Below are 141,976 nucleotides of genomic sequence, written 5' to 3' on the forward strand. Positions count from 1 at the left end.
TGGAGGCCCCCAGTCCAACAGCCCGAGGGGAACTGACCCCTGGTGATGCCCAAGAGCGAGTGCAGAGCAGAGGCTGCCCAGCCAGGCCTCAGATGAGAGCACAGCCTTGGCTGATGGTCTGGGTGCAGAAGCACTGGGCTGTGTCACACCTGGACTTAGTCCGGTAAGTCTTGGGGTACTTTGTTACATTGCACCAGACAAGCATATTCCTCCACCACAAATTCTTTTAGAAAGAAACATCCACCCAAGTATCTAGGGACAAAGTGGCCCACTGTCTCCACCTTATTCTCAGACGGTTCAGAGCACACAACATGCACACAGAAAACACCTTACTCTCAGACGGTTCAGAGCACACAACATGCACATATGCAACATACAGAGACACGAGAAATGATAGCAAGTGCCGCAAAATGTACATAGCTGCAGGAAAAGGGTCAACAGGAGCTATTTGTAACATTCTCACGATTATCTCAGCTTATATCAAAATAAAAAGTTACCCATAAGGTCAAAATAAAAGATCAGTTTAAGAAGAGAATAGTTAAAAATTATAAAAGCAGAGATTAACAAAATTGTGAGAATAAACAAAAATACAAAGTCAAAGTCCTCATCACAAGAAAAAAACATTTGTAGCTATGCATGATGAATGGTAATTATACCTCCTGTGGTGGTCAGTTCACAATGTGTACAAGTGTTCCATCATTACAGTGTACGCCTGAGACTAATACGTTATATGTCAATTATACCTAAATACTAAGGATTTTAAGAATAAAAATAAATTATGTTTAAAAACAAAAACAAGTGAGTTTTTATATTTTATTAGTTATAAGTGTGTTATCTGCATATGGAATCCTATGGTCAACATATTAAAGATACAGGGTTTAGAAAATCCTATACCATTACCTAGTCCAGAGTAACAATAGCTATTAAGAAATCAGACTTGCCTAAATAAAGAAAAATTGTACAAGAAAAAAGCTTTGAACAGTCTTATTTTTAAATAGAGTTATTAGTTTTTATATGGAAAATCTAAAAAGATGTTAACTATTTCAACCACTTCTTGCTTAACCGAGACACTTTTATAAACAAAAATATGCTTATCTTTATATGTATACCTACATAATTCTATAAGCAGCATGCCTCTCTGATTTTTTGGAAACATCATATTGGGAATACATATTTCTATTGATATTGAACAAATTTGTACAACATGTTAAGGAAACAGTTTGTTAATATACATCAAAAGTTGTAAAATACCACATTTGACAGTATTTTAGAAATTTCTTTGGGCAAATGAGTGCTACAAGAAAACTTCACACATAAAAATGTATATGACAATGAAAAGTTGGAAATAATCCATATTTATATGAACAAGAAATTATTTAGCAGGTGGAGAAAAAATGGAATATTATGTAATAAAATTATGTTCAGGGAATTTTTTAAACTGGGGGAAATGCTAAAATTTAAAAAGCAATGTATCAAAATAGCAATGCACAGTGTAATCTCAGTCATTTTTTAATTCATATAAAGACTTGGAAGAAACATTCCTTTTTCTTAATACTATCACATATTTCAAAATTGATCTGTAAAAGTATTATAGTCACGTATATATATGCTAAAATATATAATAATATGTGTATAAAACTCTCTTATCTTGTAGGAGAAGTGATAATGGTTTATATGATATTTCCTTTAATGATTAAGACAGTTAAGAAGATATCAGCTGTGTTAAAAATTTTTGGTAAACTGTAGACTTAATTTTGTAAATAGACACCAGGGAAAAATTAAAAGGGGAGTTTTTGTTGTAATTTTTAAAGAATATGTGTGCATGCCAAAATTCAAGAGCAATTACATAGAGAGTTTATTTTTTTAAGACTATTTATAAGTGGTCTTGAGAGAGATATTTTATTTTTATATTCTTAGAGTACAGTACACATGTCAAATATAATTGTAATAATACTAAGCTAGTTGTTTTGTGAAAAAATTGTATCTCCATGTTGGCCTCAAACCATTTGCTGATAAGATTTTTTTAAGTAAAAAACAAAGTACAAATTCCTCTAAAATATCACTATTTTCCCTTGGAGTCATTTGTATCCCCGAAGTTTAACCAATGGAGACTCTTCAGAGGGAGAATCTGTGGATAGCTTTCTTTTGACCGTCACCCATGTGCTTACAAGGCAAACAAAATCATCCTCAATCCAGTGTAAACATTGCTTGGGTGAGAAAGGAAACTTAAAAAAACCAAGGTCTTTAGCAGAGTGGCTGATACCCTGAATAATAATTCCAACGGGACCTCGGTATCGCAATGACTCCTGGATGCTCAAACAATTAAGTTGGTGATTCTCACCCAGAGTAGTCTGGTCCCTGCTCCCACCAACACGTGCAAACATCTGGAGACACATTTGTCACTGTTGTGGGGGAGGGTGGTGTTAGAGACACACATGCCCTGAACAGCCCTAATGCTGAGGCTGAGAAACCCTCAATTGAATGAATCATCAAAATGATATATTTTTCTTTTTTTTCACATGTGTAAATACACCCTAATATCAGATGATGGAATCTATGCTACGTATCACTTAAGGCAAAAAAATCACAACTTTTCTTCATTAACTTCAGGTAATTGTGTGATTTAACAGCATAGGCACTTCAGCAGCAGCAACAACAAAACAAATAATCTTGCTAAAAATGGTGAAGGACTTGAACAGACATGTCTACAAAGAAGACACAAAAATGGCCAAAAAGCACAGGAAAATATGCTCAGCATCACTAATCAGAGCAATGCAAGTCAAAACCACATGAGATATCACCTTACGCCCACCTGGACGGCTAAATCAAGAGAACAGAAAATAACAAGTGTTGGTGAGGGTGTGGGGAAACTTGGACATTGGGCACTGTTGGTGGGAATGTAAATTAGTGCAGCCACTGTGGAAATCAGTATGGAGAGTCCTCAAAGTATTAGATATTTTCCAGCAGTCCCACTTCTGGGGTTATACCCGCAAGAATTAAAAGCGGGATCTCAAAGACACATTTGCATTCCCATGTCCACTCTGCAGCATTTCCCACAGTGTCAGGAGGTGAAAGCAATCTGAATTTCCCTTCCAAGATGGATGAGTAAAGGAAATATGGTCAATGGAATATTATTTAGCCTTGAAAAAGAAGGAAATTCTGCCACAGGCTGCAACATCGATGGACTTGGAGGGTCTTTTGTGACTGGCTGAGCTCACTCAGCATAAGACAAATGGTGTGAGATTCCACTCATCTGAGAATAGAAAGAGAAATAGAAAGCAGAATAGTGTTTGCTGAGGGCTGGGGAGGGAGGTCAACTAGTGTGTAATGGGCACAGAGTTTCAGTGACACAGGGGTTCTGAAGGTGTGTCGCCCAATAACGTAGATACACCTAACACTACTGAACTCTACATTTAGAAATGATTACGCTGATAAACATTGTAATGTTATTGTAACCACAATTAGAAATAAAATGTAAAACATTTATAACATGTGCATGCTTCCCCAGTCACAGGACACAGTTACCCAACGAGTGGCAGCTTTGTGACACCAAGTCAAAGAACTACCAGCTCAACTGAGGTGCCTCTGATGTCTGTCCCACAACCCACATCTGTGGATTTTCCGTCATCACCTGCACTGCCAGATGGGAGCCAGCTTCTCTTTTCTCTGTTTGCACCATTCCTCCAAGCTCCCTGCAAACCCCCAGCCCATGCCGTCAGCCTGCTGGAATTGACAGAACCTGGTGCAGGACAGCAGCCCCTTCGGCAAGATCCCCACCAGCCGGTGGACATGTGGTGAGTGACTGGATTCATGACTCGTGCTAATGTCAGAGAACTAAGCTGAAGAGAAAGTAAGTGTGGCTGTAATTGAGACAGAAGAAAAATTAAGGAAACGTGGCACTATTTTCTCAGGGTCAGGGCTGAGGGGAGGAAGACACACTGGATGCCCAGGGTGTGCCTGTATGTGGCACGTGCTTCCTCACAGCCCTGAGGAAACCTTGGTCAGAGCAGGTGACAGACTTGCCTGAGGCCACATCACCACTTGTCACCAGCGGGTTCAAGCCTTTCTGAACCGTAAACCTGTGCTTTTCCCACGTCACCACACCAAGGGCCTCAGCTCCTTGAATACCCATAACAATTTCTCCATTTTAATCAAGTGGCTGGCGATCGTCTGCTCAGACCAGGGAGGTGCCCTGGTGTTAACATCCCCCCACGTCTGTCATTGTCTGTGCCTGTCTGTTCAGGGGATACTGGACTCTCCTCCCTGTGTCTTTTCCTGTTATGCGAATGAATCGTTCATTGTTTTTACTGCTAAACAACATATTCTGTTGAACGTGTATCACAGTTTGTTCATCAGTGAGAATCTCTGGGCTGTTTCCAGTTTGGGGGGATTGTAAGTAAAACTGATGTAAACATTTGCACACAGATTTTGCAGGTCCTAAGTTTTCCTTTTTCCTGGGTGGGAATGTGGGGGTGGACTGTTGGGCCATCGAGCCAGCGTGTGTTTAACTTTGTACGAAGCTGCTGAACTGTTTTAATGTGGCCACATTTGCATCCTCACCAGCAGGGCCTGGGAGTTCCTTCCACACTGGATAATTTCTGGACTTTTCTGTGACCCCCAGTGGCCTTTGTGGAGAGAGCACGCCCTCAGCTCCTGGGCCCCCAGGGCTTCCCCTGCCCCGCCAGCCCTCACGTGGGTTTTGCTTTGTTTCTTGGTAAAGCTCGGGGGGTGTCTACCTCTCACTCCTGGAAAATCAGCTGTAAAACTTTACTCACTGGACCGTATTACAGACCAGACGTATCTGCATCTCACACCTCGTCTGTGGTCCAAACACACCAGTCCCCTGCCTCATGGCTGGGTCAGCAGGGGTCTGTGAAGAATTTCAGTTACTAACTTTGCCTGCTAATGCCCAGAGGCGAAGGCCTTCCTGCTGTTCAGCTCAGGGCAGCTATTAATAGGTCACAGAGGCAAAGATCTACTACTCAGAATTGCAAGCAGTCCTCCCTGGGACGTTGTTTCCCTTCTGAAAACATCTGACTCCTAAAGTTCTCTAGCTTTGTGGGAGGCAAAGAAAGAGGGGGTTATTTTAGAGTTTTTTTAATCTTCCAATTTCACATAGTCTTGGCCCTTCTGGGGCCTCTACCGACATTTTCCCATAACTAATCACTCACCATGAGTCTGAGGAGAAGGTTGATTTTTAGAAATCGCCTTAAAGCGTGTTTTTTCTTATTAGCTCAATGTGTGTTTAATAGACAACAAAATAAGTAGAAGTTAATTCTGAACTGAGACCCTGTGGATGTTTTCACGCTCTGGACACACAGGGGAGGCAGCAGACAGAGAGACGGAGCCCACAGGACAGACTCTTACGAGGGTTTCAGAAACCAGAATCAGGCCAGGCATGTGTTACCAGCCCTGGGACAGCAGGAGCAGCCCTCTGCAGGGACCAGGACCCGCCACGTGCCTGGTGGCTTCACAGGGACCTACCTGTGAGCACTGACACCTGCACGCCGACATTAGTGTCCTGGGAGCCCTTGTCCCCACCACAACTCACTGCTCACGACAGGCACCGGTGATAATCCAGGCAGGGCGTGTGGGATGCAGAGGTTGTCTAATGCAGAGATGGTGATGTGAAAAATGGGGAACTCAGAATCCTGTTTCCACCGACATTCTCCCTCCCCTGACGAATTCCTTGTTTGCACTTTCCCACACGACTTCGCAGCTCTTGTCCATATGTATACATCATGTGTACTTTATTTTAATGTTAGAAAAATTATCCCAGTATGGTATTTATTTCACATCTATTTTATAGTAAGTATTATAATGTGTTGCTTCATACTTAGCATTTTATTTGGATTATTATTATATTAATATATTATTGCAATATTATATAATATTAATAAGTTATATAATGCATATTACATTATATAATTAACATATCGTTAATAATATAATATATCATTATTAGTTTACTTGTACAATGTTTTAAGAATGACCACTCAGTGCTATTGCTGGGTGTTTAGATTATGTTACTACCCACACTCCAAAGAGTAACTTTTACTATGATTTCACTCTCCTTCTGGATTATTTTATTGAGGTACCTTCCCATATATCCATATGTTTAAGTAACTAATATTTGAGATAGTTGTAGTGTTTTTTGCCAGCCAGCACACATTGGAAGGCTTGCAGTCCTGTGACTGGGGCCATCCCCGTACCTGAGAAGGAGGAGCATGGGGTTGATGCCAGTCAGTGCTCCTCTGTCACTCAGAGCACCTCCTCTCCGTGTGTCCTTGCCGCCTTCGCAGCCCTCTCAGGGGAAATACACAGACGGTTCATTCTCAGCACCACAGTGAAGCCTGGCATCTCTCCTCTCAAAGTGTCTCTTCCCACTCCAATTTTGGTCTTTTCTCACTGTCTGCTCTTAAACTGGCCTCTGAGCTCCTTCTAAGTGGGAGCTGGCCCTGCAGGGGAATTTTGCAAGTAATATGTAACCAAGAAATCAGCACTGATTTGACTAGGGGAGGTGACAGCTCTGAAAGTAAACTGCACCAGGGCCTCACGGCCGGCATCTGGCTCGTCCCGTGGCCAGACAGGCAACCCTCCCTGTGCTCGGCCCTGCGGAGTGTGGCTGACCCACCTTTGTGGTGGTGCTGTGGCCACCAGGCTGGGTCTGCCCCGCGAAGCCCAAAACGACTAGAGACACAAGCCTGGAGACTGACCCTTCAACCTCGGCCGGCCCTGAGGACCACCCAGAAATGCACTGCGTTTCCCTAAAACTGACTCCGAATCCCCATAATGGCTGCTTTATGCCTTTTCTTTTCTCCTCAACTTCCCACTTCTCACTTAGAGACTGTTCTCATTCTTTTTTGAGAAAATAGAAGTCGGGTGGGACCGCCCTGGCCTTCAAGCCCTGAGCCCACGGGCCTGCCCGCTTTGGACACAAAGTTCCTCTCTCCTCCTGAGAAAGTAACTGGACCAGTCCAAGCACATCAAAGGCCACCTTCCCAAAGCTCAGTCGTCCAGGTGTTCCCGCTGTGTCCACATGCCCACCACTTCTGCCCTTTTCTCTGCTCTTTACAGCCGACCTCACCTGCCTCTCCCCTGTGTCGCCCCGATCCTGCCCTCACTGCAGGGGGCTCTCGGCTCTGCCTACCCCTGGAAGGACTGTTGTCAAGGCTGTCAGTGGCTTCTGCACCAATGTCCAAGGAGCTTTCCCCCATCTTCACCTTCCTTGGCATCCCCGTAGCCGCATCCTCCTGACTGGCACGTCTCATTTGTCTCCCTTGGTTTTATGTTATTAAATCTTCCTGGCCTTTCCCAAATTTGTTGGCCACTCATATCTGCAGTCCTGCTGCTCTGACCTGCACAGAGCCCTCCCTGGGACCGGGCCTCCCTCCTCCTCCAGATGCTTCTCTGGGTCAGGGTGTGCTCCAGCCCTTAGCCTTCCTCAGGCTTTAGACTTGCAGACTCAGGGCTCCCCTTGAGGCTTCCCCTTGGACGTCTAACAGGCCCTGAGACTTTATGTAGCCACAGGAGAGTGTCTCTGCAAGTCCCCCAAGTGACAAATGGACCCCTTCCTCCCTGTTCTCACCTCCGCATTCTACCCATCAGGATGCTGGGGTTTCCACAATAGCTCCTCCGTGGCTGCTTTTAGTCCACTGCTCGCCAGCCGCTGAGCACATCAGACTGTCACTCTGTCACCGAAAGTCTTGTAAAGGCCTGAAGCTTTGGACCTGGGCCCATGTGTCCCTAAAGCCCAGGCCATCTTGGAAGCCCTCCGTTCAAAGAGGATGCACGTTTGCTCCATCTGGTCCCGTCTTTACATGTTAGAATTAGGGTCTGGGGGCCACAGAGGCATGTGGATTGAAACCCCAGACTGAAGCCCTGTGCTCAGGAACACTCTAGAGTGATTTTTCCCCCCCTTTCCACCCTGTTTACCCTTCCACCAGAGTTCATAGTGCAGTAAGTATGTCTGTGAGGTTGACTGTCTTCTCAAGCACTCCAGTTGTCCCCTTGCAAAGGGACTGAATTTACAAAGGCCACTTCTACCTCTGGCCAATGAGCCCTGAAAATCCCACCTTCGTGCCCCCAAGGTTTAACATTTTCCTTCAGCCAGTCAAGACCTGCTTGCTTTTGTGAATTGGACTTCCAAAGCTTTCCTCCTCAGCTGTGTTTTAATGTTTGGTTTGTCTTCATTTTTCCTGACTTCCTAGTCCCCAGGTCCCTGTGTCTCAGAGAGTGAGGCCTCTCTTTGCTGCTGTTCATTGTGGTTAAGAACTTCATATCATTCTCAGCCATTGTGGTGTTGAACAGAACACAAACCCTGACTTAAGAATTTTGAGAAGAGGAGGGGCAGGGGGAGGGGACAGTTCTGATCCCGAGACCTTCAAGCATCGCCAGCTCACCAGCTTGGGCAGAAGAGGATGTTCCTTTCTGAGGAGGCATGCAAAGGGATCGAAAGATGAGCAGGTCAGAGGATGTTACCCCGAGGCCAGCTGCTCCTCAGAGAAGCAATGGAGGTGACACCCCTCATCCTGGTGCTCTGGGGAGGCCCGAGTTCAGGGCCTGTGGGGAGGAGAGAATCTTAGTCAGAGATCAGCTAGCAAGCCAACACGATTTTGTTCCACGCAGCCGTGGAGACAAGTCAGTCCAGTAAATCATTTATGGGCCAAAGAATGGGAACATGGAGGGTCTGCCTCTAGCTTTGTTGCTGGAGAACAAGGGCCTCTGGTTGCCTCACCTCGGTGTGCAGAGAGGGGCTCCTCTGCCATCAGTCCTTACAGCGTGAAGGGTGTGCCTGGCTTTTCTCTTTGCCGGGAGCCCAGGGCTGCGCAAAATTCAGCATCATCAGCAGCTAGAAACAATTTTTGTCCATGACGGATTTCCTCCTTGGTCCAGAGCTTGACTTTCATGGAGTTCCCTATGCTACCTGTCACCGAGTTCCTGTCTCAGGTCTCTGGTCACCAGTCACAGCAGTGCTAACTCAACACTGAGCACTTCCTCTTGTGGGGAGAACTAAACTGAAAAGAGAGCTTCTATTCAGCAGAATGTGGGAGCCTTGGTGAAACAGTTGTAATTGCCTGGGAGACAGAACTTAAGGATTTTAGTCACCTTGTTTCTAGAATACGGGATTTGTGTCTGTGTGCATGTATTATGAACTGTCTTTTTCAACTAAATATTTTATAGCATTTTTAAAGTCCTATATTTAAGAAACATTCAAATATTGTTGCAAATTAAAAACCTGGACAAGTGTACCCATTTAACTGCTGCAGCAGCACCAGGGCAGGCCTGGGCAGCGGGTGGTGGAGAGGCCTGGGCAGCGGGTGGTGGAGAGGCCTGGGCAGGGGTGGTGGAGAGGCCTGGGCAGCGGGTGGTGGAGAGGCCTGGGCAGGGGTGGTGGAGAGGCCTGGGCAAGGTTTGCCCCTTCCATGGCCACCCAGCCATAGAGCCAGACACAGTCCCTGCACATCCATTGTTGCTCCTGTTGAGTGAGAAACAATTCACTTCTGATGACTTAAAACAGGAAATGTGCTCTCTAAATGTGAGTACTGCGTGGATCACTGCCCAGATAACTTTTAGAACATAAGTAACACATTGAACAGTCCACATTGAAATGCACTGAACTTGCTTCTAAGGGGTTGACATGTAACCTCATGGGAAAGTCTCTTCCCAGGACTGACATTATAACTGTAATCTCCTCGGAGGTGCCAGGAGAGAAATTCCATCTAGCTTGGCAAGGGTAAGCCAGAACAAAGCAAGAATAAACTAATATCCTGGCTATGTTTATCTTTACCCTTTGGGAAAAAATAATTTCTACTTGAATTCTTTTTCTTTTTTAGCTGTTATTAAGAAAGTAAAACATGATGGATAAAGGAGATGTGATGTATATACACAATGGAACACTACTCAGACATAAAAAAGAATAAAATAATGCCATTTGGAGCAACATGGATAGACCTGGAAATCATCATTCTAAGTGAAGTAAGTCAGACAGAGAAAGGAAAATGTCATATGATATCACTTAAATGTGGAACTTTAAGAAGGAAAAAAAAAATGGCATAAATGAACTTATTTACAAAACAGAAATAGACTCACAGATGTAGAAAACAAACTTACAGTTACCAGGGGTGGAAGGGGTTGGGAGGGATAAATTGGAAGTTTGAGATTTGCATATACTAACTAGTACGTATAAAACGGATAAATAACAAGTTTCTTCTGTACAGCACAGGGAACTATATTTAATATCTTATATTAACCTGTAATGAAAAAGAATATGAAAAGGAATATATGTATGTACATGTATGCTTGAAACATGTTGTACACCAGAAATTGACAAAACATTATAAACTGACTATAGTTCAACTGAAACAAAAACGAAGTCAAAAAAACCTCTGAAGAAAAATTAAAAATTAAAAAATTAAAAAAACATTTAAAAACTGTGATATAAAATGCTGGACAAAGATAAACCTAAATGCACAACCACAGCACTCTAACACGCAAAATGTGTTCACCTTTATTTTCCCTTCCAGTCTCCAGACATATACCAGTTTTACACAGCTTGGTCATAATGCATGTAAAATGGTCTATCCTAAATTTTTTCTCTACAACATGTTATAGGCACTTTCTGTCTTGTTATTTAGTTGTCGTAATCATAATTGTAATGGCTGAGTCACATTTCAGATCTTCTTAATACCAGTAAATATAATGTTCACATGGCTGTGAATAAAATGCTGTTGCACCGTGATGAAAGAAACACGCCCCTAAACTTCAGGCCTTGAGGAGTTACACGTTATTACCTGCGTGGCCAACAACAGCTGACTTTTCTCTATGCTTCACATACTTTGAAATTCATTAACTATTTCAGAGTGAAGTGAATTTGTCCCGTTTCTGCCTCCTGGAGCCTGGTCTCCATGGCGAGGGCTGTCTCGCTGGGGTGGGTGTCTCAGCACAGGCTCACTCTCCCTTGGCTCTCTTTTCTCTGGCTGGTGCCCACATTCCCACAGTTTAATTTTAAACTTTATCCTTTCCCATGTGCTGTGTTTCTTTTAGATAACGTGCATGTAATTATGAAAATAAATCCAGATCAAGGCTGCCTTTTGGAGGGATGGGTGCTTTGCAAACAACCCTCACAAGGTCCACAGAAGACGGTGTCCCTCCTCTGTGCTTACTGTGTGGGAAAAAAGCACCGTGACCATTTTAGCATAATTATGGGGGAAAAAAAATCCAACACACTGAGTAAAAATTAGCTTTGCGAATCTGTTCATCACTTTTGAGCTCTTCAAACATACACCCACATGTGTTCATGTCCTTTTCTGCCTTAATTTGTTTTCCACATCTTTGCAAGGGTGCAAGCTACCAGACTTGCTTTGGCTCAGGGGGACGTTTGCCAACCTGACATGTGGCTGAGAGAGATTTGAGAAGAGAAGTTGAGGGAGGCACAGACTGCCCATCAGGACCTCACAGGCAGGAAGAGACTGTTCCCCCCTAGGCTTGGGTTTGGCCTGTGGAAAATACCTGGCTTCAGGATGTCTGGGGGAAGAAGTGGTCTGGAACAATTTCATGGAACCTAGGTGACTTTCAGTTTTATTTCACAGTATGGCATCAGAGAGAGTGGGTGTACCAAACACTGTTTCTAATGCACTCTTGTGCTGTTTTTCTAGACCCCAATGAATGACAAGAGTGCTAGCACCTTCTGTTTTGCACCAGTACAGTAATGTTTCTCACACCACTACACAAGGGCAGGGATATTTGTCTTCTTTTTTCTGCCTTGAATGGTGTTTGGCACACAGTAGATACTCAATAAACACATGTTGATTGAACATATAGATGATTGAAGGGGCATCTAACATAACAGACTCATAATAAATTCTTACAGAGCATGGACTTAATATGTACGTAGGTATAAATTGTTCACCTGGAAATTACAAGACTTACCCAACTTCCATTTATTAACTGGCATTTCCTGCAGGTCAGTAGCTGAGTGCATAATGACACAGCCTCTGTCCTCCAGGAAGGCACTGCTATCTGGTGGGAGACACAGAGACACAAACAGGCACAGAAAATACAGCATGTGTTAGAGGTAGGTTCAGTCTTGAATAAACGTGCCACAGAAACTACGGTCAGACCAGCAAGTACCCACCAAGCCCCTGGGTGCAGGAAGTCCTGACGAACAACCCTGCCTGATGCCCAGGGGCTCCCACTTTACCGTTCCTTGATGCAAACAGTCTACCGATGGTCATGCAGGAAGCAGCAAACGCCAAGTAAAGCACGGCAGCTGAACTCTGACCACCAGTTGCGTTTACACATACTGATCAATGCTGAGCCCCAGTTCACGTGCAAACTTCACATGACAGCAGTAATAGTGATAACACTTCAGTAATGCTCACTGAGCATTTCCTAAGTGCTCGGCACTGGATGAGATTACTTTCATGCATGAACTTCTTTCATACCTGTTTCACAGATGGAAAGCCTCTTGCGTAAATCACAGAGCCTGTAGGCAGCAGAGCCGGTGTCAAACCCAGGCAGCTGAGTCTGGTCAGGTTTAGCCCTGGGCCCAGCAGTCTGGTTCCAGCATGTCGTGTTGACTTAACGTTGACGTGACTACGCATAAATTACTTCAAACGCAGGACCCTGAGAAGGTACGGCAGAGCAGCCCGGGTGGGAGAGCCTGTTTTTCCCAGTCTCAGGGCTGGTTGGAGCCTCTGCATGGGTTTGGAACCAGCACACCCACCGACCCGGGGCCCTGGCTCTGTCACACACTTGCGGTGGCAGGTGGGCAGGACCACTGACGCTTGCGTGGTGACGCCACCCATTCAGGATGAGGTTAGTTGAGGGAGTGGCTTTGGCAGGATCTGGGAAACCATGAGGCCTAAAATACACGTGCAATGTTTGTGTTTTGTTTACATTAAAATACGGACATTTTAACAGGATGAAGAAAAAACATTGCTTTCCTTTTTGAATATAATTGTGTAAGATTTAAACAATTTGTTTTATTGTTTTTAACTAAATTCTTTAATCACTGTCTTCTTAGGATGGCACAGTTGTATCAGCTTGTGCTGTGACCAGTAAGGATTTTGGGGTATTTGATGGAGGGGTCAGTCTGTCAGGTACTAAACTGGCCCCACAGGGTTTATTTGAACATGAGCCTTAACCAGAGAGAAACACCAGCTTCTCGTATGTGGAAACCAGGAAGTCCGGAAACACGAACAGCAGAGCCATCTGGTCAAGGGGCAGTGTGTTCACAGTGCAGCTTCATCCAGACAGAGAAAAAGAAGAGAAATCACTCAGGGCCTCTTTCTTTCTGTTCCAGACTGATGTCAAAGTCTGGGCAGCTTCCCCGGAAGTCTCATGTCATGCGTGGGCACAGTGGCCCTAGGACCGCAGGGAGCCTCCAGGTGACCTGCTGAGCTCAGTGAGAAGCACCCCTTGGTTCAGGCAAAGTCTCCCTCCTTGGCTTCCACCCCCTGGCCTTTGCTGATGTCGTCCCACAAGAACTGGGTCTGAAGACAGACAGCTTTGTTTGCACGGCTATGATAATAAAAATGCAGTTATGAAATAATGTAAAAGTGCATATAAAAACATACAGAAAAGCCAAACACAACAGCAGCCCAGCCAAGCACAGCAATTGAGCCCTAACCCTTAAGAATGCCAAGTGGAGAGACTCTGGCCTTAAAGGCGTATTCATGCAATGCTCAAAAACATAGAAACCTTAAAAGAAAAAACTCTTTCTGCAAAAAATTCAATTACAATTGTGTATTTCTTACTTTAAAATAATTTTAGACTTACAGAAAATTTGCACAAACACTGCATAGATTTTCCACCAGTTTCTAATGTTAGTTATCTTATTAATCATCAAAACGATTGACCGCAGAGTTTATTTTGGTTTCATGCTTTTCCATGGATGCCCTTGGTTGGTCCAGGAATCTGTCTAGTGCTTCTCTGCGTTTCCATGTCTTTCATGAGGAAGGAAGGTCTTGGAGAGCTCTGCTCAGGTACTGGGCCGACTGTTCCCCAACATCTTATTGGTGATGTAACCCAGATCCCTTGACTGAAGCACTGCCTTCTGGGTTTCTCCATTGCAGGGTTACTTTGTTTCCCTTTTATTCACTAAATATCTTGGGGAGATACTTTGAAGCTATGTATGAATCCTTTGCCCCTAATTTTGCAGCCATGAGTGGATCTCGCCTGAAAGAATGATAACTGTTGTGTCTAATGGTGACTTTAGACTTCCTTGATTCCTTTTACATTATTGGTTGGAATTCTTCTGTGAGGAGTTGCTGCCCTTCTCCCTCATTTATGCATTTATTCAATGATTTATATCAGTATGGACTCATGGGTGTTTATTTTTGGGGTCATAATAGAATATTTTCATTATTTATTTTGTTGCCCAGATTATTCAGGCTTGGGTGGTTGGGCACCCATGCAGGTGAGCTCCTCTTCCCTTTCCATGTTTCCACGCCCTTTCTGAGCACTTCCTTACATTCTGGCCCAACAAGATCTCCCAGGCTCATCTTGTGTTTTTTCCCTGCCCCCAGCCCTGGAACCAGCAAATTCTCCAAGGAGCCCTGGCTCCTTTTACTGATATTTAGATGGTATTTTAATGGAATTTTGAAACCAGGATGTGGTGAGTGCAGAACAAACAGGGTGTCATTGTCTCTGGGACCTCTCCCTGGACAGAGCGGTGCATGACCCAGGCACACACACGTCTCTCTCCACTTATCTGTGTAGATATTAGAAGCCATGTGCTCATACTGATGCCTCTGATTCTATCCAAAACCAGGGTTTACTCCTGTCTTACTCCTTGATGTACTTGAAACTTCTTTTTCTGAGGATCAGAAACATTATCCACAATGTACCTCCTGGCTTGTCCAATCCTAGTGCATCCATAAAGCTGTTCTAGAGTTGCTATCCCACATCACCAAACAACAAATTCACCAACTAGAGGACAGTACTTGTGTACAATTTTAGCTTAGTTTTTTCAGTCAAAACACCGTCAAGGTCGTGCAGGTGAGCTGTCTCCCTTCTGCTCCTTCAGTTTGGGGGTGTCATTCACCTGCAACATAGTCAGGGTCACTGGGTGGTTTTTCCTCTCCTTTTTTGTCACTTCTGTGTTCTTTGATACTGCTTAAAATGATGCTTTATTTACTCATGGTGGATCTTCAAAGACTGCTGGTAAATTTAGTGGAAAACTTCTTTTTGGAGGTGAACGTTAATCTCACGGCACCCTAAGTACTCACTTGGGCTCTTGTATAGAGGCATTTCCAAAAATACTGTGTGACAGGGACTGGATTCCAGACAGGCACAAAGCTTGTCACTTCCAGATGATTCCAAGTCAGACACACCCATCTTTTCCTGGCTGCACCCCAGACGTGCCAGGCCATCCGCATACACTTTGACTGTGAGGGTTGTTACATCAGCATGGCCTCGATGCTCCAGTAGTCATTCAACAATTGCACCTTTGCACTCCCATGAACACTGTGGATAAAATTCCAGGGGAGGGGGTGTCAGGCTGGCCTGTTTCTCTCAGGTCCCAAGAAGAGAAAAGCAGATTTTGAGAAGATGGATTTCCATCCTTCCTTTCCTTTGTGTAAGATAAACATTTCATTGAGCATTGACTGAATTAAGAACATGGAAATTCGTGAATAGCCATGCTCACTTTTGAAAGCTATTCCTTTGCCACTTATGTTTATTGAATTTGGGGAATGGGCTGTGGACAGGGGAGGAAAATGCTATTTATTGTACTTGAATTATATGATATTAGATTTGATCTTTTACTCTAATTTGTAAACACATTTAGATACTCAACTATCATTTTACGTATTTGTAATCCCTGCCAAATTTGCTAAGACTGTGATAACCAACTCATTTATAGTGAAATCCAACATGCTACTGAAGATTTTGAGTAGAAATAGGGTCAGGAAGGGTGATTATTCTAATTTTCCATAACAGTAACATGAGTCTGTGGCATTGCATTTCTCAGATTGTGTTTGTCTCCCTAATTTAATTTAAGTGAAATTAAATCAATGATGCATTTTATTTACTGTGCATAGCATTGTTTATTTTGTAGTTTAGAAATCAAACACTGACCCTGACATTCACATCAAGCTATGTAATTCGTTTGTACAAAACCTCTCTGAACAATTCTGCTGCGCTAACAGCATCTGCCTCATGTAACCCTAGTTTTCAGAATCATGTGAGTCACAGACTGTCGCCACATTTCTTACAGCAGGTGCCTGTATCTCCTAAGGCATTGTTCCTCAAACACCTGTCATTTATGTATAATGTCACATTATTTTTTACCTCCTTAGAAAACTATCTTCGGTTACTTAGCCCTTTTATTTTCTTTTTTTCAATGGCGGTTCTGGGGACTGAACCCAGGACCTCTTGCATGCTAAGCACGCACTCTACCACAGAGCTATATCCACCCCCCAACACACTACTTAGCACTTTTCAAATGGAAATCTTGTATGGACATTTTAAGTGAAAAACTGGTATCACTTGACTTAGAAAATTAGCAAATTTTTACATGTAAGCCTGAGTACAAAAAATATCACTTTAAAAAAATAAAATTAAACATCTAAATATATCTATTGGATTTTATAGAATGAAAACTTAAATATATTTCCCAAATGAGGGGGAAAATGGAGATTTATGACGAGTTAGTAACAAACAGATTTTTAGGTGTCATTTACTCTAAGATAAAAGTAAGTTTTTATTTAAGAAAATTAAATGCTTTGGTCTCAATGTTAAGCCATGCTGCAAATGCTAACTCGCGTGTTTGAAAAATCACAATTATTTTACCACAAATTCTTATTAACTTCTCATTAACTTACAATCAAAATTAAGAAAGTAACTATTTTTTAAAAATAATTTTGTTCCCAAGAGTCTTCTAGAACAACGGACTAACCTTTCACTGTGCTAAGCTGTTTCATGTTCAGAAGGAGAGCACGAGTGGTCTGTTTTCCACCCACTACTGCCATCCGGTCTGAGAAAATATTTGTGAAGCCCAAATTTGAAATGTTTTATATGTCTTTCTCTAAAATGAAGAATGTAGTATCCTGGTCTTAATATTACTGACAACTTTCACCATTGTATTAAATCTTCAGTGTAATTCTAGTGGCAAGGGTATCTCTGTGTAACCAAAAGTGAGTTGATTTTCACTATGTAAAACACCTTCCTATGATGAAAACTGTCCACATCCAGATCTTAAGGTGTGCATGGAAATGAAGCTTAGGAAATACACTTTTTAAGTTTTACTTTATTCATGCTAACCAAAATTTAGAACATAAGCATATGACTATTTAAATATTTTTAAACTAAAATTTAAAAATATTTATCTGTATTCTTAAATGCACATGCCTATGGTTTGTATAAATCTAATGTAGATTTTTAAAAAGTCTACCTTTGGCCTTATCCTAATGTGATTTATGAAACAATGTGTTTGATGTGAAATTTATATATTTATCCAGTTCACATGAAAATAGTGACATGTTAAAATCTGAGCATGTCAATCCTGACTTCCAGATTGAATGTAGCTGAATAAGTCAGTATCCCACACTCCCCTCCTGGAAATCACTAAAAAGCCACAAGGGCAATGAATTTTTTTAAACTGAATGGAAACAATTATCAGCAAAACAAGAGAGCAGGTATAATCTGCAGACTCCACGTGAATTGTGAGGGATGTCAAGCAGAGAGACTGGACGCTGCTGTCTGGGGGCAGGCGTGGAGGGGCCACCAGGCGCCCTTCTGGATGGTGATGAGCAGACTCTGGAGGGACCGGCACTGAGTGCACCAGCAGCTTTACCAGCTCAGTCCACTTCCAACAGTAAGTCAACTGGGATAAAGGAAAAATAGGGGGATTTCTACAAGCAGTGATGAGCCGGCATAAAAATAAGGAAAGCAGAGGGCAAAAACAGTGCAAGCAGGAATCCCGGTGGGTAGATAATGCCTCAGCCAGACTGGACCCAGACTGGACCCAGTTTGAAGGCAGAACTGGATACGGAACAGGAGAAACAGCCACCCCTGTGGTGGGCGGAAGACCAAGAACAGACCCCGAAGTAACTTGAGACTCTGAAATACTGTGCGCTCGGCACAGGTGCCAGCAGGAGGAGAACTCTGCACCCAGAGGGGAGAAGCAAACAGTCCTGTGTCAACAGTGATGCAGACTGTGTGTACAGGATTAGGACCCGCATCTGCTACCTGTGTGGTCCAAACGTCTCAATTGGGTACTCCAGCGTAAAGCAGTCCGGGGCTTCCAGAGCCCCAGGGTACTAGCAGAAACAAGTTTCCTCTGGAGACCTGCAACTTTAAGTTGAGACATAAAAATAGTTGCCATGAAATTAATTGGTTTTCTATTTAAAAAAAAAACACAGCGCAAAGGAGCAAGGCATTATGAGTGAGAAATAGCAATGAACTGAGTACAAAGCAAAGAATTAGACTTACAATGATGTCTAGTACTGACATTGTCAGATATAAAATATAAAACAACTATAAGAGAAATAAAGGAGCTTGACAATACAAGCAAAAACCAGAGACAAAGGAAGAAGCGTATCTGAAAATGAAACTGGCGGAATCTCTATCAGTGAAGAATGCAACACCTGAAACTTAAAACTTGACAGGTGTATTAAGCAGCAGATTAGACACACCTGAAGATGAATCAGGAAACTAGAGGATATATCTAAATAGATAGTTCAAAATACAGTCTAAGTAGACAAAGACAGAAACCATAGAAGGGTGTAAGAAGTATGTCAGAGTGAGAAGATTTAATGTATGCTTAATGAGACCTTCAAAGGAAAAAAGAGGTTGGGATCACGACAGTATTTTAAGAAAGTTTGCTTAGAATTTTTTTCAGAATTGTTGAAAAGGCAGCTTTTGGGTTCAGGGAGCCTAATGTATTCCTAGTATAAGAAAAAGAATCAACACTAAAAGACTTTTTTTGAGATCTCTCTCTCACCATGCAGAAAAATGATCTCAAAATGGGTCATAGACCTAAAATGTAAAAGCTGAAACTGTAAAATGCTGCAAGAAAACATAGGAGAAAATCTTTGTAACCTAGGTTTAGGTTATACTTCTTAGATTAAACACTAAAAGTGTAATCCACAAAATGAAAAATTAATAAAGTGAACTTCATCAAAATTAAATATCTGCTCTTTGAAATACACTGTTAAGAGAATAAAAATATAAGCCATAGACTGAGAGAAAATATTTGCAAATCTTATACCTGATTTTATCCAAAATATATAAAGTAACAAAACTCAATAATAAGAAACAGAGCCAATATAAAAATAGAAGAAATCGAATTGGGCAGTTTATTAAAGACGTGGAGATGTCAGATAAGCACAGGATAAGATGCCAGTGTCTTCGGTCGTCAGGGAAGCGAAAACGGAAACGGAACCAATAAAACTGGAAGTGAATGACATCACACTTCAGACCCTTCAGTGACCAACAAGCCAAGCACAGAGGGACCGGACCCCTCGTGGCTGCTGCTGGGAATGCAAACAGGTACAGCCACTCGGGAGAACCGTTGACAGTTTTTAATCACTAAGCCGTGCACCTTCCATTCCTGTGTGTTTACTCAAGAGAAATAAAGGGTATGTCCATTGCAGAGACTTGGACAAGAATGTTTAAGAAACTTGTGTTTTATTTTAGCCAAGAACTAGGGGGAAATGTCTGTGGTGAAAGGATAAAAACGGGGGTACAGCACACAACGGACTGCAACTCGCCTCTCAGCAATGGCATAGAATAAACTATTGACAATGCAACAACACTGATAAACCTCAGAAAAATGCTGACTATAGTAAACCAGACCAAAAAGAGTTCACAGTAATGATTCCACGTATATACAGTTCTAGGAAGTGCAGGGTCAGTCCATAGTGACAGAAAGCAGGTGAGTGGTGGCCTGGAGATGAGGCTCAGGAAGGACCAGAGGGAGAGACCACAGAATCCGCGAGGACATGGGGTTACTCATTAGGGACTTAATGACTGCAGACTCTCCACGGCAGCCCCTGCCACCCTCGCCCCACGCTGATCCCCACCCCTCGCCTGCTCTGAGCTCACGGCCTCTGCTGTGTCCTGGGTGAGGCTTTGCTCCTGTTCCATCTGCCCGGGATGGTCTTCGTCTCGACTGTCTTGGTTGTCTGATGACCCCACGACCGCTGCTCGAGGTCCCTCAGGCCACGTCCACAGACATGCATCTTGGGAACCACGCTCACCACACCCACCAGGAGGTGATGCTGGCCCAGGGCCCCGCGCCCTTCCCTCCTCCATAGGGTCATGGACAGAGGCCTGGCTCCTGGTTGGTTCAAGGGTGGCTGGTCAGGTTTCTATTTTCCAAATAACTTTTGTTATGAATAAATGCAGTTGATTCATACCATCCGAATTACTCAGATCTACCCACTGTTAATAGTTTGATGTTTATCAAACCTTCTGTTTTTTGTCATATATACATTTTTAAATTAAAAAAAAAGGAATCATATTGACATACCATATTTGTATTCTGATTTTTAAAATTCAGTAATGTTTAACATTTCTCCCCTTCATTTTCATGGATAAATGTTCCTGTGTTGTCGTTGTCCGAGGACTGTACGTGCCTGGTCTTCTTGGCTTTTTCAGGGTCTTCTGGGCACCCTAACTACAAACACAGTCTCAGAGGTAAGTTTCGAGAGCTGGTTGTTTGAAATGGAGTGAGTGCCCCCCGTGGACCAGAGTCCAGAAGTCGATTTCCCACCATCACAGTCATCGGGCCCGGAGGGAGGTACTGGTGGACCCAGCTGGGCCTCTAGCCCAGGTGCGGAGAAACTCAGCAGCTGTAACCTTTTATACAGTCTGCCAGAATCCCGCCAGGCAGGCCTCCAACCCACAATCTGGCCAGGATTGCCAAGCACTCTAGGTACAGGTGCATTTCTGTAATGGGGTTATGCAAGTTTGATACATCTTCCAAACCCCAAAAGCAAAGCCCCCAAATTGTCTTTTTTTGCTGCAAAACAAAACTAAATTCCAAAGGTTGGTGGCACCTCCCAGGGGACGTGTGGTGCCTGGAACGAAGGGGCAGGCAGCTGCTGGGACTGGTCCAAAGGCTCTCAGGACCTCCAAGGGCCCACGGAGCCTTGGGCAGAAAGTCCTTCTGGACTGACCCCCAGCTGGCCTCCAGACACTGAGACTCCGAGGTTCACAGCGAAGAGTGGGTTTATTCTCAAGGCAGCCATGTGAGAAGCTGGGAGAACAAGTCTCAGACCTGCCTGCCCGAGGCGAGGTGCCCACGGGTGGTCGGGAAAAGGTGCTGTGTTTGTTCTGTCATCTGTAATCAAGACACTGGCCTCTGCATGCTCAAAAATGGAGGTGCTTAGCATGACCTGAGGGTGGAGCTTCAGCCCTCCGCCCTCAGGAGGTCACTAGTGGCACCCCCACATGCCAGCTGGAGGGCCGGGCGTCCTGCTCAGTCTCAACCAGCTCAGCTCTGACTGGAGGCAGCTGACTCCAAGTTCCTGGAAAACAGCGTGCTGTTTAGACTCCACCCGGAGGACACACAAGTCCTAAAATGACCTTCATTACCAAGGGCAGGTGGGACGGATTTGACCAGTCCTCACTCTCACCTGGCCCTTGTCAGTTGGCTTTCTACTCACTTTTTACTTCCTGCTTCAGTATTTCACCCCAGAGAGATCTCCTGACATACTGGCTGAACAGCCCTCCTCCTGACCCCAGAACTCAGCTTTATTTTCTCAATAGCATTTATTACCCCATGAAATTATTGTAGTTGTTTATTTTCATTTCTCAGGAATTGTGCTTCCTTCCATTAGGACAGCCTCAGTATTGCCAGGACTCCAGAAGATACCAAACAAAATAGATACTCAAAAAAGTTTGTCAACTAACAAAAGGAGCCCTCCTTAGAATTTGCTTCCACTTGACCCCCAAAGAGCAAAGAAAAACCCACCTGCCCTGTTAGCCACCTCCCTACTTTGCTGCTGTAACCAACCCTGGTCATGTAAAACAGGAGGGAGAGGGGCTCCCCTAGTAGGGCCAAGTATGAAGCTTTCTGTACTGAAGCCTCTTCCTCCAGGGGTTCACCTGGCAGACGGAGGGAAGGACTCCCCCTTGCAGAACTGAGATCCAAGGAGGTGTCATGGTTCCACACCCAGAGGAAACATCCCCACCTGCAGATAAAGGAGCCAGACCCCCCATCTGTAGACACGTGGCATCGCATCATGGAGCAGGGGAGAACTGTTTCTCCCCTTCCTGACGCATCTTGTCTAAAGTGTGAGAACAGGTGGTCACTTGAAAAACTGGTTAAGCCAGCCTGTCAGCCAGGGACTCCTCTGATTGCAAAGAAATAGATCAATAATTGCTAATATTCATTGTGCTCTTTATATGCTGGGCACTGTTCTAAGTACTTCAGTCACCATCAATGACGAGGCGACTGAGACAGAGAAAGCAGAGTGAACTGTGATCCCAGCCATGGAGGCTGGGCCCAGATCCTGCAATCCTAACAACTGGGCTCCCTCTCCTGTTGTGGAAGAATCTTGTACAGGACGAACTTGACAGTATCACTAGGGGAGACTGCCTCCCGCCAACCTAACGAGCCCATCTTCACGGGAATGACCAAAACCACCGCTCTGTGTCTGCTGGGAGTCTCTCCCTCACCCCACTGGGTAATCAGCTGGCCACTAGCTCATTTCAGAAGGAACTTCCAGTTGAAAATTCTTGGAGTGTGTGTGAAATTACAAAACAGATATTCAAGTACTTTTCCATCTTCCCTGTGCTTGTGGGAAATAGCCTTTCAAGATGTCCAAACATGTTTGCCTACTTTGGATCCAACATTACATTTGGCAAAACTCAGGAGGGTTGGACCCCGGGAGCGATGGGCTGGAGAGAGACCACCCCCAGGGTGGGTGGAAGAGGCCCTGGAGGAGGGAGCAGGTGCCCACCCCCCGCGACTGCTCCCCTCAGAGGTTTCTAGAGCGTTCATGTTCTTAGATCATTTAATCCTCCCAAAACCATATTAAGTGAGTACGGTGGAAACTCACGGAGGCTCAGAATTTCCATTATTGATGCAAGGCCACGTGGACGCCAACATTCTTGTCAAATCCATGCTTTGTTCATGTGCTCTTCAGAAGTTCTGGCCTAGTTCCTTCCAGAATATTCTTAGCCTGAAACTGCTAATTTTCCTGAAACGTTTAAGTTACACAGTGTGAATATAGTGATGTTTGAAACTTGAAAATAAGGCCTAATACTTCCATACAAAAAGGGAAATTATGTTTTCCCTCAACTGTTAAAATTTATTTATGTGGATTAAGTTATAAGAGCAAATGGATTAATTTCATGTTATTTTTAAATTAAGACTTTATTTTTTGAGTGGTTTTAGGTTTACAGAAAAATAATTAGCTACTAGTACAGAAAGTTTCCAAATCCCAAGCTACCCTCCCCAGTTTTCCCTATTTTTAACATTTTGCATTAGTGTGGTACCTTTGTTACAATTTCATTTTATGTTAATGAATGGGCTGGGTTTTCTTGGCAGTTCTGTAAAATTTATTTTTACTTTTAAGCCAGAGAATGAGTTGTTATATCCATAGCAGAAGACATTGCCCTGTTCACTCCATTTTTATCATTACTTTAAGAGCCAGTCTGATTGCAGGGGAGGTTCAGGAATAATGAGTTGCTTTTATGCAAGAACTACCTTCTGATGGTAAGTACAAGGCTTTTCGTTATTCAACATAAGGATTACTCACTCAGTTTTTAGTTTAGCTTAAAAAAAAAGTCTGTGCATTACCTTTGCATGGAAAATGGTGTGCACCACAACATGGAAGCTGCTCAAAAATGGCCAGTGCTGTCCCAGGAAGAATAAGCAGGTGCTTACTGAACACGCACAACTGGCTCTGTGCTGGTGCAACCTCCTTGGAGCCCAACCGAGCAGGTGTCTTCAGGAGTGAATTTCCAAGCTGTCATGATGGGTAACAGGCTGAATACAGTGTGGGAAGACTGACCCCCAAAGTCCACTGTCCACCCACAAAACCATGCCAAGCACTGAGGCATCTGACCAACGCCATTATTTTATTTCAGAATTTTGGGAAGAGGGACCATCTCTTAAGTTCTCTGTGACAGTCAGATTTAAAATGCACACTGCTTTGAGGCAGAGTGGCATGACCTCCAGTTTGGAGAATCCTCTCTGTCCGGAGCTCTGGGCCCAGGTGCTCCAGCAGCTGACAGCGGCCGTGTGGTGGGAGTCTTCCTGCTGTGTCTCTCGGGTCAGACTGGTCAAGTTAGTTACTCTGCTGGAGACGTTTTCAGGAAATTCTGTGGCCTCTTTTCAACTTTCCTAGAAACAGTAAGATAAAGCCACATTTAAACAAAATTAGAACAAATATGCAAAAAGAAGTGGCCTGGTGATATTGGAAACATTTGGGGGTAGTTGTTAAGATTGATTACCACCTTTTGTACATGCAGCTCTGACTAACAGCACAGTGCTGAGTCAGAGCCCAGACCATCTGAAGTGACCATACATTAATGTGGTAATTAAATAGCAGGAAAATGAGAAAACTAAAATTGAAGAGACAGCGTATGGGAAATGCTCTAGACAGCAAAAGACAAAACTCAAAAGGTGTTTGGATCTCTTCACTTTTTAAAAAAGTATTTTTAATTCTAATTAAACCTCGATAAAAATCTTCAAATTGTAGATGATATTGAAGAAATGCTCATGTGCATTTTGGACTAGGAAAAAATATTTGTCTTTTATACAAAAGCCGACTACTAGTGAGGCCTTAAATATAAAACAAATATCTTGTGGTCTATGAATAATGGTTGGAGGGTTCAGTTCGATTCCATTAAATAGAGACAATTTCTCTAGACTCAAAAGGTGTGTTTTAAGTTCTAGTTCTTTTAGAGTCCGTGGCCCTTGACAAACTTTAATTTTCCTGTCTTCTCCCTATTTTTTCTTCAATTGAGAAATGGAAATTCATTCAATAACAGAGCCTTTTGCTTGCTGGGCACTGAAAATGCAAAGTTGAAGAAGACTTGGCTTCCTCCTCCAGGACCCTTGGTGAAGCGGGAGGCATGTAAAAGCCCCTGCAGCAAGGGGTGTGGATGAGATACTGAAAGTAGGTAGATGCCAAACTAAAATATCCACAAAAATAGTAAACTTAACAGGAAACATGCAAATTACATGTGAGGGGACTTTAAAACACTCCTAGAGACAACATTAGACTTGAACACATGGAAAGACATCCTTTATCCTTGCTTTGGACGACTGAACTTCATTAGGATGACAATTTTCCTTGTTAATATATGAATTTAACACAATCCCACTAAAACATACTAAGTCTTTTTTTTTTTCCCCCAGAGATGGTTAAATTGATTCTTCAACTTCACACTTGAAAATAAATATAAAGAACAGCCAAGGAAACATGCAAAAAAAAAAAAAAGAAAAGAAAAAGAAGTGAGCAGCATTGCTGGTCCTGCTGCATTTACGGCTCACCTTTAGGGCCTGAAATCTGACCGGAGCAGGGAAATGAGCAAATGGATTTTCCTGTGTTTTAGTTCTTTTAACTCTGGGCTTTAGACCTAACCCCAGTTCAATGATTCTCCTTTTGCTGTGTCTAAATTACTGTTAAATTTGTTTATTGTGTTCTTGGTTTAGTTTACTTTTTAATTCCAATTTTTTTCATTTAGTTCTCTCCCAACTTTCTGCTGAACTTCTCCACCATATCTTTTCCTTCCTTGAATATATACACCAGAACACATGATAATTCCATGGCAAATGAATGCATTCACTGTATCACTTTTGTAAGTTTCAAAGTGTAAATTTTGTAAGCTTATAACTATCCAAGACAATATGACATAGTGCTTTGGGACACATACATATATAATGAAAATATAAAGAAATATATGGAACTAATAAATAGCCAATTCAGGCTGATTACCTTTGAGTCAGAAAGGGAGGAAGGTTGGGAAGAGTTTGTTTTCTTTCTTGCTGGGTAATGATAATATTCTCCTTTTTCCATGTCTTAAGAATTATGTTATAAAAAGGTCATCACACATTTGCACATAATGTGAGACTGTCAGAACGCAAAGCAGGATGAAAAGCTGGCATGTGAGGCTCACTTAGCTGCAGTGTGGAAGCAGGAATCCACACTGTATCTGTGAGGGAAGTCTGGGGCTGGGAGTTTGCCTTAATTAAAGGGTGGTGGTGACAGAGACAGTGGGAAATGGTTGCGTATGCTAAGTATTTTGAAGCCAACACTAAGTTGGTGCATTTGATTTAGCATTTGAGATGAGAGGAGGAATCAAGGATGTCTCCTGAGCAATCCTGTGGTCTAAGGCAATGGATGAGTGGGATTTCCAGAGGGGCACTGAGGGAGGGGCAGGCTTTAGGGGCGGGAAAGCAAGGGTTTACTTTGGACGAGCAAGGTTTGAGATGCTATTACAGGTCCAGATAGAGCTGTCAAATGCACAGTTGGAGATACGGGTCTGGAGTTCAAGAAAGAAGTTAGAAGGACCAGGATGGTGACCCAGAGGCTCCTGAATTTCCCTTCCACAGAGGCACTGAGTACACAGCTACTCATGGAGCAGTTTCCTCTGAGAGAAATCTAGAGCCTGGCTGAGTGATTCCTACACATCAGGTAACAGAAAATACCCACATCAGAAAAGGTAGGAAAGGCGCATCCACACCATAAACCCCACCCCCAGCACAGTGCCCTGCAGCTGAGGGAACCCCCAACTCCCAGCTTCTCCCTGCAGAGTGAAGGGTTTAAATTGAACAACTAGCACCCCAACTTTAAGGCTTCCACCCAAGGGATGAGCTTCCAGGTCACTGAGCTCTGAAAGCTAACAGGGCCTGTGTCCACAAGTCCCACCGGAATGTAGCAAACGAGGAATCAGGGGGAGGCTGCTCCCCAAGGGCCCAGCTCGGAGAGAGCAGGTAGAAAGGCCATCTTCCCGCTTCACTTCCCTGGAAAGGGTTTGGTTGTGTACTTTGCAATCTGCTGCCTGGGGCCCAGCATCTAATTAGCACACATCCAGGTGCTGGCTGTGACCCTCCCTAGAGCCCTGCCACCTGGCTCTGGTTCACTCCAACAGTAAAACCAGGCATCTCCCTGGAAGGAGCTTGTCCACACATCTAGTGCCCCAGGTTTTATAGCTGCCATTCGAGGGATGGGCCCCCAATCACCCAGTTTGGTGGCCTGCAGGACTGACACTCACAAATCCCACTGGACTGAAACCAAGATGCAGTTTTTAACTGGACACAGGAATACCCCCAGCTATACCCTGCAGCTCAGCATGGACTGAGCAAGTGAAAACACTCATCTCCCAGCTTCTCCACAGAAAGGGCTAAATTACATACTTTCTCAGTCCTGCCTGAGGGTCCAGCTTCCAATCAGCCCACACCTAGGAGCCGACAGAGAGTTTCTCTGGAACACTGACGGGTCTTTGTACACCCTCAACTACTGGGAGCCACTAAAAACTAAGATAGCAGTTTGGACAATCATAGAGGTTTGAGAGCTCAGGAGCTCAGGCTGGGCTGATAGCCAGGATTCAACTCCTACATGAGAACATTCCATCCAGACTGGGAGACGTGGCTGTTTTATCTAATGTGCAGATACAAACACAGAAAGTCAAGGAAAATGAAGAAGCAGAGGAACATATTCTAAACAAAAGAGCAATATAAATCTTCAGAAACTTACCTTAATAAAATAGAAAGAAACAATTTACCTGATAGAGAGTTCAAAAAAACCCTCATAAAGATGCTCACTGGTTCAGGAAAGCAATCCATGAGCAAAGTACAAAACAGCAATCATAGTGCTGAAAAACAGAATAAAAATAACTTAACTGAAACATTCAAATACAGAGATTCAATAGCAGACTAGATTGAGAAAAAGGAATGATCAACAAATTTGAAAATAGGGCAGTAGAATTTATTCAAGTAGAGAACAAAAAGGAAAAAGAATGAAGAGTAAAGACACTTAGGGGACTTTTGGGACCACCAAGCAGGTGGATGGGTACATTACAGAGGTCCCAGAGGAGACGAGAGAGGGAAAGAGGCAGAAAGCCTATTCAGAGAAATAACGACTGAAAACTTCCTGTAAACTGAGGAAAGAAACAGACGTCCTGACCCAGGAAGCCCAGAACCCCAAATAAGCTGCACCTGAAGAATCCCACACTGAGACACATTGTAATCACACAGTTGAGAGTTGGAGACAAGAAGACAATCTTAAAAGCAGCAAGACAAAAGCAACTTATGACAAGGGAACTCTCAAAAGACTGCCAGTGGATTTTTCAGCACAAACCTTGTGGGCCAGAAGAGAGCTCTCAGGATAATACATTCAAAGTCCTGAAAGAAAAAACTGTCAACCAAGAATCCTTTACCTCGCAAAGCTGTCCTTCAGAATTGAAGGAGAGATAAAGAGTTTTCCAGATAAACAAAAGCTGAAGAAGTTCATCACCACTGACTTTGCCTCACAAGAGATGCTAAAGGGAGTTCTTCAGGAGGAAGTGAAATAATGCAAATTAGTAACAGGAAAACATATGAAAGCATAAAACTCACTGGTAAAATTAAAAATAGAGTTACATTCAGAATACTCTCCTATTGTAATGGTGGAGGTGGTTAGATCACTTATAAATCTAGTATGAAGGTTAAATAACAAAGCGTTGAAGTAACTATAATTACAATAACTTGTTGATGGATATACAGGTAAAGATAGATAAATTGTGACATTAAAGACATAGAATGTGGAGGGAGAGTAAAAATGTAGAACTTTAATATGTGTGCAAAGTTGTTATCAGTTTAAAAGAGACTGTTATGTTTTCTGTAAGCTTCATGGTAAACACAAAGCAAAAACATACAGTAGGTATACAAAAGAAGAGAAAGGAATCTAAGACTAGCACTACATAAAATTATCAAATCACTAAGACAGAGAACAAGAGAGGAAGATAGGAACAGAGGAATTACAAAACAGCCAAGAAATAACCAACAAAATGGCAATAGTAAGTCCTGACCTATCAATTATTACTTCAAGTGTAAATGGACTAAAGTCTCTAATCAAAAGACATAGAGTAGCTAAATGGATTTAAGAAAAGATAAGACTCAACTCAGCCTACAAAAGACTCACCAGCTTTAAAGACACATGCAGACTGAAAGTGAAGGGATGGAAAAAGATATTTCATGCAAACGAAAACCAAAAGAAAGCAGAGGTAGCTATATCAGAAAAAAACAGACTTTAATCGAAATACTGTAATAAGAGACAGAGAAGGTCATTATATAGTAATAAAGGGGTCAATTCAACAAGAGGCTAAAATGTTTGTAAACATTTATGAGCCCAATATCGGAGCAGCTAAATATATAAAGCAAATATTAACAGGCCTAAAAGGAGAAATAGACAGCAATACAAAATTATGGGGGGGACTTTGACACCCCCCTTTCATCAATGGATAGATCATCCAAATAGGAAATCAATAAGTAAACACTGGCCTTAAATAGCATGTCAGACCAGATGGACATAACAGACATTTACAGAACCTTCCATCCAATAGCAGCAGAATGCACATTCTCGGCAAGTGCATGTGGAACGTTCTCCAGGACAGAGCCTACGTTAGGCACAAAACAGGTCTGAATGAATTTAAGAAGATTGAAATCATATCAAGCATCTTTTTCTGGCCACAATGGTATGAAACTAGAAATCAATTATAAGAAGGAAACTGGAAAGTTCACAAATATGTGGAGATTAAACAACATGCTCATGTTTGACCAGCCCACAGCTAACATCATACTCTACAGTGAAAATCTGGAAGCTTTCCCTCCGGGACCAGGAACAATCAGGATGTTCACCCTTACCACTTCTTTCCAGCATTGTACTGGAAGCCATGGCCAGAGCAATTAGGCAAGAAAAAGAAATAAAAGGCATTCAAATTGGAAAGGAGGAAGTAAGATTATCTCTGTTTACAGATGGCATGTTATTATATCTAGAAAACCCTAAATGTCCATCAACAGATGAATGGATAAGGAAAATATGAGATCTCTATCTACAGATAGATCTATAGATAAATATAGATATATTCATTCTCTGGGCAAAGGAAGAAAACTCTGAAATTTGTAACAACATGGATGAAATTGAGGGGATTATATTAAATGAAATAAAGCAGAGAAGGACAAATACTGTATGATCTCAAATGGGATTTTAAAAAGCCAAACTCATTGAAACAGGGAGCAGACTGGTGTTTACCAGGGGCTGGGAGGTGGGGGAAATTGAGAGATGTTGATCAAAGGTACAAACTTCCAGTTTATAAGAGGAGTATGTTCTGGGGACTCTAATTTACAGCATGGTGACTACAGTTATAATACTGCATTCTATAATTGAAATTTGGTAAGAGAGTAGAACTTAAGGGTTCTCATCAAATAAAAAAATATGTGAGATGTTGGATGTGTTCATTAATTCAGTAAGAATCCTTTTACAATGTCTGTGTATTTCAAATCACAGAACTTTAAAAAAATTTACAATTCTATTTGTCAATTTTATGTCAATAAAGCTGAAAAAAAGAATTTAGAATATAATCATGGAGGTGAGTTTTAACCTGCAGACCAACCACAGACCTCTGGTTACTTTACAAAAAGCAAATAAGAAAAACAAGATAAAAACAGTAACTTAGCATTTAAAACATTTATTTTGGGACAACAGAACCATGTCAGCATAAGTTTATTCTACTGCTACAAATGAACATAACCTCACAAAGAAGGAAAGTTAATAGATGTCATCTTTTTTAATGAATAGTGGTTGAATTTTTGTGTAATAGCATGTTACATATATGTGCATGAAATATAAATATGCAATTTTTGAAGGTATAGAAATAATTTTAAGAATTAATATTCTAGTTAGTACCTATAACTCTAAGTATTACTTAATACCGTTAGAATTCATGCCCCATTCTTAAGCTTCCCAAATTAAAGTCATCACGTACAAAGTCAAATCAAACGTTTATGGATGTTTGAAAATGAACACAAAAGAAATGTGACCACATACATTGGAAGACATTAACTATTAAATAGTGTATGTAATAAAATTAGTGGAAAGTATTTAAAGGTACGTAAGGTAACCATTTATATACAGAAGAAACTTTTACATACAGGATAAAAGTTTATGGAATAAACAGAAGAGTTTTTGGACTTGTATTAAAAACATTGTTTAACTGGATAGTAAATCCTGTGAGTGTAGAAATAATTTTCTTATAATTCTCAAAGAAGGAAATAATATAAACTTTAATTCATGGTAACATAGTTGGCTGGAAAAATGCCAGTTTGACTTCGGAGCTTTCCTTCCCACCAATCAAAATGTGAGTCTGTTTTTGATAGAACTGTGATTCTGTCTCCAGCTTGAAAATTCAAGTCTCCTGGCTGCTGTCCTTCAAAAGAATACAGTGCTGTCACTTCTATGGGTTGGTCTGAATTGCCTAAAACAAGAAAAACTTATTTAAATTATTCACATTTTTATGAGAAAACTGGAAGTATGTGTCAATAAGATATCATTTAACAACTCAGGGCTTGGTGTGCGGACGCCTTGGAAGCACGTGGGCTGTGCGACTTCAGCACATTGTGAAGAGCCATGTTTGGGAATAACACTCCCTAAATCCACACAAGTCAAACTGCATAAAATTATGTGCTTAAACTATGTGTTTAGCAAATATTTGTGGTTGTAATTGTTTAAATTTTGAATAATCTGTAAGATAATATTACTCAGTTTTCCCCATTTTAATAGCATACTCGTGATAGTTCCCATGAATTATACTTATTTGATAAAAGGTGATGCTTATGCTCCTGACTGGATCATCAAAGGCTCGATTCAAACACCGTGCTCTGCAGTCAGGGGTTCTGAGGACTCCGGCCCAGGTGCTTGTGCCACTGCCGCAGCGGACACTCTTCCCCCAGGCTTTTATGGCTGTTTTCCGTGCTGTGCTTACTTGATCTCTTCTCGCGAAACACTGGTGAAATTCAAACTTGCACATCAACAAGCACGTCTACACATGTTTAACAAGAACTTCTACACTGTGTCTAGAATTTTGTGTGTTGTATTGGGAAGAAAAACCTTCAAAACTGAGTGGGCAACATGAGTAAAAGACAGCCAACACTATAAACTGTGCAGCATCACAAGAATTCTACAGAAACACACCTTCTGTGCGCTCAGCTACATGGAATTCAGCATTTCCATGTTTCGTACAATTTTGTGCATACCTTAGGCCATTAGATGCTTGTTAAACGCATCTAAGAGCAAATACACAGAAAATATAAATAACCAAATTCTAAAGCCAGTTACTCATTTGAGACTATACTACTACTATAATAAAAAATAAACTGAATTTGGCCTGTCAGTAAGAAATAAAAACAGTCATCACTTTTAACTACAATGACTGAAGCACTGAATTTGTATCTCACACAAGATGGTGCTACAGTTCTTTCTATAAAGCATGTCTTATAGTTGAGTTCTCCTAAAAGACATAAGCTTAATAATAACTAATTACAGTAGCAATATTACTGGCATAGTTTTTCTGTAAAATGAAGCTCTTCATATTTTAATAGTTTATACTATATTTATTTTTAACCTATAAATTTTAAGAAGTCAGGTTAAAAGTATGTCACTAAAAGAATAAAATTTGATAGAGTCTGGATACAATCAAAACCAGCTGAATGACTACTAACACCCTGACGACCAGGGAAAGTAGCTGTCACACTACGTTGAGACCAGTCCTCATGCCGTGCCACGTTGTCACCAGATCAGAAGAACGTAAGTTAATGTTGAAGAAAAAATCATTCTGAACATGATTTTCTTATCAGTAACGATAGTCATGACCTCCCTATGTAAAGCTCAATCTAGAGTAACCGAACTTAAATAATGGAAGCCCTCAAGTAACTCCTTCACCCTCTTGTCTCCCAGAAATGACAGATGACAGAAAGAAGCGAGTAAAAGATGCTTGTGAGCATCGGGGAATGTTCTGGAAGCCACAGCCGTCTCAGCTGCCGCACGCGTATCCTGTTTGGAGCACTAACTGCAGAACTGAAGATGTGTAGGAATGCTGATGGCAGGGTAGCAGGTGCTCCTCGCCATACGCACGGTAAGTCCCTCCTGTCTGCTGAGCCGGGCACTGAGGTGGGCGCTGGACGTGCCCACGCATCCCCACTGCACAGCATGCGAACCTAGACTTGCCGACATTGAGTGGTTGGTCCCAGGGGTGGGAGCTGACTCTGGGAAGTCTGTCTCCAGCGCTCTTAACCACTATTGAGATTACACCCAGGGTCCTCAGCAACCACACACGTCTTAAATTGTATTCAACAGACTGAGCTGAGATTCAGCAGAGCATTTTGCTTTTGCAGGGCAAAATTTCAAGGACAATCAGTATCTTTTCCCGCAAGCCTGCATTATACAGACTGTGCAAATAATAATAGCTGATGCTGATGATCCTTGTTAATCACTGACAACGGGATTGGTTCCTAGTGGTCACAGAAATATGTCTTATGACGAGTAATTAGGGGAAAAAGATATTACGAACTAAAGAAGAGGAAAGGCGGAGGGGATCACAGACTTGGTTCACTCCCTGCCCTCTAATTTGCTCTGTGGTCTCCAGTTGAGACAAGGGTAAAGCAGTAAAGGGATGGATGGTGTGAGGAGGGGCAGCGCTGCTGGGATGGAGGAGGCCCCTCTTCCTGTGCAGGCTGGAGCCAAGCCGAGGCAGATGTGGGGGCTCATGCTGGCAGAGCTGGGGAGGGACGTGGCTAAGACAGGCAGGCGTGGGTGTGCCAGACGCCTCACCCAGCTGCCTCGTCAGGCCAACCCTCCACCTCCCGGGGGACGAGTCTAGGAGTCAGGAGTTTAGTGTGTTGGGAAACTTCATCCACCTGGAAACAAAGCAGGGAGCCTGGCCTGAGCGAAGGCAGGTGCTCCCAGGACGGGACGGCTCACGGGCTGCTCGGTGCCACGCCCTGCTGCTAGCTTTCTCTTCAGTGAGCCGGGAATTCGGTGAAGTTCCTCTTCACTGTGAGTATTAGGAACAATTTCCATAGGAGATGTTTAATGTTCACAAAATGATTCATTAAAACCCGATGAGCCAAGGAGGCATGTTTTTCCAGGAAGGGAGGCCACCCTGGAGGCCACAGAAGCCAAGCCCACTGGGTCACTGAGCAGCCCACTTGCACAGGTGCCTGCCCTCCTGAGTAACACATGCCTTCAAGTTTTGTATTTTTGCACTTAAAAAAAAAAATCGGAAGGATCTTTAAAGCAATTGGCCTTTTTTGTCAAAATACTCAAGTTTAATTCAAACAGAGGTTATTTTTCTCTCCCAAATCAGGGCTACACGTAACAGGAAGCAGATCACATCAGCTCCAGTGATTGGCAGCTGCTCTAAGGCTCGTGACGAGCAAGGCTGGGTCCACGGGACTCCGCTGCTTTACTTCTCGGTGGAGCCTGCATAGTGTGACCCATGTGTAGCTAATACATCTGGCCTCAGACATGACTCAGAAGAAGGGTCTCAGCCTTTGGAAGGTCCCTTTCAAGAAGTGACCAGAAGTAAGAGAACACAGCCTTGGGGTTGTTTCACATTTACTGCAGTGATGAGCTGGGTAGGTGACTTGATCCTGGCATGCACGTTCCGCCTAGGCCACATGGGGCCACGTCCTCTGTAGGACTGCGAGTGTCATGCTGAGCGAGCTGGATAGGCCACCGAGTGAGGCCACCAGACCAGGGGGTTCTCAGAAGGCAAAGTCTGGGGCATTTGGGTTGTCACAGCCAGGGAGGGGGCACTACTGGCCCCAGGCAGACTTAGTCCACAGGTGCCACTCAGCCCCATGCAGCCAGGACAACAGCCAACACAGAGCTGCCATGTTCCCATGGATGGTTACAGGGTGGGAGCGAGGCCAGGATGGACGCTGGCCCAGGAACTTTCCATGACGGTGGGGAGTTCAGGATAGAGCTTATTGTCACTTCTGTCACACAGGCTCAGTTACCAAGCCCAGTGAGCAGGGCTGCCGGCTCTCGCCGCGGCCCTCCGGGAGACCCGAGGACATGCTTGGAGCCTCCAAAGGTGCAAAGTAGAAGTGTGCACGTCTGGAGAATGATGGTCACACAGCCCATCTATAGGCCCGGGGCAGGCTGGAGAGCTGGCCTGCAGGGGGCCGGTGTCCTGCGCAGGGGGCTTTTCCTCTTGGGCCTCAGGCCCGTGGCTTTTGACTTCTCTCCACAAGGGTAATGGACCAGGGTGTAAGGACATCCCTGGTAAGAGTTTTAACTCTTTCACAGCTGCTTTTTTTTTTTTTAAACACAGAAATGGAAAGTAAGATTTATTTTTTAAATAGACTTTAAATTTTCTCTTTTATTTTCTTCTTCAGAGTCCTTCATATTTTGAGAAAGGACTAAAATAAATTAATATTAATATTAACCTAGCACTTACTGTTTGTACAACTTGCCCTACCCCTTCAGATACAGAAATAAAACCCAACCAACCGCCCAGCCACGGGAGGGAACATTATCTTTGGTGAATGGAAGTACGGGGTGTTAAGTCTGAGCCTCTGCCTCCAGAGCCCACTAGGGTTTTGTTTCTTATTACTAAACATTTTCCCTCTTTGCTTTTAAAGAGACATTTCTAATATGTTTGAGGCACCTGGGCTGCAGGTGCAGACTCCAGAGAAGTCTGAGGAAAGGAACTCCAGTTCCCAGGCCTTTGCAGGGGGTTCACAGCCTCTGCGCACCGTGGCCAACATCCCTGTTCCCTCGGGAGAGAGGGCACCTCCCAGCAAGCTCAGCCTGGCGACCCCGCAAGCTCAGCCTGGCGACCCCTCAAGCTCAGTGTCTAACTGTGCGTGGCACGTGTTAACTGAAGCGCTTCTCACGGTGCGGTGGGTCGCCCACAAACCAAGGAGGGATTCCCAGATCCTGTCACATCCTGCCAGATTAAGCAGGAAGTTTGTGATTAGGAGATGGCTGTGAATCATTTCAGAACAGAGGTTATTTACTTACCAGCTCTCTCACGACAGCTGGGAAGTTCAGGGTAGAGCTTATTTTCACTTCTGCTACCTGCAAAAAGGAAACAGACAAGTATAAGGGGGCAGCGCTCAGAACCCTTATTAGTGTATGGTATACAAGATACTCCAGAATGCCAAATCTTGTCCTTGCTGAGCAAGTATTTTAAATTACTGTAACTGTAATGATAGAAATATCATTAATTTGTCATCTTTAAATCAAGAGGAGTACCTGAATAAACACAGGAAATAGATCAAGCATAATGCAGAGGGTGAACGTCTGGTGTCTGTGTGACCAGATGCATATAAACGGCAGTTCAGGGCCTTGCAGTTACATGTTTATGAAAAACATGCACATATTTTTCCAGAAGTGATTATAAAATACCCAAATAAAAACCCTCCAATCCCCGAGCCAGTGATTTTCAAGCATCCTTGCTTGCTTAACACCTAAGATAATTTTTAAACAGCAAGTATTCACTTGTGTATTTTTAATTGATACCTAAAATTGTTGAATATAAGCTTAAGGGTATAATGTTCAGCATATTTCACTATCAATTACTTAATCATATCTCCCCTTTTTTGAATAAAAGGATCTCAATGTGATAGTGATTCGAACTCACCATCATTCATTAAAGAAAATCAGTGAGATTTTTTTAATAGTCAGAGATTACATGCTGTTCATTTTTAACCTTCAAATCATATATTCATTCTATTTGTCACAAATATTTTTACTAATGTATTAATGTATTTTTATATAAGTTTCTACAAAAATTTGTACATAAATTTATTTAAAAATTTTAAGTAACACAATCCTCTATTAAATAATTTCTTAGATTGAGTTTCATGTTGGTATATATTGATCAAAATGTGAACTATATTACGAATTTGTTAATTTACTAAACATGAAAGTAAAATTTTATTTGAAATGCATCTCAATATATGGGCAAGACTTTTAACAATTGACATACAAGATGACTATTTCTTGTTTCTGGAATGACATAGTTCAACATCAAATTGTATTTCAGTGTTCCTTTTTAAAGATATAGGTGCTAAGAAAGCTGTTTTTTATAAAAACTAGAGAGGGCAAGAAAGAGATATTTTATAGCAATGTGACAGAGTTCTTCTATATCCCTTCCAAGACAGAGGTAAAAAATCATACAGTGATCTATCATCTAAAAGCAACAATAATAAAATATTACTTATAAAGTAATAAACTTACTATTATAACTTTTTATTTTGGTGATAAATAGCTATGTGATTTTTAAAATAATTAATATATAATGATAATATTAATTACTACTCACTGTAAATTCAGATAACAATGTCATTAGGTTCCCCCTTCAACTTTGCTAAAAGCAAAAAAAATAGAAATCACCTAATCTACCAAACTATTTACTGCTCATCAGCCTTATTGACTGCACCAATATCAACATCCACATTTCAAACTGGATCATTATCCTCACATTGTGCGGACTACTCAGTGCAAATGGTTAAGATGATTTGCCGGTGCTTTTGTTCAAGTGCGAATAAAGCTCCCATGAAAGGCCAGCAGACAGAGGACAGCCTCATGTCATGGGTCAGCTTTAAGGATGAACACTTGTGGGAACTGGAGATCTGGAAATCGTATCTCCCAAATTACCTGTGCCCACGTGCCCTGCACAGTCTCTGTGTGGCCCCTGAGGAGGGACGTGCTCCAACTTGAAGGCCACTGGCCTAAGAAGTTTACTTGTATAAAAATACAGAATTAAGCAATGGCAAAGTGGGAAAGAGGGCATAATCATCCCAAGAGAATCTATTTCAAAAAACTGACTAGAAATAAGAGATTTCAGGTAGGTGACAATACATAAGACAAAATATATGCAAATTAAGGCTTTCTCAGCTATGAAAATAAGCACTCTACAATGCAAGTGGGACAGTACATTCCACTCACCACAGAAAACCAAAATTATAAAGTACTTATACATTTAACAAGAAAAGCACAGAACCTACAAAATGTCAGGAAAGACATAAAATAATAACAAACGGAAAGCATAAAGTGGGAAGATTATCATACAAATGCCAAATTTATTAGTGTATGCATTTATTATTGTATGCATTTATTATTGTAATTAATATCCATAAATCACAGAATTCATAGAAGTACATAATATTATTTTAACTAGAATTGCATATTGGGGGTGGAGGGGTATGTTGCTAAAGTGGTCTTAAGGTAAAAAGAGTAAGCGTACAGTAATTGCAAGAATAAAGTACTGCAAGAAAATGTAGGACACCATGAGTGCAATCTCCTGAGGAGGTGGGAAGACCTTAACCATGACTGGAAATACAAAACTTAAATAAAAATTAGAATTTAAAAAACCCATATGATTATCTCAACAGATGCAGAAAAAGCTTTTGATAAAGTTCAACATCCACTTATGATAAAAGCTCTCCAGAAAGTGGGCATGGAGAGAACATGCCTCACATAGCAAAGGCGGTATATGACAAACCACAGACAACATCGCGCTCAGCCGTGAAGAGCTGGAAGCACTTCCTCCCAGGTCAGGAACGAGACAAGAATGACCGCTCTCACCACTTTTCTTCGACATAGTTTTGCAAGTCCTAGCCACAGCAATCAGAGAAGAAAAATGAAAGGAATCCAAATTGTAAAGGAAGAAGTAAAACTGTCACTGTTTGCAGATGACATGATACTATACACAGAAGACCCTAAAGGCGCCACCAGAAAACTACCAGAGCTCATCAATGAATCTGATAAAATTGTAGGACACAAAAATTAATATACAGAAATCTGTTGCATTTCTATACACTAACAATGAAATATCAGAAAGAGTAACTAAGAAATGAGTCAATTTACCATTGCATCAAAAAGAAAAAAATACCTAGGAATCAACCTACCCAAGGAGGAAAAAAACCTCTACTCTGAAAACTGTGACACTGATGAAATTGAAGACAACACAGACAGATGGAAAGATATGTCGTGCTCTTGGATCGGAAGAATCCATACTGTTAAAATGGCCATACATACTACCCAAGGCAATCTACAGATTCAGTGGAATGTCTATCAAATAGCCAATGCCATTTTTCACAGAACTGGAACAATAAATGTTGAAATGTGTATGGAAACACAAAAGACTTCAACTAGCCAAAACAACCTTGAGAAAGAACAGAATCTGGAGGAATCACAGTCTCTGACTTCAAACTATACTACAAAGCTACAGTCATCAAAACAGTATGGGACTTGCACAAAAACAGACACATAGCTCAATGGAACAGGATAGAAAGCCCAGAAATGAACCCACACACTTACGGCCAATTAACGTATGATAAAGGAGCCACCATATTACAACTTAAAGCAAAAAGAAGGTGAGGGATCTAAAGCTGGAGAATTTCATGCCAGCAAAGGACAGCTAGATAACTTTAGAAAGAGATTTGGCTTTTAAAATGTCAAGATAACATGAGAAGCAGCTTCTGCCATCCAAGAGGCAGCAGATGGGTTCCCAGATGCCATTAAGAAAATCACTGAGGAGGAAGGATATGTGTCTGAACAAGGTTTTAATGCAGATGAATGTACCCCATTCTGGGGGGAGGGGGAATAAAAAATGACATTTGTTAGTAAAGATGAGAATAAAGCACCCTGCTTTAAGGCAGGGAGGGACAGACTTACTACTCTTCTGTGCAAATGCAGTCAGGCGCATGATCAGGACTGCTCTTGACTGTGAGGCTTTAACCCCGAACCTAGGAGGGAAAGATAAACACCAGCTGCCAGTCTTTTCATTCTGTAACAAGCAGGCCTGGACAACACATTCTCTAGATTGGTTCCATTGACACTTTGTCTCTAAAGTCAGGAAATATCTTGCTTGTAATAAGGGACTGCCTTTTAAAATTAGACAATGCCCCCAGCCACCCAGAACCCCATGAGTTCATGAGTTCAAGTGGTGTATGTGGCCCCAAACACAGTCTCTCATTCAGCCTCCAGATCAGGGGTCAAAAGGACCTTTTAGGCTCATTACACATGGTGATCTATGGAAAGGACTGTCAACACTGTGGAAGAGAACCCCCAAAAGAGAGCATCATTACAGTCTGGAAGGATTACACTATCGAAGATGCCATATTCTTCTAGAAAAAGTCATGAAAGCCATCAAGCCTGAAGCAATTAATTCCTGCTGGAGAAAACCATTCTAGATGCTGTGCACGACTTCACAGGATTTACTACAGAGCCAGTCAAGGAAATCATGAAAGACTGTGGATGTGGCAGGAAAGACAGGGTGTGTGTGTGTGTGTGTGTGTGTGTGTGTGTGTGAAGGGTTTCAAGATATGGATGTTGGAGAATTTCAAGAGCTAAGAGACCCCACACCAGAGGAATCAACAGAGGATGATTTGATGGAGACGGCACTCCTGAATCAGCGCCAGATGGTGAGGAAGGCGCGGAAGAAGCGGTGCCAGGAAACAGAACCAACACCAGACAACCTGGCAGAGGGCTGAGTATTTCCGACTGCTTCTTTATAACATGGACCCTTGTACGATATGGCACAGAAACTCAAGCAAACGGTGGAAGAATTGTTGGCACTGCACAGAAACAGTCTTAGAGAAATAAAAAAGCACAACGGCAGACAGAAATTATGATGTGTTTCCGTAAAGTTACACTGAGTGTACCTGTCTCTCCTGCCCCCTCCCACCTCCCCACCTCCCCACCTCTCACCCCCAAGTCAGCAGGATCCCCCTCCCCCTCCTCCTCCTCCTCAGCCTACTAAACGTGAAGATGAGAGGGTGAAGACCTTCATTAGGATCCACTTCCACTTAATGAACAGTAAATAATTACCATGTCGTGCAGTTAATAAACTTACCTGTTGTGTACGTGTGTCATCCTGTGAACAATCTGATAACTGTATGAGACGGCTCTGTGTCACCATCACCCTCACCTAGAGCATCACGTGTGAGACTCGTGTTGAAGTGGAGAGCCCATCCTCACACAGACACAAGGGGAGTCATAGCTAATACAAAGTTATGTGTTCGTTTTCTCACTGTTTTATAACTTTGTTTTCAAAGAATTGCATTGCTGTACAGTATGCCCCCTACTCTCCCTCTCTGATAATCAGAGAGACTCTGTAACAGTCTATCATCACAGGTAAGTGGTTTTTTTTTTTAATGTAACAGTGTTTCCAACACTGTGTTAAGAATATGACTGTAAAACTATGCCCCTTAAAAATTTTATAACAACTCATTCATCAGGGTACAGGCTGGGCTAGGCACCATGAGGCAATCAATATTGCTGCTTTCTTATCTATCACTATACCTGCACATATGAATTTATTTTTCACATTATATGTTCACTTTTGAAGTCTGGTGTTAGTACCTGTAACATTTACAGTGCTTTGTACCCTCTAAGACAACATCGGTGTAGATGACGCACCGTGTAGATAGATGCCGTCGACGTTCGGTAATGACACGTACAGCACAGCACTGTAAATGCATTTTTTTCTTCCTTATGGTTTTCTTAATAATATTTTCTTTTTTTCTAGCTTTCTAGTAAGAATACAGTATGTAACACAGGTAACATACAAAATATGTGCTGATTGACTGTGTTATCGGTAAGGCTTCTGGCTAGCAGTGGGCTGTCAGTAAAGTTTTAAGGGAGTCAAAAGTTATCTGTGGAACTTTGACTGCATGGGGGGTTGGTGCCATTACCCACAGACTGTTTAAGGGCCCACTGTCCCTCCTTCCAGAGCTTGCAGTTGGTTTACCTCAGGTGGCATCTCTTCTCCTAGGCGGAAGGTTCTTTAGGTGGGCTGTAAGTGAGATTCTGCACTGTGCTGTCGGCAGCCACAGCCAGTGCCACTTGTGCAAACGTCACTCATCACATGAAGCAGCACCCACTTTGATGCGTTGCTACTTACTGGTAACCGCTCTGCGTGAAAAGCAGAATTCTAAGAGTGACTGTCATAAAACTGGGTAATGGAGAGAGGGGTAAGGCCAAAACCCTGGCGTTTCTAAATTTAGCCCATTTTAAAACTCCCTCATGAAACCCTGAGCTCCCAAGAACGTACGGTAAAATTAATATTCAGAAATATAACTCTAAGGATATACAAGGAAAATAGGCTTACTTTGTTTCTGTTTCAAATCTGGAGGATAACTGTGTTTGGAAGAAATGACAAACAAATGAAAGAAAAACTTCAAAAGTAAATCTGTCAATTGGAAAAAGCATCTTCTGAATGAGAATAGAGGTTTTTACAAAGTACAGGAATGAGAATTTGCTTTGTGTGTTTAGAAGAGGCTGAACATTTTTCTCTCTTTAATACTCATTTGTTCTTTCATTTGACTCTAAAGCTATCACTTTACAGTTATTAATAAATGTAGCTTGATTTTAAATAATATTTCATGATTGATTAATTATTAATTTGAATTTCAACATAAGTATTTACTTTGTGAGGCATAGTTTGGCTGGACTGGTGCAGACAGCTGCTGTGGTCTTGGCAATGGTTTTGGAGGCAGTTCTTTAGCCTGAGAAGAACAACAACAAAAAGTGCATGACTTTAAAACCCTGTTTTTACTTAGGAGCATATAAGGCTTTTTGTCCTAATGAGCGTACGTGGCGAGTTCTATCCTCTGCACTTTCTAACAAAGCTTATGAGCTGCTTGGGCCGCGTTCGGTTGAACTGCCGGCAGGGGTGCCTGTCTGTACTGGGAGCTTCCTCATCCCGGCACCTCTGACCCCCAGGGAGGTGGGGCATCAATGGGGAAAGGCAGCAGTGACTCCAACTCTGTCGTTTTCATTCTGTGCTGCGGAGCCCAGCCCCTCCGGCAGGGGTGTGAACCAGGTGAGCTCTGCAAGCCCCAGATGTCAGCAGCTATTGGTAGCGTTATTAACTAATGTTATAAAGCGCTAACCTTGCAGAAATGCAGTCACGGAAAACCACGTTCCTCCTTGAAACTTGTACAGCTGACTGTCAAGGCTGTTCGATACTTTCACAAGAACTTTATGTAAATGAAATTGCAAGGGAAGTTAGTAGGTTATTAGGAACCTGGTGTCAAGGACAAAATGCTCCATCCACATAAAGGGATTGCTTTTCTGTGACTACTGAGAAGAAACAGAACTGAGCCTTACAGAAGCCCTCCTCTGCTCCCAGGCTGCTTTCCTGGCGTTGGCCCGTTGTCCTTCAGTCTCATACTTTTCAGTAAAGGAATCAAGAATTTCATAAAGATCTTCTGCTTGAGCAGGCCGTGGTATATCTCCAAATAAAATGTCATTAGCACGAATATCTTGACAGTAGAATCTAATAAGAAACATTGTATTAAGAACATTTCTTTTACAGACATCAATCTTTTCTAGTGTTAAACGTAGGACACACATCTGTGTGTGATTTACTCATACATAGTACTTTGTATATGCTACTTTTCAAACCCTAACTACAAGCCATAACCCATGTTAAGCCCCTAAATTCACCCTCCACGCGCAACTCTAGAGACAGCCACCGTAAATGGTCTGGCAGGCACATCCATCCTCCAATAATACAAAAGCACATCATATATGCATGCCCTTACACATAAAAACATATATATAACACATATATAAACATATATAATAAACATGTATAAGTATGTATAGAAACACAGGTGAACATATGCCCACAAGCACATATACTTTTATATGTTTTCACTTTTTTAAGTTTCTTATAAAAATGGTGTCAACATATATGGCTTTGAAATTTCCTTAAAATGCTTACTTGTATCAGGACTATCTAAGGAGCTGCCTTGCATGTCTGGAAGACCTGCAGGGGGCTAAGAGGTACATCTGTCTTAGATCACCCAGGGTTCAGGTGAACGTTGTGGGAAAGTCTTCCGAAGGCCTAGAATCGCGAATCTCTAAAAGCATTCCTAACTTGAATGTCTCGAATTAGTAAAACCAGAAGTGAGAACATTTCTCCTGACTTTGCAAGACGCAGAGTTCTGCAAACCCTACTCTCCCATCCCCGCATCTGCTGGTGGCTGAGGTTTGCACCGAATGTCATCGGCGTGCCCTGGACTCCAGACTCCAGGTGAACGGGCTTGGGCGCTCTGGACGCAGCTCTGTCTGTTGCAGGCAGCAGACGCCTGTCCACCGCCAGCGGTCTGGCACTCTCAGGGTCGTGGTTAGTGGGCTTCCTGCCAGGTTTCAGAAGTTGTCCTGTCAGTCAGCTTTTAAGCTTTTTCTGGGCAATCAGACATATTTTAGTGGAAATTTAGAAGAGCAGTTTGGGGAAAAATTAGCCAGATGCCAGTTTACAGTGGAAGTTCCTCTTCGCCAGCTAGGATATTTTCAAGAAAATTTTTTTAACAAAATTTGTTTCTATCTTACCAAGGAAAGACAGAGGCCAAGCATAATAGTAGGAACCCTCCCATAATGAGGAACACTGCTCTTTTACGTCACGCAGATGGCTTCTTTCCTTAAACCTCAGGAACCAAACTCTGCTACCTGCTGTCGACTGAAATAAACGCACAACCTAAAAGTTGACAGTTATGTTTTATTCGGTGGACAATTCTGAGGACTCAGCCCGGGATGACAGCCTCTCAGATGGCTCTGAGGGGCTGCTCTGAAGAGGCAGAGGAGAAGCTAGGATATATAGAAGCTTTACAACAAAGACCAGGTAGTTGGAACAATAAAAGATTACTTGTTAACTAAAGAAAACCAGGCATCTCAAGTTAAAGAATTTAGTGCTTTTCTATGTATGGGAGGGAGCAAATATTTGGGCTCATTGAATTCATCCCTTTGACAAGCACCTAGCCATGTAGGGCCAGTATCCTGTCCCTTCTTATTCTGAGTCCCCTCAGAGGGCACCACTGTGAGTGGCTGCAGAGGATGGGCTGCAGGCTTGTCTTCCCTGGGGGGTGGCGGCAGCAGCTGATGACTTGATGGCTTCAGCATTCTTTGTTTACTGATATGGCTTGCAGTATTTTTCATTCACACTGCAAATTTTCTTTCTGTAGCTTCCTCACCTCTCAGCCTTCACAGAATTGAAGAGCGTGAGGGTCTGGGTCTGGATCTGGATCAGGCTTTTTAAAGAGTATGTTACAGTTGATTTGATCTTGATTCAGACCACTCAAACTTTCTCCGCGTCAGCAGTAAGGCTGTTTCTCTTTCTTAGCACCTGTGCGCTCACTGGAGCAGCGCATGTAACTTCCTTCAGGAACGTTCCCTTTGCTTTTGCAGCGTGGCTCTCTGTCTGATGCAAGAGGCCCAGCTTTCAGCTCGGCTCAGCTTTTCGGTGTGTCGTCCTCACTGAGCTCAGTTTTTCTAGCTTTTGATTTAAAGTGAGAGACACGACTCTTCCTTTCACTTGAAGGCTTAGCGGCCACTGTAGGGTCATTAATTTCAATGTTGTGTCTCAGGGGACAGGGAGGCCCCCGGAGAGGGAATGAGAGTGGGGCACGGGGGGCGGGGGTGGAGGACAGCTGGTCAGGCGAGCAGCCAGGATTCACAGCATTTAAGTTCTCCATCTTTTGTGGGCGCAGTTCCTGTAGTCCAAAACACTCATAATAGTAACATCAATGGCCACTGATCACAGATCATCACAGCGTGTGTAATAATGAAAAAGTTGAAGTAGTGCAAGAATTACCACAATGTGACACAGAGACACGAAGTGAGCAAAAGTGGTTGGAAAACTGTTGCCGATAGATGTGCTGTGCACAGTGGCCCCAGTCCTGCCTGTAAACAAGGCCGTGTCTGTGAAGCCAGCAGAAGGATGTCTGCCTAGGCAGGGTCCTCCATGCACCCTTCAGAATGATACGAGTCCACCAAGTACCATCTGCTCACCACACACTCTTCCAATCGATGAGCATTCTCTGCCTTGCACTTACTTTCGATTAGTTTCTTTCCTCTCAATCAAGCAGCTACCTTCTAAAGATATGCCAGCAAAGAGGCCTCGAGATTTGCAGTAAGTAAAGACAGCAGCTGAGCTTCTTAGCGAGACATTTCCTTCTAAATTCCTGCAAAACAGAAGGTCATGCATCACAGAATGGTGAGCACCTGCACTGAGAGCTGACTGCCCAGACCGCGCTTCTGACCCAAAAGAAAGACCTTGCTCTGTGCTGACTCCAGTGCTTCCATGTATTTTGCTTCCTGCTGGTCTAAGCTAGGCATGTTCAAAGCAGTCCTGGCAAGGACATGGTACGTACGATGTGCAGAGGCGTGTGGCGCTGCAGAGAACACGTGCACAGCTGGTGTTTTCCAGCCTTGTCTTCCCTCCCCAAACAGGGAGACGCGTCTCAAGAATCATGGGCTGTGTTTCTCTCTACAGCTAGTGTTTGCATGGAACTTAAGAACATTTTTAGATGATTTCACTGTGTAACTTCTGTAAATAGTCTCAGTTTAAAATATTTAATTGCTCAATTAACCCAAGACTAGTTCTTCATTAACAGAGAAGTAAGATGCACTGTAAGTATTGTAAACACCACTTGAGTAAAACACTTCCATTCCAATTTTTCACAATCTAGTTTGAGAAATAGCTTTCTCTCCTGATGAATGCTGCCCTTTCTCAGTTGTTTAAAATTGACTCAGCTCCTTCAAAGCTTGAAGGTAAATTTTATGTTCAATTCCAATAGATACAACAGCTTGCATTTCTGAAATATTTAGTTTCTGTTTTGCATGTGCTAGTTTCAAATCTTCTCTTTTGATCACACTGGCTGTGTTTTGTAAATTTCTTATTTGGAAGCTACCTCAAACAAACTAAATTATAAATTTGCTTCATTTTAATTCACGTTTTCTCTTAATGCAAAACAATACTGTGAAGCCTTTACTGCCCAACACTGTGCAGAGAGCATTTCATGCACTCACCGTCCCAAGGGCCCAACCGCCACAGTAAAATTCCCTCCGAGTGTCAGGTTGCCGCCCTTTGCAAAGGCTTCTACTGCTCGGTCGTAGTTCAGAATTATCACTAAGTCTGACACCTGAAATGTAAAGTCCCACTTATTTTAATGTAATTATGTCCAAATATCATATAAAACGTATGTCAGTTAAACTCAAATATACTCTATGTAACGTAGCGAGACAATGCAGACAGAGAAAGGATATGAAAGAGGAGTCACGCTTTGCTGTCAGCTGAGGGTTAAGGGGCTGCGTGCACAGGTACTTAGACAAACGCGTCTGCTGGTCACCACCCACTGCGCACAGGCGTTGGGTTTATGGGCACCTGCACTGTCTTCTCACTGGCCTGTAATGGCGTGGTGACCACGGTTTATGAGGTTGGCAGGCCGTCCCAGACACAACTGGAACAGGTCAGGCACAGCCACATGGGAAAGAGCAAAGGCGCCTCCTCACAGTAAACACTTCAGGAAAGAGACACTGAAGGATACAGAACGAGGATCAAGGTCATAAGGTCAAAGGCCAGTGGGGATACAGCTCCTGGGACGGTTCCATACAGATGTCCCTGGCGATATCTGTGCAAGTCCATGCGTCCACCACTGGGAAAATGTACACATTGTAGGTCACAGACATTCAAATATCAGGGAGATTAGTCACCGTTAGTTATGACTATCGCCATGGCTTAATTCTTTAAGTAAAAGCAAAACCAGAATGAGGGAGGGCTCCTGGGGAAGGCGTGTTCTCCAAACTCCCCGGGGCCGTGGCAGAACCACGGTGAGGATGGAGCAGTGTCACCACCCACCAGACAAGAGGCACCCACCAGCCGGGTCCTTGGGTGACAGAGGCCCGAGTTTCCACCCCAGGTCCTCTTCCCAACACAGCCTTTCTGGGGCACGTTGGCTCTCTGGCTTCTCCATATTTAAAGTCCACATAACAGGACCTGCCCCACTGAACTACTTCTGCTTCTCGCACATGGTGTGACCTTGGGCAAATGAGCGAGCAGCTCAAAGCCTCGGCCTCCTTCTCTGCAAAGTGGGTATAATAATAGCAACCACATGTATCAGCGTTTACATATTCATATACACATGTGTGTATACGTGTGTATACATATGTACACAGATACAAGCATGTCTGAAGGCTGAGCTGAAATCACTGTAAGGCCTGGCATGTTCAGCACATTTCTTTAAGTCGGCAGAGGCCAAACACATTGGATTATTTACATTGTTCTTTAAATTTTTCTAAGTGTTTTAAAATCGATGTTTTCGTCTAACAGAAGAAGCTGATTATTACCAAATGCGATTGTCCTTGGAGGGCCCAGTGGGATTCCTGATACAGTTTAATCTGAGTCACTTTATGGAAAAACACACTCCAGTTCCAGCTAATTGACCCATGAAAATACTTCTCCATGACTCATGTCAATTGTTGTTTTCATTTCACACATGGACGATTTTTAAGGATCATGGTGCTTAATGATATAGAATTATTTAGCATTTCTTAAGCAAAGTTAAGCAATTTTGCCAATGACTGTATAACCAAATCTTAAATACTTCTAAAAATAACAGATATGAGTAAAGCGTAAAGGCTGGCACGTCCGCACTCGGAAGTATAAATCTCCAGCCGTGACCCTGCAGGCCCTCTGGCTGCCATGGACCCTTCTGCTCGGTGCATCTCAGTAAAGTAAGCAAACAATCAATCCTTTGCCCTTCTGTCCAATCTCAATTCAGTTCTCCTGAAATAAGAGTAAGATGGTCCTGTGCTCTTTGGTGACACAACTATAGACAAAGAACCAGGTCAAAAGGCCCCCGGAGGGTTTGAAGAGGAGCAGCAGTGCTGACGGCTCTAGGCTTGTCTCCACAGCGTGCAGTAGAAAGCAGAACCGATTTCCTGGGAGAAGATGGGGGCAGCGGAGCAGGTGGACAGGATGTGACAGACATTTGAGAATCTGATGGAGGCTTCTTAAGAAGTTTGCATTGCGATACAACTAACAATAAATAAGACGTGAGTTTTACAATTAAATTCAATTCTTAAGCTAAGAATTTACAAAACACAACTACTCTGCAGGAAAAGCTGGGGAGACGTGCTCTCAGGAGCTGCAGGCCTCCTCCTGACGCCCTGTTCTGGCACAGCGCTGCCCTGTCTCCCTCCAGCGTGTTGACCCCTTCAAGCCCACTCGCTGAGCCCTGTGCCGTCACCCTGCGCTGAGCTGACAGCTCACAAGTCCACAGCCGGGCCTCCTGGAGAGAAAGCCCGCGCCTCCTGCCTTCGGTTCTCGTGGGACCTGCCCCACCCCTCGCCTCCGCGGAAGCTGAGAGGGTCTTCTTTCCTGTCCTCGCAAGCCATTCTGCCCGGAGTCAGCCCCTCCCCAGAAAGCCCCGTCGTGCGGTGCTGACCGTCACACCCCGGGACGCGGCATCCCCAGTCGCAACCTCTGCCCAACCCTGAGGGCCCCCCTCCACCCCGCACACCAACCTCAGGGGCTTAGAAACCGAACTCTAGTCTCTAACAGTAGCCCCTCAGTGTGAGCCTAGATGCCGTCCTCATCATGAAGGTAAGAGAGTTTATGCGAATTCCTCCGGGAAGAGCTGGGTCACTTTCCTCAAGCCACAGTCTTGGGTGAAAGTAAGGTGGGCCAGACTTGACGGCCCAGTGTGGGCTCTGGCTTGGGACGTCCAGCGAACCACTGGGCAGTCCAGGGCATCAGGGTTTTCAGGGCTTTGGGCTCTGCTATAAATGCCCTGAAAGGAAACATTAACAATGTTTAAACCAAGTCTTAGGTTACCTTTCCCTCCTCCATGGACTTGTACGTGTTTTGTTTGTTGTTGTTTTTGCTTTTGGTGTGTGTGTGAGTTACACAACCTTGGGAATTCTCAGCAGTTCTCATAACTGGACCAGTGCCATAGTCTATCTCTAACCAATGTCTGAGCTGATGAAGGCCAACAGGTCTTGTCAAAAAAGGATACAGCCCCTAACTTGACACCTTTGGAACCGAACCTGTTCTAGGTTCCAAAGCAGAGCCTGAATCTAGAGTCCTGGTGATCAGACCAACATCTCACATGTCCTGAAGATGTGCCCATCTGTGGGAGCAGCGTGGTGGGTGGAAGCTCACTGGGTATCCAGACACAGGAGAGGGTTTGGCCCCACCACTGTGGGCACTGCTGGCTCCCCAGCCTCTGTGTGACGGTGGTGAGAGCGGCCGTCCCCAGATGCCACTCCCTTGCCTCTGTTTTGTACCTGTCTTCTCCTCCTGTCATCACACCAGGGCGAGTTTGGACCTTGTTTGGACCCTTCAGCTTCTCTGTCCTGCACCCCTTGTAGTATTTCTCCTGAGGACATTTGCTCAGGAAATCACGTGCACCCAGACCCCTGTCTCAGGCTCCGTCTCTAGGGAGCCCAGTTAGAGACAACCACACACCACCTGTGTGATCCTTGGCAAGACACTGCCTGCACCCTCCTCCCTCATACAGGCCCTAAAATCCATAGTGTGTTACACAGATGGAAGTTACAGCTAGGACCAGCCGGTGCACTAGAAGTGAGGAGATGCGGGGTGTGCTCTCCATGAAGTACCTGCGGAACCAAGAATACGTACCTCAGCTTCTCAGAGCCTTCTTGGCACCTGCGCAGGGAGGCCCAGACAAGACGCCCTATAAGGGAAACAGCACCCAGTGCTGCCAATGACCCCCTGGCTGGGTGTGGGACCAGGGCCTCCTGTGAGTGACCAGCCTGTCACCTTGGCTGCCTGGTACTGGAGCAGCCTGTGACTCAGCAGCTAATCCACAGAACGAGGGTGCAGAGAACCACCCTCCACGGCCGTGGTGTGGAACTGATGCTCTAAGAATATACGTCCAAGTTTTATGAAAACATTGGCTATTATTGCTCATTGTTCCATTCTAAAACAGGGTGGCGGACAGGTACATTATTTGACAAACGTTGAATAGTCTGCACCACTGATGCCAGTGCTTTCTGCGTGCACGGCGACCTTGCGTGGTCATGGAGCCATTCACATCGTCTCCCAGATACAGAGGCAGATTATCCTGCGTGTCTACCTGGCCGGTCTGTGGATGTAGGGATGGAGGACACATGGGCTAGGTAAGGGCCAGATGAGAAAACCCACAGGCTGGTGCTGCTGTCCAGCCCTCCGTCCAGTTTGGAGCAAGCGTCTGGAGGAAGAGGAAGGCCCGCAAGGAGCCTGATCTGCCGGCTGCTGCAGATGGCTTCCCTCCTTAGAGGAGGATGCCGTGTCTCTGCTGCCCTGCAGCTCTGGGGCTGCCGCACCTGTCGGAGCCCGAGCGGGTGGACAAGACCACCGATGGTGGATGCTCCGGCCACGTGGCCTGCAGACTCCCCGCCTCCCCACGCAGCCTGACACAGCAGGCAGAGCCCTGGGCACACTCACAGGGCCCCAGCACACACACTGGAAGGGACCGACCGCAGCACACATGGCACCAGAGGACGTGTCTGTGGGTCTCAGGGGGCCAGTCAGGCCATGTTCAAGAGGCACAAGCAGGGTGTCCAGCCCCGAGGACAGTCCTCTAATCTCCACTTGAAATGGGTATTTTTAAAAGTCATCTTCTATGCGAGGTGTTTAAATGGAACTCCAGAGTTATGAGGGTAAGTTAGCATTCAAAGTTCCCACATATGGCAAATATAAATAAGCATTGCGAAGATAAAGATCTTAACAGTAAAAATTATAATAGCTTATGTCACTCTGAGTATTTTTTATGTATAAACTCATTCAGTTAATAAGCCCAGAGGGAAGGCTACTTCATCTCCCCTTGGAGGTGAAGAAGCTAAGGGCAGAGGGGAGAGGCGAGCTGGCTGACACCACAGCCAGGAGGTGTGCAGGTCAGAGCCAAGCCCAGCGGCCCACTCATGAGTTCTGCTCTCACTGCACTGCCTTTGGAAAATAATAAAAAATACCATCTTATAAAAAGTTGATTTAAAATCTTTCTATTACATTTACTGGAGGATAGGACTACCGTTTACCTGCACTTGTTTTTCCAGGCTATTAATGTGCATTATGGCCAAAACTCCACAATTTGCAAAGAACCAGCATGGAGACTCGTTTTAAGTCTTCAATATATTAAACTTACTGCAGTGATTACTACTTAGTCTCTTGTCATTTTTAAACAAACGCTATTTGAGACGGAGCCCCAACGCGTGCCCCTAGCCTTGTGCATGGAGTCGGAGGCTGTGACTCAGGACCACTGGCAGGGACATACATCTGTGTGCAGTGCGAGGGGCTGTGAACAGGGACACACAACAGCTGCTGAAAAAGCGCTTTCCACAAGAGTGCGATGTTTCTGAAGGCTCTGACTTGGCTGAACATACAAGAAAAAGGCAGCCATGATTGCAAAACTAAAATGTGTTCCTCTGTTTAGAAGACAGATTTATGCAGCAGCAAGTCAAGTTCCAATAAAGATGGAAAACAGTATCAGAAATACTTCCAGCTAATAAGTCCAAGGACATGTAAAGCTACGACCACAGGGCAAATTCATTAAAGGAAAGCTTAGGAAGAAAGTGACTGAAATTTGAGAAGAAAGTTTTTTGAGAACATTGGATTGATTTACCGATCACTTAGCAACAAAGCAGCGGATGAGCGACAGCGACCCTGCAGCAGATCTTACGGGGGGACCTCCAGGAACACGCTCTGTGAACACGCTCTCCAGTCCGTGCGCTAGAACCATGATCGTTAGGAGCAAAGCCATCAAGTGAAGCAATTCGAAGGTGATCTTTACTGGCAGACTTTGAAGCAGTTTGAACATGGCTGTAACTAAGTGGCTTTGCCGCCAGTGATGCCACGCACCAGTACGCTCTGCACTTGGAAGCCATGACCTGCCAGTTAGTGTGTCGGATCTGAGGTATCTGCTCTCTGTAGGTGCTGAAGGTGGAGACGGTGAGATGCATGAAAGAAACTGTGCTCTCAGGGAGCGAAAGGAGAACGTGGTACACATTACACAGCTTTAGGCAGAGATTCAAGGAAACAAAAGGGAACAGTTTCCACAGGCAGTGAAACAAGAACGGTCGGAAACCTCTCCACTGTCCTGAATCAGTTGTTTCGGAGAACACAGCAACGGGATGTGCACGCATCACCACTCACCTCTATTCCCAGCTCAAATCCGCCACCCAAACCAGCTATGCCAATGGCCGAAGGCGCAGACCATTCTAGTAAAAACAAACAAACAAACAAACATTAGTCTAACATTAAAACTCCTTGGCACATAAATACGGGGAGGAAAAATGCTAAAATGTGAATGAATAGTGTTTCTTTTTAAAATAATGAGACTTTGGCATTTTTGCCTGTTTTTAAGTGCTCTTTAATAAGCATGTATAATTTTTTAAGTTAAAAATAGTTGAAAGGTATTAGATATTCACATGAGCCTCAAAGATTCATAAATCCATGTATTCTAACCTTTCCCTATACAAATGCATAATACCAAACTATTGAATTCTCACCAATTAAACATACATAGCATTTGATAAATTCAACTATAAATATTTATAATGTTTTACAAAATAACTGAGCTAGAATTCTAGGCTTTAGTTAAAACTTAATCATTGTTACGAGAACAAAAAAGTTCTAAAGAGTTTATTATAATCACTTCTTAGGGGAATACGACACTAAACTGTTTCTGTTGTAAATCACCAAGGTCAAAAACTGTTTTGACATCTTTTGTGCCTAGTAGGAGCACAAGAAATAGGTTATAAACTCAAGATTATTAAAATTCTTAACAGGACACATTTCCTTACATTTGGAAACTAAGTAAAATAATTCCATTTGCGTGATACGGTACATTTCAGGATTATTGTTGCTTATTTTCCTGATGTAGAAACAGTTATGTTAAACACGTCTAGGAAAGGATAATTGGGGGCGAGATGGTCCAGATAAAGCACTTTGTGAAACTGCGCCTCAGCTGCTGAGCCTAGTTTTCCTGCTCGCGTGCGTTCTGGATGCCAGGATCGTGCTGGAATGTGTCCAGAACTGATCTACCCGGGCCTAGAGAAGTTTGGATCACAAAAATCAATGTATCATAATCCCAAGGTTGTTCTCCATTTCCTACGCTAGGGACTGTCCCTGCTTAAGGACCGCCCACCTGGCCAGGGCCCAGGGATCTGCTGAGCCGCGCTGTGTGGCTTTTAGATTACCTTCTGCAGAGTGAGCAGCTGCCACTTGGGAAGACGGCAGAGAGAAATTCAGGTATTTAACCCAGAAGGAAGGTCCCCCTGAGGTTCTGAGAGGAGCCTGCCCTTTTCCAGATGGTCACCTGCCCACCACGCGGACCTGCAGGGGGAGGGTTCTCATGGACTTGGAGCCCAGCTGGCAGTGGACTCGGTGTGAGTGCGCCTCCACTTCTCTGCCTGTGCTGCTGGGAAGTCTGCCCGTGAAAATGTGGGCAATGCTTGAGAAGAGAATTTGGCTGGTTTTGTTTCACAGCCGAGCATGGAGCTATGAAATCTGAACCACAACGTCACAGGAGACTCATTTACCAGGAGACACCATGCAGGAGACAGTGGCTCCCACCAACGCATGTCCAGGGCCTGTACCAGATCTGTCTATGGCCAGTGAGTGTTCCATGCTCTCTCCAAATAAAATTAAGTTATCTACACCGAAAATTGCTATAACAGAAAAATGTGTTCAACTATATAACTGAACAGGAAATGTTAAATTCATATAAAAAGCATTTTAGTTGGCTATGACCCACTCATGTACGTTTTAACATTATTATAAATGTTTGTTCTTGGGATTAAAGGCAAACATATTTTGATGTCTGAAACATCAAGTATTAGATTTCACCACAGAAAGTAAGACCAAATTATATTGATCTTGACATGATTCTGCCCTGGGGATATTCTTTAAAATGGTTCAGTTTTTGTGATCTCCCACAGAAACAATGGGGGGAAAGCGTACAGACGGCCCCTATTTCCTTATCAACTTCCATAAAACAAAAGACACAGTCGCACCATGAAGGTGAGGGGTGAGAATTTGCATTTAACAACAGAAACGCAATGTTGTCACTGCTTAGCACCCGCCCCGTGGAAGGATGACAAACTGCGCAAGGAGGGAGAAGACGCCTCCACCCCGAGTCCCGCCGACGCGGCGGGGGCGGGGCTCCCTGGCCGGCGGACACCCCGCTGCGCCCCGGGGGGCAGCCGTGAGGCTGCCGGTTCCGGGGCCCTGGAAAGCCTGCCGCACTCCCTGTGAAGTGTGTGCACGGTGCAGACAGAACAAACACGAGGGTGAAGGGCCCCTGCTCCTCCGGGTGAGGAGACCCCGACTTACTTCCATCGGGAAGACGCGCCAGCACAATCCCACTGCCTCCTCTAGCGGTCACAAGAAATCCGGCTTTTATCACCGACAGAACCGCAAGGCCCTTTGCTTTAGCGATCACGTGAGCTGCAAAAGATGAAGACGCCAGGCAGGTGAGCACGCTGGACAGGCGGAAGCTAAACAGGCCGGTGCCCAGAGGTTTCCGTGGTGGGACCGGTTCTCCCAAGTCTCGGCAGCATGAGTGAGTGCGAGTGACACCTGCTACCCACAGATGGGACGGGCGGCCTGGAACCGCGCCTCCCACTGCTCCTTCCCGGGCTGTTACTTCTGCAGCGCTAAACAAACGCGGCCAGTTCGCAGGAACCCTGCAACAGCCACAAAAACCGGAACTTGGATGAGACTTTACTGACACCTAGTAGCAAGACAAACAATTCGGAGATTTCAATTAACTTAGAACATAATTCGTAATTAAAAAAACCCCAAAGTTACTATTTTGAAAGAAATTAAAACCCATACACTATCAAGGAGAAACTTAAAAGGTGACCAACAGGCCACTAGTGGCTTAAAGCCACATAGTTAAGTTCACCTTCTAACAATATGAAAATCTGGATATAAAACCAGGAAAATTAAGTGATTTAGCCACTTTAAAAAGTTTCTTAACTTTCTAAAGTGATCTCTCACAGTACTCAGGTAACACACAACAACTAGTACACCGAAAATAAAATTCAAAGTATTGGTTTATTCACTTTTTGGGGAAGTTCATTGTATAAAAAGAAGGTTGCTAATGTCTGCACCCACTAAACACAGTGCCTCACTGTTCTGTGGATTTGCTCACACAATACCACATCTTTCAAATAACAAAGGAAGCCTAAACATTGGGAAGTATTCTTGGACCCCAATATCACTTTTAAGGTAGTTTAATTTATCATCATTTTAGTCAAATATTCTGTCAAGGAAGTCAAACCAGACACTGGACTCAAATACACAAAAAAAGGCTTCATAGGTGTCCCTAGGAAAACACTAAATTTCTAATATATTATGTACACAATTTCAAAATTTAAATTAATAATGGCTCTCAGAGATGACTTGTCTGGGAGCATGGAGAAGTTCATACATATTCCCCCGGGGCTGTGGGTGCTGAAGCAGGGCCTGGCCATGACTGAGACCCTCTGCCCTGTTTTACAGGAGCCTAATTAGTATACCGCACTCCCGCTGCATGCTTCACCAAAGATCAGGAGGGCCGTTTGCACAGACCTGCCACAGGGCGCCCGCAATTCCACATGCCCAGCTCACTCTGTGCTGTGCGCTGGGGGCCCTTGATGTAACAAAAATGTGTTTTAAAATGAATGTATTTCCAATGTCAGGGGCGATTTTTTTTTACAGCCTTATCCACCCAAATTCAGGGACATTAAAATACCAATAATCCCTAAGAAACTTTCCAGTCAGCTTTTCCTTTGTAATGTGGGATGTACTTGACTGCAATTTTCTCTAAGCTTAGTTTCACGTACATCCCAGGGCCCCACACATCAGTGGGCAGTGAACTCACACCCTAAGCATTTGGTTTTAAAATATTTTGTGGATTTTATCTTGTGTTATATAATAGAGCTCCCTGGTTTCAGTGAAAGCATCATCCCAAGGAAGGCCCAGGAAAGACGGGGCTGGTCCTCTGGCAGACATGGGGCTCCTGTCTCCCGGCCCCACATGCACTGTGGGCACCCCCATGGGGTACACTTGTACCCGTGCTAGGTAAATGGATTTTCATTTTTGGCACTGTGCCCATTGAAAGGGAGTTGGGTGCCCTTTGACAGGAGGCAGAAGAAGGCAAGACAGAATTCTGCTGGACAAAATCCACGCAGAATCACCCATACCCAGATGTTTTTCTGGTAGGAAACACAGCTCAGCCATCAGCGGGGCTAGCCTGAAATGATACCCACAAATGTCTCTACCTTCTGCTTCAGAAGAGTGCTGCAGAAGAGTCAGATTTTCCTCAAGTCTTAAGCAGTGCTTCTCAAACTTGTACATGCATGTAACTCCCTGGAGACCTTGTGAAAAATGCAAACTGATTCCTTAGGCCCAAGTGGAGCCTGAGGTTCCACATTTCTAACAAGTTCCCGGGTGACGCCTGTATGTGTCCAGTCTACACTTGGACACAAGGCTCTAGGAAGCACTGTTTTCTTAAGATGGGAGGAGTGGCTGGGCCAAAATATCAACAATTATGATTATTAATATTATTTTTATAACAACAACAACAAATTAGAAAACTTTTTAAACATTTAAAGTTCTGTTAAATAACTTCAGAAAATCTGGCTTCAGAAATTAAGCTGGTTTCTTCAATGCAGGGTGAGAGCCATGCACCAGGAAGGAAATCAGCCCAAGCTGGTCTGTATGTGTGTCTCTTTGCAGGAGAGGATCATATGACACGTCTTTTAGAAATGACTGTAGTAGTAAAGAAGAGATAGCGGTTCCCAAAGGCTCTGGGCCAGGTCCTATGTGGTCAGCCTGACTGCAGGAGAATCACAGGAGAAATGTGTTAAAAATCTGCCCTCCTGGCCACACTGCTCTGGGATCTGATTCAGCAGGTCTGGGGGAGTTTAAGAACTTTAATGACTCTGGAAATACAGATATCCAGTTGTGCTGGGAATTATTGAGTGATGTCTTTCTAAACCACTATAAAATATAACTATCTTCTCTAGAAAGAGAAAACAACAAAAAAATTTTATGTATGAGATTAGCTAGTGAGTTTGTAAGATGAACTCCAAGGTCCTCAGGAATTGAAGACAAGGACCTGTGAGTTCAAGGAAAGTGGAAGTGGGGAAGGACACATGGCACTTAGGTCCGTGTGTACCAAAGGGGAGAGGGGAGGAAGTCTCAGGGGAGAGGGCGGGGGGCTGCCCAGGAGACCCACTGGGGAGATCGGCCAAGAGGAGAAAAGAGGTCTGAGGATGTGCTGCTCACAGGTGGTCGACTGCCTAAGACGAAGGAGGCAAAGGTAATTTAGGAAACCAACATATTTTATTTACCTACCAGGAATGATCTTATCAGGTCCATTTCTGGAAGTTATTTCTGTGAATTCTCTTAGGATTTTAGCAGCCTTTTTGGCTTCAGATTTCAAATTGGAAGGTATAGGGTTATTCACTAAAAGATAAAAAAAAAAAACCTTTAATTAAAAATAAATAGAAATTAGAAATTTATTGTAATTTCATTTTTATCATATACAATTAAACATTAGCAAATTATATCCTACTAAAGGAAATGAATTGGAAATCCTTAATTATTGATCATTTCATCTCTATTATCCTAATAAATTAAATTTGGATTGGGAAACCTTAAAGTCTCAAACTCTCAGAAATTATAAAATCCTGGGATTCTAAAGGATCTTAAACACAATCTTGTCCAGTCTCCCAATTATGTATCTTCTCCCAGTAATTCTTAACTCATCTCAATATTAATGAAAAATATTAAATTTTTAAGAATTAAAAAGATGTATTTTACAACTGTCTGTAACAGATAATATAAAATTTTATATATTTGGTTATTTTTGTCCAAAATGTTTGAACTATTTCCATAGATTCTCTGTATTAGTAAAATTCTAGTACACTCAAGAATTGAGTGATTACTCCAACTAATGAACCCTTGCATTTGTACAGCATTCTACGTTCTCAGCACTGCTTGGGTATTTATAAACTCACACGAAGGTTGATTTGTCCTAGCAGTGTTCATTCAACCTATTCAGCTCTGACGCATGTGGGGTGGGCCACTCCCTCACCACGGGACAAGTAACCAGAAGAGCCAGAGAAATCGAAAGGCTTCAGTGTAAAGTCTGCTGTTCAGACCATCAAATGAATTTTTCATTTCAAAGAGTGTGTTTTCAGTCCTGGAAATTCCATTTGGTTGTTTTCATTATTTCCATTTCTGTCCTCATTGTTTACATTGTTCTTTAAATCCTTGAGCATATTTTAAAAGGTACTTTTATGTCTTTGTCTGATAATTGCATCATCTCTGTCCCTTCTGGGTCTGTTTTTGACTGATTTTCCTTCTATTTATGGGTTATATTTTACTGTTTCTACCTATTCCCAGTGAAATTTGATGGTTGCTAGATATTGTGAACATTGCCACATTAAGTATCTAGATTTTGTCATATTCTTTGGACAGTGTCAATGCTTGTGCTAGTGTAGAGTGAGTTACTTGCAGATCAGTTGAGTCTTTTCAAGGTTTGCTTCTTTATTTTGCTTGGGTGTGTGTAGCCTTCAGATGAACATTAGGCTATGTTCCAGTGTGACTCTGGGCTCTCTCCTGAATGCCTGAGGGTCTGATGTGGTCTCTCTCCTTGGCTGGTTGGAACTGCTGCCCCCAACCCTGTGTTAGCTCTGAGAACTGTTTGCCTCACAGCTTCCTGATAGTTGTTCTTTGCCCTATCTTGAAAGTGTCCCCCCCCCACCCCGCCAACACACACACACACACACACACACACACACACACACACACACACACAATGCTTCATGTTCAGCCAAGGACTCAAGGGTCCCTCTGCAGATTTCTTGAGCTCTTTCGATCTTTGGCTCACCCCTTGCTGGTAATCTGCTCTGCAAATTCCAGTTGCCTCAGCCTGTCCAATATCCAACTGTCTCTCCCATTCAGAAAGAACACATGTCTAGGCTGTCCTCCCTTCTGGTGCTGCAGCCTGGAAAGCGCTGCCAGGCAGGAAAATGGGCCACTGTGAAGTTTACATCAATTTCCCCTCCCCTCTAGGATCCTAGACCCACTCGCCTGTTGTCCAACGTGTGAAAACAGGTGTTCCATGCATGCTTCCCAGTATCTAGGTGTCTACAGCACATGGCAATTCCAGTACCAGTTTCTTTGCCGTGAAGCTCTCAGTGTACTTCAGTTTGTTCTTTTATGATGAGTAATACTGACTACTTTCCACTTCTGTCAAATCTTTTCCATATTATTTATCCATTTATGGAAGGTATTTTTCTGTTTCTTATTGATTTATATATCAAGGGAATTAACTTTTTTCTAGAATATGAGTTACAAATACTGATTTCTTATTTGTCATTTGTCTTTTCAATTTTCTTACGATGGTTTTTCTACTTTTTAAAAGATGAAATCAAAATTGTATTCTCTTTTAAGTCTAACAAGTGTCTTTTAACAAAGTAATTCTCAAATTCATATGGAAAAATAAGCAAGAAAAGCTAGAAAAAAAATGTGTAAAAGACGAATAATGAGGGGGCAAGCTCTGCCAGGAGTTTAAGATATTATAAAGCCTCGATAATTTACCGTATAGTAGATGCAAATACTGGCAAAAGTCAATTTTGTAAAATAGAAAATTCAGAAACTGACCCAAATATATAAATGCATTTAATATATGATAAAGGTTACACCTCAAATTAATGTGGAAAAGCTGTATTACACAATAAAGGTCTTTTGGGGGAAAACTTTCATCCACAGCTTCATGTTACATAACAATAAACTCCAAATTCACTGATGATTTAAAATATCAAAAATCAAACCATAAAAGAACCAGAAATTATGCGAGAAATACTTTTCAAATTCATGGTGCAAAAGGCTCAACTATGATAAAAGTTTTTCTATATTTTTAAATAATCAGAAATCATGGCGTAAGCACATTGTAAAAATAAAGGGAAAAGTATAGATACACAAATATTGCAGAAAAACAGCACCCCTACCCCTACCATCCACCAGCTCTGCTGTCCGCGTTCTGGTGTGCGCATCAGTTGGCTCCTATTGCTAAATAGCAAGTAGGTTATTTCCACTTTGAGCTTCTATAGGTACCACTGTTGGGTGGTCCTTGATATAGAATCTTAAGAGTTGGAATTAATAACTCAAAGCAATTCAAAAAAATTTGGGGTTTTTAATTTCATTATCAAATCACCTTCTAAAAATACTACCCAACTTTACAGCCACTGGGTATTATCGTAAAAAACTCATACTGTAGCCTGAGGCTGATGGGGACAAAGTGCACATCAGAAAGACAGGATAACAAACTTTTATTTGAATTTGTTTGAATACTAGTGATTTTTCCTGTTTGTTCACACTTGCTTTTTTCACATTTTCTGTTTATGTTCTTTGCCTGTTTTCCTGCTGCCGTACTTCTCTTGTCTATAATTTTAATCATGTCACAAGTTTATATCTCAGCTTCTCGTTTTTATAATTTTGTTTATAATTTTTCAGTATTTGTTTTTATTTATATAGCAACATCTCTCTGGGCTGTCTACTATTATCATCTTTCTATCTATTATTGTGACTAAAGGCCTTAATTTAAGAAAAAAATTATATAACTGTTATCCTTTATTTTTTTCCAGAGTTCTTATTTTTCATTAAATATTTGACCTACCTCAAACTTGCATTGGTATAGGATGTGAAGCAAGAACCTAAAATTTTTAAAATACATGACAAATTTACTGAATAATCCACAGTGCTTAATAAAGAAGGCTATCTTTATAACAAAACAAGAAAGGAATATTCATATGTATACTCATATATTTAAAAATATATGACAGAGATGGCATGGTAGATTAATAAATTATTCTGGGACAACTCTGGTTCATTCAAAAGAAAACAAAATAAAATTAGATTACAAATACCACATCACACACAAAAAAATTTCAGTGCAGTTGAAGGTCCAAATATTGAAGGCAAAACTTAGTACTTTTAGAATGAAAATAATAGAGTATCTTTATGACTTGAGGATGGAGGAATGCTATAAACAAGGCACAACAATAAAAGGAAACTACAGATCTATTCCACTACATTAAAGTTTAAAAAGTTGTATCAACACACACTTAAAAATAGAAACCACAGACTGGAAAATATTTGCCATAAATATACTTAACAGAGATTGAGAATCCAGGATATAAAGATCTCTTAAAAGTCAATGAAAGTGTGAAATCACAGTAGAAAGTTGGGCAAAGTGTTCAGTCAGTTAATTCACAGAGGGGAAGCCCCCATGGCCGATGAATAGATGAAGTTGACCAGATTCCCCAGAACCCGGGGGTGTGCAAAGCCAGGCCGCCTGTGTTGACACTCCTGGTCCTTCAGGTTGGCAGGAAGCGAAAGCCTGCCAACGGGCCTGTGTCGATTGCCGGGGCACAGAGGAAAGCCTGTGCCTGCTGTGGGGGTGCCGTGGGGGCTGTTCTCAGGGCTGGCAGAGGTGGCCCACAGTTCTCCTGCATGTGCTCACAGAGACACTGAGGGTGGGCTGGAAGGCGGTGAAACTCATGTCCACTGGGACCCTGTCAGCGGGACTTTATTTAGAAAAAGGGTCTTTGCAAACATTTTAAGTTAGTCATTCTTGAGCAGCTGGGTGGTCCCTAAATCCAACCATGAGCATCCGTACAAAAAACAGAGAGGGGGCAACGCGGCCACAGAGGCAGAGCCTGGACAATCAGCCACCAGCCCAGGAGTTGGGAGGGGAGGAAGGATTCCCGGAGGCATGGGTCGCCCTGAGGCACGGCCCTCAGACACCCCAACACGTGGCTTCCACCTGAGAGAGCACATCTCTGTTGTCGCAGGCCAGCCGGTTCACGGTCATTTGTTAGGGCAGCCCAGGAAACTAATATAACATGTATCCAAATGTCCACTGAGGCAATGCTTCAATAGCAAAATAATCATAACACATAAAAATGAATACTTTCAAAACAGAAACAAATTTCCCTCAAGAGGAGGATGGAGGATGTAGTTTGGTATAGCTAAAATTGTTTCTTTACAGAAGTTCAAGTAATCTAGATATACTTGTGCCAACATGGGAGAACGTGAACAGCATGGAGAGGAAAAGAAGTTGCTTAAAGACATACAGAGTCTCCTCCATTTATGTAAATGTTTACAAAATGAAGTGTAATGACATTTGATGGGGGGTGGGTGGCCCTGGGGAAGGCGTCTGTAGGAGGCTTACTTGAGAATTGCATTTCTTCCCCTTAGACTGTGTATAAGGTCATGGATGTAAATCAGCTGTTATTCTCCATAGTCCCTTGTATGTCTGAAATATTATATAACAAAGATTGTTCAGCATAAACTGAATGTTGTATAATTAAATATTTAATATATATCCATGGGAACATATGACTCCAGCTGTAAAAAATTAATATAATGGATAATTACTCCATAAGTTGTCTTTTGTTTAAAATCTGCCTCTCATAGCCAACAACATGTCTTGCAGGAAGAGATGTAGAAAAGTGAAAAATGTATTCTCATGTTTTATGCAAACAAGAGCGCGCACGCGCGCGCGCACACACACACACACACACACACACACAAAATTCAAAGGACAGGGATTTGGTGAGAGGCCGTACACTAAAATGCATTTGTATTATCATTGATAATTCTGGAATTAGAATTTTTAGGAACTAATATAAAATTGCTCTTTATCTTCACAATCATGCATTTGTTTAAAATCAGACTATCCCATCTGCTGGTAGTGTTGAGACACTGAGGGCTGACACTCTCAGTCTCCACTTGCAATGGAGCATACAAAGCCCAGAGATGGACACAGAAATTCTCAGAAGCACATAATTTTTATATAGGGAAGGAATCTTTAGACATTTGTTGAAAATTACATCAGTTTACTAGTGGCCTTTAACGTTTTCCTATTATAAATGCTTTGGTTATACAGTCTGTATTTAGAAGGTCTCAGAAAAGATATAAACTAGAAAAATTCCAGATGAACATATTTATGTATACATTTGGGCCTCTCAAGTACATCTTATGGCGGTAGCTTTTAGTCATGATCTGAAGTGGCAGGCTGCTGACATGCAGTGGTTTTGGTTTTCCAGGGTGAGTTTCCACTGCAGCACTGACCCAATGGACGGACTCTGCAAACCACAGCTGGTGTGTGTGTCCCTGATGGAGTCACCTCATTTCCACCTGAGTTCCTGCTGAGCAGGCAGCAGGTGGCAGGATTGACTGAGCACAACCAGATGCTGATGGCATGTGTCTGTCTGAAAGGTACATGCACTGATACTTTGCATTGTAACTGGACAAGCCGTTGTCTTCCTAACTTTTGTTGCTGTCTAAGATGACGCAACCTCACTTTTTACGGAACGAGTAAGTGCAGGCCGCGGGTCTGCTCTGTTGGTTGTGTAAGTGAGACACACCTGCACGCTGCACACTTCCCATGTCAGCTCGCTGCCACCCGGAGCACCGCCCAGAGGCAGCAGCGTGTGTCACTCCACACCAGCGCAGCAGGAAGTAGTCTTCCCACACCCTCTCTCCCATCCTGGGCCGGCCGAAGAGGCTTCTGGGCACAGCCAGCAGTGGATGGACAGAACATGCTGGATCAGCACACAAGGAAGCTGCCCCGGCCCAGAACACGGGGGAGAAGGAACTCTTCTTGCACTAAGAAATCAAAGAAAAGAAATTTGGGGGCTTTTTACTGTACTTAACGTTACCCTAATTATTATGCTTAAAACTGATTTCTGATCTCTCCGTGGTACTTGTTGAAAAAGAAAGATGGAGAAGTATTTGTAATTTTCATTTTCTAACTTAGACTAGACTTATTGTATATACATTACAATCACTTAGTCTGGGAAGGTGGAAAAATGGGTAAAAACACTAATCAAATATGACACACCACATGTTAATATTTTTACCTCTGATTACATAGTATTCATAATAGACTATTTGCAAGGCTTCTAAAAACAGCAAAGCAGTGGTTTGACCTTTAAAATGGATAAAAAGATAGATCTTGGCTTGGTTTGGCCTTTTCATCCATTTTGGCCTGGGGAGGACGTCTCCTTGGAGAAGGTGTGGTTCAGCCTGTGGGCAGCAGAGAGTCATGGCCCACATGGCTGGGCCTGGGCAGGGGCTGTTGGGCCAGCAGAGGCCACCCTCTGGGGTGCTGGTGGTCAGCAGCTGGTGGCGAGGCCATGCTGTGGGTGTCCGGGTGCCAGCAGGGACAGGAGTCCTCAGAGCTGTGGGGGATCTGGCTTCTGAGTGGAAGGGATAGGGGGAGAACTCTGCCAGGCCCAGTCCTCCAGATCTCAGAAGGGTCTTCTGTGGACCTGCGGCTGGGTGGGCTCTGCCTGGCACCTCACCACTCGCTGACCCCTGCCTGCCCTTCCTGAGGAAGCTTAGCACTGGACCCCCTTTAAAGGAGCTCCATGGTTCATCCTAGAGCATGTCCTGGAGGGCACATCAGGGGCTGAGAGGCACCGGAAGGCTTGGCAGATCCAGCCACCATCTGTCCTCCTGGGGCCAGAACAGTTTTACACTTTTGATGGTTGAAAAAATTAAAGTAAAAGAAGAATGATATTTTACATGAGAACACATTTCCAGAGATGAAATAGGTTCAGTTGCATCATAGATGGCACCGATAACTGAACAGCTGTGGTCTATCGCGGTGGTTGGGACCACCAAACAGTGAGCCGAGGTAGGGAACGTCTCCCATAGAGGGAACCACACTGTACCCACCAGTGGGCTGGATTACAAAAAAAAGTTCTCAGTTGTTATTATAATTTAGTTTTCATCAAAAATTTTTGGAAGATGGTCAAAACATATCCTCAGTTTTGTCTCTTGGCCCCCAAACCTGATATATGGCTTTTCTGGCCCTAAGGGGAAAAATGCCAACCTCTAACCTCTTCAAACACTCCTCATTCTTCAAGACCAACTTTAAATGCTGCTTCTACTTGAAACCACTGTGCGTGGCCCTTTGAGTAACTGAAATCTTAGGCCAGGGCTGAGACTTGCAAGACCCCCCCCCCCCTCAACCAGGGGCCGTCCCTTCCTAGGGCAGCTGAGCAGAACTTCCCCATCAGGGCCACACAGAACAACTGGTGACCTGAGTGAGAGGTCCAGGAGGACCCAGAAGCACTGTGGTTGCTAATGCTGACTTTATCTGTCTTGCCAGCTAAAAACTGTCACTTGCCATCTGCTTCTATAAGGATTAAGTCACAAGCCACTGCAGTCACTGACCTTCAACATACATACCCTGAAACAAGTTCAGGGTGGAGATCAGGAATGAGGCACTCTGTACTTTGGGAAAACTGGCAGAATAGGCCTTCAGATAGTTAGATATTTCAGGAGAAGATTTTTTTTATAAGCCCAAATTCTTGTCTCTTCTCTCATCTAGAAAAGTATCAATGTCATGCACAAAGACACCTGTTCCTTGTGACCAGCAGCAACCTTTTGCTAAGATGTGTGCTTGACTGCATGTACCCCCTTCACTAAAATCACGTGTACTGAGCCCCTGGAGCGTCCTTGGAGCAGCTCCTCAGAGATCTCTAAGGCACGATCCCAGTCTGCAGTCCTCATGGTGCCCAAATAAAACTTAACGCACAACTCTTACGCTGTGCTTTTTTCCCGTTGACAGTGTTGAAAGACACTGAGTGGTCTGGGCTGAGTGGGTGGTAAGGGCTGATCTGACACCTCTCCTCAATTTGGCAGCCTTAACAGAGTTTGTCAGGATGAAAGGGAAGATCCTACGTGAGAGCTCTCCTTGGAAGACGAGGGATAAGACTCCTCCTGGTCGGGCATGGCTTTCTCAGGCAACAGAGAAATTCTCGGGAGCGCTGGAGGGAGAGTCATCCTACCATGCCATGGCCCCCCAGGGAAAGCCACTCACTAAGAGACTTGCTCATCCAGGGCTCATGCGTAGAGACTGGCTGTTCAATGATCCAAGCAACCACAGTGGTCTCAGACCACTGAAGGGAGAAACAGCCATTTAAGAGGGCTGCACTGACTCTGGAGGGAAGCCCAGAGGAGCTAAGCTCCCAAGCAGCACACTGGCCCACATCACAATTTCCTTAGTAAATTTCACCCCCAATAAACTCAACTTTAAAATGGGAAGTAGAGCTTCTCAAAGAAATAAAGTGAGTCAGAAAGCCAGCCTCCAACTAACACCCCAGCCAGGTTTATGCACTTAAGAAACTTATACTTACAAGTACTTACTTAATTGGGAATTAAAGGGAAAATTTTGCCATGAAAATGGCCAATATGGGCTCTTTCATTGTGTACACATTTGTTAGAAAAAGCTGGCTTGATAAAACATCTTCCCAGAATTCTGACCCTGAGAGAACAAGTCCTTTTAGGAGAATTTGCTTTTCTCTCCTTGCACTTATCTAGACCATCTCTAATTCCTGACACTGAAAAAAAAAAGGTGGTTGGGGAAATGAGGCCCTTTTAAATTTAACTTATTCCAACTCTTGTTTGTAAACTAGTGAGTTTTATATTGTAATACCTGATTCATGACTAAGTTTTAAAATAAAGCTATGAGATCTCTGGTTGTGTCTGTCTGTATGTCTGTGTACGTATATATGTCTTTACCTTTGGATGGTTTTATCAAAATTAATTTGTAAATGAGCTCTACTTAATTGGCTTAAAGGAAAGTAAGTGCTTATATAAATTTTCAGAAATATAAAAGGAAAACTGGCCAAAATGAATTTCAGGTTCACATGAACTGGGAAATATTCAGTATTAAGTACTTGGTATTAAAGTCAGTTTGTTTGTTGATTTAATTAATATAGATTTGTCTTTACAGTTATCAACATTAAATATAATGCCTTTATTGTACCCAGGTTTAACAGAAGTCAAATAAGATCTTACTGCATCTGTTGCAAATGTGTCAGCAAGAAAAATAACTTGGCATGATGAAATTTTTATAAGAAAATTAAATATAAATGAGATGATAACTTTTGGGTGAACCCTTCACACTTGATCTCAGCCAAAAGGCCAAGAAGCGATGGGTGAACTCTTTAGGAATAATTATGTTTTAGGATTATTTACTTAAAAGTAATCTCTCCAGATATTTGGTAACTTAAAATTTTAAAGTTGTGCTAAATTAAGTTAAATGATGGTAGTTTACTGAATAGCCAGGTCATTTCTAGCTATTTAGTCATAAGATACTGCAACATTAATTACTAGACATTGACTTCCTTTTATAGAGAAACTAAAGGTATTCAGGACTAATAAAAATATGTTTGGTACCACACTGAAATATTTTCTATAAGGAAGTACATGTTTTTAGATGTTATTATTGGTATTTATATTTGCTATTCTACAAAATGCTAACATAAAAGACAATTCATAATTGCTTACTTCTTAGTTTTCACTAAAAATTAAGATTTTTAAGAGTTGAGAATTCTAATTTAAATATGTAATTAAAACTACTAGAAATAATAAGGGAAACATTTCAGCATACAGTAGGAACATTGGATGTGTGTTTTCAGTTAAAAAAAAGTATGAGGAACAGACTTGCAGTTTGTTGAGGGAAAAGAAAGTAGTTTTGTCCTAGAGTTGGTTATTTCTAAATGGGAAAAAAATAAGGGACAAACTAATATGAATACAAAAAGTTACAGAAGATTTGTGGGAAAAGAACCATGAGAAAAGAGTTTTTAGTATGGTCAGGATGGATTAAGTTTATAATAAATTTAATTGAGCAAATAAATTTTAAAAAGTAAGCTGAAGCAAACTGGAATTTGGTTTTTCTTTCTGTTAAGAAAACAGTTTTCTTAGACTATTGAGCTGCTTTTGATAACAGATTTTAAGTTGTGTTTGTTTGTTTACCTTTTAAGTGGTCTGTTCTGTATTTGCCTTTGAAACCTTTTGTCACTTTGGCTAAGTGAATAAGTATTGTTTCATAGTGATCTATGATTTTATTTGACCAAGTGTTTTAAACATTTTTTATATATTTTTTTTTCCTACAAATTTCCCAAATCAAATTCTAATGAAGTTCCTTTGGCCTCTAGCTAACTTTGTAATGCTTCAAAGGGCCCCTGAAACAACCCAAAGAGAGGTACTAAACTAATTAGGTTCATTTGGTATGCTAAATTACATGGGAAGCATTGTCAAATGAGTAACAAATCTTCTTAGGTTATATTGTATGGTAATGTCATGAACATGGATACCCTAGAAACTATATGAAGTTCCTAAGAATCTGGTATGTCCTGGTAAAATATTATCAGTCATAATTCTAGTCATTATCTTAAAACATTGTATATCACAACAGTAACTATGTGTCTTTGTCAACAGCATTGTAGTCAGGTTTTAACTGTGCCCTTTTTAAGTCTCTGTCATTCATAGGCAGTTACTGTTTTACACTGATGCCTTTGCAAAAGTGCTTTCTGTTTAAGAAAATTCATAGCAAGGACTTTTTTGATAAGTACAGGTTTCTGATAACTTCCAGATCATAGCACCGAAATGGGTAAGAAATTAGGGAATTCTAATGGAAAACCTGATGGCTTCATAAAACTGCTAACAAAAAGGATTAGTTATACAGGACTGAGTGAACTGGTGCATATGGTTATAATTTTTATGGTTCCTCTCTGGAATATTACTAGCTTTTAATCTGTGTTTTCCAGATATAAGAAAACCCTTCACCTCAAGCTAATTATGACTTGTAGCAATTTGGTAAATTATACTTTTGTAAGGAGAATTGAAACATTTATCTTTTCTCTCTACCTGATCCCTCCAGAGATTGGAAACTCTTAGGTTCCCAACAGCCTTATCAGGTAACTTAGGAGGCTATCTCCTAATGGGGACAGAATCTCAAGGTATTTTGGGGGCCTTGAAAAGGAAGGAATTCAACTGAATATATAGGTATCACAGGTGAAATCTGTGAGAAGCTTTGGAGTGGCTCTCCTGGCCTTGAGGGGCCTTTTAAAAACTTTAGTCTGAGATTTTTTATAAAAAGTTCCATCATAATCAATTTTTTAAAAGCCCATATGATCAATTACACTTACACAAATCATCAGACCAAGTTTATTGAAATCAGACTTACTTTGCAAACAAATAATTTTAATTTGTTTGTCTTAATTTGTCTATATTTGATAGAAATGAAGGTAATTTTAGAGATAAAAAGATTCTGTTTCAGTGGATATTAAATTCTAATTTTGTTAATTGAGGTCTGTATGTACTGCTTGAGACTTCCCAGAAAGCTCCTTGCTGTTATGTTATATTTCTGTTAAGTTTAATTAAATTATTAAAAGGACACTCTAAGCTTGTTTCTGAAGCTTATATCAGTAATTTATATCTGGCTGAAGATCAGATGCCCCATGACTTGCGATCTAGAACTCTTATCAGGTATCTTAACTGGTTCATGCACAGTGAAACTGAAGCGAATTGATTCTTGAATTAATATTTCCATTTAGAAAGGGCCCCTGCACTGGATTGGCCTACAGAGAGGACTTCTGACCTCAAAATCACCTTAAAACAATGCTCAAAGAGAGGAGGAACTACCAGACCAGGATGAGAAGAAGATGACGTCTGAGGTATACAGCTGACCCAAGGAGCCAGACCAGGCCTGTATTTCGATTACTTTGATAATCACTCCCACCTTTGCTTAGGAATCAAATGTATTCCACAGCCTCATGCAGTTAAAGTTAATAAAATTGTTAGGTTTATGGTCAATTATCTATATCTAGTGCTGACCTAAGAATGAGCAGTCCTAGCACTGTGGGACAAAAATGGTCATGAAACGCCTCCCGAACTATGGTCAAATTTATGAACATGAGGGAGCCCTGACAGCTAAAAATTGTTACTTGCCAGCTACCTCTGCTTGGATTAAATCACTAGCCACTGCAGTCACTGACTTTCAACATAGTCTGAAAGGAGTTCGGGGTGGAGATCAGGAATGAGGCGCTCTGTGCTCTGGGAAAACTGGCAGAACAGGCCTTCAGATAGTTAGATATTTTCAGACAAAGAATTTATGATTTTATTCTTGCATCTCCTCGTGTCTAGAAAAGCACTAACATCATTAATAGAGACATGTGCTCCTCATGACTAGCAGCAACCTTTTGCCAAAACGCGTGCTTGACTGCATGTCCCTCTTCCTCAAAATTACATGTGTACTGACCCCCCATCCCCACGCCTTCGAAGCAGTTCTTCAAGCTATCTAAGAACCTGTGTCCTAGTCTGCAGTCCTCATTTTGTCCCAAATAAAGCGTGACTCACAGGTCCACACTGGGCATTTTTTTCAGTTGACAACCTCCAGGAAGGAACCTAGAAGGGAAGGCCAGCCTTCTTTCTCATCCTTCTTTCAGGGTCATCTCAGTTTCCCCAAGGCTCCACCCTCTTCTGCTTACACTCACACCTCAGGTGTGACTTGAAGCACATTTATATCTGATAATCCTATAGGTTTTAGCTAGTCTTTAACCTTCCCCTAAATGTGAGACTCACGGTATCACTTACCTACTGGAACTTGGTATCAAGTATCAAGTAAGCAACTCAAGTCAAACACATTTACACTTAACTGTGGTGCCAGACCACCTCCCCAGCCTGCTCCCCAAGCTTCCTCTCCAGCTCACACTCAGAACCTGGGCCGGCTATGACTTCTCCAGTTCTCTCATACCCAGTGCCAATCCATCGGCATGCCCTGTCAGAATATCAACCTTCAGTGGGCTTGGAACTGACTACTCCTCACCTCCTCCCCTGCTACCATCCTGGCCCACAGAATAACAGTTGTTTCTGTTCAACAGACTCCTGTGCAGTTTCTCTGTTCCTAGTCTTGATCACCTATGGTCATTCTCCAAAGAAATGCTCTATGTAATATCTCAGATAATATTACTCCACTGCTAACATCCCTCAAACATTTTTCATCATATTTAGTTTGTACTGTGGTCATCTGTCTATCTGCCTGCCTATCTATCTATCTACCTACCTACCTAATCTTTCTAATCTCATCTCTCCCTCTAGAACATGAGTGCTATGAGGTTAAGCACACTGACTATTTAATTAACTGTTACATCGCCAACACATACTATAATGACATATAGAAAGTGCTCAATGAAACACCTGTTAAATGGATAAATAGTACTTGTATGGCTTTTTGGAATTAAAGGTCAAATCCCTGTGAGGAGTAGGAGAGGCTTATGTATACAGAAAGTGCAGGGGGTTTGGAAGCATGTGTGCTACGTAAGGGCAACACTTCCTTGCCTCTCCAACTCTGTAGTGTCTCCTAGACCCTGAGGGAGAGGAGGGCCACTGGGAAGCGAGGCTCCAGCTGACGGTACAGTGCCCAGAGTTAGTCCTTCTAGGACCTCCCAGGAAAGGGAGGACAAACCCCAGACAAAACAAAAGCTAGGAAGCTCTGAGCGCAATGAGGCCAACAAGCAGAGTAACCCAAGAAGCCTCCTGCAGCTGCCAAGCGGGGGTTCACCCCTGAGTCCCCTTTGGCCCAGAAGGCCCAGGGGAGCCAGTGGTCTGGCTTGCAGGTTGTTCCATCAGAGCTGAGTGTCAGGGCCATGTGCCTGCAACAAGGGTGTGCTTCAGAATTAACGCTGACTGAAGACCAACAGGAAGTCTGAGTGGGCAGAGATGGCACAGGCCTGACACCTCTTCTCAACAACCCCCCAAAACAAGATTGAAAACAAGGGCTCATAAGAACACATCTACATTTCTGGCACCTGAGTCTGTGATCTGCGATTCATCTTCACACATGCCCACCACTCAGCTGCAGTCCCCGCAGGCCAGAAGCAGGGCCTCTCAGAGCAGTGCCCCCGCAGTGCTTCGTATACATGTCCAGACGCTCAGTATCGCTCACTGACGGGCATCAACAAACTGCAGTGGAAATCCGGTCCTTCTGCTGCTGAGTTTTATTTCAGAACCAGCACAGCTGGCCTGTTTCCATCCGTGCTGCACCTGGTGTGGGGCAGGTGATCTGCTACAGAACCAGCTGGAACTGACCCACATCAGCATCTGAGCTGCTGAACTGTCTCCTTCAAAGCACCTGTGTTGGGACTTGCTGCAAGATTCTGTCACCAAAGGGGAGAGCCTGAGGGCAGAGCCATGCAGAGGAGCAGATGAGGAGGGCTCTGCTTCAGCCCAGGGCTGGGCCACCATCAAAGCCAGAGGTAGCTCTGTGCTGCTCAGTCACATGGGCCAGTAAAATCCTCATCCACCAAAGCCAATTTGGACCAGATTTTCTGATGCATGCAACTAAAGCATAGTAAATAATGCATAAATCTTACCCCCAAAAGACTTTCTACTTCGAACTCTATCAACCAACCAGCAGTAAAACAGTCAAATAAGCAAATTCCACAGTTGAGAGTTGCTACTGCAAACATCCTGTGTTGGGAAGGTCACGGCCTCTTTCGTAAACATGGGCAGGAAAGCAACAGGACTGGAATTCAGATGCAGCTAGGATGCCTGCAGACCATGGAGCTCCAGCACAAGACTGAGTTCCGGACATGGTCCTGTGTCCCCGGGAACTGGGTACCTCGAGTTTGCTGGTGGTGAGGGTACCTTCACATTCAGCTGAACTCCAGAAGAGCGTGGCTCCTTTGGATAGTACAGATCCTATTCAATACCTGATAAAAGCATAGTGCCTGCTTGTAATTGTGCACAGCGAATTTCTGTCAGAGCCAACAGACAATAATAATGATTCAGAGCTAAACTCAGTTTCTGTCCCTGGCATTGCCCACGTTCCCTCTGCTGTACCACAAGGCAGGATGAGCATGGTCTGAGCAGAATGTGGGGATCATTATATTGCTGAAATTATGAAAATACAGGTCACTACTAAGTCATAGTTTGCATCTGAACATTCCTAAGTCTTAAGTCTCTTGACTTCCAAGGCAAAGCAAATTATCTATAAATATTTGAATTTCCTCCTAAGAGAAGAATAATTGCCAAACCTCAAGCCAAGAAGAGATGTAAAGTTTTCTTTAAAAAGTAACTAAATGTTTGAAAATTTCCATACTAAGGCTTTTTTCCTTAACGAAGTTTATAAAATACCGGGGAGACATGTTTTACTTTAGAAACCTCAAAAGCTTCACATGAGCTTAAGATGTGGAGATAATTTCCATATTGATCACAGGGCAATAAACTCAGGGCTGGGGCCACTGGGGGCAATATCACCAGTAGACTCAGAGTAAACTGCCACCTGGGGTGAGAAAACTGACCAGTCTCCAATCCAGGCTCCCAGGGCCTGGGATGAAAGCAAGGAGAGCAAAGTCCCTGCCAACAGCTCATCCTCACACAGTTCAGGGCTTCTCGCACTTCACTCCCATCAACAAGCAATTGCATCTGCTGTTTTCCTCAATGGACTCAACTACGAGAGGGCTGCTTAAAGGAAATTGTTACAGGTTTTTATTTTGGCTCTAAGCCTTAGCCATTACAAACTTTACATATCTATGTAATCTTTTAAAAGCCTTTGAAATATTGCCTTCAGCTTTATTAGAACATTATCATCTTAGACACTACTGCTGGATAACAATGGCCATTGTTTCTTAAACCAATTCTTTCTGTGGCCTGGGTTTAACTACTTTCTTTGTCTTAAGGAGACAAAGCTTGTCAGTTGTAGAAATCAAACCTTTCTCTCTGATTAAATCATTAAACTTCTAATCCAAATCTCAAACCAAACAGACCATTTGAACCCCAGACATGAGTGTGGACTGTGCCTCTTTTCTTGTTCCTTTGACCTCAGGCTTTGGATAGGGACCAAGCCCACAGAGTGACAAGAAACATAGCTTCCAGCATATGGAAAGCTTTGACTTACACTCGCTCTACCTTTTCCCAAACTGCAGAGTGATCCTGGCTCAGAGCAGGACCACACATGCCACTCTGGTCTGGTCATTCGGTGTGGTAAATGGACTCTTCTCAAAGAAAATAAAAAATTCCCTGTGCTTGGGTTATAAACTGCACAGGATGGTGTCTTATCATGATACACTTGTAAATAAGGCAATGTGCAGAAGGACTTCTGTGGCCACCGGTCACTCAGGACAGCAGCAATACCTGCCTCCCCCGCCAGCACAGCACCATTCTCTTCTTTCCAAACACCACATCCTTATTTCTAAACAGTGAGAAGTCCCCTGAGAAAAGTTCCTAAGCGGAAGAAATGCATCAAATCGCTCTTGGTGAGCAAATATTTCCTTCAAATAATTTTTTTATCCTGACAAAAGGTCAGGGATAGTAGTAACTCATTTAAATAGAACATTTGTAAACCAGATAACCAATTCTACTTAATTTAAGCATGATAAACAGGATGGACGTTCTAACTTATTTCAGCCTCCACGGGTGTGCCAGTAGCAGGACACACAAAAGACTAAACAGCACCTTGGAGACCTGTTATTTCTCTGAGATGCGTGTGTGCAGATTTTCTGACTAACCCATTATTATCTCAGGCGTTTCCCACATCTCAATAAAAGCTCTCATGAGGACAAGAATGCAGGACATGCAGGTTCTATATGCAGAAGAAAACCTGAAAACCTTTTCCCCTTTGGTTGATCATTCTGGGGCCATCAGATTCCTACTCCTCGCCGGCAGGGGTCCCATGTCTGTGTCATTCTCTCCAGCTCAGCCTTGGCAGCAGCAGTGGTGACACTAAAGTATTTGTTGAAATAAAGTGAAAATGACACATTTCCAGCTAGCAGGGTAAATCTCACTACCTTATGGCCGTCTACCAATTCAGAGCAGTTTCACAATTCCTTAAACAAGGAAAACCATCATAGCAATGAGATCCAAGGTCCAGCATTCACAGGGCCAGGCAGGCAGCCACTCTGCCCCAAGAGGTTCCCCCACACTGTGGCCGATAGCAGGCAGCTCCAGGTGAGCGGTGGACGCCTGGCCCTTCCACTTAGGTGAGGCCAATGAGAGATGGCCAGGCTCTAACTCCTGCCTCAGGGGCCAGGCGCACCCAACCCAACCGTCTGACAAAGGTCCAGACTGTCCTCTATGGAAACCAATGCGGACGGAAAAGACAGTAACTAACGCTGGCTTTTCAAATATTACGTATTTACAAATAACATAAAATTCATTACAATCATTAAAATAAAAACTTGGGAAGGGCTTTTCTGTGAACTGAGTCGACTGGGTCTAAACTTGAATTGCAGCCGCATTGTGGAGAGTCCAGGGAGTTGGTTCCTCCTGACTTTTGACAGTCTGCAGGTGCTACATGCGCAACAGCTAAAATCCCAAAGACATCGTTCCTCCCTCTTTCACCAAAGATTTACCCTAGCAAAGCTTTTTTAAAGGGTAAGGCGGCGGCGGTGGGGGGGTTCCCGATTCCAGGTGAGGCTCAGCGGCGTCACCGACACCTGTACTCACTTGTGACCCCGAGCCTGGTCCGCTCCGGCGCCCCTCGAGCTGCGGACACTTACCCAGGAAGAGGAAGGGCGCTCCCCGCCCGGCTCCGCCTCCCAGGGCAGGGACCGGTCTAGCGAGGTGCACACCTGAGACAGGTGAAGGAGCACGTAAACACCGGCTCTCGTTCAGGGCAAGGTACCTACTTTATATACATTCACAGGACAGAAACTGCAGCGAGGGAAGGTGTGAGCTCTCCTTCACTGGTCCCCAAGCTCCGAAGCCTCCCGTGAAGGACGACCGCGCAGCCCGCGGCCACCCTGCTGCGGAGCGGCAGGTGCGCGGCAGTTCCGACTCGGGACTGGGGGCGGGGGTCTCGGGGTCCTGGGAGCTGCGTCTGGTCACGTGAGGACCCCGCTCACCCCGGATCGCCCGCCTCACGTTCGGCCGTGCGGCCCAGGTGAGGGGCGCTCACCTGAACCCCAGCACTGACCCCTCTACTCTCCGAGGTCCCTCGGGTCCGATCATCCCCCGCCCTTCCGGCTTCTGTCTGTGGCCCCCACACCCTCAGGGCTTGGGGCTACGCAGCCCCGGCTCTGAGGTCGTGACTCCGCGGAGCCGCGTGACCCGAGCCCGCCCCAACCGGGCCCCACCCTCCCAGGTGGCTCTCGGCCCCGCCCCTGCCCCGCCCCTGCCCCGCCCCTCCCCGAGGCCCGCGATCTCCGCGGTCCCGCCCCGTGGCTCTCTGCTCCGCCTCCTACCCGCCGGGCTGAGGCAGGACTGCGCAGGCGCGGGGCGGGCTGCTCGCCGTGCGCGTGCGCCCGCCGGAAACGTCCGGACGCCGTCAGTGGGCGCCTGTGTGCGCGCGGGAAGATGGCCGAGCAGGTGACCAAGTCGGTGCTGTTCGTGTGTCTGGGTGAGACGGCGCTGTTCTCTATCCCCTCTGACTTTCCGGGAGGGCTCGGGGGGCCCTTGTGCGCTCTGGGCCGCGCCGCTGGGCCGGGAACGGTGATCCGGAGGAGGCCGGGGAGGGGAGACTGAAGGGCGGGATGCGGCGCCGCGCTCCTCTTCCGCGCCGCGCACTTTCCCGGGCGGCTCTGCAGGCGGGGTCCGCTTGACCTGCCCGGGTCTCCCTCCAAGCGGGGTCCCTCTCACCTGCTTAGTCCCGTCTCCAAGTCGGATCCCCTGTCACCTGCCCAGCCTCTGTGCAAGCCCGACCTCTAGTTTCTGCACAGCCCCTTCTCCAAGCCTGGGTGCCTCGCGCCTGCAGCCCCTTCACTCCAAGCCGGGGTTCTTTCCATCACACCTGCCTGGAATCCCTCCTTCCCCTGCATCAGGTAGGCCCGAGGCCGCTGGACTGATCTGTGTCTTGGGGGCCTCCTGATGCTCTGACATCCATGCCGACACCGGTTTGCCGGCTTTCCTTGGCCCATGTCCAGAAAGGGATCTGAACCAAAGGTAGATGGATCGCAGCGTTCAGGATTTCTTGGTGGTAAAAGCCACACCACGGAGATCTGGTTCCCCAGGTCGCTGTGTAACAGCCCCATGTTCCATTCCTCTACATGAAAATGAAGACATTCTTTATCTTTAATTCTTCAGGTACCTTCCAGCTCAGAATTATTTTCGTTTTTAAGATTTCAACAGTTAGCTTCCCTTACTTAAAATAGAGTTCACGTTCCCTTTAGCTTGTGGGATTCTTCCCTTGTTAGAGCACCACAGGGCTGTAGTTAATTCCCTAGGGAGGAAGGCCTAATTGGTCACTAGTCCAGTGACTGAAAAGTCTTCAGATGAGCCTGCATTTCCTGCAGACTTGCATTTCTGCCCCCTTTTAGGTGCACTCTTCAAGAAGACCACAGAAGTCCGCTCGGCCTCTCCCACTTTATCTCCTTGTTGGTTCCCCACCCATGCCCTCTGGGGCACCTGCTTCCCAGCACTTGAGATGCTTGTTGTGCCTTCCGTTGTGTGCTGCTTCCTGGGCGCCCAGGAGCCCATGTTGCATTTTGCCTGGAAAGCTTTTCTAGAAGGTCAGGCCAGAGTATTCCCTTTTTCAGTTTTCCCTGATCCTGCAGGTGGAGGTAGTTGTTCCTATGACCTTTCATAGACACCTTTCCTCACACAAGTTTTATTGTAATTACTTGATACCCTCTTGAGATTATAGCTAGATTTAGCCCTCTTGAGGGCCTATTTTCCTTTGTATTTCCAACTTTAGGACAAATATGATAATCACTAGGTATTTGTGTTGAATTTCTGTGAGGGGACAAGTGGAAAGCCTCCTTGTTTCCCTTTGACAGTGGGCATCATTTGTTTTTTAAGCTTTCCATTGAAGGCTGGCTGATGGAATCAACAGAGTTACCAAAGGGCAGTTCAGGGCAGGTTGGGCATCTAGTAGAATTCCGTGGCCCTGTTTATTTCACTTAGAATTGGTGGTTAGGCTGACACCGCACCGTGGCAGCTCTTCATGAGAAACGTCTGCTGGTATGTATTTGTGGAAGTATTTATCTTCAATACAATTTTTTTTTTTTAAAGCAACTACCGTTTACCAGGCACTCTTCTGGGTGTGCGGATACACTAGGGACAGAAATCCCTTCCTCTCTGGAGCCCACGTTCTGTCATCAACAGTCATGTGCTTGGTTACTCTGTCAGGTGGATTGTATTAAGAACAATTAAGGCAAGACAAGGAGATGGCAGTGGAGTGCAGTTTTAAGCAGAGTATTCAGAGAGGGCCTTACTGAAAAGGTGACATTTGAACAAAGGCTTGGTAGCGATGAGGAAGCAGGCATAGGGTACTTTGGAAAAGCGTCCTGGACCCCAAGGAAAGCAGGTGAAAGGTTTTGGAGTGAGAGTGCTGGCCGTGTTGGAGAACCGGCAGGGAAGCCACAGAGCTGAGCCTGTGACCTGGTACCTTCTCAGACCCTCCTCTGTACCTGAGGACTCGGAGATAATGTGAGGGACTGTTTTCTTGGTGCCCAGCGGGTGCATAAGTCACACCGCTCTTGGTGCAGAGAGGAGTTACTTCCTCACACACAGTGACTGTTCTGGGGCCAGAGTCCGCAGACTCTTTATGTAAAAGCCAGAGGACAAGTATTTTGTGCTCTGCAGGTCGTACAAAGGGTGTGGTGCTAAAGCAGCTTAGCCAGTACGTTATGCTGGGCTGTAGTCGTTTATTTATGGACCCCGGGATTTGAATTCCATATAATTTTCTCATGTCACAAGATATTCTACTTTTGAGTTTTTTCAATTGATCCTAAAAATGTAAAAGTTATTTTTAGCATCGAGAACTGTACTCAAAGGTGGTGGTAGTGAGCCCTCGTTTTGGACCCAAGTTTAGGGCCTTTGGAGGGCAGATCTGGTGAGGCCATGTGAGAACTTGGGCTCACTTACAACCAGTTAAGCCACTGGAGGATTTTGAGAAGAGGTGGGGAGGTTAAATAGAAGCGTTCAGCTGTTGTGTTGAGATAAGACTGAGGAGGGGCGAGGAGGGAGACCAGCCTGAAGAGAGAGCCTGTGTGTTGGACCAGAGTCTCGCTGGTGGAGGTGGTGAGATGTGGTCCTGGGGAGACTGAGGAAGTCGCTGTGTGACATTTCAGGTGGTAGCCAGTGTGCTGGGCAGTAAGAACAGTGTATTTATGAAATGTAAAAGTTTTATTCCTTCAAAGCATTTATTTGGACGTTTTTCAGACTGAAGTGCAGGCAGGTGTCAGATGTATTCTGTTGGTGAGGGTAATGGCAGGAGAGAAGGAACTGCCCCTTATTTTGGCAAGATTATTAAGAGTGTTTTATGTTTTTGGAGATAAGAGACGGACTGGAGAATGTGTGTTGTTAGTTGTGGCACAGCCAGCCTGCTTGGAGAAAATGCTGGGTCAGTGGTGTCAGATGACCTTTTTCCTTTGGTTACTCAGTACCTGAGTGTGTTATGTGTGCTGGCCTGGGTGTCAGGTGCTGTGCTGGGTGGGACAGACAGAGCCATACCCTTGGAGAATTTCCTTCCTTGAGATGAAGGTGGTGACTAAGACCATGTATTAATTCGGAAGAAACAAACTTGAGGCTTCTCAGATTGAATCTTTTTCCTAAAGAAATCTGAAGGTGACATTTAAGTTTTTAGAACTTCTCCATTGGGGAAACCTGCAGTATTGTCTTTTATGGATGTGCCCTGTTTTAAAATAATACATTAATTTGGTGATGTCAGCTTTTGAAATCAAGAGGGCCAGTTACAAGCAGGCAGGGTTTCTTATCTTTTGATCTTATAGATAGTATAATCTTTTTTCTTTATCTCTAATCTTTGTAGTAGTAATCTCTTCCTTACCCTTATCACACATCTTCTTGCTGTAAACATGACTGTCTAGGAAAAAAGTAAGTGTGGATGAACATGCCTGAACTTTAAGGCAGTAAATAGTCCACATTTTTGTTTTGTTATGGGAATGTATTTGTATTATAGTTAATAACTATTTGTAAGGGGTGAAGCTAGTCTTTTTATTGTATCTTTAGATGCTGAGATATTAGGCATCTATTACTCTAGAGTTCCAAATAATAAAAACTGTCTTAATTTGGAATAGAGTGCTGTTCAAGGTAGTCCTGGACATACGGTGACAAGTATAGTGACCACGCATCTGTAGAAAGACTGATTAATCAAAGGAGTGGTGATGGTACCTGACTTAAAAACTAACAGAATTAGAATGTGGAAAGGGAAGGCTTCACAGCACAAACCAGCTTACAGAGGGCATGTAATTCCTTTCATGGTTGGGCAGTTGATGGAAACCAGTCTCTGTGGGAAGGATGTGCTTTATAGTAAGTGCATCATCAGACCCGGATAGTGTAGAAACTGAAGAATATCGGACTGAAGCTGTTTTCCTTGCAGTAGGGAATTAGTCGTGTTTAACAGCACCTCAGAAAATCCAAATTCCACGTGTGTGTCATGAACCAGAAGATTCCGATGTCAGTAGAGTGAGGTCTGTCCTCTGGGCCGCGGGTCCCAGGCTCCCTCCCCTCACTGCCGGGTACCACCTCCCGAGTCCTGTCCTGTCTGTGGCCTCCCTCTGCGGCCTTGGAGGGAGGCCGGCTGTCCACCTCCAGTCTCAAGTCTTATGTTTCCTCGGCCTTGCAGTCATTTTCCTCACTTGTGCCTTGATCAGCCCTGGTGCCGTGCACAGTAGCAGGTGTGCAGAATATGTGTGTGAAGTGAATCCCGTTACTTCTCCTCCCCAGACCTTCTGCTTCTTCCCACTGTGGGTGCTAAGCCCACATCGTGGGCCCACGGCTCCCACTCACTCGATCTCCACCCGAAGCAGCCTCGCCCATGTGTTCATACAGTCCCGCCCCGGTTTTAATGCCTTTTCCCTGGCTCTGCCCGATAAGGTTCTCTTAACCCTTTAAAGATCAGCCTTAACCATTCTTTCTTTTTCCCTTATAGGAAATTTTCTTATTATCTTCTTTGTGCTTGTCCTGTGCTCCTATAGAATATTGCTTGTCTGTCAGCATTTATTTCCTTGTTTTTATGATAGCTGACTCCATGTCTCCCATAAATGCATTGCTTGTGGTAGAAATATTTTGAGAGAAGATTTTATGTCTTTATATCTTTTTCCCTGTGCAGTAAGGAGCTTGGCCCCATCAGGTAGAAGCTCGGGCCTTTGTCCTGGCTTCTGGGAGCTGACCTCCAAACCCCTTGGAACTCCCTTGGAGCTGACCTCCAAACCCCTTGGAACTCCCTTGGAGCAGCAGGAGTATCTGGGTGCTCAGGGGAGGCCCTACCTGGTGTGTGCTGTGGTGGTAACCTGGGGTGGGGGCCGTGAGCCACCCACGGGAGAGAAGGGGCTGGACACTGACCTCAGTCACTTGTGCTTACTTATGAAATCCCAGGAGCCCTGGCACTGGTGCTTCAGTGGCATTCTGGATTGCAGGGCTCTTGAGTGTGCTCACACATGGGTGATGGGAGGGTGACGTGTCCCTGAGGACCAGAGAGTTCCATGTTTGGAACTCTTCTAGAATCTTTGCTATGCTCTTTAACTTTGGCAGGTTCTGCTCTGTATATTTTTGTAATAATAAAGCTATAATCATAAACATAGCATTTTCCTGGGTTCTGCAATCCTTCTAGAGAACGGTTGATCCTGTGAGGACCCCCGAATTTGTGGCCAGCTGGTTTGAAGTGAGGAGGGCCCTGGGGCTCCGTGAACTTGCAGCCGATGATATAAGTTGTGGGCAGACTGGACGGCCTGGAGGACCGTCCCTGCCCCAGCTGGCTGACTCCTGGGTCCACAGCACTCAAGCAGGGGCTTCGTGCAGATCATGTGGTAGAAGTTTGTGTAGAAGGACTACTGTTCTGCCTCAGTGCATTTGCTTGTGTATTTTATGAAACAATATTCATCTTTATTATGTGCAGTATACATGAGAAAACATATTTTTAACTCTTTTTTGTTGTATTGCATTTTAAAATGGACTGGCTGCAGTCCAGTTCATGGATTTCATGACTCACTTCTGGGTCAGTGAGGCAACCTGAGAAACAGCGGCTTTGGTTGTACTTGTTTGATGTCTCTGTCATTTGTACTTGGGGTGCTTGGACAGTGGGTGTGAAACTGCTGAGCAAGGTTCAGTCAGCTGTTCCCAGGTCCACTATGCCTGGCAGGACCGTCACCTCCAAGAAGAGTGTTTGCCTCACTTCCCTCGCTGTCCTCGGGTGTGTGGACTCAGCACTGCCCTTCCCTCAGACCTGACGCTTACTCTCTGCCCCTGTCCCCCCTTTTTAAGGTAACATTTGTCGCTCACCCATCGCGGAAGCGGTTTTCAGGAAACTTGTAACTGATCAAAACGTTTCAGATAAGGTAAGTACTTTTCACTGTCTTAAAGAGGCCGACCTGAATGTCTCTCGGGCAGGAAATTGTGAAAAAGTTCTCTTTTCTCCTGCAGTGGAGGATAGACAGTGCGGCGACGTCCACGTATGAAATAGGAAACCCTCCTGATCACCGGGGGCAGGCTTGCATGAAGAAGCACGGGGTCCCAATGAACCACGTGGCCCGGCAGGTACCGCACTGGAACTTGAAGGTGCACTTGTGTGTTTTGTGTTGCAGTGGGTCACTGACAGCGGCGCTGTTTCTGACTGGAATGTGGGCCGGTCACCAGATGCAAGAGCTGTGAGCTGCCTAAGAAATCACGGCATTAACACAGCCCATAAAGCAAGACAGGTAGAGGAGAGCTTGTTTAATTTCTAGTACGCTGAGCCCCTGTGCTGAGAAGTTGTGAGGGGCTTCACCAGACTTACGTATAATGAGGGTGTTTGGGGTTGGCCTCACCGGCCACAGCGCTCCCATTCTGGTTCCACACTTCTGAAAGATTTGCATGGTCCTGGAATTGACTTATTAGAATGCCTCGTGGACAGACCCCTGGCCACGAGCTGGAAGGCTGGAGCTGCAGTCACCTCCTCCTGTCTGTGGTCTCAGCCTTTACGCCATGGTGGCTGGCCTGCCCCCCCTTATAGGAGCGCCGCTACAGTGCAGTTCTGTTACAAAGACAAGGACATTTCAGCTGCACAGTGCCTTAGGAATCCAGGCCAGCACCGCTGTTACTGTGGCTGCATGTCCTGCTGTGGGAGCGCTTCTGGGTTTAGGTTCTGGAGTGTGCCCGGCAGAGCATCCTGGGCTGAGGGCCATGCACCTTATCTGCTCTCCCTGGTGTGGACGCCACCAGCTACGTGCAGCTCTTGCATGTTTGAGAGACGTCCAGTGAGGAGGGGGGCAGAGGGGGCTGCATTCTAAATTTTAACTAAATAGCCATTTGGTCTGGTGGGCACCTCATTGGGCTGTAGGGTTCTAGACTCAGGAAGAACCACAGTAGGCTGAGGCTTTCGTGGCAGCATTCGTGGTGGGACATCGGGGTGGTGGGCGGGCACGTCCGGGCCCCTCTAGGAGCCAGTGGTAGGTGTGTGTGCTGGGACCCACTGGCCATAATCACAGGGACCAGCTTCTAAAGAGATTGGCTTCCTTTTGATACTAAGTGCCCAGCATGTTCTGCAGGGACTCTTACTTTTATCGGTATGATGATGCTTTTATGGAGATTCAGTTGGATTTTTAAAAAAACTAGCTAAAATTTGCTCATTTCCTTTTGTGTGCATCCTCATGAAGTGTGTGGCTCTGCAGGCCAAGAAGGGCTGTTGCTGGGTGTCAGCAGCAGGAGGCGGTGCAGCTGGGAGCCAGGCATGCTGAGCGCGGTTGTCAGATGAACCACGTGTTTCTGGGTGGTTTATTGTTCATGTGTGAATCAGAGCCCCCGTGAGACTGGGTGAAGATTCCTCTGTGAGTGCTACACCAAGTCTCACCTCTGTTTAACCTTTGCAGGTCGCTTTGTCACCGCGTCGCATTTTACACTTTGATTGCCTCTCTTTATTCTTGTCTTACCTCATTACGGAAGGGAGTAGTTGGTAAACCCATTTCGCAAATCAAGAAACAGCTCTGGAGAGAAAATGAATGACTTGTTGACGATTACCCAGCTGCCAAGTGGTAGAACTGGAATTTAGTTGCAGGTTTATTTGTTTTAATAAAAAACATCTAGACATGTGAGCCAGAAAATTCACAAAATTACCATAGAAACACTTCCAATACATTAATGGTGTCTCAGGAATTAGTAATACACACATTATTCGTGGCTTAGATAACTTTACTCTGAGACCTGTAAACTTCTGATTTTTGGTTCTGTCAGTAGACGCTGCTTGTTGTTAAGAAGTTACTATTTAAATGAACTGTTTTAAGGACCTGGTCTTTTCTCAAGTGGAATTTACATTGGACAGAGATTAAACATTTTTTTATATCATTTGTCCATTCTAATTTCTTCAGGATTTTATATACCTTGCCAATCTCTACTTTCTGTTTTTTAAGTAATGTAGATTTTTTTGAGTAGTCCTTCAGAAATATGGGCAATCATACTTTCATGTTTTCTGTTTTAAAATCATTTTTCATACACAAAGTATACATAATAAAAGTGGATACAAATGAAATATTTTAAATACACATGCCTTTAAAAAAAACAAAGCTAGAAACTTTTATTTTTTAAGAACACAAGTAATTACCAGTTTTAGAAGTAGTATTTCCACATTTTTTTTTCTTTTCCCTGTTGCTTTTAAGAAAGTTTTCTCAACAATGATTTTTTAAAAAATTTCCAAGTCCTAGTAAGATACTAGGTCCTAGTTTTATACATCAGTATCATGTCAGAGTATTGTTATTTTTTTAGCATCTTTCTAATGTTTGCAGTTTCCTCTTCAGCGAGTGTCACAATTTGAGAACGATTTGTAGTATTTCTATCAAACCCGGGGTTTAATAAATAAAATACATTCAGGGTGTCTTTTTCCCTTTAACCCATGTAACCAGTTTTCTGGAGTGTGAACACTCACATCTGGTTGGTTCTGTGGGGACGTTTACTTTCTTGTAAATCCTCACCCCTTTCCGTAAACTCTGTTGGGCACATACGCAGATTGTCAGTGCTCTCTGGACATTTTCCAGAGGGGCAGCACCACGGCCTCTGCTCCAGGGCTCAGCGCTAAAACTGCCTCCCCCTACTGTGACGGTAGGGAAGCCCTGTAGTGGCCATCTTTCTGTCCTGTTTCTCCTTTGTGAGAGTCTCCAGTCATCTTCATTTATGGATTCAGTATTGTTTTACTGTCATGCTACAGTCGATTTGTCAGTTCCACTCTGACGAACACTTGGGTCATTAGTAGTTTGGGGCTGAATGCCACTGTGAATATTTTTGTATGTGTGCAGTTCTGTTGGGCACATACCTGGTGTCACACACTGTGTCAGGTGGACGCACACCCGGCATCACGCACTGTCAGAGTGGAGCGGCCTCATAAGACAAGTTGGCTAATGCTCCTTTTTCTTTTCTCTTAAAAAAGTTGTCAAACAATGATAGTATTTCTGTTTTAATCTTTTGGAAGGGTTCATCTGATACATTGTTTTTTTTGTTGTTTCCTGCAGTTCCTGTCATTTTCTCCTGGTGTCTTTCATTTTTCTTTGGTGTGTAGTTTCCAGCAGCTTTATGGGGTCAACTCTGTTTCCTGAGTTTGTGCCTTGATGGTTTTCATCGGTGCTGGAAAACTCAGGGCTGTTGTCTTTGTATATTTTCCCTCCTCTCATTCTGCTGAGACTCAACCTGAATGTATTTGGAATGTGAATTCCCTGTGCTTTTTCTCCTTTCTCCACACCTTTCACTGGTTTTCAGTCTGAAATCTTCTACTGACCTCTTTTCTGATGTACTTGTCTTTCTGATGTTTTCAAGTCCGTAAGCCTCTGTTTATTGAATATTTAGTGTCTATTATTTTATTAATTCTTTAAGTTTTATTTATTTTTATTGATTCCAGTTTTCTGGTGAAATTCTACAAGGTGCCATATATTTCTTGAACAATACAGATGGCAGTTATTTTAAAGTAAGTCTGGTAACTAATGCCTGGGGCATCCTGGAGCCTCCTTCCCTCCCCTTCCCTTTTTTCTTTTCTTCTTTATGTCATTGCTTGGTAAGCGTGCTCGTTTGGATTAAATGCTGTACTTGATGTATTAAAAACGTAGAAGTCTGGACGGTGGCCCTTTGCCCCATGGGGAGGGGAATTGGTTTGGAGCTGACTTGGAACTGGTCCTGCCCTGGAGGCCGGGGCTGTGCTGGGTGGGCCTCTTGGGTGAGGCGTCCGCACAAGGGGCTCCTGCCACCGCCTGGGGCCGTCCGCTTGTTCTCTTGACTTCTTGCGCAGAGTAGCTGAAGAGGACTTGGGGGTGCCAGGCTCACTTCTCCCAGGGCTCCGCCTCCAGCTTCTCCAGCCCGGGCGGTCAGTGTGGTCCTCGTGCGTCTGCCTCTGTCAGCGGCTCGCTGCCCAGCGCCCCTGTCCTCCTCACCCTGCCCATCACAGCTAACCGCCCCCCATGAGAGTCTAGAGCACAGTCCCCAGAGTGGGGTCCAGGGACCTTGGGCCCATGAGACCAAAGTGCGAGGAAGGGCTCTGATCAAAGGGTCAGGCTGACCATGGCCGTGGACAGAGCAGGTAAAGCTGACTGGTGCGAGCTCATGTTCTGTGTTGCCAGGAACCTGCGAGCAGCCACCACTGAGTGGGCTTTGGTGTTGTGGTGGAGAGCGTCCACCACTGTCCACCACTGTCTGCCACGGCTGTTCCCTGCTCGTCAGCCCGTGCGCTCGTGTGAGGCTGGGCTGGAGGGGGTCTCCACAGCTCAGAGCCCAGGCGCACAGGAGGCCGGCTGTCTCTGAGGGAGTAGATGCTCCGTGAAGAGATTTGCACAAATGTGAAACAATCCACTCTCCTCCATGAGTTTCAGTTTGGAGAGTATAGCTGATTTTCCTTTAAAAAAGATGTAATAGTGGGTAATGCATTTTCATTATTTTTAAGTGAATAATGGATTTTTTAAATTTTCAGGTTTTAATAGCTTTGGTAAATTTCGGTAGATAAAACAAGTTGCTTATAGGGACGGCCTAAATAATCTAAGAGTTAAAAATTTCTTCAGCCCAGAAGCTTGAGGGCTCTCCTCCAAGTTCTCTCCAGTGGCCCCTCCCAGGAGGCCAGTCTTGTCCGCAGCAGTGGTGGGGGCACTGGGTGGGGCTTGGCCCGCAGAGGGTCCCCATCCGTGCACCCTGCCCTGTGCACGCGGTTGGGGTTTTGGCCTTTCTGAGCCTGGCTGTCATGGGAGCATGTCGGTGACTCTGCAGAGGTGTTTAGATTTGATAGGCATTTTCTAGTTTTTTTTGGCAGTAGGTTTGTTTTGCCACAAGTTATTTCATTTATAGCTGCAAGCGGAAATCCTTTACCATGCATTCTTCCTAAGATGTTAATTTTAGCTGTTCCTCCTCTTTCTCAGTTATTTTAACATTAATCATCATGTAGCTACATGTGGCTGTCACTGACTAAGTCTGTCTTTCCTAGATTCTGTGACTGCAGTCATTCCAAAATTGAGGAGAATGTTTAATATTTAATCCCAGGACATTTCTCATACAGCTAATTTGGGAAAATAGCTTCTGATATTTGTTGTAATAGATCTTGAAATAAGCTAGCACCTTGGGAGTGTGAGCAGAATTCAGTCCCAGCACTTGATTAAGGTGCTGCCCTGAACATCAGTGCAGGTGCACACAGAGAGTCCAGACCGATGCTTCCCAGAAGAATAACGAGGGTATTGTTGTCTCTTTGCTGCACTGATTAGAGTGTCATGACTCTGTTTAACCAGGTTTTCAGTGTCTTCTTTGTAGTTTCACTGTACAGCTGTATTTTAGAGGGCTTTTTAGTGAGGAAGATAATTACTGGAATTGCATTCTTAGAAATTATTTTCACCTTTGTTTTGTGGCATGTTTGTTTGTCCCTTTCTTATTCTGTCATTATAATAGTCAAAAATCGTAAAATAGTTTTTCATTTATATTTTAGTGGTTTGTATTTATAAATGACGACAGCAAACAATGACAAGGTTTAGGTTAGAATCAGTAAAAATATTCAGTGTCTTGTTTACATTATGGAATTCATTCAGAATAAAGACCCAGACACTCAGCTCTTCATGTGTTTCTTTCTGGGTGGCTCTCCCCCGAACCCCACTGAAGATTTCCTCTTTCTCTCCCCAGAACTCTTCCCCTTCTCCGCTCCATTTCTCTGTGAGGCGCTGTCGCCCCTGAGCCGCCACCCTGCATGGGAGGGACGGCCGTCTGTCCTTCAGCTGGTGCACATCCCAGGGGCAGAGGGGGTTACGTACTTGCAGAATGAAAAACAGGGCAAAACCCTGAAGGCTGTTTCTGAAGTTGAAGATGAAGTATAAAGTTTGTATTCACATATTATACTATTTCATGATTATTCCAAGGAACCTTATAAAATTTCTCTGCGATAGTTTTAGGAAATTAGGCTAACTGTATGTTAGCTTAAGAGTACCTAAGTGATTTAATTTGATTAGTAACAGATTTTAATATAGCTTTTGTTTTTTAACCTAAAGTTCTGTTTTAGGTCCTCTAGGCTTAACTGGTCTAAATGTAAACATTAAGTTTGATTTCTCGCTTACTTTCAGGTTACCAGAGAAGACTTTGTCACCTTTGATTATATACTCTGTATGGATGAGAGCAACCTGAGGTAATCACACTTTTAAAGGGTGTTTCTGTTCAACTTGATTCAGTAATGGGCCAAGCAGTCATTGTCCAAACTGACTTTTTAAAATTACTTTAAAGTTTTGATACATAGTGAAGGTCATAATACACAGAATTATTTATTTAGAATAGAAGGAAATCCAGAGAGTAATGTAGAGTTGTGTTATGGGTATGTTTGCCAGACACACCTTTGGCGAGGGGGAGTCTGATTATATAAGGTGACGTTTTGTTTCACAGGAGAATGAGTTTGTCGCTGTTACAAGGATCTGTGGACAGTGTGGTGTTTTATTGTGTTTCTCATCTTACTCCCCATTACTGCTGCCCTGCCCCCAACCCCAGAAGAAAGACTGACAACAAAGACAACTTTACTCTATTTAAATTATTGATTGCCTCCATTGATTTAAGAAACACCAGCTGTCAGACTGAGGTGTTAGGTGCAGATGGCTAACTGTGGTGAGCAGTGTCCTGTGCTCGCACACTGGAGCGCTCATCCTGAAGGTTTGCACTGTTGCTGCGTCTCATCAGAGGAATTTGAGGCACAGAGACGTTAAGTTACTGGCCCAAGTCCACAGACTCAGAGGCGGGTGTGGTGGCATTGCGTCCCCAGCTCTGTGAGGCCCGTGAGTCACACTCACCCCGGGCCCTGTCGCCTGCACGTGCATTTGACCTGGGAGGATGCGAATTTGGGCAGCAGGGCACTGGTGGCATTTCTGCAGCTGTGCACCTGGCATGGTGACAGCGAGGAGGCACTTTCCTGACTGGTGTGGGCTCCCCTGTACTAACATTCACCTTAACAGAGAAATAGTGTAGCACAGTGTGCCTACCAGATGAGTGAATACAACGTGTCTTACAGATTTAGAAGCAGACTGGGTGGGGTTTCGTGACCAAAGGGAATATGCAACCCTGTTCCCCTGTAAGGCGGGCCTTGTGCTGTGGTCACATGATAGATCTTGCCAGGTGAGATGCTGGGACCGGGCCTGCAGCCCCTAGGAGCTGGGGTTGGGGGAGCAGGGGACAGTGACATGCTTCACTGCTGATCCAAAAATACTGCATGTGTTTGATTAGGAGAAACTCCTTCTGATCACTGTTGCAGGCTGGGCAGACACAGATGCAACAGGCTTACCTGGGTTTTCAGTAAAATACATAAACTTTCCATTTTTGTTTTCCAGTTTGTTTTGTTCTCATTTTTTCTCAGAATAGCTTATCAGCATTATCAGCAATAACTTGTTAGGGGACTCTGTGTGGTACTCTGTTTATTAAATTTCTAAACATGGTTGGCATTCGGTGGTGCAGCCTGGTCAGCCCTGCTCCCACCTGCCCCCCAGGGTTCAGCCTAGGTCGCTTCTCAGGGAGGGGTCTGCTCCAAGGCCTTGCAGGTTTCCGGGTGGACACTCACATCCACCACTCCAGCTTCTCACAGGGATTTGTTAACGAAACACAGGAACAGTGGGCTCAGTGAGAAAGCTGAGGCGCTGCGTCCAGGAGTGAGAGCAAGGGAGGAGTGTCCTCAGTGGGCGGCACGGCGGGCTTGCTGCAGGAACGGCTGCGTCAGGTGGAGCCTGCCACCCTCTGGGACGTGGTTCTCATGGCCTTTGAGTTCCACTGTGTCACCTTTGTTCAGTTTCTGAGACAGGATGTTCTTGAACCTGCACTTCACGGGAGGATATGTAACTATCGTTGTCGTAAAGCTGCACCTTCTGTGTAGAAGGTGTGAGAGTCACTGCTGTCCCCAGCTCCTTTGCTGGAGACACGGAGCCCAGTGACTGCAGCTCCCTGGAAGGCCGTCCTGTGCTGCTGAGTGTTTGATTTCCTATTTAAATCAAGTTCCTTTTGCTGGATTTTGATCTGGAGACTTCATAAGACCCTAACAGATGTCCCAGTTTAACTTTAAACCATAGGTCAGAAAACTAAGTTCATGCTTCAATTTTACAGAGATTTGAATAGAAAAAGTAATCAAGTTAAAAACTGCAAAGCAAAAATAGAACTACTTGGGAGCTACGACCCACAGAAGCAGCTGATTATCGAAGACCCCTATTATGTAAGTGCGGCCCTCACCCCGTCCTGCCGTCTGGGCGCCTGGCCGTCGGAAGTCAGAGCGAGGCTGTCGGAAGGGCATTTCTCTTGGGCCGCTTTTGTTACTTTTTCTTTTCCCTGTCCTTCTAGGGCAACGACTCTGACTTCGAGACCGTCTACCAGCAGTGTCTGAGGTGCTGCAGGGCCTTCCTGGAGAAGGTTCACTGACCGGTTCTAAGCTCCTGCGGGTCCCAGGCTCATCTCCCACCCGCAGTCCCAGCTACGTGTCACCGTGTAACCGTGCCGCTGGCTCAAGGCCACAGCCCTTCTTCCTTCAGTTGACTGTTTCTTACCTTAAAAAATAATTGTAGATGAAAATCAGTTGTTGTGTTTGGTGGAAAAATAAATAAAAATTTCTGATTCAGACAGTTCATGGGGTAAGTGTTGGACTAGCTGGACCTCCGTTCACCCCAGTTACAGAAATACTAGGGCAGATGGAACAGTGGAGAACAAACCACAGTGAAGTCCAGCGTTGCTTTAAGGCCCCGGTCAGCATCAGAGCCAGAGGGCCTTGAGGTCACCCGCACTCCTTCTCCCTGTGTGGACGGAAGCCAGGGCCTGGCGTGGGAGGAGCACAGCCACGGAGAGGTGCTCGTTCACATGCCCAAGCACTCACCCGCAGTCTCGGGTCAGGAGAGGAACCCTGGTGGGAGTGACCTTGCAGCGCTCCTCCTTCATCGTTTGTGTCTAGTTAAGCCCGTGAGGAGATTCAGCTTGTTCCCGTTTGAACCACGTTGCCTCTGGGAATTCGATTGTATCAGGAAGAAGGACACTTGTGTGCTGATTTAGCTTATGGTCAGTTTGAGAAATATGTCTGCTTTTATATGCAGGTAGGAAAAACAGTAAGTTAGGAAAGGTTCTTTTACATTGGAATGCTTGAATATGGAGATATTAAGAGTTTTTTTAATCAGTGCTTAGTTTATAGGCAAATACAGGTAATTTCCGTGCAGTTCTGTGAGATAACTAAAATCCTCATGGATGATGTCAGAGATTGTTTTCAGAGTAAACTGGGGAAATCATAAAAGTGCAGCTAACATACAGGTCCGGTGCCTCCCTGTTTTCTTGCTGGCAGGTGGAGAGGAGTCAGAACCACTGCCTTCACTGTCCTCTGGACGACGTGTGACGTGTGCCGTTCGCACGTGGGAAGGAGTGGGGGTGCTGTGCACGTGGAGGCGCGTGGCTTCCATGGCAGTGACGTCCGCTCCTGGGAGAGGTGGCAGCCCCGTGGCCTCAGTGTCCCTGCCTCCCCCATCTGCAGCAGAGGGCGGGCACTCCTCCTTGAAGCCGGTACCCCAGGTCAGGCCCAGGGAGGAGATGAGTGGCAGCTCTCCTCCACTTCTGTCTTCGTCTCAGTCACGGTTGGTGACCCGAGTCCTGGGAGGCCCCCGAGTCACACATCAGTCTGAGTGGACGGGCGCTGGGATGCAGGGAGACGCCAGAGGGCTGGCGTCCGGTCCTCAGTATCACGAGGTCCCAGGTGGGGGCCGTGTCTCCTAAAGCTGTGTGGCCCTGGGGGAGAAGCCTGCAGCCCCGCACCAGACACCGGGGGCCTTGGGGGGGGCACGGGGTCAGGGTGAGGAGAGGCTGTGCGGGCGTCTGCTCCGTGAGGGCCTTAACCGGCTGCGCCACAGGACAGCAGGGACTTGAGAGACTACAGAGATTGAATTTAATAATGGTCGCCCTAAAAAGTAAAGATTAAGAAAAACGTTTGATTGTAGTTAGAAAACAGGACTGAGTAAGCACCTCAGAAGTGATCCCCTCGCGCCCTCACCATTCAGTGACCGCTGATAGTCTCCAAGTGAAGACGTTTCCTGCTCTCCTGTGTTCCTGTATGTTCCCCGGTAAACCTCTGTCGTTTGCTCTCTTTAATGTTTACAGGTGTGTGTTAAATATGGATCCTCAGACAAATGCTAGGACTCTCAAGTCGACTCTGTCCTGATGGCTGTGCCCAGACCAGGGGCCACGTGAACAGAGAAACTCATTGCTGAATTCACTTGTCTTTTAATAGATCCAGTAAGATTTGTTCAAAATACATCAAAATGACTGTAAAAATCTGGGGTTGCTTAGAAGCCTCAAGGTCCCTCTTAGTTTAGTGTTTCCATTACAGTCATACAGGAAATATGGCTGCAACCTTGTTTGAAATACTCGCCACCAAGTCAGGTTCTGTCATAAGTATGTTGCCAATGTGTGGGGCTGCTCTCTTAAAAAATGCTAACATGTTTGTCCCGCACAGGAACCCGTAGCCTTCCTGTTTTATGTGTTTACACCCTTTGTGTCCTGTGACATTCTGCCAGTATTCCGGTCTCTTTGCAGATTTGTAAATCATGAATTCCTAGCCCTGAACTTGCTCGGAAGTCAAGAGTCACTGTGAAGACTTCATTATAACAAGCACCGTTATTACCTGGGTTTATTCACAGTATTTACATATTGCACAGTATCTGGACACTATTTTACATTTATTACACAAAGGACAAATGAAATTAGCCTGGATATGTTCACAGATTTACTCTCCAATGTCTCCACAACTGAAGTTCGTTTGTTTGGTTTTTTTTTATAATTTTTCATGCAGTTCCAAATAACACTCTGGGAATTTAATTGTAAAAGTAAAAAATATTAAATAATACCATATGCTATATGAAAATATAGTTTCAGATTCTGCTGATTCTGCTTATGTTTCTAAAGAAATACTTGTGATGTCATCTAATCAGGAAAATGAGATCTCTCTCTGCCGTTTCACCGCGTGACGCTTCGAGTGTTCCTGTTTTTTAAAATGGTGAGTGGCGACTTTTACTGTCAGGTACACCAATTTACTGCACGTGTGTCCACAGTCAGCAACATACAGAACTCGGTGAAGGAATGTGGGAGAGTCAGTCTGCAAAAATAATCCTCTTGTTCACGGGTGTTCACGAAGGTAGCAGGTCGCCGCCTGCTGGTGTCCATGAAGGTAGCAGGTTGCCTCCTGCTGGTGTCCATGAAGGTAGCAGGTCGCCGCCTGCGGGTGTCCAAGGCACTTCTCGTGGTTCCTGGGCTGCCGCTCCTTTGCACCTCTGCTCACTGCTGGAAACAAACACATGCGGTTTCGTAGAATGGTTCACACTTGTTGATCCTAGAAGACTAAATTATGTGTAGCATAGTGTGTTTATAAAGAATAGGAATCTCGGTCTGCATGTGTTTCTCTGTGTTTGGAAAAGTGTGGTCTATGTTGCTGTGGAAAGAGCTGGGTCCTACGGTTGCTGTGGGCCTGTGTGCCAGAGGGCTTAGTGGTGATGTGTGGCTGTCACGTTCTCGATACTTCATCTTGTTGATTTGTGGCCATCCTGGGTTTTTCAGATTTGGCTGCATTTTGTAGAATGGGCTGGGTACCTGTTACTCAAAACTCTGTTTCTCTGAAAATATTCCAGAGCTCAGGCTTTTAACTTACCTGAGGGGCAAGTCCTGATAATGAGTGTGTGTGTGAGGACGTCCTGCCCTGTGGGAGGGTGGCTGGGCGCCTACAGCTCCTCTGGCTGGAGAAGCAGCAGTTAGTGAGCTTCAGAAAGAGGCAGCAGAGGGCTCTGCTGTGAGATCACAGGTGCGGAGGGTCCCTGTGCTCGGACCCGCTGAAGGCCTACTTCTTCCAGACAGCCTTTAAGAAGCTGAGGTCATGAAGAACCTGTGTTCATCAGCAGAGGAACAGATGAAGATGTGTGTATGTATGAGGAACACTACTCAGCTATTAAAAGGAATGAAGTTTTGCCATTTGCAACAACATGAACTGACTTGGAGAGTATTATGCTAAGCGGAGTAAGACAGACAAATGCTGTGTGACATCACTTACGTGTGCAATCTAAAAAATAAACCAGTGACTATCAAAAAAGAAACAGACTCACAGATAAAGAGAGTGGTTACCGGTGGGGAGAGGGCGGGGGCAAGATGAGAGGTGCAGACTACTTTGTATAAAATAAGTAAACTACAGGAGTATGTTGTACAAAGCAGGGGACACAGCCAGTATTTCCTAACTACAAATGGAGCATAACCTTTAAAATTGAATCACTGTTCTACACCTGAAACATGCTGTACATTGACTATACCTCAATTAAAACATTTTTTTCATTTATAGCATCCTGTAGATTAAAAAAAAAGTTGAGTCATGATCTGGAGCAGGAAGAGGAGCCTTGTTCTGCAGCTCCATCCTGACGTCTTCAGGATGACAATGCAGCAGCAAGGTGTTTGGCCACACAAGGAAATGCCACTGCCCTGCACTTCAGGGCACACAGAGACCCTTGACTGTCTGCATCGTCATCAACCAGCTAAGAGCTCGCTGTTGCACCTTAGAACTGGAACTGGAAGAAATCAATCTTTTAAAATGTTACGAAATTATTTTAGCAGAAATATCTTTTTTAAAAACTACCCGTTTCTTAGCCAAGATGAACACGATCACTGAATTGTGACAAGTGTGATGCTGAGCATGGTGCCCTTCTGAGAGTGGACACCTGGGGGCACACACCTTGATCCTTCTGTCTTTCACAGAACATCTCTATGTTGGGTGCCTGCCCAGGTGTGCCCTCCAGGGCGTGTTCGTCCTAGGCAGATGCGGAGGGAGACCACGCTCAGGGGTAGCTCCACGGAAGCCTCCATTCCCTGAGTAATGAGTACACGTGCTATCTTAATGGCAGGTAGCGGTGTCTCCAGGGCAGACTGTGGCCTGAGTGGTTGTTCCTGTGGATGTGGACACAGGGCAGCGGGTCTCCCACTTGTAAGTGAATGGAGTTGTTTTCCAAGGCTGTGCCTATTCATCTCTGGAAACCATGATGCTTTAACTATAAAGAAATGCTTAATAAAAACAACATTCTCACTTCCCCTAGCACGTACTTTGGGAGACTCACAAAAATCCATTCATTCGTTTATGAGAAGACGTTTTCCTTTCATCACGTGGGCAGTGGGAGAGAAACTGGGCAGTGTGCAGGTGAGAAGTGAAGGTGCAGGCATGTCTCAGCTCCGTCACCAGAAGCTGGGCATTCGCAAGTGAAAGGTGCCCTGAGTCTCTCAGACTGCAGCGTGGGCTCACATCCCCCAGCCTCGCGTCTCACGGAGCCCATCTATCAGCAGGGCCTGGGAAGGGGGCAGCTGGTTTGGACGGCGCTCCAGTAGCTCCTGCTCGGCAGCCTAGACATGGCCAGTGGACTGAGGGGACAGCGGCCTGGGGGTCCCTGGGGGAGCCCCGCAGCGGCAGCGCCCAGCACACACAGGTGGTGTGCTGTCAGGAAGTCACAGTTTGGGGCTGAAATCGGTGGCATTTGTCTCAGGGAAACAAAGCCTTTCAGTCCATCCTGACTGTCGGGCAGAGCTTGGCGTTACACGTTATGTGTCAGCCTTCACGAGGCCAAGCGGAAAGTTTAGTTCATAAACTCTGTGTGCGTTTGCATTTTTACCAGCAGAGGCTACGAAAAATAACTCTGACAGAAACATTCAAAGAGGATACCTATTCTTAGCTCCTCTATAGACTCCAACTCAAACATCTGCCTGCGTGCCTCTGAAATGTGCTTGGATGTGGTTAGTCAGATCTCAGCTCTGAATGTCAGAACGAGGGCCTCGAAGTGGACAGGCGGGTGTCGGTGCACTGTGTCACACGCAGGTCCGTAGCCAGTGGGCTGTGTGCACGTGGATAGGTGGCCGGGTCCCCGGGCTCCCGATGCTGCGTGGAGCTGGCAGGGTCCTCCTCCTGCTGCCAGAATTCGAGATTGGAGTGTCCGCTCTCCCTTACTCAGAGCGAGGCTACTTTAGCCAAAGAATGAATGTCTCTAAACCCTCATGGATTTTCATGTCTCAAGCAGACCAGGTCTCTGGGCTGTCAGCTTACCTTACCCCTCCACGCACAGCGGACTGACTGCCAGCCGAGTGAGAAGCCGGGCGCACCGTTTATAGTCTGTAGTGGGATAAATTACAGACTGTGGTCAGTGACCTCGGCACCCTAAGTAAACAGCATTCCTACTGAACAAGCATATCAGCTGCTGAAGCCACTCATCTCTGTAAACACTGGGAATCCCTGGGAGCGGTACCCAGACTGTCACTTGCGATCGCGGCTCTAGGCTGCTGATGGGATTATTTATGGTACCCCAGGGCCTCAGGCATCCTGCGGCAGAAGTTAGGGGGGCTTTGGTGGGGGCAGGCGCAGGGCACCACATAGCTGCTCTTTGCACATTTCCTCTCGCAGTGGCCACTGGGCTCATCGCAATAGCCTTAGTTTTGCTTCCTAGCAGCTGGGCCCCATGTCACTTAACTTTCAGGGCTTGGGCAGGCTGAGTCCCCACTTGAGATGGTAACACAGAGCTTTCCCCATAAAGGTTCCAAAGACAGTGGGGCGGCGGCCGAGCCGCAGAGCAGAAAGCCTGGCAGAGTGACAGAGACCTGAGGGAGGCTGGTGTTCCTAGACGTCCCCTGTGCTGTCCTGCCATGTTCGGGTAGGACTCTGCCTCAGAGGACACTGTGAGTAAGGGAACTCTTTAGCATGACGCTTACATCCCAGAAGTCACAAAACTCTACTTAGAAATGGAAGAGTTCATGCTCTTAGCTGAAATCTGAGTGACTGAGTAACCGACAGAGAGAAACATGCACAGCACCTCAGACGAGCCACCAGCTCTCCTCTGAGCCTCACCCCCAAGTACTGAGAGGACACGGTGGCTTGGCCTCTGAGGAAAAGTGGCCTGACCGCTGGAGGCAGAGTCACAGGGTTCCTGGCTTTTTGCTCTTTGTGAGGTGCACTGCGCCTTTTCAGGTGTGATTTTCCTACACAGATCACTCGTGGATGCAGTGGAGCATGTGAGCTCATGAAGTACTTGCACTTGCCACACCCCTCGAGACCCCCAGGGCCACTGTCCTCCACCCTGATGCCCACCTGGCGGTCTGGCCAATGTGCAGGCTTCGATCAGCAGGTCTGGTGGGGCCTGAAAGCCCTGCTCCTCCAAGGAGCCCCCCCAGGACTACACCTGAGTGAGAAGGCCCTGTGGTTCCCTCCCGTCTGACCCGCCGGGATTCTGAGAATTGTCGTAGCCGGCCTAGAGAGCACAGAAGTGGCCCACGTTTGGCTTTGCAGCTCTTTGTGGGCTGAGAGAGGTGGAAACCATGTAAGTAGCCACTTGTCCAGCACACAGATCCGTCTCCAGGCCCAGGAGCAGCTCTGATGGGTCCTGGTACTGCCTCTCCTGGTCCCACCTGACTGGCAGCCTTGGTGGCGTGCGCTCAGTTATGTCAGCAAAGGAGGCAGTAGGTGTGGGCAGGGGGTCCTGGAGGAGGGTCTGCGGATAGAACGAGCGGAGTCTGTGACAGGGCACACACAGTTTAAGTGTGTTGCCTCTTTCCTCACCCATGAGTGAAAGGATCAGAAGTAATGACCCCAAGGGTCACTTTCAAATTTAGAATCTATGATCCTGTTATTGTAAGGTGAGATTTAATTAAAAAATATACACATTTAAACAAAAATGAGAAGGTTCTTTAGAAGAAGGTGAGTAATTCTCAAACAGGTGATTCCATTTCAGAGGAAGGAAAGAGGGAGGTCACGTGTTCCAGGTCCCCGTGGCCTGGATGAGAGGGTGAGACAGAAGCACGGTGCCCTTGGGACACGTGCCACTTGCCTGGGTCAGCAGGCTGCCTGCTGACCTGTTCCACTGTCCCCAGGACAGCTTTACCCGGGGCACCTCAGCTCCCTCCTGGCCTGCGATGCTTGGGGACATGCTGGGCAAGGAGTTCTGTATAGTAACTGCTGCCCACACAGAGAAGTGTCTGCTCCGTGTAAACGACAGGCGGTCTGGCCCGCTGCCCCTTGGGGTGGTCCCGACAGCAGCTGCTAAGACAACAGGCTCACCTGCACAACTTTCCTCCTGTGAGCCTTAAGTGAAAGGAAAGTTACCACTCTAAAAAAAGAAAAAGGGTTTAGGGCCCTAAGCAGACGTGATTCGAGCTAATAAGTTACTTGTCATCATTGCATGTTCTGTGAAGAGCACAAGGAACCACTTCTGGGGACACGAAATACATTCTGTTGTGGATAAACCAGAAAGGTGCAGCTGAGAGCCAGACAGGGAAGGGCACCTGCGCTTCTGCAGTAGGGGTGAAGCCATGCGGAAGAGCAGGGTTTTGAAACAGCAATGGAATTCTTGGGTGATGAGGTCACAATTGCTGGGGAAACAAGAAGTCTCTGATCTGGGTGGTGGAGACGGTCCACGACCGTCAGCACTTCACACCCTGCGGCCCTTGTTTTAGCAACTGATTCTTCAGTTTGCTCCATTGTCAGAGTTGAGGAGATACAAGCCCAGGCATCAGGCCAGAATTCATAAACAAACGGAGACTGTGAATGGAAGGGTCCAGCCCATTCCAAGAGCTGATTAATTCCAGGGAATGTAAATAATGCTCAGTGTGGCACCAGCTGCTGCTGAATGTCGTTACCTTCAGTAAGCTGGTCACCCCAGCCCCTGACCGCATAGCCTTCAGGGAGTAATTATTAGCAAATACGGGCGACAGAAGGCAGGGGCCTGTCAACTAACTGAGGGGCACAGAGTCACGTCTCCCTCGAACTGGCATTTCTAAAGTCACTTACATGCGGGGATGGTGCAGTCTCGGGTGTTGTGGTAAAGCCTATGGAAGTGTTTGCTGCACTTCGGGCTGAAATACAGAGGGCCTGGAACATGGAAGAAGAAACAGATGGTGAGGGTTCATGGGATGCAAGGATCCGGGGAGGGCAAAGGAATGAGGAGAAAACTTACCTGTAAGATGTTTTAGAAACTTGTCTTTCATCCTTAGATCTCGAGGAACAATTTCTGTTTGAGGGGAAAGAAGTTAATTACTGTATTGCCTAAAAGAAGCATTTTTTTTCACATGACCCGAAGTAAATGTCGAGAGTTACTGGAAGCTCTGCCCCAAACGCAGCCACCCCTTGAGTGCTTCCACACAGTGTGGAGGCCGGCAATCGGGCACGTATTCTTCAAGTAGTATTAACTTCTCTCAAATCTCCAGTACTATCTGCTGGTCTCTCCCAAGAGGATAGAGGTAGTGACCCTCAAGTTGTAGGAGGAGAGAGGTGTGCAAGCGGGTGTGTGTGTGTGTCAGCATCCAGTGAATAAAAATCACTATTAGAAGTTTTCTTCTTGAAGAGCTTGGGAATCAAATTGCACAGTCTCTCAAGGTTCTAGAAGGACAATCTGATCTGATACTTCAAACAAAAAAATTGCTGTGGAATTTTACTTCTAGGTACACACTTAGAAAAAGAGATGCCTCAAAACCACTTGTTCTGAAGGCCGCTGTGAATGCATGGAAACAGACATCATCCTGGCAAATGAGCTTTTTAAAAGCACAGTTCCTAGGGAGAGACTGGACCCAGCACAGCTCTTAGTTTGTATTGGAAACTAATGGTCCTTGACTGACATTCTGATTCCAGCCTTGCTTTTGCTTTTTCTGTCATCGGGATTCATTGTCACTCACCTGTTCTGCACTAGCAGCTTAGCTGTGATGGCATGTGGCCACATTTTACCACAAATTCACTTCATTTCCACCTGAATCTTACTTGCAAGGTTTAGACATCTCCTAAATGTCAGTCTTCATTTACAACTAACTTTAGTCAGTCTACATAAAATTGACCTTATCATATTTGACCTAATTGTGTCATGGAAGCATTAAAAGCTTGCATGCTTTCCTCAGAAATTTCCCAAGGGGCAGCCACTCTGGGAAGACTCTGCCATGGGAGGGGGCAGGGTGGGATCTGAAACATTTCTGTCTCAGTTGAAACTGCTTTGCTGAAAGTATTTCCATTTCCAAAATAACAGATGAGAGAGTTCTATGCCAAAATTTCTGACCCAGGTAACAACTCATGTCTTAGACGTGGACAAGATACCTGTCACCTGCCAGGCTTCATTCATGGACTTCCTATTTCCTTCTTTAAAAAATATATTTCCTCGAAATGTATTCATATTTTAAAAATATGTGCGTTTTCTCAAAAGCAATTTTATGTCCAAGCAAGTACTCTTTCTGCCAGCGTCTCCTGAGACATGACAGGCAAACACGCTGGAGGCTCCGTCTACACAGCACAGGAGAAGCCTTTGGCGGCGGTCCACTGCGTCTACACAGCCAGACGGTCAGAGGCACTCACCCACTCTCTGCTCCTCGGGGTCGGCCCCGTAGTCCGCGACCTCCCTGCGTCCCAGGGTGTAGTCCTGTCGGCCCGAGAGCTGCAGCCTCTTGGACTCCGCCGAGTGGTACTTCCTGAGCTCCTGGACGATCTCCAGGATGAGCCGCAGCAGCGTCTGCCTGTCCGCCGCCTCCCGGGGCTCCGCGACCCCCTGGCCGGGCCCCGCCGCCCCCAGCACCAGCAGCAGCCCCAGGAGGAGGGGGCGCCCGGGCCCGCGCATCGTGCGCTCGGTCGGCCGGGCTGGGCGGATCCGACGCGCTCCCGGAGCTCGGCTCGCTGGAGGGACAGGGTGTGGGAAGACCCGGAACGCAAGTCGGCGGGATGGCGGGGAGGGCGGGGAGACCGAGCGCCCCGGCCCCGCGGACCCCCGAGGACCCCCCACACCCCCGACCCCGCGCAGAGGCGCCCTGCACCGTCCGGAGGGGAGGGCAGGTGAGGGCCCAGCGGCGGCAGGCTGGGCCTAGGTCTCCAGGAGGACCCGACCGAGGTCCCTCCCGGCGACGCGGACGCCGAGCCTCGGGTGCTGCTGGCCCTCTGCGCGCTCGGGCGCCACGGGCCTCGCCCTCGTCCAACCTCCGTCCGGCCTCTGCCGCTGGCCCCCCGAACTTTCATGGAAATGGCGTATCCGCCTGTGCTCCGCCGAGCGGGGCATCCGCACAACTTTCCGTCACCTGGAGAAGCCGAGCGGGGCCGGTTCGGAGGGTCCGGCCCACACCCATCTCCCTCGGAGACGGTGGCCGCGCTCGGGTGAGTGGGGGCCGCGCGCCCCGCCCCTGCAGCTGCGCTCAAGTTTCCAGCAGCGCCTTTGTGTGGCGGCCGCCCCCTCCTCCCCGTGTCCCCGAACCCCACCGAGGAACCCCCGCACCGGGGACCCTCGCTCCGGCGCCCGCTGAGCCAGATTCTAGAGAACCCTCGGCCCCTGGGGAGCGGGCTGGACCCACACCTGCCCAGGGCCACCTGCGCTCAGGAGCGCGGCCGAGTTACCTGTCTCCGCGCCCCGGAGCCGCGGGTGTCCTCCGGCGTCTGTCCGGCGTCTGTCCGGCGTCTTTCCCCGAGCCTTGGAGCCGCGCACCCCCTCGCTACTCCATGGCCGGCGGCACCCGGGCTGGTGGAGCGCGCTGATCGCTCGGGGACTGGGACGTGTTGCCTCGGCCGCTCCGAGAGGGGGACACACAGCCTCCTGGGGTGCGCGCCAGACGAGTCTCGCCTTGAACCTCGGGGCGCCTCTTATCCCCGCGGCCGCCGACGTCAGGCAGGTCCCCGAGGGCCCGGCGCGGGGCTTTAATTAGAAGACGCTGAAGTGTTCGTATCCTCGCGCGGATCTTCGTCAGACCCCCGCCCCCCCCCCGCCCCAACTCCTCCCATGTCTCCCTATCCCGTCTGTCTCCCCCTCTCCGCACCCCCTTCCCCCCGCCGCGTCTTTCCCATCTCCTCCCCCACCCCCATCTCCTCGTCTCCTCCATTTCCCCGTCTCCCCCGTCGCCCACTTCTCCCGATCTCCCCCTCCCCACACCCGCTCCCCTCCCCCTCCCCACCTCCCCTCCCCACCGTCTCCCCCTTCTCCCCATCTCCCTCCCCTCCTCTCTCTTTCCCCTTCACCCCCCCTTCTCTCCCTCAGTCTATTTCCCTCCGTTCCTGTCACTTGTGACAGGATGAGAAGAAACGCCTTTACCAGGAACTCGGATCTGTTTTTGTCTAAATGTAGATCTTGGGCTATTAAAAAAGGAGCTGCCTGATTGCCTCGACATTTAATAAGTCAATGGGAGTCTCTCCTTTTTGGAGGGTTGCGCAGGGCGAGGCTGGGGCCACTCCCGGGACCCGAGGCGGGCAGCGCAGAGGGCAAGGGCTGGATTGGGATGGGAACCAGCGGACACAGCTGCCTCGCAGGTCACGCGGCAGCACCCCTCCCCCGCCTGCCCCGGAGCCCAGGCGTGGGGACCCCAATCTGGGCCGCCGGCTTGGTTCTCCCGCTCCTCTTCCCAAGAGCGCTCCTGGGGCGCCTCCCCCCAGACCCGCGTATTTCAGAAAGTTTTGGTTCTTTGGATGTAAGCAGGCACACTTGTGATAGTTCAACAATGTATCTCTTTTAATTTTTTTTCTTGTAAAATGTATTATCAATCAATTGCGCACTTTCCCATTTTATTGGCGCTTTCTGGGCAAGAGCTGGACATCCTCCAAGTCAGCGATCTGGTTGGGAAAGGTGTTCTAAGTACACTACCAGAAAGGGAGCGTGGGGGCCAGAATTAAAAGGCTCGACCATTAGCAGGGCAGCCGCAGGCGGGTGGTGGGCCGGTAGGGGGGTGCCCGAGGCGGGGGCGGCACCTCTCTCTCCGCCTCTGCCTCCCTTCCCTTCGCTGTTTCCTCTGGAGGAAGACGTGTTTGGCAGAATGAGGTGGGGTAAACAGAATAGAGAGGAGGATTCTAAATTGTGATCATCTAAATCCACCCCCTCCCATGCACACACCTTTGGGGGTTATGTGTCTAAAGGAAACGGTTTGATTTCTCAGTAAGCCTTTTTTTTTCAAGCAGTATGACTAAAAGTGAACTTCTCTGTCAAGATATCCTCTAGAAAAAGTAAAAATTCGTATCAATCTGACCTTAGGCAGATAAAATCAGCAATTTTCCCCTTTTCTCTTTCCCCTTTCTGTGTGTAGATGGAGATTTAAGCTCCTCTGGGGAGAGCACCGCCTAGTGACCAGTGTCCCCTCCTGCCGGCACTCAGCTCACCCGTCCCTCACGCTGCCGGGCTGCCGTGGGGGCCGGACGCCAGTGCCCAGCATAGTGGGAACATGCGAAGCTTCCATTGTAAAGTATTTGAGTGTAAATCTGTTTCTGGAAAAACATCTTGCTTCAGTAAAAAAGAAAAGAAATTAGCCCAACCACATATTATTTTAAATTTATGTAGAATCTTTCCTTCTGAATAGTATCAAAAGCTGGATTTTTTTTTTCCTAAAAAATACCGGTAAGAACTATGCTCCACCCCCTCTTCCAAGTTATAGGAACCAAAGAAGTCTTGCTAGTAATGACTTCATCTTTTTTATTTTGTAGTCTTCAATGGGACAGACAAATGGAGTCTTTGAGTGACTCCTACCACCCGGTCATGGCGCGCCAACACTTCAGACAGCTTACTAGATACTTGGATGTGTAAACAGTAGGGACAAAACTGGGACTTGGTGTTCAGATTCATGAGATCTGGCAATTAAAGATTAGACGGCTCATGTGTTAATTCATCCTTTTTGCAAACCTTGTGCTGAAATGACTTGGTGAACTCCTTTTTAATGAGCCATTTTTACAGATTTTTTCAACTTAATAAAAGAGCGTGCTGACTTAGAATCTCTGCTGAGCCTTTCAGTTTGTGGTGTTGTCAGGATGAATTCCTTGGAGCACTACAATCACCAGGAGCATGTGTATTGTGCAGGTTTTTAGCACAGTTTGATTGGCTAAATTAATCTGTGCAGGTGAAGGCAAAGTGAAGTGTATGTAAACTGACTTACATGGAAATGTGAAGTTGTAACTGCAAATCGCTTAGACTCGTCACTTCTGTGTAAAATGAGGTGGTTGGACTGAATGGTTTCTGAAGTCTACATATATAATTCTATGGTTGTTACCAAAAAACTTTAAAAACAACAAAATGCAATGTTCCTACAAAAAGCTGAAAATAATTCACTGAAATAATCACTAAGTTTCACATCTGTTTTCAGACAAGAAGAGGTGATAGATTCATATTAAGTAATTTAATCCCCTCCTTTAGTAAGTGAACAACTTTCTACTATAAAATACCAAAAAAGATAAGAGAAAATTACACAACAAACTATAGTCTAGCATTATTGGCCAAAAAATAATCAGTAATTTATCTTGCTAGATTTGACTTAGTTTTTTGAGGAAACTACATTGGATCACAGAAAGAAAAGTAACCAGAGAGGGACGAGTTCTGCTTAATTGACTTTTACTGCAGGTCCTTGTAACGAGATGCAAAAGCTGTTTTTGTCAATTTACAAACAGTGTAACTCCAGTGTCTCAATTACAATTTTCTCTTTCCCTTCAAAAAGAATGTATTTTATTTGAGATGAACATTAACTACCTTTAAAGACTTCTAAAGTAGATATTTACCAATTATGTTTTTAAATGCATTGTTGTATTTGTTCAACCATTGTTTTATCATTTAATAACCTAATACAACTCTTATTAGAGAGAAAACTCTTACCTTTCATAAAGGGTAATATTATGTGCTGTGAAGAAATACTGCTTAATGTTTAGCTTTTATCAGCTCTGTTATTTTCACTATTAGTATGTTACTAGCATGCGAGGATGCACTAGACATTGTTCAAAGCATTTAGGAAGACACCCTTTCTAAGAGGACCTGTCTTCCTAGCATAAATGTAACACCTGCAATCCACTGTAAGTGACAACGCCATGTAGCCGTGTATTCTGGACGAACAGAATACAGCTTCTACCAAATTCTCTCCCCCATCTGTAAGAGGGCACACGCTATTCTAAGGATGTGTAGGTGATTCACCCTCTTTTCCTTCCTTGATACACATGTTTGCATCTGCAAAACCACATTGCCTGCTAGTCTAGAAGAGGTAGGAGCAACTGTTAAGCACAGGCTGAGGTTGCACTGTAGCAGGACTCACTTTGTCCCCTGGCCAAGCGGAAGAAGACCACTCACAAGGCAAAGGCTTAAAGAGGGTACAGACCTTACCTTGCTCCTTGGAACGGATTTGGCTACAAAATCCAGCTGGAGAAGATTTCAAGGCTTGGTGACACAAGTCTGCCCTCTGAGGCTCCAACCTGGCACCTTTTGATGGCAACAATGAGAGTGAAGTTAAGAGTACATGCCTGGCATCAACAGGTCGAAACAGACCCTCCTGTTTGGTAAAAAGTGCATCTCAAGTTTATGAACAGTCAGATCTGTCCGTGGGAGTATCTGTACAAAGTAGAGTCAGGCTGAGGAGCAACACAATGTGTCCACAACCAGATGTTTTCTGGATTTTTTTTTTCTGCAGGAGATCAAATGTCCTGATCAAAAGTGACAGATGTAATGAATGGGGTCAGGTAGGCATGCCCCACATGCCGTATGGGGGCCATATTCCAAAGATGCTCCCAAGCCAAGCGGTGTTTCTTTAGGGTGAGATACCCCTCTAACAAATCACCCACGTGTTTTAGTGGCTTAATGTAATGGAGCTTGATTTCTCTCAAGTCGTGGTCCAGTATGTTTTCACGCTGTGACTCAGGCTCTGCCCTTCTCAGGGCCTGGAAGTCCACGCGGGGTCCTCTGCACCTGGCCTGGAAGTGGCACCCGGCACTTCTGCCCTCGTTCCCTTGGTCACCACTCAGCCAAACATGCCAGCTTGTGCTCTCACAGTGGGTGGTTCAGATCGAGGTGAGTATGAGGCATAGGCTCTCTTCCCAGAACGAATACCTGGTTTGTTCTCTTTTCCCTTGAGCAGTTCAGGAAGAAACCATCCCCAGCCCCTGGCTGAGGGCTGGGCACTGGCCCATCTCGAGGACGGCTGGGCAGGGAGGCGTGTGCCAGCGACGGCCCTGGGCTGGGAGGCTCCGCCTCCCTCCTTTAAGCAGCCAGATGCCACACTCAGGGCGGAAAGGCAGGACCACAGTGTTGCCTCCCTGAAGCCAACCCCAGTCTTAGGGTCTGTGCCTCAGCCACATGGAGCTATTCACATATCCTCGCCTCCGAGACCTTCACCCGAACTGCTCTTTTTGTCCAGGACAACTTCCTGTCCTCCCTTCTACTCCTTGCTTTCCTTGAATAACTCATCCTTATTCTCAACTCAGACACGGATCTTCTGGGAACCCCTGCCCTCACCTCTGGAAGCCTTGCATTCGTACTCCTTCCTGTCAGGACACCTACCCGAGATGCCCGACCGACTCTTCTGTCTCCTATTAGAGGACCATTCGCAGCCAGGGGCTATTTTATTTCACCAATGCTTAGTATCACAGGGAATGTTGTGCACACCAAGTATATATTCTTGAAAAGATGAATAAAGATACTATTTTTATGTATTTTTTCAGACAGATGCTCATAAAACATAATTTAAACAAATATTTACCAGGTGTCTATTCTATGAAAACTAGCATTGTAGAATTACCAAGGTGGCTTGAACATAGACCATCTCTTTACAAAGTATCTGATCACAGAGTAAAGTTATGACCAATTTGTTGCTGAAAATAAAAGATGGTACCCAATTGAAGCTACCCTTTGCAGCAAAGGAGATATTTGAAATGCACTGGAATGATGGGGCCTTCCCGCTGGGGTGGGGGCGTGCGTGCACGGCTTGGAGGTGGAAGCGCAGAGCCTCAGCGAGTCTGGCCGTGAGAAGGCAGGTGGCGGGGTTGGGCGGAAGCTCCGCTGAGCAACGTGCCGAGGTGGGTGGGAAAGGACCCGGGCCATGAGGGCACCAGCCTGGGCCCAAGTCCAATCCCTACTCCCCAGCCGTGTGAACCGGGCTGGACTCCCCTCTGAACCTCGTTCCTTCACATCTGCAAGTATACGATAGGACCCTGTTACTGCCGGAATTCTGTGAACATTAAAACAAGATAATATATGTTAACCTTGTAGTACAGTGTCTAAGATACTTAAAAAGCTGATCAAAAATTTCTGTCTTTCGTAGTGTGTGCTGGCCTCAAAGCCTTTTTTTATACTTCATCATATCTTATAAAATGCCATGGAAGAGCATCATTCAAATCCTATAGACTCTCTGGGGCAGCAAAATTTTGTGACTCGTTCACAGCTGCATGGAAAATCTATAGTTAGAAAGTGGACTGAAATATCCTGAATTATTAACTGTCCACATGACCAGCCAGCACTCAGACCAGCGGGTGAGGGCTCGGGCCAGTGGGTGAGGGCTCAGTCCAGTGGGTGAGGGCTAGGGGCCAGTGGGTGAGGGCTCGGGCCAGTGGGTGAGGGCTCGGGCCAGGGGTGAGGGCTCGGGCCAGGGGTGAGGGCTCAGTCCAGCGGGTGAGGGTGAGGGCTCGGGCCAGTGGGTGAGGGCTCAGTCCAGTGGGTGAGGGCTCGGGCCAGTGGGTGAGGGCTCGGTCCAGTGGGTGAGGGCTCGGGCCAGCGGGTGAGGGCTCGGGCCAGCAGGTGAGGGCTAGGGCCAGCGGGTGAGGGCTCAGTCCAGTGGGTGAGGGCTCGGGCCAGTGGGTGAGGGCTACTGCTGCAGCCTGGGGAGGCACACAGTTTGCTCCTAGGTGAAGATGATGTGTATGTATGGTTGGCCAGGGATATGAATATATAAGAATGGTCATTTTTGCTCACCTGACTCTTCCTTGTAATCACAGGAACATTTGAACATGGCAGCTCTGCTTCCTCTGACTGTTTGCCACTTTTATGATGCAGTCCATTAGACAAACAGGATTTGGGTTACTTAGTGCCCATCAAACACAGGCTGATTCCTGGGGCTGATGGAACTCCGAGTTTAACTGACATCAAACAGAAACAGTTCTATAATTCTACCAAGGGAGGGTGAGTCCATGCTGAGAAGCCTTAACTCACATTCAGCTGCCACTGTTATAAGTCTGTGGATGTGCAAGGTGCAGGGGGGAGATTTTCTGCTTCTGAGACCTCGTGTTTGTTGGAGTGATGGACATGTCACTTGGTGAGACCAAGGCGGGTAGAGTGCATGTGTGTTGGGCTGGAGTCCAGGTGGTTTATGGATGGAGATGGGGAATAAGGAGGGAAAGTTGTCTGAGTTTAAAAGGTCATCGCGTATTTGGAAAATCTGAGGAATTCCTCTCTGGAGCAGAGTGAGGGAGGACATGAAAAGAGAAGAAGCCATTCTAAGCTCTGCGAACATTCTCCTGGGCTCTGTGACGTGTGGTGGTGGAGGCTCAGATTTGCACTTGATGTAGGTCATGCTGGGGGTGGAGGTGGAGAATGGACCTGAGGGATTTGCCAGCGGCGGGTGGACAGGAAGAGACTTTTAGTTCATTCACAAGCCCACCCCTCCCTCCAGGTAGACCCTGTCCTTCCACAGAGACAGTGGACCTGCAGGGTGTCCAGGGAGGGTGGAACTGTCCCCACCCTGTGCCGTCAAATAGGTGACAGAATACAAACCAGCAAGTTATAAAAAGTGCAGAAGAAAAAAATAAAGAGATGCTGAGAGAGAGAGAGACGGCATGATAAGGTGGAGAGGAACCTACGTTTCATTGGGTGGTCTGAAACTCGTCCCTGAAGAGGTGCCACCTGAGCTGAAATCCAAAGGGTAGAAGTGGCCGCTTTAGTGGGAATACCGGTGAGAAAGGAAGAAGCCGGGGCTAAGTCGTGGGAACAGGGTTGGGGAGAAGAGTTTCTTTATTGTTTCGTCCTGAGAGCAGCATTCCCAGTGCCGCGTGGCTCTGTGTGTGCATTTACAAACACAGGGAAAAGAACAAACGTGAACTTGAACTTGGAGCTTTTTAGCCTGCGTTCCTCCATTCAGCTAGTCCTGGCCTCGTGCTCAGCGTGTGCCGACGTGGTCTCTGCAGATGTGGGGACCTGCAGTGTGCAGAGTAGGTGCTCTTTACTTGGCTTAAGAGGTAACGTTAGCCTACTTAGGAAAAATCAGGCAACACAAAAACAACTGCAAAGCAGAAGTTTAAGTAAAAGTCTTATTCTACTCCACCCTACTCCGTGTGGGAAGGAGGATGCCGCCGCCCACGTGGCCACTTTCTGCTGCTGTGCGCATGGCCACAGCTGATCTGTGAGGCCACCCTGGTGCTGAGCACCTGTGCACAGGTGGATGCCGTGGGTGTGGCCCAGCCCACCTGGCTGCAGGTGCAGAGCTTTGCGCCGAGAGCATGAAGCTATGACCCTCCAGGAAGGGCCCCAGGTCCCTCCAGCTCTGGGTTCCAGGGGCCGCTGGGATGGTACCAGCTGACACGTGGATGCTAACCTCAGGTGTCTGCCAAAGTCCTCATTTTGCTCCGTCACCCCTGAGGATGTCAGTCAGTGTTGGAGAGTTCCCCACAGATGCCTTTGGACACATTCACGTCTGTAGTTTATGCCCCATCTTGTGGCAGTGAGTTCCTAAGTTTACTTTTCATTAAAGTACTTTCTTAGTTCATCTGAAGCATGATCTGGAGCTGCCTGGACCAGCCCGTCCTCTGCTGCCGGAATCCAGCACCGAGGCCGTGTGTTGGCCTGCGAGCCACAGGGACCCCGACACTCAAGTTCCCGTCTGCAGAATGGGCTTCCTGCCTGTCCTTTGCAGTGATGGGTCTGCTCCCACGCTGCCTGGGTAAAAGACGCAGATGTCTCTGGTAAACTCAGCAGCAGGCAGTGTTGCTTTTTCGTGCCAGTCATGATTTGGTTGCCTTTGACCAAATACACTCCTGGCTTTTGTCCTTTCTGAATCCTACTTTTTGGTGACTGTCCTTATATGGCAATGTTTGTCTTTTGTTGTTGGTCTTAGAACCTGTCACACGAGTGGCCCTGACAACTTCATCAAAGCGTTATTACTGCACGTGCCACCCTTGCCTTGGCCACGGTGTTGGGCCGGTTCCCTGAGCACACGGGTCCGTCTCTTTCTCAGCGCAGCCCGCAGTGACCCCCGGCTCTCTGCTGGGTGCTTAAACGTTGATCACGTGCACCAGACACATTTCAGATGATTTCCCCCGTATCTGTTCAGGCTGAAATCCACTGTGTTTCCTCGCAGCTTAGAAGCCCCGGTCGATGCTTCCTGAGAGCTTAATATTCTGCAACCTGACACTCTCACGCCATCGGCCTGTGGACTCAGAACGTGTGGCCAGTGTGCGGGGCAACGTCGCGTACACTCAGGGATCCAGGAGACGTCCATTTTATTCCTGCCTTTTCCCTCCACCTGTGAACAAGTGACCACGGTTGTGTAATTGTTATGCCCTATTGTGGGTCCTTTTCGGATGCTTTAAAGACCTAGAGAGTTAAGGTCACTGGTTTCCCTCATCCTCCTCAACGTCGGTTCATTACTTGGTGGGACGCCCCTTCCCTGGGTGTCCAGACTCTCCTTCACTGAGAATTACAGGAAAGCTGCAAGTTTGAGTCTCGCTAATGGGTTGTTTTTATTTCATCTGTGATCATTACTGCATAGTTACAGGAACAGCCTTTCAAAATTAGAGCAGGAACACGTGAGCCCATTCTACTGAGTCGTAGCAAAATGAGAAGGACGTCTTGTCCAGCAGGGTTCGGGCCAAGGGCAGTTTCCTCCCAGGGGGTGGGAGCATTGGAGTTTGAGAGGAGACAGCATCTTTGAAAGGGGCACTTTATTTCAACATTATGTTGCATTTCTGTCATGAAACAGTCGCTGGGCATCAGCAGTGGAAAGTGCACACAGCTCATGCTGCTCAGAATCCTGGCCATCGACTTTCTTCAGGTGGGCCCTCACGGAAGGTCACCAGTAACGGTGACCTTGATGAGGGTGTAGCCAGCCTAACGAAGCTCTGTGTTGAAACAGCCTGGAATTGATTGACATAATTTTAAAAGCATTTCTTGCTGAAGTTTCCAAGGGACGAATGGTGACCGCTCTTCTTACGTCCGGATCATGTTCTTACTCCAATCTTGAAAAATGTTTCTAATGATGAATTTCACGTTCTTACCACAATAAGAAGAAATGTCTTTTTTATTGTCTGCATGTTGAAATCAGAGCGATAGAAAATAGTAGGCAAATTTATATCAATTCCCAAGTTGTAGCTTTCATGGGCCCAGCTTTTTTCTGATATAACTTGTACGTACAAGAGGTAAAAGAACTCTTTACATTTTTGACTGTTATTTGAACCCTTCTGACTAGCAAGTTTGTGAAGGATAGTCCCATATGTAAGGGTTTGGTAATTTTAATTTCCTCCGTCTTTTAAAACACACTCAGTTTTGAGAAACTGATACATACGATGGCAGTATCTACTCTGCAAAAGGCAAGAACATTCAAATGAAAAGTGAAAAATGGAATCAATCATTCAGATGCTTCAAATGTTTGGCATATGTAGAAATTCCATCTGAATGACTAGCTGTTTCTTAGAAAGTATTTTTGCAGAGCTGACCCTGAGAAGATGCCTGCAATTACTTATGTACATCCTTGAGAACATGGGTGAAATTTAAGTTGAGTTGATTCCTAAATGTGCTAAGGATGTTTGTTCTTTAAAAAATCTGGTTAATTTATTTTTAAAGCAAATAAGCACTTCATGAGGAAAATCGCTATTCATCTTTTCGTAAATTTAAATTTATGTCCCTACATAGAAATGGATTTTTCAAACAATCTTGGACGTTTCAGAATTATTTTGATTATTTCTTTTCATTTTTACAATAGTTATTTTAATCCTAATGTTTAAGTTACACTAAGCTCCATAAGAACATTGTGATATTTGCAGATAAACAAAAATGCTGTGTTTACTGCCGTGGAATTCCGCATCCCGAGCCTCGTTACCACCAGGCGGACTTGGCTGCACTCGAGTGCGGGGTGAGGGCAAGGGGTTTGGAAAATCCGTGAAAGTAAAACCACTGCTCAGGAAAGATGCACCTTTCTTGATGTCATTCTCATCTTCATCGTTCATCACATTCCGTGAAATCTTTGCAGCGTGTCCACATTCTCTGTGTGTACACTGTCCTTTCCAAAAAGCTGACCTCTAATGGTCAGATCAAGGAAACAAGACTCAGGCAGGGAAAAGCCACACACGGGCCCTGATTCCCTTCTCCCTCCCCGGTGATGGTTCCACTGCTGAAACCATTCCCACGACCCAGTGTTGGCCACCAGGTGCAGCGGTGCCGCTGGGCGCTGGCTCCCCGGCCCCTCCTCACCCCCTGCAGCCAGAGAAGCTGAGCCTGCACTTTAGTAGGACCGCAGGTGATTCTCGCACACATGAAGGTTAGAAGCGTGAATTTACAGTAGGTTAAACACTTCGGCTGGTTCTGAATCGTGTCCTTTGATGTCTGAGCTCTCTGCACCATCACCGACTCTTCCCTCCACCCAGTACAAACACAACTGCTTCTCTGTGTTTGCTTTTCCATTGGGCCCACTGGACACTTCCCAATACGCACATCTTAATCTCACGCTTGTCACAGACCTTCCTCTCCGCAGGCGTTTTCTTCCTTCTGCTCTCCCCTCCCCCACCTGGCTTCAGGGACTCTGCTGCTCACGCCAAGGTTCATAGCTCACACGTCCTGCTCAGACCACCAGAGAGCCTGTCAGTCACTGGTTACAGCTGACCTGAAAGCTGAGGATGAATGATTAGCAATGATTTTTGTAATAAGTAACAGAGAACTCACAGGTGGCTTAAAACAGGCACGTGCAATGCGTGCACAGGTGAACACGCATGTGTGTACATCACACACACACACACACGTCAGGGGACGGGACTCTGGGCTGGCCAGTGGCTCTCAGATGCCATTCCTTTGGACGCTCCACCTCGGTCGCACGCCGGCCGCCTGAGGCCCAGGGCTTTGCGCCTCCCTGTTCTTAGAGGGAGAGCCTCCTCAGCCCCGGTGCACGAGGGCCACGGGCCAGTGTCTGCAGTGTGTCTGGGCCCGCGGCTCACCGTGCGGCCTGGTGCTGCTCCCGTTTCCTCTCCCCCGAGTGGAGTGGACGTGTGGGCAGGGCGGCTGCTCTTCTTTCTTGAGAGAATGGGTTGGTGGGTCTGGTCCTCACCAGAAGGGGGTCACATTATCTGTGGTCCCGGATTTGGAGATGAGGGCAGCATGAGGTGAGAGGGACAGGGGATGGCATGGGTGCTGGTCACAGGTGGGGCTGAGAGACAGAGACAGAGAGACAGACGGAGAGAGAGAGAGAGATGGAGAGAGAGACCCGGCTGCTCATGGACACACTTCACTTGTCCTCAGAACAGCGAGGGGAAATGTAACGACGCATCACTTACAAGGTGGTGGACAGGCTCTCGGAGAACCACAAGGGCTACTGCTCCCCTAGGCCCCACACCCCCAGACCCAAGAGAACGAGGGTGAGAACCACGCAGAGGGTTGATTTCAGGGGAGGACAAGTCAGTCTGGGGCGACTCTCAGGGAGGGAGCGGGGGTGCTGCCCAGGCCTGTGTTCTCCCTCGGCTGGGCTTTGCTCAGGCCCCACTGGAGCGGGAAGGAGGGACGTCGGAGGTGCTGTACACGAGCCCCAGGCTTGGACGCAGGGAGAGCAGCCCGTGGGAAGGTCAGGTGGAGACCCAGCTGCCTGGCACGTGTCTGCGTCCAGCGAGAGCTGCGTGGAAGCCATTCAGGCAAAAGCTAAGCCCAGGACGTGTGGAGCAGACCAGTGGGATTCTGCTGGTCTTGTGGGCATGCTGTGTGCATGCTGTGTTGCCTAAAATATGCCTGTTTTATGCAAAAGACAATTCTCTGTTTGGTGGAGCCACTGCCAGTTGGGTTTCCTGGTCCCTGTACCCAAGCTCAGTCTTAATACACGTTACTTTAGTTTATAGTGAAGCAACCTACACCCCATCAGTTGCTGGGACTCACTGCTCTGTAAATATTAACCTGGGTTATTTCCTTTACAAATCACAACTTACTCTTATCTTTTGTCTTCAAGAGCTGAGGCATCTCCTTTTGTACACAACATGAGTTTTTTCTTGCCATATCTTTGTATGAAAATCTCCGTTGTTTTTCCTGCTGTTGAGTTAATTCATACAATCATATAATCTTTCATGGGAACTCGTGTGGGTGTTTCCAGAGCTCCAGGGACCTCCACGATGTGCAGGAAGTGTGATATTAGGTCCTGTAATCTAGAACAACCCTACTTTCTTTTTCAAATTAAGCTTCTGCTTAATATTACACTTAGAAAAAATAAAGAATTTTACTGCTTTAAAAAATTAAAAATTGCTAATCTATTCTCCTGTTCTCAGCTTTGTAGAAATGCATTCAGGGAAGTTAAGTTTAAGATCACACTGCTGATTAAGTGCCAGAATAGAGGACAGGAAGGCAGGCTTTCGATGTGGACTCCAGACTCTTCCCCCAGCTTCCTAGTTTCTTGTGCTAACTTTTTTAAGGTAACTGTGTAAACAACATGGAAATGCAGGCTTATTTTATAAAAATAACACAAGTGGACATCAGTTTCCCTGGGGGCCAGTTGGGTAGAAGAGGGACCAGTGGCCTGGGCTGTGCCTCTCACAGAGTAGCGTGAGGGAAAGGTGAGGGCAGAGCCACCGAGGGCCATGAGCCCAACATCCCAGAACCGGAGCTTCAGTGCCTGAGCATCTAAGGCGTCAGGAGGCTGGTGGGGGCAGGCTCACCCAGGGTCTCCAGTGGGACCCTGCTGGGACCCCTCCACACTGAGGGCAGGTGAAGTGAACGAGCTTCCTAGCTGGGAAGTCCCAGTGCCAACTGGTGGCAACAAAATGAGTCTGTCTTACATGTCCTTAGTATTTTCTGTTGGTTCATTTGTTCACGTGATCTGTGAAAAGTACCCTGGTCCTGTCTGGCCCAGTTCTTCTGAGCCAGGGCAATACACTCTCAGGTGAGAGTCAGTGCGATGGATCACCCACGTAAATTCATCCCACAGGTGTATCAGCAAGGATGCCACCTGTCTTAACGGGGTGCCCCGACACCCTCAGACTCCCTCTGTTGCTGCAGTAACCACTCTCTTAATTTATCCTTCTTGCCAAATGGAGCGCTAATTAGCATTCGAGTTCAGCCTTCCGCTGGCCACCGGACTTCAGTCTGGGGATTTTACAGCCGGCTGCCCCTCTGCTTGCGAGCGTTTCTTCCCTCCTGAATCTTTTTCTAACAGTTTGGTTATTTACTGTGTGTGTCGATGGCTAACTTTCACTAACACATATCTAAAAGTACAGTGTGATACAGATTTCTTTTTGCATTTTGTTAAATAACACCAGTAACGTGAAAATACATTTTCTCTGTAAAAGAAATACACAATTTGTGTTTATACAGAATAAATCTGGACTCTCCTCCCTGCTCAACGTGCCTCCTAAGTGGTTGGGAGAGGTCCTGATAGTCTGTCCCTACACATTTTATGTTAACGGTCTCTCTTTCTCCCTGTCTCTCTCCTGTTCTCTCTGCCTCTGAATCTTTTATACATTAAAAATAAAACACAACTCATTTATTTTGCCCAAGGTTTTCTCCTGAACATTTCTTGCTTATCCAGACAGAGATCAGTGTTTTTCCTTGGCAGTCGGTGACTCAGAATCTGACTGGAAATACATTCACCATTTAATTGAAGAATGTCTCCAATGTACAAGATTTCCTCCACTAGAGGATAAAACATCTCCTTAAATGGTTCCACAAAACTTTTGAAATAATAAAATGGAAACACATTCATTACTTCCACTAATAATTGACTTGATATAATTCTGTGGGTTCAACAAAGTGAACTGGTTGCCTTGGACTCAATGTTGCACTGAAACATGGCAATGTCCAGTGGCCCAGGAATGAGGCGTAGCTTTACTTCCCAGTTTTATTTCAGGTAGCCGATTGTCACAGAAAGCACTTTGTCCTAGGGGAAGTGTCACCCTCCTCCCCCAGATCACGGAGGGTGCAAAGACCTCCCCGTGGATTAGAGGCAGCACAGGTGAGAAGACTTGATCTGCTGTGTGCGCGTCGGCAGTGCCAGCGTCAGTTCAGACCTGGAACCCTGAGCCTGTAACCTGCAGTCTCACCCGGGGCGGTGCGTGGACTGGCTGCATAGGCCTGTGGGTCTGGACCTTGATGCCCTTACTCTGAAGTGACTCGCCTTCCCGACTCAAAGCGCTTTGTCTAGTCTCTGTGCTACACAGCTTTGCCTATTTTTAATGCCGTTCTCAGTTATTAATGACCTCATGTCATTGCACTGTGAAAGGAAATCTGCCTCCTGAGATACATTCCTAAAATCTCCTGACGTTTTTATCAAAGTTCTAACCAACCCTGGTGCTTAGTGTCCGGCCCCACTTCCTTAAGCGATGCTGGTAAACAGGCACCTCTTGCCACGATTTGGCAGCAGGAAGTTACCATGACTTACGGGGCTGATTGCTTCAGGAGATCACCCCAATGCACATTTAAGTTTATGGCTGGTGTCTGTCTCTGGACTAACGCATTTCCGACCATGAACATGGGGACTGCACCCCTGACAAGGAAGCAGTGATCGCAGTGACCATTCTGATGCATTTCAGTCGTAGGCAGTGCTTCATGGTCTCTGGGAAGGGAGGAGAGTTTCACTGGGTGTGGTTTCAGCTCTTGCCGTGGACTTTACCCTCATGCTTGTGAGGCATCTTGAATGCCCTCCCCTGTCTGGTGTGTCCCAGGTGCAGACTGCAGGTGTGTGGCTTCAGCCCCAGTCAGACCAGGTGGCCACCTGCAAGGGCAGGGGAGAAACCTCTGGCACCAGCCAGCCTCCCAGACGCCATGCGGCAGAAGCACCTTTCAGAGCAGCCCCTGAAAGTTGACAGTCTGGCTCTTGGAGATAATTCACCACCTTACAGCTTTCAAAGAGTTACTTTTCTGCTTAAACGATCTACCTTCGACTCCTTGTTTGTAAGTAGGAACAAAGAATGACTTCTTTCTTTTTAGGGAAAACAGTTAACAAGTATTTACAGAGTGGCTTCTGCACAGAACATTGCAGCATACTTTGCAGAACGTGCTGTGTAACCACCAGCATCAGATGGGGGGGGGGGGTTCAAAAGGCAGGTTGCTGGATGTGCCCAGGACTGCTGCACCCAGGTGTCTGCAGGGGTCCCAGAGCTCTTTGTTCCTTGAACAAGATGCCAGGTGATTCCTGTGTCAACTATGAATGCCATGAAAGAGAGCAAGATACTGTTCTTATCAGCAGTGAATTCAGATTCAGTGAGGAAACCACGTCCACACCCACGTGTATGTATGTAGTGAACGTATGTGTACAGGTATATGGCTCTCCGTGTGTGTACAGGGTAGGGCAGGTGCAGTTTGCAATAGGGCCCTGGGTCTCCCCTGCATATATGTATATATATGCATGTACACACACACACACACACACAGAATATAATCTGCTTTAAAGCTCCCTCAACTGATCTGATGCTGGTGCTTAGAGTACGTTTTGCAAAATATGCTTCAGTGTTCTTTGGAGAAGCTGATCTATAAATACACATTGACTGTTTCATGTAAAAACAATACTGTTTGCTCCTGGTTGTAAACAAGGGAGCAGACCCTCTGCTGCTGACCTCCCATGGCTCGCACCACGGCTGCTAACCCTTAGGGGCTGTGTCCTACATGTAGTGAGCTAGAAACACACATTCATTCAACAAACATTTGTCCCCATCATGTGTCAAGCAGTGTTCTCAGGGCCAGAAATACAGAAGTGCATAGAGAAAAACCCTGTTCTCATGGAACTTACATTCCAGTGAGAAGGGAATGGTGATAAACAAATAATAACAAATAACAAATAATAAACCCACAGTGTGTCAGACGGTGAAACGCCGTGGAGAACAATACAGCCGGCAGGCAGAGCGGGGAGGGCGGGTGCTCAGTTTGCGGCGGGGCCTGGGCCTCCCCTCGCCTCGGGAGTGTGCACTGAGACTGTCCCACTTCCCGACACAGAAAGTCAGTCTCAGAGCCTTCATGACGCCCCCTCCACATCTCACGAAGGAGTAAGTGGCAGACCTGGAGTTTAATCCTGGGAGTCTGACGAGAAATTGGGCATTTAGAAGTACTGAGTAAGAAAGGTACAAGATACACGTGTCGAGGAAGAGGCTGGAGGTGAGGCGGTGCAGGTCTGCACTTGAATTTACAACTGTATCTTAAGCGAGCTTGGTTCTACACAAAGAAGATTGCACAGGGGGCCCACGTTCTCGCTGCCGGGGCTGGTGGGCGGGGGCGCTTTGTAGGTGCTGTTTGCACTTGTGGGGGATGGCATCCCCACTTGACCAGAGGACAACACAGACCTTTTGTGCTCGTGAAACATCTGGAGTTCCACTCAGACGGAAGAGGGAGGCCGTGAGGGGGCAGTGCACTTTCAGGCTACGTTCTGCTTAAGGGCTTGGCCCCCAGTTGGCTTCTCAGCATTTCCTCATCCCAGGACGGTCTGAAAGCAGCGTTTGGTGCAGGTCAGAAATGCGCAACAACCCTCCACTGAAGTGAGTCCAAAGCAAACAGAGAGATTGCAGCCTGGTGCTGGAGGCCCAGACTTGGAGGAGGACAGACGCACTCTGTTCTCTGCGCGTCCGGACAGGAGCTGGGGCTGAGCCCTCCCTCCTCTGTCGCCAGGTTCAGGGACGAGCCTCCGGCTGCTGCTTCACTGGTCTGGAGCCAGGGTCAAACCTGTCTGTCTCTTGACTCTCTTGAAACCACCACCGCCCACTGGAAAGGGTGTTTGGAGACATGGTCAGCTGCATGGGGAGGACAGGCTGTGTATGAACAGCTTTTATGGTGCATTTCTGTTCCCCAAATTGGAAACACATTGAGGACTCCCCCGAAGCCCCAGGCCCAACCCTACCTGGAGCAGGCCACCCACTGCTGAGGGCCCAGCCCGGGGCACCCAGTTCTCCCACGGCCTCGCCCCGACACCGGAGGCTGCTGCCACCCCCAGCGTTGCTTACCTGAGTCTGCCGAGATGTTGCTTGGTTTCAGTCTTTAGCTTTTATTCTTAAATGCGTTTGTTTAACATTTACTTGATTTTTCCCCTTGGGCTTTATGAAAAGAATATCTTTGAATTGGAAGGAGGAGAAAAAAGAAAAATGATAATTTATTTGCACATAAAGCCAAGGTCACCCGGTGCCTTCAACAGTGAACCTTGTAAGTTTCTGCACCAAGTAGCTACTGACGGTGTGGTCCACACAGGGCAGAAGGCAGGGCCTCTGCGGTTCTCCTTCCTGAGAAAGAAGAGGCTTCGCTTCCTTCAGCCACTGTCTCTGATGTGGGGAGCGGCCCTCTGGGCTGCGGGTGTGGGTCCAAACCCTCAGAGCATCCAGTTATCTGCAACCCTAGTCAGCAGTGCACACCTGTGTCCTCGTGGAGTGCCCGCAGGTGGGGCAGACAGTGACTGTGTCCCGTCAGAGGAGCTTCTGGTTGTCCGAGACTGTGAGCCTGTTAAGAGCAAGAACACATCTGTCTTGTTCCCACATTAAGGGGAATGTTTGAGACACAGCAGATACTCCATAAATATTTCTGAATGAGCGAATCAACGCCTCTACTCAGCTTAATGACCAAGAACGGACATTTTTAGGCTCTTAGTTATTTTCCAATCAAAACCACTTGCATGCGCAATACTGAAAGCTCTGCCCTAAAACTAACAGCTATTTGACATCTGAAGAGCTATAGTGGTTATCACAGAAAAATACTCAGAAAGGCCTAATTAGTCAAAATAGCAGTTAATATTCCTAGAGGAAGCGTCTCTTTGGTTAGGACCACCAGCAAGTGCGTCTCAGGCAGGTTCTGTGTGCCCCGAGTTCCACATTTAGAATATACGTCACACAGCAGCCAGTGCCTCCTGCACTGACGCTGGACAGGTGGACACCTCTCAGCCGACTCACAGCCGGGCTTTGATGTGGAGCTCAGGTGGGCTTCTGAATCATCGCTGAGCAGGTATTTATCGAGTGGGAAGGGCAGGTACCCTGTAGTGATTCTTTTACCCCCAACCCTGGTCCGTGAGTGTCATGGAAAACTTAAATCGATGTTGGCCAAGGGAACTGGGTGTTCTCAAACCACCCACCGCAGTCAGCCTGGCTGAAATGATGGGCAGAACATTTACTTTCAGTCCCTGAACAGTGAACAGTGAGCTTGTCTGGCCGAGCCAAGTCAGGCTCGTTGGAGATGGAACTCCGGGCAGCAGAGGGAGCGACCTGCACTGGCTGCCGAGTCCACACTCAGGACAGGCTTCTGGTTCCAGCTGCAGCTCATTAACTTGTGACCCTGGACTTCGGCCTCTGTGCCCTCAAATGTGCAATGAGAAGACGAAATCAGGCAGACTCTTGGGACCACTCATGCTCTGTACAGATTCGATGATCTAGTTTCATGACTCACCATTCCCCCAGTAAATTGTGTTTTTCACTTTTCAACTAAATTGCTTTCTGTTGTAAAGTCAGAGCTGTCAACCCACACAAGAGAACCGAGTTCGAGGCTTTAGTTTAATTAACACATTACTGAGATGGAATGAAAGTCAGGGCCTGTCACTGTCAGCCCCGCTGGGGGCAGGGATCTTGTAGGGGGCTCTGTGATGGGCGGAGCCCGAGAGGTGTTGCAGCTGTGAGGTTGCTGGGCCTCGTTCCTGCCTGGCGGGCGCCCGGGGTCTGCGGAACATCGGGGGGCAGCAGCCACGACCCCGGCTGCTGAGCAGGGTCTGTGACTCCAGAGGAGCCTCATCAGAGTCCCACGTGCCAGGTCACAACAGCTCCTCTGCGTGCCCCTGTCACCGCGCTCTTAGTGAGAAGAGTGACATGGAATGTTTGATGAGTCAGGGGTGACAGCAGATTGCATCAGATCGGTACCTAAGCCCTTGTTGGCTTCAGGGGAGCTTGTCTCTGTCATTTTGGCAAAAAGTTAATCCTATCTTTGAGAAAAAAAAATTTGGCTTCTTATCCTCTAAAATTCAAATTTCCTATTGCCTTGCAACATACCAGCTTTGTTTTATAAGAGGTGAACTTTCAGGATTAGTAACACGCAAATTTAAAATCTAAGTCATGGCTGTAGTAATGATGATGTAAGAAAAAATAGATTAAGAACCCTAATTTTTTATTGTTCTCACAATAGAACCACCACCAGATACCTGTAGAATGTGACATCAGCCGAGAAAAGGAGCCCGTCTCAAGGGGCAGAAGCAAACACGCCGACCCCCCTCCACCCGCCTTCTAACAAGCAGCCAGTTACAGCCTAACCGTAGGGCACGGCCACTCACTCTGCCGCCCGGCTGTAAATCATCCCCAGTGACATGGCCTGAGCAAAGGGTCCGTGTGCCCTCCACCTTATATGTCCTTGTTTAACGCCACACAAGCATCCTGCTCCTGACACAGGACATCTGTTGGGTGGTCTGTGCACGTGGACCAGGACTAGTGGGAGTTTTCTTTCATTGGCACCAAACTGTAAGGAGAGCTCCCCTGGCCCCCCAGAGGCAAAATGCAAAAAGAAATTAGGGTTTTTCATCGAGAAGATATTCTTGGCTTCCATTCGTCCCACTTGCTCATTTTCTCTCTTCCTCTGGCACCAAATAAAGGCAAAATTCCACCATCAGCTTTGCATGGCTGTCCACTGGCCACTCTCGGCGTCTGGCCAAACTACTCCTGCACCACCAGGACTCGAATTTTTCATCTCCCCCATGGTGGCTTAGCAAGTGACAGGAAAAGCACTGAGATGTAAACACGCCGCCCTGTGTTTGCAGTGAGGCTGGAGAGGGGCCAGCCCCGCCCTGCCCTGACACGGCGTCGCCGGGCTTGACCTGCAGCAATTCAGGCTCTTCGCGCTCCTGGGGCTTTTGGACATGTGCAGTCAACACAGCACGTGCGAGTCACAGAAGGGTGATTCGAGTCAGATGTCAAGTTAGATTGGACCCGGGCTGTTCTCCAAGGGCACCGAGCAATGGGCCGACTTTTAATCAAAGGCAGGCGGTCTCGGTCGTGCTCCGAGCCTCAGAGAGGGGAGCGTTTGACATTTTGAGAAGCAGAGTGTAGGTGGGAGACCCTGATTTGTGCTGTTCCCAGGGGCAGAGGAGCAGGCTCGCCCCTTGGAGCTAAGAATCAGCAGAGACTGGGCAGGAGGTGCAGGACTGGCCCCCGTCCCTGGGGTGACCTTACCACGCAGCCTTGTACCTTTGCAATTCCATGCCAGGGGCTTTTAAAAAAGTCTATTGTTTTAAATAGAAGAAAGGAAAAAGAGTTTACAGACCCCTGAGTATTAGGACTACCAGCTAATTTCCACAACCTTGGGTGGCTCTGTCTCCTTTCTGTTGGCGATTATGTAAAATAGAAGCGGAAGATGATCCCATCCGTTTACAGTTTCTCTGCTCAGACGTGACTGTCCAGCACCCTCGAGGGTCTGCACACCTGCTTCCAGGATGTGCACGCCCCCTGACTTTGCTCCGTGATGTGCGCTCCCTCCGCTGTCTCTCCAGGTGAGGTTTCACGGGGTGGGGGTGGCCTTGGCCGTGGTGCCTGCGCTTCGCCGGCCGGCCCCGTCTGCAGCTGAAGTCTGGATCCATCTGCCTATTACAGGTTCCAACTGGTAGATGCTGAGCATGTGGGGCTATTTCTGGACACACCTTTTTCAAAGTGAGTCTGGTGTGAAAACTGCTGTGTCTGAAATGTCAGAATCTGCCAGCTTCCCCCCTTTCCTTCCCGTGCGGTTCAGGCAGGACTGACAAGTGAATACAGCTCCGCTTTTAGGAAGAAGCAGATGATGGGATCCAGTCATTGTGGACAATGCCCTGTCTTGGAGAGAAGCCCTTCTGCTGAGCGGTCAGTCAGGAAATCCCCGCCTGGCAGAGCAGGGCTGAAGCCAAGGGCAGGAGGGGAGTCTGGACGGGCCCGCGAGCCTTCGTGGACACAGCCGGGCCTCGCCCTGCCAGCTCTGGGCGCACCGTGTCCCGGGGAGGCCAGCCCCAGGCACAGCTTCGAGAGCCCGAGCCCTGGGTCACCTGTGGCTAGAGCTCTCGGGAGGGAGTGTCCGGGGTGTCGAAGGCACTCCGGTAGGACGTTTTCCTATATTTCTATACAATATTCAAACAGACAAGTTAAGAGTTCCATTCAAGGAGTCCATGCAGATGCCCACACCTTCCACAAAGGAAGGTGCCTCCCCTCTGAGCGTGGGCCCGGACCGCCCTGAGCGGGAGACCACAGAGGCAGGGCCGGAGTGTCCCACCTGAGCCGCTGACAGGCATCGCGAGCAGTGTCTGTGCCCGGGGTTGGGCGTGCAGCCTTGTGAGGTGCAGGTGGGCGTCGGTCCCAGCCCGGGAGACAAGGCCAGTGTGAGGGTCCCAGGGCGTCTGCCCAGCCGCGGAGGGGCTTCTGTGTCCAGGCCAGAGGGGCGAGGAGGGACGTCCCCGTCCCCTGGGGGCAGAAGAGGGGGCGGGCTGGCAGGGTGGGGTCAGGCTGTGTGCCCTCGGGTGAGTTCAGTCCCCAGGTCTCTCGTCTGTAAGACGGCTGACACCCAAGGCAGCACATTTTGTGTGGACACAGGTCTGGCGGGTGGGTGACAGTCAGGGCTGTTTCTCCTCTTTTCCAACATGACTTGAGGGCACGCTTCCCAGGCAGGGCAGTAACTGCCATGAGAGAAACTTAAAAACACACTGAGCACCTGGGGAGGAGGGTGCAGTCAGCAGCAAAGAGCAGGCGCAGCGGGCACGGGGCCCTGGCTCAGTCCCTGGTGCCCCACTAAGAGAAAATAGATAAATAAATCTAGTCAGCCCCCAATAGTAACAAATTAAAATATATATATATTGAGCATCTAAAACACTTTCAATTTTAGGTGTTTGAATATATTTATTTTGGATCTGAAATGGTAACATTTTAGGTAAAAGCTGCCCCGTAAAGGGGACAGTGTTGTCCTCCAGCACCTGCAGGGGGAGGCCGGACAGCACTGCGGAGAGTGATGTGACTGGCGTTTGGCCACCATCTCAGAGGGCTGGCTGGGCCCACGCAGCCTGCAGGTGACCTGCCTGCTCTGGGGCTGACTGCTTTGGGAGGAGGGGAGTTTCGAATCTGAGGTTTGGTCTTGAGGCCCCACGAAGCACAGAGGAAGAAACACACGCTGCTTTGGGAAGCAGGGTGCAGCTGCACCCTGCAGGCTGGGGGCTGCCTCGGGGCCCGTGTTGCAGGGTCATCAGCCCTGGGAAGGCAGCAGGTCTGCTGTGGGGAGCCCCCATCCCCCACCAGTCACTGCTCACGTCTACGGGCTCCTGGGGCTGTGTGCTGGCCTCTCCTGGGCCCTCACCATCCCACCGCCGGCCGCTGGGGGCCTTTTCCTTCCGCAGCTCCCAGAGCCAAGGAGATTCCCAAGTGGGGTCCCACGGATTTCGGTGAGAATTCTTGGGCTCTTTTCCACAACTGTCCTCGGTGCTTGTGGGAGGTCCTGAGGGGCAGTGTCCTTCATCGGCCACGGAGCCGCCCTGCGTCGTTTGAGGGAAGGAGAATCCAACCTCCGCCTGGACCGGGTGCCGAGCCTGTGCTTAGGCGGCCCGGGTTGGGCACAAGCCACGGCACTGTGACTAGAAGCCCGCAGAGCAGCTGGGGACCTTGAAGTCCTCCAGTCTATTCCTTTGGAACCTTTTGAGTCCTAGGGATTCGCAGAATTTTCTGGGGGAGGAGCAGAATGTGGCCTGCAGTTCAGAGCCTCTGGTGTGGCTTCATGCTGAAACAGGAGGCTGTTTCTGCAGCTTGAGTGAGGAGTGCAGTGCCAGTTTGAAAAGCCAGTTTCTTTCAAAAATTTGTGGAGATTTGCATGAAGGATAGAGTTTTTGTTTCTAGCCTCTGCATTTCCCACAGCCCCCACTTGTCTGTTGTATCAACTGTCATTCCCAAAGCCTTAAAAGGAAACGGAGGACGGAGAAGGGTTTCTGGGAAGGTGGGCATCGCGGCTAAGAGGGCAGAACGGCTTAGCTGGAGGAGCGCCTCTCAGGGAGCGCGCCTGCTCTAAGTTATGCTTTTTTCTCTCTGGTCTTTGCAGGCTAACTGTGGGTCTTCACACCCCCAAGGTGGGCAGCGTGGCCCTCAGTTCTCAGCATGGCACTAGGAGGGTGTAACTTGTTCCACCTGCCTGAGGAGGCTGTGACGGCTTCAGTGCAGGTGCGCGGGTCTCCAGACCTCCCAGGGCACACGGATAACCGGAATCCACAAAGGTAAGTGTGAAAACAGACCTCTGGCTTCTAACTCTGGCTCGTGTCCTGGAATTCCCTGGTCATGCCCAACAGCCGTCACGGGCAGAAGACGGATGGAGACATAGCTCTTCCCAGAGCCAAGCGGCCGGCAAAGATAACCTGTAGGCCCCGGCCCCGGACGGACTCCCCCATCCATCCTGTAATGCATGAGTCTAGTTTCCAGATGCCACAGGTTTCATGGTTTATAGATACAGGATGAGAAGGCAGAAATCTTATTCTCTCCACCCTTGGGTTGCCTCCTGCTGAACCTGGAACTCTCTCTATCTCAGGCCCAAGACAACAGTTTCATGGCTCAGAAGAGGAGTGGCCGGTGGCTCGTGTCTCCTGTCTTTGCCATGCCTGCCCTGATGTGGTTGCAGAAGGTCCAGCGAACTCATTGGGCCTCTCATGACTGAAAAGGCAAGCCATATCTGTTTGTTTTTGTTCAGTTTTCCAAGTTTAAGAGTTCCCATAAATAAAACGTTGTGTTTTGAGGCTGTGAGGACATGGAAACAAATAAGAGTTTAGCCAACGCAGTACCTAATAATCTAGTCCCCTGGGTGATTTCTTAGGGATCTTGAAGTTTATATTAGAAAATGATTCTGGGGCTCCACAGTGTTACTGAGTTGAAATTTTCATTTCTTTTTAATTTATATATAAAATGTTAAAATATTTATGTGCAAAGTCTTTTTCCATACCACAATCAGTAAGAGCGTGGGAACTCCTGCCAGTGTTGATGACATGTGACCACGGTCTAGTGACTGCGGTTTGGCGCCCCCCACGGGTCGTGGCACAGTCTCTGTTCATGTTCTGATTCAGCTGTTTTTTCATCAGTGGCACATACTGAGGGTTGTGTGCCCATAGACATGTACACAAACTTGTTGTATTTAAGACGTTTGTGAGTTAATGACCAACAATGCTTTTAATGGGTCCCGTTCTTTCTCTGGGACATTTTCATTCTCTGCTAGAGCAACCTCGGGATAACCGTATGTAAATATAGAGTGGACCCTTGAACCATGTGGGTTTGAGCTGTGTGGGTCCACTTACACCTGGATAGTTTTCGACAATAAATACCACAGTACCGTACAATCCGCTGTTGACCGAATCCTCAGCATTGGAGGAACCATGAATGTGGAGGGCCAACTATACGTTACTCGGATTAACCTCCTCGCTGTCCAAGAGTCTGCTGTACAGATATTCCATGTATTCTGGTTTTTAACACCATTAATATCTCACAGGGATGTTATAGCCCCCACCTACATGCTGACTCAGTAAGTCAGACAAACTTGCACTCTCACCAGACAGCAGGAGATGAAGGACCACATCCCCACATGCTCTCTGGGGCCATGCCACCCTGATACCAAAACACGAGAAAGGCATAAAATGTATATATGTTTATATACACAAGTATTCCTCATGAACGTAACCCTAAAAATATCTAACAAAATATTGGAAAATAAAGTGATACTATGACATTACCAAGTGAGATATATCCCAGGAAAGCAAGATTGATTTAATATTTGAAAAACCATCAATTTACCAACATGTTAACAAAATAAGGGGGAAAAATCATATGATAATTTCAATTAATGCAGAAAAATATTTGACAAGATTAAACACTCATTTATGATAGCAAATGCAAACAAAGAGTAAAGAGAAATTTCCTCAAACTGATAAAAGGCACCTGTGAAAAAACTGCAGATCAGTGAATGGTGGGACAGTGAAGGTTTTTCCCCTAAAACCAGAAACAAGATGGGGTGCTCTTTCCGATCCCCATTTAACTCTGTTCCCGTGCGCAGCACTTGGCCAGTGCATTCAAGCAAGAAAAAGAGAGAAATATGCATACAGATTGGAAAAGAAAAAATAAAACTTTAAAATTTACATATGTTACAATCATTCATCCAGAAAGCTCTAAGAAATTTACAGATAACTACTAGGAAGAAAAGTGAACTTATCAAGGCCATAAGACAGAAAATAAATATAAAAATTAATTGTATACTAGCATTGATCAAGCAGAAAATAAAATAAAACTTTATTCACAGTAGAATCAAGAAGGAATATAAAATACGTGGAGTTATACTTCATAAAAATGAGCAAGAATTGTGCAGTGAAATTAAAGCAGACCTAAGTAAATGGAGAGAAGCTCTGCTTTCATAATGCAGAGATTCTAATTTGTTAAGAATTCAAATACCCACAGATGAATCCAACATCACTTCAATCAAAATACCAACAGGCTGCTTCTCTAAAAACTTGTAAGTTAATTCTAAAATTTAGATGATTTAGATGGAAATGTTAAGGACCTGGCATAGCCCAGGTCCTTCTCATGAAGAAGCCCTGTCACTCCTTATCCAAGGCGTACCCTGCAGGCGCGTTAACGAGACAGCCTGGGACTGGCCCCCATCAGCAGTCCCACCGGTGCGAGGAGCAGACCACTCAGAAGCAGGCGCCTACGTAGGTGGTCAGTCTGTTGTTGACAAAAATTCTAGAGAAATTACGTGGAGAAAGGTGTTTTTTTTAAATGGCGCTGGAACAACATAGAATAAACGTGGGAAAAACAGCCTCTGTCCCTGCCTCTCACTATACATAAAACACATTATCGTTCATACACCAAATACAAGCAAAAAATATACAGCTTCTAGAAGGAAATGCTGGAGGGCACACTGGCAACCTTAGAATGGGCAAAGATTTCTTAAAGAGGACAAAGGAGACAAAAATATAAAGAACAAATTGGAAAATCAAACTGCATCAAAATTTAAGAATAGCTTTGGGGAGGGTGTAGCGCAGTGGAAGAGCAAGTGCGTAGCGAGCACGAGGTCCTGGGTTCCATCCCCAGCACCTCCATTAAAAATAAGTAAATAAATTAAAAAAACCCAATTAGCTCCCCCTACATAAAAAATAATTAAAGATAGCTTTAAAACATATCACTAAGAATTTACAAAGGCAAATCTTAGACTGCTGGAAAACACTCAGAGCACGTACATCTGACAATGGACCTTTAACCAGTGTGCAAACAATCCAACCACCAATAGAGGGTAGGTAACAAATGAGAGCGACTCAACATACGTACGACGAAAAGACCCACGAACAGCTAATACAAACAGGAAGAGGTGGTCAGAAATGAGATTTCAGGGAGTGTGAATTAATGTCACAGTGTGATGCCATTTTGCTGAAATTAAAATCCCACTGGATGTGTAGGTGGTTGGAGAGCAGCTTAAACTCACCTGTGCTGATGGTGGGCGGCTGGACCACCTGGAGAAGTTCCCGACAAGGTGAAAATGCACCTGCCGCTTAACCCGGGGATGCCACCCTGCTGTTCACCCGAGATGGACAAGAAAATCTTCTCCCTCAGTGAAGACTGAGCTGGAACTGTGGCTGCCCAAGGGGCTGGTGTCCACTGCCGACCGGAACAGACGAGCCTCCCCAGGTGACGGAAGCCGCCTGCATCCTGGCCGGGGCTGGACGGCTGCCCCAGACTCCAGGCCCTACCCCTGGACGCGGGGATGGTGTCTTACATGGAAGAGGGACTTGGCACTGTGATTAAGTGTGGCAATGGGCCTGGATTCTCCGGGGGCCTCACATATAATCACAGGGACCCAGTGAAGAGGCCCAGGAGGTGTGGGGCAGAAGGGAAGGGCCGAGTCCAGGGACACAGGGACAGGGTGATGGAGTATGGGCGAAACAGCGAGGGCAAAGAGGGAACGGGCTCCACCCTGGCACCTACAGAGGGAGCTGCCCTCCCGGGCCCTGAGCTCTGTGTAGTGAAGCCCACCTGGACTTTGCCCAGACTGTGGGAGAGTAAGTGTGGGCTGATTCAAGCCCCCGTGAGTGTGCTCTGTTCTGCTGTCCCAGGAAACTGATACAACTGGCAGCTGGTTTTATGACTATACGTATTCCTTAAAAGCAAAACGTACCCTTAACAAAACTATGGTGACAATAAAAAGGCCAGGGTCTGGGAGCAGGGAGGGAAAAGAGTGGGGCACAGGGGTGCTCAGGGCAGTGAAATGCTCTAGACGTCACCACGGTGGCCATGTCATTGTACATCTGTCCAAACCCACTGGGACACCACCAAGTCTGTGCCACTTGGACTCTGGGTGGTGGTGGTGATGCTTCGGTGCAGGTTCATCTTGGTAACAAACATCCCCTTGGGGTGGAGGGGGCTGTGTGGTGGGGGAGGGGGGGTGTGAGAAATCACTATACTTCCCTCCTAATTTTGTTGTAAACCTAAAAGAAAGTCTTTAAAAAAGTACCCTTAAGATCTGTAAATTTGACTGCATGAAAATTTTACCTTAATTAAAAAAAAAAAACCCTCAAAAACAACAAATAAAGAAAAAGAAATAAAAACATCTGTCCTATGCTTAGACATAAAAATATACACATCCACAAGATGGGAGTCCGTAATATCTGATGTGCTCTTCTGGGGAAAATCAAATACGATGTTTTTTCCACGGTTCTTATTTTTTAAAGTGAAAAAGTCCTCAGCTGGGCCTGTCAGACCTCAGTTCCTCTAAATCACAGCAACAGAGTCAGACCAACTCTGCCTCACGTTGGTGTTCATGCTTCCAGCTGCCTCCTCACACTGGTTTCCATCGACATCCCCTCCACTAGCCGACTCCCTCCCCCAAGGAACCAGTGCTGCCACTGCCCCTCCTGTCCCTCCTCCCAATCACAGCACATCCCTGAAAAGAGGCCTTGGAAGATCAAAGCATTGTTGGGGGTGACTGGAGACCTGGGGAGAGTGATTTCCTTCAGAGCGAGGGACGCAGGGCGAGATTGAACAGGTAGCTCCGGACCGAGAAACAGGCAGGGGAACGTGGATGCCCCAGGATGACATCTTAAAGGGTGTCTGCGAGAGGGGGCGCCTCTTCATCCTCGTCAGTCGGAGGGCTTCCAGCAGCTGACCCACAGGGTGCAGGGCCTGCCTGCTGGTGCCCTGGCCGGTTTCAGGGCGAGAGGTGGAGGGAGGGTGAGCAGTCACCTGTGAGGCTCTGGGTGCATTACACCCACCGCAGGTGGACGTAAAGGTGGGGCTGTGCCTGAGGCAGCATGGAGACAGGCCCTCGAGGGGGTGCAGAAGCCACATGCCTGGGCCCGGAGCAGCACCGAGGCCTGGCCTGGCAGAGGTGGGGTGGCCGGGCCCGGACCTGCCAGACTCAGGTGTGCCCTTCCGTCAGCCCCCAGGTTCTCTTTCATTCACATTTTACAGTGAATGTCCTTTTCTGCATTTCCACATTTAATAAAGAAAGAAAAGGTTTAAAATAATCTCTGAACAGTGAAAACCAGAAAGGACTATAAAAGGTTAAAAATAACTTTGAACATGTTTAAAAATGTAATTGCTTTGGATACACAGTCTGCAGCTCTCAGCTGGCTCTGCTGAACGCCAGCCCTTGTGCATTTCAGGCTGACGCGCCTCGTCCACCCCAACTCCCAACCAAGGCGCGCACCCGCGCCACCGACCCTCAGCTGAATAACTCCCAGGGAGCACGTGGTCCTGAAGCCTGAGCCACGCTTACAGACGACTCTGAAGGACGTTCCACCTGGTTGTCATGTCTTTGTGTGCACACTGAGTTTTATATCAAATTAGGCAATTTCTTATTTTTTTCCTTTGTTGCAGAAGGGGCATCTGAACCTTCCCTCGGCAGTGGCCCCTGCAGGTGCAGGGTGAGTCGCTGGGGAGGCTGCCTGGCAGGTCCTGAGGGACGTGGGGAAGCAGCTGGTCCACTTCCCTTTCCTGGAGGTGCCAACTGCACTGGAGATAGTCAGCACCCTCCTCCCCCCGGCTGCCTTCTTTCTCCCACTACCCCTATTCTCTCTGTAGAGGCTGAATGTGCACTTTTCCTTCTTAGCAAGAGAAGCTACGGCCACCTCACACAGCACAGGACAGCGGAGCCTTGGACTCCCTGGTGGGGCTTTAACTGAGGATGGAAACTGTCTCACTCTCGAGGTGGAAACTGGGCAGGTGCAAGTTGGCCGAGCCAGTCCTAGAGATCCCCCGAGAGGAGAGTTCAAGATTCTTCTGTCCCCGTGCCGTGTTGGGGACAAAGCTGCTCTTGCTGAAGAAGGAGAAGGTGCCAGTTTGACCTCTGTAAACAAATTCCAGGACAAAGTCTCAGGATTAAAGACATGGCTTTCCAGAGTGAAGGGGACACCGAGGGTCCATCCAACTGATGAAAACCCCACCAAGGCAAAGCACGGGGCTAGGGGCCATCAGGACAGCAGGGGAGCTGAGACCCTGAGGCAGAACACAAGGACCGCCACCCACAAAGCAGCCCTGAGGCTGGAGAGCAGCCCGCGTTCTGATGAGAAAAGACTTCCATTGTATTGTGCCAAATCCAGCCAAGCTATTGACTGAAACTTAGGGTGGGATGCAGACGTTTTCAGATATTTTCAGACAAAGAAATTTGCCTCATAATTGCCCTTCTGAGGAAGCCACTGGAATGTGTCCTTCACCAAGAAACACCAAGAGGGGGCAGCAGCCTTCGCAGGACAATGGCTGGTGCGGTCCCAGCCCCGTGCATCCAGTTTAGACCGTACTCAGTGTAGACAGTTCTGTCTCCAAAGAGAGGAAATTGTGAGAGAACTTGAGGACGTGTTTGAAAGCCTGGAGAGGAGATTTGTGTCACTTGAGTAACAACCAGATGAAAAACAAGGCAATTACTAACTCTGGAGAAAGCGAAAACCACTTTAAAACAGACCCGTAGTTTATTGCATGTCTTTGTCAGCTGGCTTTGCAGTGACAAACTGAACGCTGAAGTTGATCAAAACCAAATTACAAGACGGCTCTTTGAGGAAGATGGGCGCTCACGCAGGGCCTGGAGGACAGAAAACGGGGCCAGATGGTGCAGAAGTGGGGACACAGTGGAATGGGCCTAGTCCACTCAAACAGGTGACATAGAATAAGGAGTTATTGTACGAAGGGTACGAAGAGGAAAATCCATTGCCTGAATAACTTTGATAAAGTAAAACTAAAAATTAATGAGGCCAAAATACGGGTGCTCATGACAAAGTTGTTAGAACTTGCACATGAGGGCCATTTCTTCAGGGACTTTGTCGTCTTTCCCTTAGGGACACAGCGAGCACGGATAGGGGCCATTTCAAACAGCAAAATCACCCCCAAAATGCACAAAAATGCACAGAATTGGCTCTGAATATGCTGCAACAGCACACCTGCTCCCCGGTTCACAGCTGAGGCCTGAGACAGAAAGGCAGAGGGTAGTCCTGTTGGGCCTCGGGCAACTCAAATTTCCACCACCCTGGTTATGTCTGCAAGTAACCTCGTGAGCAGGTGCTTCCAATATGGACTCTGGGGTAACAATAAATTCTAGAAGTAGGGGAATTGGTAAATGCTCAGTAGTCAGTTTTGAAACTGGGAAATATGAGTCGTTCTACTTTTTTTCTTTTCAAGACTGTTTTGACTATTTTGGGACTCTTCATGGTTCTATATGAATTTGGGGACCAGCTTTTCTATTTCTGCCCCCAAATGCCATAACATTTGAGTGGGATTATGCTTGGTCTGTAGACCATGTTGGGGAGTATTGCCATATTAGCAATATGAAGTCTTCCAGGCCATAATCATGGGATGTCTTCCCATTTATTTAGGTCTTTGATTTCTTCCAACAATGTTTTGTAGTTTCAGTGTATAAGTCTTTTACTTCCTCGGGTAAATTTCTTTCTAGATGTTTTAATCTTTTGGATGCTATTATAAATCTAATTTTCTTACTTTCTTTTCAGATTATTTACTGCTAGTGTTTAGAAACAGAATTGATTTTTTGTGTTGATCTCACACCCTGCAACTTTGCTGAATTTCTTTATTAGCTCTGGTAGTAAGTTTGTTTGGGCATGGACTCTGTGGGGTTTTCTATGTGTAGAATCATGTCATCTGCAAAATGAGACAGTTTTACTTCTTCCTTTCCAACTTCAGTGACTTTTCTTTCTTTTTCTTGCCCAATTTCTCTGGGCAGGCCCTCCAGTACTATGTGGAAGTGAGCATCCTTGTTTTGTTCTTGGTCTTGGGGGGAAAGATTATAGTGTTTCACTGTTAAGTATGATTTTAGCTGTGGGATTTTCAATTGCCCTTTATCATGTTAAAGAAGTTATTTTCTTTTCCTAGTTTGCTGAGTTTTTTTTTTTTTAATCAGGAAAGGGTGTTGAATTTTGTTGAGTGTTTTCTCCACATCTTTTGAGATGATCATGTGTGTGTTTTCTTCATTCTATTAATGCAATGTTGCACTTATTAATTTACTTGTATTGAGCCGTCCTTGCATTCCCAGTATGAATCCTACTGTGCAGAATCCTTTTAATGTGCTGTTGGGTTCAGCCTGCCAGAAAGTGTTGTTAGTCTGTAAACGTGTTCACACCTGTGTTATGTCACTTACACTGAGCTTTATTTGATGATCCCAGGTCAAGACCCAAGGCTGCAGTTACCTGGATAATGTTGGGTACACTTTTGCCAGTCAGAGGCTTTACATAAGTGGACATTGACCATATTAAGATAAATGTACAAAAAGTCTATTTCTGTTTATGGACACTTCCATTCCATAATAAATTATTTAACATACCTAGTCAGCAAGTTTATAATGCTGCCATGAATTCATAACAAATTTATTTAGGTTTTAAAGATAAGAATAGTCAAACATTGTTTATTGTTATCTGACCTCACACAGAGAACATATGAACATATGAAATCTGATTTAATTCAAGCTCAGTGTCACTTTTTTTCTTTTGATCAATAGTGATTTGTAATCAAATTTAGCTGTGGAATGTTTTCCTTTAGGTAAAGATTTCCTAAGCATTATTGTGTGTCTAGGTGAGATGTATCAAAATCGTAACATTTGTTGACTCTGGCTTTTTCTCTGTAGTACTGTTGCTGACGTTTTGAAGTAATTTCCATTATGGTGTTAGTTTTTCATTTGGATTACAAAAGTTAATGATTTTGTACAGTTGTGCCTTCATTAATAATATATAGGATATGCAGAGTTTTTATCAAAAATGGTCTCATCCTTAAAATAGTTATGTTTTCCCAAGATATCCTTTATAAAATTGTGGCACATGTGGATGAACTGATATCCAATTTCCTAAATTCATGTCTGTCTTCTCTCCTCACGTGCTTCTGAAGATATTAGAGGATATATATACTTATTTTACATTTTTAAAAAGTTAGCTCTTCCAGAAAAAATGAAAATCCAAGACAGTTTAAAATTCCCTTTTATTTTAGATAACTATTTATAAAATTTGATTTATCATAGTATTCAACTTTTGCTGTTAAAACAACTTTGATAATTAAAGTTAAGTGTATGTATGTAAAGTCTATGTTCAGCCTTCTTTCTCAGGACCATGTTGTGCTGTGTTGCCGGCAGCCGGTGGTGTGCTCTCTGGGGGTCAGGGCCCAACCACTCGCCTACCTCCACAGCCCCAAGGGTGCTGGGCTCTTTCGGGTTGACTTCTGTCCTCCTTCTGGTCTTTCTTTTTGGGCTTCTTTTTCTTTCTTATTTTTCTTCATTTCTCCTATTCTTTTCTCCCATCTCTATTTCCTTCTTCCATGTTTGCTGAATGAAAAATCATGCAGCCTTAAGCAGTGATTTTATATCTAGAAAACCTAATTTAAAATATGCCTTTGTGCATTTCCTGAAGTCCTTGAACGTTAGCTGCCAGACTGAGTCCGGAAAGGAACCTGAAAACTCCACAGCACCCTGCAGGCAGTTTCAAGTGTTTGAAATACTTTCCTCTTCGCAATACTCTTCATATGGTATTTTGCAAAGAACAAAATAATAAAATTGAGAATGTAATAAATGCACTCTGATAATCCTGATTTATTACCAGCAGAAACCTTGAAGCTGCTTTCCATTTCCGGTCATTGCTAGGTTAAATCTCATTTGTGTGGACACCTGAGGCTGGGTGCCAGAAGACAGAAAAGCAAGAGGGTTCTCAGGGTGGAGCAGACCCTCTCCACAGAGCTCACTTCCAGCTATTTCCCAGCTTTTGCAGAAGTGAGTCAGGCCCAACACAGCGCCTGATGCAGGACGCTCCTCTGTGCTCTGAGACTTTGTCCTTCAGGGGCTCCTCAGAGCTGGGAGAACGCCCTCTTCTCAGCTGTTTTCTTAGGACAAGGAAGTCAGAAGCACGAGCAAACGCAGCCCTCGGATGTCAGGGGTCAGGCTGAAGTTCAGGGCTGCCTGGCAGACCTGGCCCCATCCTACCTCACCACCACTCACTTTCTCCGCGGACTCAGGCTCAACACCATTGTTGTTTTTTTCAGGTGCAATATCCAAAGTCGTAAAAACCCACACCACCCACATGTCTTTTGAAACAGACTTGAATTCCTTCATGAAAAGACACTGTGCAAAATAGGGCTTGTATTTTTGGAAATGTGTCCAGATTCTGTCTCAACTATCTAAGTAGGAAAGAGTCTTTTTCCAAGCCTGGCTGAGGAAGAGAAATTATCTGATTAATCAAGAAAATAATCATTTTTTCGAAGAGAAATGGATTGTTTTTGAATTCTGGCAGGACAGCGGAGGATGGAGTGAGGAAGACCGCAAGCAGAGACCTGCGGGTGAAGCCGCCGGCCAGCCTCCTCCCTGGTCAGTTTCCAAGGGTTCAGATGTATTAAAATACCGAGAACATAAGTCATAGTGCACATAATTTAATCTTGTTTGGTGATTCAGAGCAGTTCAGAGTCTTGCTTCAGGATTAGCATTATGAATATCCGATGACACTGCATGTTCTCTGCTCGAGAGAAACCTGGTTTATCAGCACTGGATGCATAATACAGCCCGGAAGACACTGCTTTATCTAAAATCCCAACAGCAGCTTGTTTTCTTAAAATTTAACCCTTAAGTGGTCAAAATACCAACTTCCAGTTATGAAATAAGTCAGTTCTGGAGACGTAGTACACAGCACGGGCACTGGAGTTAGTAGCACTGTGTGTATATGTGAAAGCTGAGGGGAGAGTAGATCTTGACAGCCCTCATCACAGGAAAACATCTGTAAGTAGGGGAGGTGATGGATGTTAATCAGACAGACTCGGTGGTCACTCTGCAACATACACAAATATCAGATTATTGTGTTGTACACCTAAAGCTAGTATAATGGTGTCTGTCAATCACAGCTCAATTGAAAAATAATTTAAATACTTTTAGGGATCTCTTTGCTTTCTATTCACCTCATTCATGTTGTTTATTGGAAAAAACAACATTCATTGTGTAAGAACATTATGTATTTCTTGAGTCTATTTTTAGTGTGTTCTTTTTATGTATTTATCAGTTGCTATATCATTGTAATACTTTTACAGTTATTACAACTTTTAAAGACACTTTAATATTATTTGTACAAGTATCACCTTATTGCATTTATATGTTTTAAAATTAGTTTTTCTCTGTTTCTATAAATAAATTTGACTTGTTCTGTCAGATTATATGGGGAGAATTAATATCTTTATAATATTTTGTTTCTATTCACACCCTAACTGTTCACTTACCCAGGTCTTTTTAGAGTCTTCCCAGTGGGAGGTGACAGATCCTGTGCGCAGGTCCTCACATTTGCAGGTGTGCGTTCCTATGTGTTTTGTACTTTTTGTTGCTATTATAAAGGGAGTCTTTTTCATTATTTTTTCTAATGCCACTGCAGAGATTTCCCACATTTATTTGTGTCTGACCACCTTATTTCTTGCTGAGTTCACCAGGCGCCTTTGGACTTTGCCTGCTAACAGTCATGATCTACAAACAACACTGGTTTGGCCCCCATGTCCACATACTGTCTCTTATTTCTTCCTTTGGTTTTATTTCATTCGGTGGCCCGTCCAGGACAAGGCAATCAGGGGCAAGTGGTCAGTTAATGTCTTTGGATTTAGACAGACTCGGCTTCCTCACCGGTCCTGCATTCACTGCTGGGAGACTCTCCCCTGGGCCTCCATGCGTCCTCATGAAACTACACTGCCTCGTGGGTTGATGTAAAGACTGGAGATAATCTTGTCATTTTCCTGGCCAGGGGACCAGAGCGTTGGAAGTGTGCATCTTTTTGTACTTGCTGTTCATGTTGAAGGTGGTGGTGATGTGGGCACGTGTGCTTGCACTTGACTTACTCATTTTTAAGAATGAATTTCTTGTATCAGCCTGACATTGACATTTTTGATGATGTTTTGTAATTAAGCCCAATTTTTATATAAAAGGAGATTTTTTCCATAAATAGATGTTGGATTTGATTATAAGATAGCTTTATTATCTATAAAAATGCTAGTTTTTCTTTCAGCAGTGGTGTGATGAATTATGATAATGCGTATGTTAACATTAAACCATGCTTGCAGTTTTGATGTGAATGTTACTTGGTCAGAATGTACGGTTATGTTAAAACGCCTATTATTAAATGTGTAAATGCGTTATATACAGGGCTTATGTCTCTAAACTGGAAAATATCCCCCATAGCTGTGCTCTCAATGTTGTGATTTTGTTTTATTTTATTGAACACTCTCATAAAATGATTGTTTTATTGCTTATTTTTAAAGAATTAGCATTTGAATTGTATGGTTTTTATTATTTTCCTATATTCTAATTCCCTATTTTTATTTTTATTTTTTCTGACCATTATCCTTATTTTATTAATTGCATGCTTGCTCTATTTCCAGTTTTAAATGTTGGTGATAAAACACTATTGACCAGCACTTTAGGTGCTATTTATTGACTGTATAATTTATTGGCTGGTCATTGTCATCAAAATCACCTGGGCCCGTGTTCCTCCAACTGTCAAATTAAATTTGTTGATTTCCCAGCACTCTGTCTTTCAAAGCAGGGATCATTCATTTTATGGTATATTATTTTAGTCTACTCGGCCTGCCATAAAAAACAGCACAGACTTGGTGCTGAAAAGCAGAAACGTAATTTCTCTCAGTGCTGGGGATGAAAGTTGCAGGTTGGCTTCTGGTGGTGCCTGTCTGCCTGGCTCGGGGACATGGCCACCCCTCCGTGAGCACCAGCATCTTGCATTCTTCCCACGGGGAGGCCGGTCCTTGGGGCCCTTTGAACCACGATCACCTCCTGAGAGGCCCGGTCTGCACACACGGTCACGGCGGGTTACAGCTTCCGCCTGCGGACCTGGGGGACACAGTTCCCGCCAGGACACGCCTCACATTCTGAGTCTGTGGCTAAAACGTGTCTTTGACATCTGGGCCTGTTCTGTGCAGATTTCTTGGACATGCCCCCATTTAGGTAGCTCAGCACTCACTGGTGATCTTGCCATGTCGTGGCTTTTCTGTTCTCAGTGTCACGTCGCCCTGGATTGGAACCACTCCTTGAGGAAAGTCCGTGAGTGGGATCACTCTGAACTCTGTTATTTGTGCTTATTTTATGAAACACACCCTTGTGGTTAAAATTTGAGGGGAGACCCTCAAATACTGGTGGCCTTCATCCATTATATTTTGACATTTCATGTTTGAGAGGAAATGATATTTCAGTTGCCAAGATGGCCATCCCCCCTGTGCCCTGGTGCTGAGAGAACCTCAGTTTTTACTTTATTCTTGTCCACACGGCTCTGTCACTGTTGATTTTTTTTTGAGCTAGAATGACTGCATACACTGCTTTTCAGCTCAGAAAAGTGTCCTGTGTTTTTCTTTTCTATTGTTTTTGCATGTTCCTGGCAGCTTTCTTTATATCATTATGATCCTTATAAAAATCCTCAATTTTCTGTCCTCCACAAATACCCATTTCATTCCCATGACTTTCTCCCATTTCCTTTATGTTCTAGAGCAGTTCTCAGTTCCCTTCACGTCCCAGAGCATGTATCTAGCTGATGGTCACTCAACTCCTGCTTGCAAGTCCCTGCAGACATCACGACCGAGACCCTCCTCTGCCTCTTCAGAGCCTCAGTGACGACCGCAGTGCCCCGCTCCACCCTCAGCCTCAGCAGCTGCTTCCCCACCTGGAGCTTCCCTGAGATCCCTGCCTCCAAAGGGTCCAAGAAGATGGGTGGGGAGCAGGCAGCGCTGCAAACACTGCGGAGTGGTGGGCAGCACAACTCTGGGTGCGACTGTGTCTGCACCCCTGACTCGAGGGGCAATCTGGTGAGAGCCCCTTGGGGAGGGGTCCTCAGTGTATGATGCTAAGCCTGGGCATGTTCTCTTTGCTCTGTCTCCCCTCTATGTGAAGAGGGAAGAGCCTCTTCCATCAGGCTGACGCCATGATCAGTCTCAGCATGTTATCTCTTCATTAGTGGCTTCATGGGAAGAGGGGGAGACACCAGGGCACTGGAGAGGTGCAGTGGCTGCATTAGATCACTCCTCAAACTCCCAGTCCTGCCTCTCCCCATGTGTCTGTCCACAAACTTTCTAACTTGCTTGGGAAACTGGAGGAGGAAGAGGTAATTAGATTCTGCCAAAAATTTTATTTATATTTAGGACAACATGTTGGTATGTGATTATTTGCCAAATATCAATTTATATAACTGAACTTAAACCCTTAAGATATTTTAGTGTATAAAAACTTTAGAGTGTAGGAACAGGACTTTTAAAATTTTTAAGTAAACACTTTCACTAAATTTCATTGAAATTTTAGAAATAGAGAATTTTAAGTTTATTTTATAATCTAGGACGTTCACAGGAATTTCCAGATTATGTGAATAATTTTAACTAGCTGTGTGACATTTGATAAATATATTAACCTCTCTGGACATCTAATTAGATCTCAGACACAGGCTGCTGTGATCGATTTATTCCGTTCCCTGGGAGACGGGTCCTGGAGCCATTTCACTAGCAATCTGTGCCAGTGAATGGTCTTTTTACTGTTCCTGTGGGAGCGTTATGCTCACTTGGTGGGTCTGTGGGAGAGCAAATGAGGGGCTTCTGTCCAGTGCTGTGGGTCCTGTGGTCATTGCCTGTTAACTAGGGATTCCCACCCCATCCAGGGACTATTTGGCACTGACTAGGGACATTTTGGTTGTCACATGGGGGGAGGACACTGGCATTTAATGAGTGGAGGGCAGGGAAGGGGCTGACATCCTACAGTGCACAGAACAGCCCCACGGTGAAGAACCATCCAGTCCAAAATGTCAGCAGGGCCAAGGTCGAGAAAACACGCGGCAGACTGATGAGCTGTAATGCAGTTCTTTCTGCCTTTCATGCTTCCAGGGTCTGTTATTTCCCCGAACAACTGACGTCTTTGAATTTATCCTTGATGCAGCTACAAAGCTTCAGTCGGCCTGGAGAACATTTCAATTTTTTAAAGTGCAGATATTTTTCGTCTACAAATACTGAAAGAACATATAATAAAAGTGCTTCAGTTGTTCCAAAAACTAGAGCTGTATTTGTTCCAAAATCCAAATACTGTGCTTGAAAGAGACTCTAAATCCATATGGTTCACATGCAAAGGGAGGGGAAAAGGCTCTTTCATGAATATTTGCTAGCTTGGGACATTACCAAGATCATATTTCAAATGACAACATTCCCAAGAATGTAAAAGACTAGCGTAATTAGAATCAGAAATTTGGGGCTGGAATGAGTTTCAAGGATCACCCAGCACGTGCGATGCTCAGGCAGGCTGTCCCCCGCATTCTAGAGTGCCTTTGGGGCCCCAGGAGGTCAGCCTTAGCTGTCTGCAGAGGCAGGGCCCCTCACTGGCCCGGCCTATGCCTGCTTTGTCTGCACTGAGCGGCCCCACCTGTCCTGTGTGAGGACGGTGAGTGGAGCAGCCTCATTTCCACCTCTTCCGCAAACAATCCACATTATCCTCTCATATCCTATCTGAGGTCAAAGGTCAAAGATCTGACTGCTGAGAAGATAGAATTTCACATCAGATTCAGCACAAATGAAGCACTAGGACTGGGCCAGGGCCCCGGCAGAGGCCCTGGTGGGGATGAGTTGAGTGGTGGTCGTGGATGCAGCCCTGGCAGGATGAACCGGATCTGGTCGGCGGTGGGGGTGGGGGTGGGGGTACCACTGCAGCAG

At 45.7% G+C, this 141,976-nt stretch overlaps 3 protein-coding genes and 3 long non-coding RNA genes across 26 annotated transcripts in view; 3 read left to right on the plus strand and 3 right to left on the minus strand.

Moving 5' to 3' along the window:
* Window positions 1-4,195, plus strand: part of LOC116668855 — a 6,009-nt gene extending 1,814 nt beyond the window's left edge. Inside the window, exons 2-3 of the long non-coding RNA XR_004326049.1 lie at window positions 1-163; window positions 3,509-4,195. The exon at window positions 1-163 is cut by the window's left edge and continues 352 nt beyond it. This is a non-coding gene — a long non-coding RNA (uncharacterized LOC116668855). The remainder of the gene's footprint in view (window positions 164-3,508) is intronic.
* A 1,263-nt stretch (window positions 4,196-5,458) lies between these two features.
* Window positions 5,459-12,809, minus strand: LOC116668854. Of its 2 annotated transcripts, none has more exons than XR_004326047.1 (3): window positions 12,447-12,809; window positions 11,932-12,021; window positions 5,459-9,478 (listed from the first exon to the last, which is right to left on the minus strand). It is a non-coding gene; the product is annotated as an uncharacterized LOC116668854 (long non-coding RNA). The 2 variants fall into 2 exon arrangements; XR_004326048.1 differs by having other exon boundaries at window positions 5,461-8,562; window positions 8,738-9,478; window positions 11,932-12,809.
* Window positions 12,810-30,620: 17,811 nt separating this feature from the next.
* SH3YL1 (SH3 and SYLF domain containing 1) lies at window positions 30,621-76,727 on the minus strand. 9 transcript variants are annotated; one of them, XM_032496920.1, is made up of 12 exons: window positions 76,060-76,078; window positions 72,987-73,325; window positions 64,182-64,422; window positions 58,096-58,206; window positions 55,084-55,197; window positions 52,903-52,967; window positions 46,779-46,891; window positions 45,803-45,931; window positions 43,074-43,242; window positions 42,391-42,469; window positions 35,973-36,029; window positions 30,621-31,422 (listed from the first exon to the last, which is right to left on the minus strand). In XM_032496920.1, the coding sequence occupies exons 2-12, from the start codon at window positions 73,080-73,082 to the stop codon at window positions 31,232-31,234; spliced, it is 1,365 nt and encodes a 454-aa protein (XP_032352811.1). In that variant the 5' UTR covers window positions 73,083-73,325; window positions 76,060-76,078; the 3' UTR covers window positions 30,621-31,231. The 9 variants fall into 9 exon arrangements, 8 of the variants coding, with proteins under 8 accessions (XP_032352811.1, XP_032352817.1, XP_014416138.2 ...); XR_004326050.1 differs by lacking the exon at window positions 76,060-76,078 and adding an exon at window positions 39,636-39,706 and having other exon boundaries at window positions 31,340-31,422; XM_032496926.1 differs by lacking the exons at window positions 72,987-73,325; window positions 76,060-76,078 and adding an exon at window positions 76,511-76,612.
* Window positions 76,728-76,823: 96 nt separating this feature from the next.
* On the plus strand, window positions 76,824-93,312 carry ACP1 (acid phosphatase 1). Of its 4 annotated transcripts, none has more exons than XM_032496932.1 (6): window positions 76,824-76,951; window positions 82,774-82,847; window positions 82,933-83,067; window positions 89,049-89,110; window positions 91,057-91,162; window positions 91,288-93,312. In XM_032496932.1, the coding sequence occupies exons 1-6, from the start codon at window positions 76,909-76,911 to the stop codon at window positions 91,363-91,365; spliced, it is 498 nt and encodes a 165-aa protein (XP_032352823.1). In that variant the 5' UTR covers window positions 76,824-76,908; the 3' UTR covers window positions 91,366-93,312. The 4 variants fall into 4 exon arrangements, 3 of the variants coding, with proteins under 3 accessions (XP_032352823.1, XP_014416137.2, XP_032352825.1); XM_014560651.2 differs by having other exon boundaries at window positions 82,933-83,046; XM_032496934.1 differs by lacking the exon at window positions 82,933-83,067 and adding an exon at window positions 83,094-83,207.
* A 264-nt stretch (window positions 93,313-93,576) lies between these two features.
* ALKAL2 (ALK and LTK ligand 2) lies at window positions 93,577-103,199 on the minus strand. 9 transcript variants are annotated; one of them, XR_004326053.1, is made up of 9 exons: window positions 102,335-102,757; window positions 101,924-102,021; window positions 101,312-101,626; window positions 99,933-99,986; window positions 99,767-99,847; window positions 97,037-97,102; window positions 96,659-96,901; window positions 94,619-94,849; window positions 93,577-94,251 (listed from the first exon to the last, which is right to left on the minus strand). XR_004326053.1 is itself a non-coding variant. In XM_032496928.1 (8 exons), the coding sequence occupies exons 3-7, from the start codon at window positions 102,000-102,002 to the stop codon at window positions 97,038-97,040; spliced, it is 594 nt and encodes a 197-aa protein (XP_032352819.1). In that variant the 5' UTR covers window positions 102,003-102,021; window positions 102,335-102,629; window positions 103,023-103,199; the 3' UTR covers window positions 93,577-94,254; window position 97,037. The 9 variants fall into 9 exon arrangements, 5 of the variants coding, with proteins under 5 accessions (XP_032352819.1, XP_032352821.1, XP_032352818.1 ...); XR_004326051.1 differs by having other exon boundaries at window positions 93,577-94,254; XR_004326054.1 differs by lacking the exon at window positions 94,619-94,849.
* Window positions 103,200-117,589: 14,390 nt separating this feature from the next.
* Window positions 117,590-126,475, plus strand: LOC116668856. The gene is made up of 3 exons (XR_004326056.1): window positions 117,590-117,776; window positions 125,865-126,036; window positions 126,345-126,475. It is a non-coding gene; the product is annotated as an uncharacterized LOC116668856 (long non-coding RNA).
* The last annotated feature ends 15,501 nt before the right edge of the window (window positions 126,476-141,976 follow it).

The sequence above is a fragment of the Camelus ferus genome, chromosome 15 (assembly GCF_009834535.1).
Source record: "Camelus ferus isolate YT-003-E chromosome 15, BCGSAC_Cfer_1.0, whole genome shotgun sequence".
NCBI lineage: Eukaryota > Metazoa > Chordata > Mammalia > Artiodactyla > Camelidae > Camelus > Camelus ferus.

Excerpts from the sequence above, each read along its gene's own strand:
- SH3YL1 (XM_032496920.1), bottom strand. The coding sequence starts at position 73,082 with ATGTTTGCAGTAGCAACTCTCAACTGTGGAATTTGCTTATTTGACTGT. Across the intron at positions 58,207-64,181 it reads GGGAAGTGTGCAGCGTGCAG|TGAATAACCCTATACCTTCC; the intron begins GTGTGTCTCACT and ends TTTATCTTTTAG. Across the intron at positions 52,968-55,083 it reads GGCGCGTCTTCCCGATGGAA|AATGGTCTGCGCCTTCGGCC; the intron begins GTAAGTCGGGGT and ends TGTTTTTACTAG.
- ACP1 (XM_032496932.1), top strand. The coding sequence starts at position 76,909 with ATGGCCGAGCAGGTGACCAAGTCGGTGCTGTTCGTGTGTCTGG. Across the intron at positions 76,952-82,773 it reads GGTGCTGTTCGTGTGTCTGG|GTAACATTTGTCGCTCACCC; the intron begins GTGAGACGGCGC and ends CCCCTTTTTAAG. Across the intron at positions 89,111-91,056 it reads ATGGATGAGAGCAACCTGAG|AGATTTGAATAGAAAAAGTA; the intron begins GTAATCACACTT and ends TCAATTTTACAG.
- ALKAL2 (XM_032496928.1), bottom strand. The coding sequence starts at position 102,002 with ATGCCCCGCTCGGCGGAGCACAGGCGGATACGCCATTTCCATGAAAGT. Across the intron at positions 101,627-101,923 it reads GCGGCAGAGGCCGGACGGAG|CGAGCCGAGCTCCGGGAGCG; the intron begins GTTGGACGAGGG and ends CTGTCCCTCCAG. Across the intron at positions 99,987-101,311 it reads CCCCGAGGAGCAGAGAGTGG|AAATTGTTCCTCGAGATCTA; the intron begins GTGAGTGCCTCT and ends CCCCTCAAACAG.